The sequence below is a fragment of the Vulpes lagopus genome, chromosome 12 (assembly GCF_018345385.1).
Source record: "Vulpes lagopus strain Blue_001 chromosome 12, ASM1834538v1, whole genome shotgun sequence".
In the NCBI taxonomy this organism is placed as follows: Eukaryota; Metazoa; Chordata; class Mammalia; order Carnivora; family Canidae; genus Vulpes; species Vulpes lagopus.
Genome location: NC_054835.1, coordinates 81962147 through 82106325, shown reverse-complemented (window position 1 = coordinate 82106325; position 144179 = coordinate 81962147). Strand labels below are relative to the sequence as shown.

The window sequence follows — 144179 nt, the reverse complement described above, 5'->3', positions numbered from 1 at the left end:
TTTATTAAGTTTTTCTACATATCTCTAGGCATACAAAAATGATAGGGTCCTGGTGATACAAAAATGGTAAGGCAAAAAAAAATGGTAAGGCATAATCTCTGTCCTTGAAGATCTTAGAGATACGAGTCTTCTTCATTTTTTTTGTTTTGTTTTTGTTTTTGTTCTTGTTTTTGTTTTTTTTCTTTTAAAGTAAGCTCCACACCCAACATGGGGCTTGAACTCACAACCTGAGATCAAGAGTTCCCGGCTCTATTGACTGAGCCAGCCAGGCACACCTGTGGGTCTTCTTATATAAACAAAAGGTGCTTATTTAAAAAAAAGCAAACAAAATATCTATTCATTTGGTTTCAGCTTCAACATTTTAAAGAAACATTAGTTAATTATGGTATAGTGTAAGCTTATTGAAACAGAGATCTAAAAATACAGTGGCCTAGGGATGCCTGGGTGGCGCAGTGGTTGAGCATCTGCCTTTGGTTCAGGTCGTGATCCTGGGGTCCTGAAATCGAGTTCCGCACTGGGCTCACTGCAGAGAGTCTGCTTCTTTCTCTGCCTGTGTCTCTGCCTCTCTTTCTGTTCCTCTCATGAGTAAATAAATAAAATCTTTAAAAAAATACAGTGACCTACAAAAAAGTGTCATTTTATCTCTTTCACCAAATAGTCCAGAAATAAGTGGTTTGGGGCTGGTAAAGAGGCTCTGCCATCTACAGCATGTGGCTTTGTCTCTGGGTCCAAGCTGGCTGTTGTCACTTTGTTTCCAGAATAGAATGTTAAAGGAATGAACAAGTTGAAAGCATGCCAATTTCTTTGAGGAAAAGACCTGGTAGTGGCAGAAATAACTTCTCATATTCCATTAATCAGATTTAGAAAAATTAATCCAGGGATCCCTGGGTGGCGCAGCGGTTTGGCGCCTGCCTTTGGCCCAGGGCGCGATCCTGGAGACCCGGGATCGAATCCCACGTCAGGCTCCCGGTGCGTGGAGCCTGCTTCTCCCTCTGCCTGTGTCTCTGCCTCTCTCTCTCTCTCTGTGACTATCATAAATAAACAAAAAAAAAAAAAAAGAAAAATTAATCCATTACACAATTAGCTGTAATAGTCTAGCTGGATGGCCTAGCAAAAACTTCATTGTCATTATTAAAGGTCCATCATCAGTCTCTGCTTTATGTGGTTAAGAGAGTTGATCACAGTTCTCTTGTTTTAGTAGCTCTAAGAAAAATATTCTTCAGGAACTAAACCTCCAGATTTTGAGAAAATACACTTCAGGAAAGTATTATAAACATCTTGAAGATGAAACCTTGGGTGACCCCATCTCATAGAATGTGTTGTTTGATGATCAATGATATGTATCAAAACCTTCTGGCTAATTCTTTAATTTGGGGAAGATATATACTCTTACAACTAATCTAATTATTTAAAGATTTGCTTTAAAATGATCTGGGAGTGAGTAGGTAAGAGAAGAAGTGAGCATATGTAAAAAAATGAAACAAAATCGATCATGAGTTATTAACTGTTGAAACTTTTACATATGCTTTAACTTTTCTATATTACAAAGTTTGAAGAGTCAATAAATAATAATTGCTAGCATCCATTTAGGGAACTACATATTTTCAAATCTGTTGCAGAGGTATTATCTTCATAAGAATTAAGTTCCATAATAATTGTTAGCATTATTCTCTTCAATTTACCTTGAAGAACAGAAAACACAGAAGGAGTAAATGCTACAAAGGTATTTATGAAATTCAAAATGCGTATTAAAAAAAAAAGTTTAAAAGTCCTTGACAACATTCAACTTTAGTTTCATTACCCTCTTTCTTATATCCCTTTTAAAAAAAAAGATTTTATTTATTCATGAGATATACAGAGAGAGAGGAAGAGACATATAGGCCAAGGGAGAAGCAGGCTCCCCACAGGGAGCCCAATGTGGGACTTGATCCCAGGAACAGGATCATGGCCTGAGCCACAGATGCTCAACCACTGAGCCACCCAGGCGTCCTTTTTATATCCCATTTAATAAAATTATATCATGCAATATGAAAGCATGTGCTAGGAAGAGAATAATATAATCTCTTGGGTTAGAATGTGGTGTAGTATAAAGAGAAAGAACTTCAGAGTGAGAATTCTGTGGCTAAGATCTTGCTCTACTCTAGCTATGGGACTTGGGCCATGTCACTTAATTTCACTGCATCTCAGTTTTCAAATTTAACAAATGGGATTAATATCTAACTTGTAGGTTGCTTTGAGGATAAGTTCACAATAAATGTAACTGTTATTATTAATAAATAGATAGAAGTGCTTATTTTTTCCTTTATGGCTGAGGTTGCCAAAGTAGTACTTTAAAGAAAAGTACTCTCTTGGGGCGCCTGGGTGGCTCAGTTGGTTAAGTGTCTGACTCTTGGTTATGCTCAGGTCATGATCTTAGGGTTGTGAGATAAGCCCTGAGTTGGGCTCTGTGCTCAGTGGGGCATCTGCTTGAAGACTGCCTCCCCCTACCACTCCCCCGCAACACACTCACTCTTTCTCTGTCTCAAATAAATAAATAATAAATCTTTAAAAAAATAAAGAAAAATACTCTCCAATTTTCCTTTTAGTTTTGATAGAATTCTTAAAGTGTTCACATCTAAAAAGACACCTATGTGAACAATGAGAAGAAAAAAATTCCATCTGCAATGCATTACCTATTGGCCAGTAAAATAACAGTTAGGGAGAGCCTGTAGTAGACAGATGGACCTTGGAGAATGACAGTGGATTATTGCAAATTCAATTAGATAGTGATTCCATCTGTGGCTGCTATTCCAGATATGGTTTTGTTGCTAGAACAAATCAAAACTGAACCCCTATACATAACCATTCTCTGAAAGGGATCTGTCACTAGCTGGGAACAGGCTTATTATGTTGGGCTACTTCCATTATGGGAAAATAATTTCGTTCTCACTGGAATAGGTACTTACTCTATATATAGATTTTCCTTCTCTGTACATAAAGTTTATGTCAAAGTCACCATCCATAGATTTTTGTAGGGAATGGTTTATCTTCTGTCATGGTATTTCTCACAGCATCACCCTGTGAATCTTACCTTATCCCTCCTCATCCTGAAGCCACTGACTTCATAGAATCGTGGAGTGGCTTTTTGAAGACTCATTTATGGTACCAGCTAAATGACATATGGCATACCTTGTGAAGCTGAGGCGACATCTTCTAAGATGCAGTATATGTTCCAAACCAGATGACAATATAGGTGGTGCTCTTTCTCCTACAGACAGAATTCATGGGAGTAGAAATGGGAATGACTCCTTTCATTATTATCCCTAGTGATCCACTAGCAAACTTTTTGCTTCTTATCCTTATGACTTTGGTTCTGTGAGTATGCAGGTCTTAGTTCCAAAGGGAGGAATGCTTCCACCAGAAGACACAATAATGGTGGAAGCTGAGACTGCTACCTGGTCACTTTGGGCTCCTCATGCTGATGAATCAACAAGCAAAGCAGATGGTTACTGTTCTTGGTATGGTGATTAATCCTGGCCACCAAGGGGAAATTGGGTGCCCCACTGCCCAGTGGGGATAAGGAAGAGCATGTTTGGATTGTGTAAGATTTCTCAAAGTGCTATTACTATTCCCACATCCTGTGATTTAAGCCAAGGGAGAAACTACAACAAACTAGTTCAGATAAAACTAATGGATCACGCCCTTCAGAGATGAAGGTTAGGTCACCCTACCAGGTAAGGAACCATGACAAGATAAGGCGTTTGCTGAGGCAAAGAACTATGGAATTGATAGTAGTTATAAATGCCAGCTATAACCAACTATGTGACCAGGAATAAAAATGAGGACAATCATAGTTATAACTATTATACTGAAAAAATTACCCTAGCCACATCAGTGATTACACAAACTTCTGACTGCTTTACAGCATTTACCTACTATTTGAGTTTATTGTGGAATTTCCATTTCTAAAAGGAAAAGAATTTCTTAAAAGTCTACTTTTCTTCCATTACCTACAAGCATATTATATAATATTAAATAAATCAATTAAGTGCTGTTCACTAAAGGTTTTAATATTTTACTTATTCAAAATTAGTACACCAAAGTACTGCTGAGGGAATGATGACTTCCTGTTAGTTATCACAGGAAGATATTCCTAAGCAGTATTCATCACTTTATATTCTAGTTATTTGTTCACTGATATAGTTCCGAGGCTAGACTATAAATTCCATATAGGGATGTTTTTTCTTCATTTTATATGTAGTACCCAGCTAATGCCCAGGCCCTAGAAATAATCCATCTGGGGGAAAAATGTTTTCAGTAAGTGTGGTCATATACATGAATCAACTAATGTTACATGTATATAGATAAGTCTAAAGTGACTACAAATTGATCACTGTAAGTAAACATCCTTGTATTCTTTAAGAAAGGGGTAATGAAAATAATTTTGGAATCAGAAAGATGGGAGTTTGAATGCTGTCTTTGCAATTTGTTAGTTATTAAGAATTGGGCACCTTAGTCTCTCAGAGTCTCAATTTCCTCTTTCGCAAAATAAGGTAACATGTTGCAGGATGTTATGAGGATTGGAGATAATATATGGACCTGATACAGTGCTTAACTCAGAGTAAGTGGTCAATAAAAGATAGATCTATCTATCTATCTATCTATCTATCTATCTATCTATCTATCTATCATCTATCTCACAGAGAGAGAGAGAGCTTGCATGCAAGTGGGACGGGTAGAAGGAGAAGCAGACTCCCTGCTGAGCTGGATCCCAGAACCCCAGGATCATGACCTGAATTGAAGGCAGATGCTTAACTGACTGAGCCATCCAGGTGCCCTAAAGATAGTGCTATTATTATTTATTACATGTGTCCAGAAGAAATTAAACAACTCTTTGTATAATCTACTAACATTTCTGAATTAGTATTTTGAGCTTACTAGAATTATTTAGAAAACAAAAACCAGTTTATAACATTCTGCCTCATAGCTGGAATTGTTTTAGAAACTTCGTTTTTTTTTTTTTTTCTTAAAGATTTTCTTTATTTATTCATGAGAGAGACACACACACAGAGAGAGAGAGAGAGAGAGAGAGAGGCAGAGACATAGGCAGAGGGAGAAGCAGGCTCCATGCAGGCTCCACGCAGGAAGCCCGATGTGGGACTTGATCCTGGGTCTCCAGGATCACACCCTGGGCCGAAGGCAGGCACCAAACTGCTGAGCCACCCGGGCTGCCCTGTTTTAGAAATTTTGAATACTCTTATTAACTCTGGGAAATTCCCACTTGGGGTTTTGAGAAATTTTCATGTATAAACTTGGCATCTCAACACCTATCCTAACAATATCACAGAATTATCAGAAGAATCAAATACGCAAATAAGTTTTATAGACTATAAAGTGAACAAATGCTAATTATTGTTTTTGTATCTTTGACCTGAGTTCTTTAACCATAATCGTGAGAACATTTTTCTGTCATTGCACTATCATAACAATGCTTTTTTAAAAAAAGATTTTATTTATTTATTTATTTATTTATTTATTTATTTATTTATTTTAGACATAGAAAGAGAGAGAGGCAGAGACACAGGAGGAGGGAGAAGCAGGCTCCATACCGGGAGCCCAACGTGGGACTCGATCCCAGGATTCCAGGATCTCACCCTGGGTCAAAGGGGTGCCAAACCGCTGAGCCACCCAGGGGTCCCCCATAACAATATTTTTTATCTCCTTATCCATTTCCTAAAGAAAAATCAGAGCTGAAACTTGCCACTGGATTCACAAAGCTATCATGAGGCCCAATGACTTAGTGTTTTACAAATTCATAAAACTCATCCTTAGAGATATATACTGCAACTGCCAAAAGAAGTTTTAAAAGCAAAGTGCTATGTATCATTTTGCACTCATCAACATACGCTGCTTGTTGAAAACCCACTGTTGTTTAAGTAAACTTAGAAACTTTTAAAAAGTCAATAGCACATTTCATGAGGTACCTAATGTGCCATTGACTCTCCCCATAACCTCTACCTTAAAGACTTTAAAGCAAGAGCCTTGTATAAACAAACCAAGATGGCCCTAGGCAAATAGGGACAATGACTTTGTGTGTTTATGTGAGGTAGGGGTCGCGGTTTTTTTTGTTTTGTTTTGTTTTCTGTTTTTTTTTTTTTTTTTTAATGTGGCTTCTCAGCTAGCAATTTCTACATTTAGCTGCATACCAGAATTGCTCAAGAATTCACCCCAGTTCTATTGAGACAAAATAATATAAGAAGCCCTAGAAACAGTAGTTTGAACAAATTCCAGGTCCTTTGTATGCAATCCACTAAGCATCTCTGTGGACCACTGGCAAACTGACTTATCTTGCCTCAGTGTTGCTTTCTCTTCTCCACTTTTAGTGCTCTTTCCTTTGCTATTGGTTCTTTACTTTCCAGGGTCCCCAATGTTGGGATAAAATCCATTTGATATGTCATTAACACCCTAGTGTGGCTTAGTTTAATGTGCCATTTCTTCAGAAATGCTAATAGTGTGATTTGAGACTCTATGATAGCTTGGGGCAGGGGTGGTTAAGGGTGGAGAAGCTTTGCTTCCTGGCCCCCAAAATGACATTACTTAGGGAATAGCTTCCTTTAAAGTCAATCTTCCCATTAAAAAAAACAAAAAAACAAAAAACAAAAAACCCAGCCCTCCCATAATGTCAATCCTACATATAAATCACTACACAGGAGTGAATTTTAGGAAGAGAGTGAGTGAAAATGAAGTCAACAGAAAATCTGAATAGCACCTGGAATTTTGACTCGCAGGGCCCTACAAAGCTTGCTGTTTTCTGTTTTTCTTTTTTTTAAATTAGAGCAAATGTTTGTGGCCTTTCTTAGGAAATAGTGGATTGTTCTCACCTAAATTATTTTACATGGGACGGATCCTCACTTGGCAGAGATGCTGTGAAGGGGGCTCAAACATGAATCAGAATCTCTCAATAACCTTAGCATTTTTTTCTATCTCAAAGATTTTATGTTCTCTGATATAGCAAAAATTATTTTTTTTGGTTTGATGTTTCCCCAGTTTGTAACAAGTAGGATTAAAGCCTTTGCTTTTTTTTTATTTTTTTTTTAAGATTTTATTTATTTATTCATGAGAGACACACACACACACACACACACACACAGAGAGGCAGAAACATAGGCAGAGTGAGAAGCAGGCTCCATGCAGGGATCAGGCCCTGGGCGGAAGGCGGCGCTAAACCGCTGAGCCACCCGGGCTGCCCAAAGCCTTTACTTTTGATACGTGTCAGCTCTTTTAGTTTGACCTTTACCTAGCAGCCCACGTCCAGAGCTTCCATAAGGCTTACAGAGGACACTTTCAGGAAAGTAGGATTTCCATCATTAGTCCAAATAGGTCTTGAAATTGTTCTTATAGTCTAGACACTCCTTCTTAATCCTGTGAATTATTGCATTAGTTCCACAACTACCTCTCTCATCTCTTGTTCTCCTCCAACCTATGGTCAAAGTCCAATTTCTTTTCTTTTTTTTCAATTTCAATTTCAGTTTCATTTTTAATTTTTAATTTTTTATTATTTTTTTAAAAAGATTTTATTTATTTATTCACGAGAGACACACACAGAGAGAGAGAGGCAGAGACACAGGCAGAGGAAGAAGCAGACTCCATGCAGGGAGCCCGACGCGGAACTTGGGTCTCCAGGATCACACCCTGGGCTGAAGGCAGCGCTAAACCACTGAGCCACCTGGCTGCCCTCAATTTTATTTTATTTTATTTATTTATTTTTTATTATTTATTTATGATAGTCACAGAGAGAGAGAGAGAGAGGCAGAGACATAGGCAGAGGGAGAAGCAGGCTCCATGCACTGGGAGCCCGACGTGGGATTCGATCCCGGGTCTCCAGGATCGCGCCCTGGGCCAAAGGCAGGCGCCAAACCGCTGCGCCACCCAGGGATCCCCTCAATTTTATTTTTAAAAAATTTTATTTAAATTCAATTTGCCAACATATAGTATTCAGAATCCAATTTCTAAATGCAAATGTGTTTATATCATTTTCCTATTTCAGTGGGTACCCCATTATCTTCCATATAAAGTTCAAGTTCCTTACAATGTGTATATCAGGCTTTTTAATGATCTGATTTCTATTAGTCTTTTCAAAATTCCCATTATATTAGCATTGCTACCACAAACCATTTGCAATTCCTTGAATTCTCTAAGTCCTTTTATGCCTCTGAGGTTGTATAAAAACTGTTCTTCTGCCTAGGACAGCATTCCCTTCTTCATTTTGCTAATCTTTATTGTGTTCTTCAAGACCCAACTTTGGTGTCAACCCACTTCAAATAGTCTTTGATTCAAAAAGACTGTGAGAGGTCCCTCTTTTGAAGTCCAGTGGTATCCAGATATACCTCATTATAGTAGTAATTGCAATGTGTTAATTGCAATTGCTATTGATTTTCTTTTTTCTTTTTTAAAGATTTTATTTATTTATTCATGAGAGAGAGAGAGAGAGAGGCAGAGACACAGGCAGAGGAAGAAGCAGGCTCCATGCAGGGAGCCCTACGTGAGACTCAATCCCAGGTCTCCAGTATCATGCCCTGGGCCGAAGGCGGCGCTAAACCCCTGAGCCACCTGCGCTGCCTGCTATTGATTTTCTTACCCATATTCCTTACTAAAATGTAAGAACCTTGAAAGTAGGGATTATTTTCATTATATATTTCTCAGTGTCTAGTACAAAGAATGCATTAGAAAATATTTCCAAAAATAATGACTCTCAGGATAGAGGGCTCCTAATTTCATGATCTTACCAAAGCATAAGGTCAGATTCATGGTCAACATTCAAGATAACTGATAACAATAGAAATTGTTATGAGTGGGGAAAAAAAAACTACAACCAAAAACTGTAGGGTAATATCTCAAAGGGCCAGACCATATTGGGGGAGGGGACATATTGAAACACAGTCCATCATACACATTCTGAATGGAGAGGAGTCTTAGGAGCTCACAGAGATGTGAGCAGAATAGGAGTGGAGTTGGGGGCCAGGGAGAGGGTTGTGGAAATGCAATTTTGTGAGTTTTTCTAGGGATAGCTCAGACTCCCTACAATGCCATGTTCTTATCTGAAGGAAAAAAATCTAGAAAGCAGGCCCCATAGATTGCAGTTAACCCTTTTTTCTCTTGAAATCTTTAGGACTAATTTGTGGTTACAGTAATAGGTGAAATAATTTTTATAATTAAACCGTATAAATGTGGTTTAACAAGTAATCAGAATGGAATTACAAACTAGGTGAATCATTTCCTATGCCATCCTACAAATATAATAATGGTATTATATTCATTTAAGTAACCTCAGGGATGCCTGGGTAGGTCAGCAATTGGGCGTCTGCCTTTGGCTCAGGGCATGATCCCAGGATCCGGGATCGAGTCCCACATCTGGCTCCTTGTGGGAAGCCTACTGCTCCCTCTTCCTGTGTCTCTGCCTCTCTCTGTGTCTCTCATGAATAAATAAATAAAATATTTTTTAAAAAAGTAACCTCAACATGGATTAGGCACCATATGTATACTTCTAGTAGCCTCTGGTAAATGTTTGTAGTAAATCAAGTCTAAAAACAAATTAAAAACACATATGAATATTAATAGAAAACATAGGTTCTTTTTTTAAAAAATTTTTTATTTTGTGATAGTCACACACAGAGAGAGAGAGAGGCAGAGACACATGCAGAGGGAGAAGCAGGCTCCATGCAGGGACCCGGATAGGGGACTCAATCCTGGGACTTCAGGATCACGCCCTGAGCCAAAGGTAGATGCTCAACCGCTGAGCCACCCAGGCTCCCAAAACACAAGTTCCTATATTTAATGGAAAAATGTCCTATCCAATGTCCAATTTACTATTGGCTTTTTAAAAAAATTTTGTCACTTTTTTGGCCAAATAGAAGTGTTATTTATAAAACCAGCACTATATTCTTTAATCCATTAACATATGTATATACATATATATGTGTGGATATAAATAAAACTAGTCTACTGATTTTAATTCAATATATACTTATTGGATACTGATTATGAGCCAAAAACTATGTAGGTAGGTTATTCACCTATATGTGTTTTACACACACACACACACACACACACATATATCATACAGATACGTAGGTAGATATAAAGATTTTAGTACGCTAAAGAGCTTTGTTTTAAATGTAATGGGGAAGGGATGCCTGGGTGGCTCAGTGGTTAAGCATCTGCCTTAGGCTCAGGGCATGATCCCAGAGTCCCTGGATGAAGTCCCACATTGTGCTTCTTACACGGAGCCTGCCTCTCCCTCTGCCTGTGTCTCTGCCTCTCTCTGTATCTCTCATGAATAAATAAATAAAATCTTTAAAAAATGTAATGGGGAAAATAGACTAAATACAGTATATACTTCCAAGATCTTTTTACAGTGATGATTCTCATTTCCATGATGTCCTTCAGAACAGTGGGTATACATCTTCCTAGACCCTAAGGTATACTTGGATGGCCCTCTTAGAGTTTAACCTTTAGCTCCGTGTTTTCTAATTCCATAGAGTTTGTTCCAGGGAAATTTATTTTTCTAGGGAGGAAGCTGCCTTAAACCCTTAGATACAACTGGTGCAGCCACTGTGCAAAACAGTATGGAGGTTCCTCAAAAAATTAAAAATACAATACCATATGATCCAGTAATTCCACTACTAGGTATTTACCCAAAGAAAATGAATACATTGATTTGAAAAGATATATGAACCATGCATCCCTATGTTTATTGCAGCATTATATATAAGAGCTGAGAGATGGAAGCAGCTCAAGTACCCATCAACAGATGAATAGATAGATGTGGTGACTATATACAATGGAATATTACTCAGCCATAAAAAAGAATGAGATCTTGCTATCTGTAGCAATGTGGATGGATCTAAAGGGTATTATGCTAAGTAAAATAAGTCAGTCAGAAAGATGGTTTCACTCACATGTGGAATTTAAGAAACAAAACAAAATAACTGACTAATAAAGGCAAACAAAAAACCAGACTCTTAATTATAGAGAACAAACTGCTGGTTACTAGAGAGGAGGTGGGTCAGGGGGGTGGGTGAAATAGGTGCAGGGGATTAAGAATACAGTTACTGTGATTAGTGCTAAGTAACGCATAGAATTGTTGAATCACTATATCATATACCTGCAACTAGTATAACACTGTACATTAGTTATTCTGGAATTTAAAAAACAAATTTAGATCCTTATATACATTACTCACAAGTAAATATTGAAGTGATTTTATGTCAATTACATTTCAATTAAAAACAAATGCCGATGTAGAACTAGAGGGAAGAAACAAAATACAATAACCATTTCCTTTAACGGTACCTAAGAAAATGAAAATACATCACTTATCAGGTTCTTCCTAAGCGCCAGATACCTCATGGTGGTAGTTAATGTGGTAGCTAATATTACCTTTATTTTTATAATTTAGGAAAGCAAAAGGTCAAAGATTGAGTAATGACCAAATTACACAGCTTGACAGTGACCTAGCTAGAATTTTTTGAGAATATGACTCTGAAGTCTTATGTTTTTCCTAATTAAGCAATGTTGTCAAAGAGAGAAACATTATTCTTCCAAACATTGTAGCTGATTTACCTTTTCCTTGCATGCCTTTTTTCCATGTCCTTTGTTTCTTGTGACAAGGATCTCATTTGTCTCTTGCATTTCCTTTTCCTTTAGCTCTCGATTTAGGAATACACTGGCTTCAGAACACCCTTTCTTAGCAGGTGGAAAACTTGTCAAAATCCCAAGTACAGTGGAATTACCAAATTTAGAAGTGAGGAAACTGCACCGACCATCTCTGAAGGGAAACACAAGAACCGTATATTTGAGAACTGAATGACTGGAGGACAGTGCGAAGAGGCAAACCTTACTCTGTGTTCGTGTGTCCATGTGTGTATGGATAATCTTGCATGGCTTGACTTTTTTTTGACACTATGTTCATATACTACCTATTTAAATTTGTTTTTAAGGATTTTATTTATTTATTTGAGAGAGAGAGAGAGAGAGAGAGAGAGATAAGTGAGTGGGAAGGAGTAGAGGGGGAGGGAGAGGGAGAAAGCATCTGAAGCTGACTCCACACTGCCTGGGAGCCCAGCGTGGGGCTCAATCTCAGGACCGCAGGATCATGACCTGAGCCAAAACCAAGAGTCGGATACTGAACTGACTTAGCCACCCAGGCGCCCCCATGTACTACCTATTTTAAAGAGATGATTATTTGGAATAATGCCTATTAACAAAGGCTACTTGTTTATTTTGCATCTTGTGTTGATGTTCAGAGACTCGGGCTCTGGTTGCACCCTAGCTTCTGCCCTCCAAGGAAAAGTTAGTTGAAGTGACTACTTTTTAATTAGCTGACTAGTAAAAACCATTACCACCTTATGTTTGTAAATATGGCCAGAGGATGCTCTAGCCCATCATTCCACTTTCTAAATATCCTCAGTGTGAGCTTTACACAGTAGTACCATCTCAGCATTCACAAAGAATTTAGTTTGGTGACCCCCTCATCTATCTGGATAAATTGGTTCCTGGTAATAACTATGTTTGATAATGAATTCTGAGAATTCCCTCAGGAATAGAGTTCATATTTTCCAGTCTTGTTCATATTTGTCACAGGCAAAATGTGCTATTATTAATATAAATCATGCTTTTATTTTTATTTATATTACTATGTCTTGATAGTACATTTCATTTAAATAAAAAATCAGTGGGCAGCCCGGGTGGCTCGGCGGTTTAGCACCGCCTTCAGCCCAGGGCCTGATCCTGGAGACCCTGGACTGAGTCCCACGTCGGGCTCCCTGCGTGGAGCCTGCTTCTCCCTCTGCCTATGTCTCTGCCTCTCTCTCTCTCTCCTCTCTGTGTATTCTCATGAATAAATAAATAAAATCTTTAAAAAATAAAAATAAAAAAATAAATAACAAATCAGCTACTCTCTTTCCTAGAGACCTACCTAAATCTCAACAAGCTAACTTTAACAAGTGAAGAAGCTTCAGTATATAGAAGTTCATTAGTCTGTCATGTGTTGATCATAAACAGGTACATTATATTCCTTCGCAGAATGATTTTCCAGATGCAGTTATGGGAAAGAAATAAAAATTGGTTAGTATGGACTTGTTAGTAGTGAATATAAGTTAGTTGACAAAGCTAACCTAAGAAACACATCACTGCAGCAAAAAACAGTGGATCAATTTTCCTTGTCAGATAAAAGAATGAAGCAGTGATAGTGGTGATAAAAAGCACCTCTTTGTCTTTCCTTGGAAGTAACTTTCTTGAAGTTCTCTTGCATCTACTCAATGCAATAAATTTCTTCCTTTAATCTTGGATGATGAATAGCACCTTAATCACAGGTTACACAAATGGGCACCATTTCTTTAGGGTACTTCACTTCCATTCCTTTTCCTTTTGCCACCCTAGGCTTATTGACATCCATGGTTCATGATTTTTTTGTTCCTTTCAAATGCAAAGAAGGCTGTGGGGTGAGACCTTTAGGATTAACTCAACTTCATTGCATATCAGAAGAAAAGTATGTTCATCTCTGAGAATTGAGGGGCACTGACAATAAAACGTGTTCCTTCACTTTTTTCTTAGTAATCAGAACAATCAGATCCTTCCAGGTCCTCTCCCAGCTCACAATAATGTGCTATTTAGAGCTAAGAGGACTTGTTTTGAAAATTCTTTCCTAGCAATGGGAATTGTTTTTCTCAGTCCCTCTCCTTACTTTCTCCCAAATCTCCGTGTTTCCTTCCACCGATTAAGACTAGCTCTACCTCATAAATTCTTGTCAGAGAAGAAGGTTAACACTGTCAATACGACTCTCTTTAGTACTGTAGTAAGTACCACAAGAGCAATATGCTTTATGGTTACTTAGAGGAACCGCGGAGCTCTCTCCTATACAGAGCTCACGTCTGCACCTGAGCTTTGATACCCATCCTCTTTCACCCTTCTAGCAACCCAGGTATCAATTGTGTCTATTTTCTCTTGATTACTCAATTAAATCCTTAGTAACTGAATCCTCTCCCAACATCATCTCAATATGCTCTAATCTACCCTAATTTAATCCAAACAAAGCAAAACAAAATCCACTTTTGACATATACTTACTGCCTTATCCCTTTCTCACCTACAAAATCAAACTTGTTTTGCACTTTCCATTTCCTCACCCCTGCTTTATTGTGGCCTCTGCTATCACTACCCCAGATGACTGTAGACAAGATTGCCGAAGGCTTCCCATGTCACTAAATCCAAGACGCTTTCTCCTATTCTCCTCTCACTTGACAAGTAAGTAATGATCTTAGTAAGGACTTGACACTGGTAGATACTCCCTACCTCCTTCCGGAGAAACACTGTTGGCTTTCATTAATTTGCTCTTAGTTCTCTTACTGATCCTTCTCGCTCTTCTTGCAAGTTCATTTTCCTCTACAGAGCATTCGTTGTTGTAGCACCTCACTTGTTTCTAGGCCTTTTCACTCTAACCTTGGTCCTAGCAATCTCATCCGAACCAGCAGCTTCAGTTATACTGACAACTCCCCAAGCAAATATTTCCAGGACAGTCTTCTCTGGCTTAACAGAAAATGGGGTTCGTTTGCTTCCAATATTTCTACACTAATTTCTAAACTTTCCCGGGGATGAAAAGTCAACCCCATCCAGCTCTCCCAACTCCAAATAACACAATTGCAGAAAACACTACCTCTCTAATCTGGCCTCACATCCTATTGATTTCACTTCCTAAAATCTCAATCTTCCCTCTTCACCTCCACTGTCACCACCCCAGTCTCTTCAAATTTTTTTGTCCAAGAATCTTTTTGTTTCCATAATGAAAGTTTAGTAAACAGAGCTGCACTTGTTTGGGTTAAAATAATATTTAATACAACTTTTAAAACCTTTTCATAAGTTATTAGTTTCAATGTAAAAAACTAGTTATTCTCTTTCTATAATCTAGACATATGTAAATCTAAACATCACTTTGATATTTGGTCTGTAAGCCTATTATTATACTTGACTGGACAGGGCATAGCATCATGCCTGAAACACAAAGAGCACTGAATAAATGTCTTAGGTAAATGAGCAATTGTTCAAAATTATTTTCTCCCTTTCTATTCTCCCAACTTCCTCTAGGTAAAAAATTGAAGCTTCCTATTTTAATACTTTGGTGTAGACTCCTGATTATAATCTGCAAGATTTCCTTCTATGTATTTAGGTTGCTAATCCATTCAGATTTGCATATTGCGGATGATGGCTTCAGCTATTACGAAAATGAAGGCAAGAATGGGCAGAATCTCTAGTACATTCACAGATTATGATCTATAGTGACAATCCGTCATGACGGGCTAACCCATTTTCCTGCTTGAAACGGAGAGTTCAGAAAAAAAATCTCTAGGATTCCTACATCTTGCAGATGAGGAAGTCCTTTCTGGGATACTCCAAATCCACAGAGCCAAGTTAATCAGGTTTTTTTTTTTTTTTTTTTTTTTTTTTTTTTTTTTCCCCTGTTCTTTTCTTTTTTGGTGGGGAAAGGGTTTTCTGGGAAATACTGAGCTTTCCTTTTAATAAAAGTAGGCCAGAGTGAACAACTCAAATTTCAAACAATCTTCTTGAATACTTCAGAACAGTTAATCCAAGAATCATCGTGTTTTTTTTTTTTTGTTTTGTTTTTTTTAAAGTCCTGATCAGTGTAAGATGACTGACGTGATATTTGGGATTTGCTTGAAAATACTGCAGCAAAGAGAAAAGTGTTTGCGGGGTGGTGGGGGTGGTGATGGTGGTGACGGATACGAGACTGAAAAACGTCGATTTCTGAAACTCTACGAGTTCATTGTACTTCGAAATTTTCATGAATAAAAAGTTTTAGGATTTCAGATTGTTCTGTCTTTTCCCTCTCGGACTCCGTTTTTGCTTATTCATCTGAGACGGATCCTGATCTCAGGGAGAAGAAAACTGCACAAGCGGCCTTTTGACAAAACTCGCGAACACACTAACTTACCGGAGGAGGCTTTGTGGTTTGCTGCCGCGGCCCCAGCAGAAGTTGGGTTTCATTTTAAGACAAAGGGAGCGGCCTCGAGCCTCGGGGAGGGGGCGCTGACGCTCCGCTCCCACCGCGCGGCCTCCAGAGACGGCCCCTCCGCGCCTCACGGGACCGCGCCGCGTCGCTGCCCCAGGCGCGCCCCCGCTCCGGGCCCCTCAGGGCCTCAGTCTCCCGCCCCGGGAAGACTCGCGGGGCGGCCCCGCCCCCGCCTGCCGAGGCCCCGCCCCCGCCCGCCGAGGCCCCGCCCCCTCCCGGCTCGCCGCTGCCCCGGGCGCGGCGGCGCATGTGCTGGCGCCCCTCCCCGGCCCTGGCTTCCGCCCCCCCCGCGCTCGCGCCGCAGCCGCCGCCGCCGCCGCAGCCGCCTCCAGGCCCCGCGCCGCCTCCGGAGTCCATGGCCGGGACGCGCTGGGTGCTCGGGGCGCTGCTCCGGGGCTGCGGCTGCAACTGCAGCAGCTGCCGGCGCACCGGCGCCGCCTGCCTGCCCTTCTACTCGGCCGCCGGCTCCTTCCCGTCGGGCGTCTCGGGCCGGCGCCGCCTGCTGCTGCTGCTCGGGGCCGCCGCGGCCGCCGCCTCTCACGCGCGGGGCCTCCAGACCGGGCCTGCGCCCGCCGGGAGGCTGGCGGGGCCTCCCCCCGCGGCCGCCTCCGCCGCCGCCGCCGCCGCGGCCTCTTACCCGGCGCTGCGAGCCCCGCTGCTGCCGCAGTCGCTGGCGGCGGCCGCGGGCCCGGCGCGGACCTACTCGCAGGTACGTGGGCGCCCTCCCCGGCCGCGCGCTCCCGCCCTCCGCGCCCCGCGCCCCGCCGGGCCTCCTGCCCGGTTCTCCCGAGGCTCCGTGGCCGTTGAGGCCTCGCTGCCCGCCGCCCGCGGTAGGTGCGTGCGAGGCTGCGGGGGACGTCGGGGCCCGGCCGCGAGGGGCGCGCCAGGCCTCGGCGGGCGGGGAGGAGGCTCGTCGCCGGCGCTCCCCGCGCCGGGCCCGGGGGAAGGGCTGGGCCGCCCCCGCTCGCCGAAGGTCACCTCTGCGCTGCCGCCTCCCCCGGCGGACGGGCCCTGAGGACCCCGGGTGGCCGCCGGCGGGACGACGCCGAGGAGCCTGCGGCGCTGGCGGAGGGGACGCCTGGAAGTGAGGCCGCGGCCGGGGCCCCGGGACGGGCCTGCGCCGCCCCCCTCTTCAGCGTCGGTCGGTGCCCTCCGGGGACTCGGCTGCAGCCGCTCGCTGCTCGGAGGGAGCTGCCGCTGCCGCTGCCGCTTGTCACGTGCCGTCCGGGAGCCGGCAGCGCACGTTCGCACGGGCGGGCTCCTGGGGCCTGGGGTCTTATCTGTTTTTTTTTTTTTTTTTGACTTTTTATTTATTTATTTTAATTTATGATAGTCACACAGAGAGAGAGAGAGACAGGCAGAGGGAGAAGCAGGCTCCATGCACCGGGAGCCCGACGCGGGACTCGACCCCGGGTCTCCAGGATCGCGCCCCGGGCCACAGGCAGGCGCCAAACCGCTGCGCCCCCCGGGACCCCTTTACTTATCTTTAATTCAACCTGCGCTTCTCCTTGAACTTAGGGGAACCGGGAGGCTGATGAGCGTGGCTCTGCCGGCCCGTGGCGGAGCCAGTTGGTTCGGATTGTGGCCCAATACTTTGTGCTGCCCTTTTCGGTGAAAGCGTGTGAGGCTTGCGGAATTCTGGGGGAAATGGGGAATATTGCCTTTATTGAAAACAAACAAAAAAAACCCAACCCCCCCCCCTCCCCCCCAAATCTCTAATAAGCTTTTGTGAACTAGCTACTCTCGGTTATTTTCTGTGAAATTGGCTCTAATGATACCTGTTGAATCTCCCTACTGGTGCTAACACACTGCTCACATTTATCCTTGATTTTTAGAATTATAGGGGATCCCTGGGTGGCGCAGCGGTTTGGCGCCTGCCTTTGGCCCAGGGCGCGATCCTGGAGACCCGGGATCAAATCCCGCGTTGGGCTCCCGGTGCATGGAGCCTGCTTCTCCCTCCGCCTGTGTCTCTGCCTCTCTCTCTCTCTGTGTGTGTGACTATCATAAATAAATAAAAAATTTAAAAAAAAGTATTAAAATTATATGTAAGTCTTCATGAAAATGATGGGAACATACAAAGGAGTGAAGTATCTTCTTAGAGCGATAGATTGCAAACCACCTCAACCACTCAATTTAAAGTTGAGTTGTCTTTCCACATTAATGATTGTGTTTGTTGCATTTTTATTAAATATGTAAAAAGACATCTGCTAGAGGTTTACATTTATCATTGACTCCTCGCAGGTAGGCTTAAGTCTCAAGGTAAATCATGGAATGGTACAAAGGAACATCTCTCTTGTTAGCCCAGGAGAGTGCAAGTTTTAAAACTTCTTCATTGTCAATCCTGTTTTTTTGTAGTGCTTATTGAAATCTTAGTAAATTCCAGTTTTTTCTTAGTCTTGTAAAATAGAGTTCTTTAGGCACGTCTCAGGCGCCTGTTACCTTAACACTACTGCTGTCACCTCTTATGATCTTTCCCTTAGTTAGTTGGTCTGACTTACCAGTTGACAGATTAGTCTGTCCATGCATCCTGCTCTCTTGTAGTTTTACCTACTGGTAAATGCCTTTTATTAACTCTATTTTGCCAGGTTGAGGGGACACATTGAGCTTGACACTCAAGTCTCTCTGTTGTATGATACCAAGTTCCTTTTGCCAGCTCATCTTCTTTGGCTCCTAATTATACCCTGAAGTTTAGCCAAATGGGATTATTGCTGTTTTGCAAATGGGCTTTTGTTCATACTGCCTCTTCCTCTCACCTCTCCAGCTGGAGTGCCCTATCATTTATATATTGCTGTCAAAATTCTGTCCTTCCTTTGAGGCCCATCTTTTATTATGACTTGATTCTTCTGTTAGTGTTCTGTTTTGAATTCCTATAATAATCTGTATCTTGACTGTAGTGCTTAAAGCATCCTGTCTTGTAATGCTTGTCTTAGTCTAGATTGTAAGCTCTTTGAGATGAGGGCCTAATATGGCACATGGTATATAGGAGGCACTCATATTTGTCAAATTGAAGGGACCCTTCTTGTTCTGCTTTAACTTAAACACTATTATTAGGTGTGATTTGGGACTGACGAATTTAAAAAGAAGCCCTGGATAAAATTTATGTCCTGTCAAATCATTGGGATATACCTGCTTGTTGCTTTAGAATGTACAATTTATGCCAAAAAAGGATGAGTTAAACTTGTGAAGTTTACTTCTCGCCTCTGAAATAGTAACTGTCTCTTAAGAATAACATCCAGAGGGATCCCTGGGTGGCGCAGCGGTTTGGCGCCTGCCTTTGGCCCAGGGCGCGATCCTGGAGACCCGGGATCGAATCCCACATCAGGCTCCCGGTGCATGGAGCCTGCTTCTCCCTCTGCCTGTGTCTCTGCCTCTCTCTTTCTCTCTGTATGACTATCATAAAAAAAAAATAAATAAAACAAATAAAAAAAAAAAAAGAATAACATCCAGAGCATTAGTTTGCAGAAATAAACATTTTCTAAGTGAGATGGTCAGAGAAGCATTTTTTCGTTTCTTTATTTCTCTTGGAAGGAGTCCAAAACTACCTACCTGGAAGACCTTCCACCTCTACCTGAGTATGAATTGGCTTCCTCCAAGTTAGGAGAAGAAGTAGATGATGTTTATCTCATTCGAGCTCAAGGATTACCGTGGTCGTGCACTATAGAAGATGTGGTTAACTTTTTCTCAGGTACCTTTTATGTATGTTTGAAATATATAATTTTGTCTGAGTAAAAAGTAGCCTCATGGAAACCGAGTTAAACTATACTGTAGACATCTTATTTGGTGGTTGGCAAGTTGTCTAGTTCTGACTGGTTGTATGTGCATACCAACTGACATCATGTGTACCATTTGTGGCATATACCAGGTGTAAAGATTTTAAATGCGATCCAAAAGTGTAATGTTAAAACTGCATGGTAGAAACCAGTTTTTTTTTTTCCTCTGAAGTTTTGGTATTTACCTATCAAAAAGCAAAACCAGTTAAGTGTAGCTCTTTATGTAATACATGCATTTAGAATACAAGATCACTTAGTGTCAAGTGGCATAATTTCCTTAGTAACATTTTTGGAATGTTTACATATCTGTGACTGGTTTCTAAGTTCTGTACCTATGATTTTTAACTTTCCTTTTAAAAGGGTTTTAGAAAGGGCATCTGAGTGACTCAGTCTATTAAGCATCTGACTCTCAATTTCAGCTCAGGTCATGATCTTAGAGTCCTGGGATTGAGCCCTGCGACTGACTGGCTTGGTGCTCAGTGGAGAGTTGGCCTGAGGATTCCCTTCCTCTGCTTCTCTTAGCTTGTGCTTTCTCGCCCTCAAACAAAATAAAAAAAACTTAAGGGCTTTATTTATTTATTTATTTATTTATTTATTTATTTAATATTTTATTTGAGAGAGAGCAAGACATGGAGGGATGAGCAGACTCCCTACTCAGCCCAGAACCCAGCTTGGGGCTCAATCCCAGGACCCTGAGATCATGACTTGAGCTGAAATCAGATGCCTAACTGACTAAGCCACCTAGGTGCCCCCTCGAAAAAAGGCTTTTAGAAGATGCCACCTTAAATATTGTAAAATGATGTAATAATATAGAGTACCTTAATGTGCATAGCATTGTGTGGGTCAAGTATTTTATGAGGCTCTTTACATCTTCAATTTGCTGCCATTAGAAGTGTGCAGTGTGAGGATCTTTCTTTGGTAATGAAAAGGGGCAAAGTTCAATTATGGTAACAAAATTATTATTACAGGATTTATTTTGAAGTTCTTATGATTATAACAGAAGAAAACATGTGAAAACTTAACCATATTTTAATTCTTTATGTTATTTGAAACTGATTATAGAAGCATTGAGAAGGACATAATAGATTCTGTGTTGAGCCTGTTTGCTATTTTAATGATCAGGAGGTCATAAACTTATGTGCTAAGGTTTGCTTATCTTTTTCAAGTAAAATTTTATAGACTATTGCCTCATTAGTATTTGGATGTCTTCAGTAATGGGGGTTTCTATAAGGAATATGATAGACATTTTTGTTCCTGCTTTGTTGTTGGAATTGGAAGATTCCATTCTAGCGACTCGTATAATTGAGTTAAAAGTTTGGTTTCTGGTTTTGATTTTACTCACGTATTTTTAGACTGCAGAATCCGCAATGGTGAGAATGGAATACACTTCCTCTTAAATAGAGATGGGAAACGAAGAGGTGATGCCTTAATTGAAATGGAGTCAGAGCAGGATGTGCAAAAAGCCTTAGAAAAGCATCGCATGTACATGGGACAACGATATGTGGAAGGTATGTGAAGTCATATTCTGGCTTTTTCTGATCAGTACTTTAGCCCGTACTTTCTAAGGCAGTTTTGTTTGATCCTTAGCAATAATGAAGTAGATATTATGAATACACCCTTTTATAGGATATGAAAATGAAACACCGAGGTAATCTCAGTTTCTTACCTATAAAAATGAGGATGTTGACCAAGTTTACCTCACAAGTTGGGATGTTTAAATAAGTCACAGCTGACACACAGTAAATATTCATATTCAGTAAATGTCATTTGTTATTTTCTCCAGAGAAGTACACAAAGATTAAAAATACTAGTTTTTACATTCTAAGATAACTCACCAAGTGTGATTTTTTTTGTGTGTGTGTGTGTGTCTTCCTTTGCTTTGTAAATTTCTGTAATTTTTGTGTGTTTTTCTTTGTAGTGTATGAGATAAACAATGAAGATGTGGATGCCTTAATGAAGAGCCTGCAGGTCAAATCTTCACCTGTGGTAAATGATGGTGTGGTTCGTTTGAGAGGACTTCCTTATAGCTGCAATGAGAAAGACATTGTAGACTTCTTTGCAGGTACTTTTTCAGTTATATCCTGTTTGGGGCCTCATTTTTCTTTTCCTTATTGTTTCATTTTATATCTTAGATGAACCTTTTTTCTAGGTAACTGCATGAAGTTATATTAGGTTCTTTAGGGGAGAACTTTTTACTTGGGTATTCAGTGTTTATATAAGTGTTTTGACCTATTCTGCTAATCTTAGGAGAATGTCACATTTCAAAATTATTTCATGCAGGTTTATTTTACTGTTGAGGAATATAACCTCATAAGCATGGCTGTGTTTGTCTAAAACAATAGCAATTTCTATAGTTTAAAAGCATTATCTCTCTTTTTTTTTTTTTTTTTAAGATTTTATTTATTCATGAGAGACACACAGAGAGAGGCAGAGACACAGGCAGAGGGAAAGGCAGGGTCCACACAAGGAGCCCGACATGAGACTTGATCCTGGAACCCCAGGATCACGCCCCGGGCCAAAGGCAGGCACTAAACCGCTGAGCCACCCATGAATCCCCGATTGTGTGTTTTAGATGGATTGCATGGATGCTAAATATTCTGGAAATACAAATGTGTAGGTGTTACTGGCTTTGCCACATAATAATTTTCTTCCCATTAGGCATGTATCCGACTAGCAAACAGACATAAAATTTTACTAATAAGATTTTAAAAATTACTACTATGTGAATGAATGTATTATTCCTAAGGATAAGAAAGGCTCCTTTTAGCAGCACTAATTCGTAATAATTTTTTTGGTGTCATAGGACTGAATATTGTAGACATCACTTTTGTCATGGATTACAGAGGGAGAAGAAAAACAGGAGAAGCCTATGTGCAGTTTGAAGAACCAGAAATGGCTAACCAAGCCCTATTGAAACATAGGGAAGAAATTGGTAACAGGTGAGTGAAGCAGATTCTAATAATGTGAAGTATCCTACATTGGGTCATTTTGATGAATGCACTGTAATATAACTGTAAAATTATCTAAACACAGAAAAGTAGAATAGTATGATCTGCTAAATGCCCATCACTTAGGATTAACAAATTATTAACATGTGTTATATTTGCTACATCTGTTTTTTTTCAGTATGCATCTTTAAAAAACATTTTCTCATGCGATCCTAATATTGTCACGACTAACAAAATTAGCAGGAATTTATTATCATAATAAATATATCTATTTATTACCACATTTTCCCATTTAAACCAAAAATGTCTTTTCAGAGTTTTTTTTTTTTCCTTTTAGTTACCAGAATCTGGGTATGGTCCACACATTGCATTTGATTGTTATGTCTGCAGTTCTCTTAAACTAGAGCAAGTCCCCTTCTCCTTCATATTTTTATTCCCTTTCCCTTGTAATTTATTTTAATTAATTAATTAATTAGTTTTTGAGGATTTTTATTTATCTGACAGCACAAGCAAGGAGGGCAGGAGAGGGAGAAGCAGGCTCTCACTGAGCAGGGAGCCTGATATGGGGCTTGATTTCAGGGCCCTGGGATCATGACCTGAGCCAAAGATAGCCGTTTGACTGAGCCTCCCAGGTGCCCCTCCCTTCCCCTTTTTACATATAATTAACTTTTGGAGATACTGAGTCAATCATCCTGTACAATCTCTTTCTCTCTCTCCCTTTTTTTTTTTTTTTAAACATTTTTATTTATTTGAGAGAAAGCGAGCAAAAGAGCATGAACAAGGTGAAGGTTGGAGAGAGAAGCAGATTCCTTGCCAAGGAGCCTGATATGGGGCTCAATCCTAGGACCCTGGGATCATGACCTGAGGCATGAAGGCAGACTGAGCCACCCAGGCATCGCCTGTCTCATGTTTTATATTGATCTTATGCTTCTTCCTGGTGTCACTTTGTTCCTTTGTATCTTCAATTATTTCCTGAAAACTGGAATTTTTTTTTAAAAAGATTTTATTTATTTATTCATGAGAGACACACACACACAGAGAGGCAGAGACATAGGTAGAGGGAGAAGCAGACTCCATGCAGGGAACCTGATGTGGGACTCTATCCTGGAAGTCTGGGATCAAGCCCTGAGCCAAAGGTAGATGCTCAACTTCTGAGCCACCCAGATGTTCCTGAAAACTGGAAGTTAAAGCTAGTCTTGAATTGATTCAGGTTAACATTTTGGTATGGATACATTATAGATATTGCTGTATACTACATATCACATCACATTAGGATGCATGTAGTGATGGATGGGTTCATTTGTGTCAAATTTGGAAGAGTACTCAAAAGTGTCAAATTTCAGATTGCTATTTTGCTGCTTTCTGACTGTTTTACTTGGCTTCATTGAAGTTTTAAAAATTAAAAAGCCATTTTAAAGCCATGTCTTTCAAGATCTATGTATAGAATTGATTCAGAGGTCTTTAGTAATTTTTTTAAATAAAATGTGCATGCAAACCACTCTCTACTCCCATTTTCTTTCAGTACTCTTCATATTTTCTTTAATACGTCTTAGAACAAATACATCACTGTTAATGTTTTTATGTGGGAACATTATGGCAGTGTATAAATCTCTTCAATACATTAAGAAGTGGTGCCTATCTAATCTTTATATATCTGTAAATACAAATGATTTTTGCAACTCAAGCTTAATTAACCTAATTTGGAAAAGCAGTATTGAGAAAAAAAATTGGTTTCAGAAGCTTGGATTTAATAGATAATCCTTCTGCCAAGCAGATAGCAAGTCAGAACTGACATTTAGTTCATGAATTCTCGTTGGCATCTTATTGAAGTTCTGGAGGGTATTAGCTCCTCATATACTATGACTTTTAATATCTTATACAGACACTAATTTTTACAGAATTGACTTGTAAGGCTTCAAAAGATTGTTAACCAACTGTAAAAAACAAAACCCTTCTACCAGATTATTTTGATATACACAGTCTTTGCATAGCTGTTCTCATGAAGCAAAACAATAGAAAATACTTTTAAATTATATATGAAGAAAGCTGTTATCTTGAGTGGGGATGTGGGGAAGATTACATTGATGACATGTTCTCTTAAGAGTACTTTTCATGGCCTACAATGTATGTATATCTAGTTTTACTTTTTCTGTCATTTGTTATCTTTGGACACTTGTGTTTCATAAGCTATTGGGAATATTCTGTATGCATGTATTATTTTAAATGAGTTCAATGTAAAGTTACTTTGCATTGTTTGTGCCTGTTCACTTTTGCTTTGACATAGGTATATAGAGATATTTCCAAGCAGAAGGAATGAAGTCCGAACACATGTTGGTTCTCATAAGGGAAAGAAAATGGCATCTTCTCCTACTGCTAAGTATATAACTGAGCCAGAAATGGCCTTTGAAGAACATGAAGTAAATGAGGATATTCGACCCATGACAGCTTTTGAAAGTGAGAAGGAAATAGGTAAGGACCTGCATTGTTGAGACTTACTGGGTCTATCTTGTATGTTTTGATATTTAAAATATTTTTTATGACCATGTTGTTGAAATTATTAGATTATAGGACCAGGTTATTGAGTTGGAAGATTTCTCTGTCTTTGAGTGTAGTCAAGTACTTTGAATATAAGGAGGAGGCCTTAGTTATTTCATAAAGTTTGTTTTATATAATCATTTTTGTTGGATTTCATATAAAAAGCTGGGTGGCACAAATACAATAAAAGGATATAAAAAGTCAGCCTTTAAACTAAGGTAAAAAAAAAATGATCTATTTAATAATTCCTCTGATTCCTAAGCCCAAAGTAACATGTAGAATCTTTGAATTGATAAAACCTTTTTAAACCCATGCCATGGTGGGGAGCCTAGATGACTCAGCTGGTTGAGTGACAGACACTTGATTTCTGCTTGAGTCATGACCTGGGGGTCCTGGACTGAGCCCTGAGTTGGGCTCTGAGCTCAGCAGGGAGTCTGCTTCAGGATTCTCTTTCCCTCTGCCCCTCCCCCTGCTGTTGTGTGCGTGCACACTCTCTGTCTCTCAATAAATGAATCTTTAAACTCCCATTATCATATTTCTTCTTTTTTTTTTTAAGTGCCTATAGGCACCCAGAAAGTTTCTTCTGCCTTTTTTTTTCCATTGATAATCATGTTTCCTTCTCTCTGTTCTTATAGAAAGATCTGTTTGTTTGTTTGTTTGTTTGTTTTTGTAATCTGGTAATGGTTTGATGCAGTAAATCTTCGCACTAAATCCTAATGGGTGTTCAGGTGATACCTGTTAGGTGGCAGAAATTTCAGACCATTTTTGCTTTTAAAATTAAAGCCCTTCTTCCTTACTGGTTCAAGAAGAATTGAGGATTTTGACATAAAGGTCATACCTAATTATAATCTGTTAATAACTCTGAAGCTCTTGTGTTACTGACAGTGCTTTTTGTTCCACTTCTCAGAATTGCCTAAGGAGATGTCAGAAAAGCTTCCAGAGGCTGTTGATTTTGGAGCTACATCTTCACTACATTTTGTCCACATGAGAGGATTGCCTTTCCAAGCTAATGCCCAAGACATTATAAATGTGTGTGGCAGTAAGATATCCAGTCTCAATAGGTTTGAACAAAAATTCTAAGATTGAACTTACATTAATTTGGGAAAGATACAGAAGAAAATACCCTATTTCTGAACTCTCCCTGGACAGTAAGGTGCCATCTCCTTGGTTATGGAAGCTTGTTTTATTTTCTTCAGCTGAGAAGTGTGGATTTTATTACATTTAAAGGTCAAATGTATAATGAATGATAGAGGATTTTGGTAAATACAGAATAATACGGTGTAGCTTTAGTATTCAAAGTAGAAAAGTTTGGTTTTTCTCTAAACTGTTTCAACTTACTTATTTTTGAGTTTAGGAAACAGACTCAGGGAATTTGTCACAGAGGAGTTATACACTAAATAAGAATCCCAGTGCTCCTAAATGCTTAGATGCATGTAGACTTCTTCATCAGGATTCCCTGATATTTGAGAAAAGGAATTTTAAAAATATTTTTATTTTATGACCCACTATATATGAAAAGAAAGGAAAACAACAGTAGCCATGTTGACTTCATGAATTTGAGTACATATACTTAATGTAGATCCAAACCTAGAGTCTTCAGTTAGTAGTGGGGCCTCAAAGTTGTCTTCATTGCTTCAAAAAGCCTGATAGGAATCATATCTTGAACCAGACAAAGGTCAGAAAGTCTCATTAAAGCATTACTTTCTGTTTCTTTGGTTTGAAATGATAACCACTCGGTGTGGTAGCTCTCTTTATGTAGTGCTGGTAAAAAACTGGGGAGTAGGTACATACCTGATTTAAAAAATGGTAAAAGTGACTTATTAAGACATGTAGTTTGGGGATCCCTGGGTGGCTCAGCGGTTTGGCGCCTGCCTTCGGCCCAGGGCGTGATCCTAGAGACCAATCCTGGGATCGAGTCCCACATCAGGCTCCCTGCATGGAGCCTGCTTCTCCCTCTGCCTATGTCTCTGCCTCTCTCTCTGTGTCTGTCATTAATAAATAAATAAAAATTAAAAAAAAAAGACATGTAGTTTATTTGATGAGCACTCTTTAGATACAAGGAGAGGATGTGTTTGGGAGAGGTGATAAAAGCAATCCTTATTGGCATAAGAAAGTTTGAGAATTCTTGTGATATTGTACTTATATTTAAGTTTTCTGTGGACAGATATTTGAAATGTAACCTTGAGTTCTAAGAGGATCAGAAAGGCCGGAAGAGATGGTAGATATGTAATGTAACTACTGTGTTACTTAAAGAATTTTCTAAAAACAAATTTCTTGAGTCTATGAATCAGATTCTGAAAGAAAAATGCGGAGCCTTAGACTGCTAGAAATTGGGCCTCTTACCATTCTGTTGCTTTTGTTTATCATTTAGTTCTTTGCTCCACTGAAGCCTGTTAGAATCACCATGGAATACAGTTCTAACGGGAAGGCCACTGGAGAAGCTGATGTGCACTTCGATACCCATGAGGATGCTGTTGCAGCTATGCTCAAGGATCGGTCCCATGTTCGTAAGTGCTGCCCATGTTTTTTTTTTTTTTTTTTTAATTTTTATTTATTTATGATAGTCACAGAGAGAGAGAGAGGCAGAGACACAGGCAGAGGGAGAAGCAGGCTCCATGCACCGGGAGCCCGATGTGGGATTCGATCCTGGGTCTCCAGGATCGCGCCCTGGGCCAAAGGCAGGTGCCAAACCGCTGCGCCACCCAGGGATCCCCCTGCCCATGGTTTTTATGGTCATTTTTTTACTTCTGTTTTTGCTTACAAATGGCTTTTTCTGTTTTGGAGTTTGCCTCGAACTTTTTCCTTGGGAAAAGTGCTCTGTTAATACTACTAAAATTAACTGTAAAAAGGGCAAAATACTGTATTGTAATGAAAAGCGTTTGCTAATTGTCCTGCATATTTCTGTACAGAGGTAGGATTTTCTTTTTCTTTCTTTTTTTTTTTTGCTTTTTAATTTTGTTTTTGTTTTTAGTTAAGAAATGTAATGGACAAAGGGGTTTTGAGTTGCTGTTTGAACTATGAGAAAATGACGGTATTATTTCTCCCTTTTCAGTTTCTTAAAATAAATCCTCTTTTGTCATTCTTAGACCATAGATATATTGAATTGTTCCTGAATTCATGTCCAAAGGGAAAATAAGACTTCCAGGGACTCCAGATAATAAGGTAAATTTAAGAGGTACAATTGTGAGAATTATTTTGATAAATTAAGCATTAACTCACTAAATTTATAATATGGTGGAAGCCATTCTTTTTTTTTTTAAGATTTTATTTATTTATTTGAGAGAGCATGTACTCATGCGTGTACATGCAGGGTGAGACACAGAGGGAAAGGGACAAGCAGACTCTGTGCTGTGCAGGGCCTGTTGTGGAGCTCGATCCCACGACCCTGAGATCATGACCTAAGCCCAAATCAAGAGTCGGACGCTCAGCTGACTGAACTACCCAGGCACCCCTTAATAATGATCAAATTAATCAAGGTAATTGAAGTATCAAAATAAGGAATGAAACTTTCCTAGGAAATAGTATTCATTATGATTGTATTTGGGTATTTTTCCTGTATAGAATCTTTCGGCATCATTCCCAATATTGATCATGCTATGTGCCTAAAATTATTTTTACCTTTAATATCTGAAAAGGTGCTTTTATTGGCTTTTTTCCTTATAAAATTTAAATCCATCTTGTCAATTGTAAGATCTTAAAATGTTTAAAATGATACATTTGAAATTCTCTACACCGTCTCTTCCTAAAAAGTGTTATGAAAATAGTTGTCTGTTCTAGGAAGTACATGATTTCATAGTGTTGTGTTGACGTGTGACAAATCTAAATGTCTTGATGTTGTTTCCCTTGACTAAATGTTATGTGATATCTTTTATTTCCCCACATTAATGTATTATAATCATTTTTCTATATGTAGTGGTGCATTTGAGATAATTAACTGTATTATTTCTTGGAAATACATGAGGCATTTCTTTACTGTAGTTATCACAGGCTGTTTTTTTTTTTTTTTAAGATTTTATTTATTTATTCACGACAGACAGAGAGAGAGGCAGAGACACAGGCAGAGGGAGAAGCAGGCTCCATGCAGGGAGCCTGATGCAGGACTCGATCCCGGGACTCCAGGATCGCGCCCTGGGCTAAAGGCAGGCGCTAAACCACTGAGCCACCCAGGAATCCCCCAATAATAGGCTATTTTTGATACAAAGTCCCACAATCTTGGCCATGTTAAATATTAGCTAAAATCTATTGTAAAATATATTTTGTGCTCAACTCTGAAAACCTGCTGTTTCATACCAGGCTATACACACTAATGCCTAACTAGTTTTCTTTATGTTAACTTAATGGATTTGTCACTAAATGGATTTGCACTGAGTCAGAAAAAAAAGTATTGGGGTGATTGGTGGCTTAGGCAGGTAAACGTCCAACTCTTGATCTCAGTTTAGGTCTCAGTCTCACGGTGGTGAGAGTTTAAGCCCTGTGTTGGGCTCCATGTTGGGTAGGGAGCCTATGTTAAAAAAAGAAGTTATTAAATTTGTAATTCTAAATGGTCTGGGAAAGGGTATGATATGGTAACACTTTTTCTTTTCTTTATTTATTTTGCACCACTTCTTCATTTTGAGTAAATGCGCAACATTTTTCATTTTCTTTTCAGGATGAAGCAAGAAGCATTTCATTTGCACATCTCTTTTGGACATGGAATATAAAGTTCCAGTTTTGTAGCAGCAACTGCTAGAGAATGGATTTGGGGATTTTGGGTTAATTGCTTGTAAGACAAATAACATAGTGGACTGTTTAGAAAGGAAAAGGAAAGATTCAGTTTGGAATTACAAAATAAACACAAATTTAAATTTTTGTTTATTCTGTTCAGGATCTGATTTAAAAATCTGGGTTTTATTTTATATGATAAAACAGTTTGTTTTCATAGGAGATGTGTTACCCAATGTAAAGACTACATATTTTTATTCAGCACTGTGCTTGAAAATCTTTCTCCCATTTTACAGATACTCTGTTTGAAGTTTTGTCTTTTTGCCTATGAATTAAGGCTTTGATGTAAAACTTTTCTGGAATGAAATACTGATTTATTTTAACCAAATACTCACCAAAGCAAGGAAAAGTTTCAGACCTTTGAACCATTAAGGTTTGGCAGAGTAGTTTTAATTTTAGATGTATTAGATTACTTAGGTAGGGGTAGAAATTTAAAGAATCAAAACAAAAAGTAAGTACCACAGATTAGTGAGTGTAAGTGACAACGATTTGGCAGTTTTATGTCTTTAGAAACATCTTGCCTTTCTAAGCTTTGTGGAAAGGCATTTGACTTTGGTGCCTGTATCCTTAAGGAGAGAATTCTAGTCTCAACTTGAAAGTTCTCTGAACATTTACCCCCCTTTTTGATTTTGGGTAAACCTTAAGGGTGTTTGTTAGTCTCAAAACTGTGAAGTGACATGTCAAAACAGTCCTGACTGGTAAGAACATTAATGGCTTCACTTGAATTTAAACCAGCTCCTGAGAGGAAAAAAAAATCTGTCTCCTCATTTGCTTTCTCAGTGGGATAGCACATCCCATATTTTAGAACAAGTAGGGGTGCCTTGCTTAAATAAAAATAGCATTTAATGTATAATTGTGTGAAGGGTTTATGGATAAAGCTGTACTTCTGTCACATTGTGACAGTATCTTCTGCTTTAATATTAAACAGCTTGTTATTTAAATACTGGATCAAAATGGCTGGCTTCAAAATGTAGTCCTTAATAAACTAACTTTATGTGCACCTATGTAGGAGAATCAAAGTCCTGTATACTTTCTTTGCCTTGTTCCTGTTCTCAGGGTGACGACTGCCACATAGTTACCAGGAGATACAATTCTAGTTCTTAAAATTGAATTAGCCCAGATTTCTGAGAGGTGATATCTGGAAGAGAGATGACGTGTTCTCTCATTTAATACAGAACCATCTTTGAGTACCAGCTAAGATATGAAATCACTGTACTGTAAGTAGTCAATAAATGAAGGCTTGTTTCAGGCTGCAGATTACCTAAGAGTATTTATTTTGGAGTGTGTGTATCAACCAAATATATTTTTGTTACATCACGTCCTGGTATAGTAGAAGAAGAAATTGAAATTGTAATTTTTATTTGTATATTTATCATCCTATATGAACATGACTTAATTAGCCATCCTAACATCTATAGTATTACTACTTAAATAGAAATGTGTTTTCATATATGATTGAGTGTACCAAGCTATCAGAACTGTTGTCTGTAGCTGTGTGATCTATTAGAATATGATCTTTTCTCTGTATAGCAGTAGGTATCTAATTTGCTGTGGAAAAAATTCTATAGGGACTGTTGGGATAGGATTGATGAGAAATTAATTCATTTGCAATTACTTTCTTTTAAAGCTAATAAATTTCATTTGTACATCTCTAAGAAAAGAATGAGAGCAAAAGCATGCAAATGTTATGCGGTAGGTAAGCATGAAGAGGGTGTATCTTGCCACACTAGTAAGTGAGTGCTCAGTACAAAAGGTGGCCATTCTTGGGAAGTCATCTTGTGAATTCATACACTTTACTCCTTCAGTATGTTAGAGCTCATAATTTAGGCTAGTAAATGAATGATTGCTGAGAAGGAAAATGTAGCTACTAGAAGGAGAAGAAAAGCACATAATAGATTAAAAGTAATTTTTTATTTTCATCCAGTCAAAAGACATATTTCTCTTTACTAAAATTTGACAAAAGTGGGTTGTGTATTATCTCATTACCTGCTAATGATAATTGAAAGAAGTAATGACAGTGAATTTTGCTCTTGCATTTGGGTCCTTTGTGTCTTTATAATCTCTGGTGGTAAATCTATAAAAAAAGAGCAGGTTTAGATACGGAGAGGTTACCCATCTTGCTGTGGTTAGCTACTTGAATTGCAAGGAGGAACTCTGATAGGTTACATGTAGATACTGAGGAGAAGATTGCTGAAGATTGTGATCTGATTGATGTGCTCACTGATAGCAGAGAATGAATGAAGCATAACCAGAGTGTCCCTCTGCCTGGAAGAATAAGGCTTCTGCTAGGTGGAGAGGGAGACCAAGTCCACTGTGGAGTGGAAGGCTCTACATTCTTCTCAGTGCCTCTGCTGGTGTGGGGAGGAGGAAGTAGGAGAAGGCTACTTAGCGCTTCATGCCGTTTTGAGGCGATGGCCCTACTTCTTAATGGTGAACATGCCCTATCGGCATCCTCTGCCATAAACAGTCCCCCTAACAGATTCTCAATGGGGCTTTTTTCTCTGGGTTATATCTTTTTCTCTTTATAACTAAAAAAGCAGTGTTTTAAGAGTTTCCCCTAAATTACGTACAAGGGTTCACATTCATTTGGCAGGACCTGTATTATAGAGTGGTGTAACTCAGCGGTAAAGTAGAGGCAGTTCCAGAGGCTTTAAAAAAATGCTGTCATGTAGGGAGTACATTTTCCCTCGGTTCAGCAGATTAGAATTCTGAAGTTTGTAGAAAGGGAATAAAGCTGCTATAAACATTCATGTGTAGGTTTCTGTGTGTACATAAGATTTCAGCTCATTTGGGTAAATACCAAGGAGTACGATTGCTGGATCATATGGTAAGACTATGTTTAGTTTTGTAAGAAACTGCCAAACTCTTCCAAGGTAGCTATGCCATTTTGCATTCCCACTAGCAATGAATGAGAGTTCCTGCAGCAGCAGTTGATTCTTGTCAGCGTTGGGTGTTGTCAGTGTTTTGAATTTGAGGTATTGTAATAGGTGTTCACTGGTTATCTTGTTTTAATTTGCAATTCTGTAATGGCCTAACATGGCGAGCATCTTTTATATATATTGATTTGCATCTGTATTGTCTTTGGTAAGATGTCTGTTTAGATCTCTTGCTCAATTTTTTAGTTGGGTGGCTTTCTTACTGAATTTTAGGACAGGGATATAGGAAGGTTTAGTTTGGTTCTTACACCTTGATGATATGAAAATAAATGATGGGGTAATTTGTTTATATTTTATTTTTTGAACGAAATAAAATTCAAGAGCTATGAAAGGGTTTACAATAAAGTCTCCCTCCCATCCTGTACTTTAGCTACTTAGTTTCTCTACTTGGGCAATGGTGTGTCATCAGTTTCCAATGTAAACATCCAGTGATATTTACTGTATAGATAAACCAGTACCTAATAGACATCTTCATTTTTTTAAAAAATATAAATTGTAGCATACTATACATGCTCTTATGCCATTTTTCCCCATTTAATACATTCCAAAGATCATTTTATATCCGTATATAAAATCTTCTCATTTTAAAAAAATCATGGATGTAAGTAATTTAATCTATCCCTTAGTGATGAACAGGTAAATTGTTTCCAATCTTTTGCTATTGTAATGCTGAAATGAATTACCTTGTATAAATTTATGTCCTTTTGTACATACATAAATTTCTCTAGGATAAATGATCAGAGTATGTGCACTTGTAATTTATATCTAAAATTAAACTCCTATCTATAATTTGTTTTTTCTTAGTTTGTACCAGCAACACAAGTGCCCATTTTCCCTTAGCCTCACAAACACAGCATATTAGCAGTCTGCCAGTATGCCAGGTTTAAAAACATCCACGATGGTATTCTCTTAGGAGGTAGCATTTCATGTTTAAGACTTCTGGGATTTCATTTTCTGTGAATTATCTTTATATCCTGTACCTGTTTTTCCCCCCTTTTATTATCCCCATCTACTCATTTTCCTTTTATTAATCTTAAAGCAAATCCAAGACATAGCATCATTTTATCTGACTATTTCAGTATACATGATGTCTTCTGTAAAAAGGACTTTTAAAAAATACCGCCATTCCTAAAAATACTAATTTCTTATCACAAATATCTATCTGCAAGGTAATTTTTAAAAATTTTTATTTGAATCCGGATTTAAACAACAATCCACACATTGTAATTGGTTATTCTGATTCCCCTGCAACATTTTTTTTAAAAGATTTTTAAATTTATTTATTCATGAGAGACAGAGAGAGGCAGAGACACAGGCAGAGGGAGAAGCAGGCTCCATGCAGGGAGCCCGATGCGGGACTCGATCCTGGGACCCCAGGATCATGCCTTGGGCTGAAGGCAGGCGCTAAACGACTTGAGCCACCACCCACGGATCCTCCCTGCAACATTTTTAAATAAATTTCAAGCATACAGAACAGTTGAATTGTAAACATGCCTAGACATGCACATAGATTATACAAGTAATATTTTATCATATATTTTTTAAGATTTTATTTATTTGACAGCGAGCAGGGAGAGTGGCAGGCAGAGGCAGGGAGCCTGACGTTGGGGCTGGATCCCAGGACCCTGGGACATTGACCTTAGCCGAAAGCAGATACTTAACCGACTGAGCCCCCCAGGCACCCCTATTTTATCATATTTTCTTCATCACATTTTATCTGTGCATCCATCAATCTGTCTTTTTCTTTCTTTATTGATATCAAGGTTGTAGACCTACTTGACTCTTAAGCTTAAGCTTTTTGGAATACATAATTGTTAACTAGAGTTTTTTTTCTTGAGGTAAAATTTACAGTGAAGTGAACAAATGTTAAGTGTACCTACTGCAAGATGAGTGTTAATGTACAACTGTGTAACATAACCTCTAGCAAGCTATGGAACATTTCCATCACATCAGAAAATTTCTTTACCCAGTCAAGTTCTGCACTTCTGTCCCTCCTTTTAGAATTTTGTTTTTACCATGGATTGGTTTGACCTATTCTAAAACTTCATCTAAATGGAATCATACAGTATGTATTCTTGTGTAAATTTTCACTCAGCATGTTTTGAGATTCATCTGTATGTTTCAGCTCCTCCTCTTTTGTTGCTGAATAGTATTCCATTGTGGGCAAATGCCACAGTTTATTTAACCTTTCACTTAGGTGAACAACTGATGGACTTTGGGCTTTTTCTAGTTTTGGGTTCATATGAATAAAGTTGCTACGAACATTGTTGTGCAAGCCTTTTTGTGGATCTATGTTTTAATTTCTTTTGGGTACTTAGTAGAATATCCTGAGTTGTAAGATTGATGTATTTTTAATTCTACTAGAAATTGACACTCATTTTTCTAAAGTGGTCCTCCTATTTTATAAAAAACAACACTAGGAGTTCTAGTAGGTCCACATCTTCACCGTTTGCTGCCAGCTTGTAATTTTAGCCGTTCTGTGTGTGATACGTAATAATTCGCTGTTTGTGGTTTTAATTTGCTGTTCATGACAATTGATAATGTTGAACATTTTTTCATATAAACTTATTGGTCATACAGATTTCATTAATGAAGATGAAGTGTCTGTTCTTTTAGTCTATATGTTCCCTGTTCCATTTCTTTTGCCCTTATTTGAAGAAATAAGATTAACCTGTTGAGGTTTCCACAAACTGAATTTTGCTGATTGCCTTTCTGTGATGTTTATTGACCACTTTTTTTTATTGTGTTTGGGTTTTTTTCTTAACAGGGTCCCTATATTCTTGTAATGAGTTAACTAAATACCTACCCCTCCCCCAGCACTTTCTCATTTTGTTTACTTCTTACAGAAATTCTTTTTATGTGGTGCAATTCTTTTTATTATTTTAGAGAATGCGTGAGCAGGAGGAGTAGAGGGAGAGAGAGAGAATCCCAAGCCGACTCCATGCTGAGTGTGGAGCATGATGTGAGTCTTGATCTTATGACCTTGAGATCATAATCTGAGCCAAAAATCAAGAGTCAGACACTCAACCAACTGAGCCATCCAGGTACCCCTATGTGGTGCAATTCTTAAATCTCCCCTTTTATGGCTGCTAGGTTTTGTGTCAGAATTAGGTCATCCTAATGAAATGGTTTTTAAAGTACCTGGTGAAAAGGTGTGACAAGAATATTAATGGACTCAGTGAAACAAGGATCACCAAGATGTTTTCAAGTGATAGACTGAAGTGCAGAGGTGAGATTTCACAAATATATTCAAAGACCTGTGATCCCAAAACATACCTGGTTCTAACTGAACTAAAGAGGCTCTCAACCTTTTTTTCTGTCACTTGACAATGACATTTTGGAACCAAGAGTTCAAAAGAAATTGAGTTATTCACAATTTCTGATAGGCTGGCTGTAATATCGCCCATTGCTTGGTCTCAAGAATGCAACTGAGGGAATATAAGTTATAATATTGGACTAATTTTTAACCTGCTTTAACTTAGAAAAAATTATTTTTGATTTACTTTATAATTGAATATGAGTGATGCTATTGTGTCAGAAGCAGCACCCTCAAATGGTAAGGCATCGTTGTGCTTGCGGACTTGTATAGCTTTTCTACTCTACCTATTGGAGGCCTGAGTGCTCTCTTTACCATACTTAATTATTGATTTTTAGGAGTCTGACATCCTCAGCAATGCTTACAACTAGTCACTGGCTCTATTTTTAGCTAATTTTACATTTCAAGATAATATGCTATCTTTGAATAAAATTTGCCTTTTAAAAAAAATTTGCCTTTTATTCTAGGTGTAGAAATTCTGCATGTCAGATACTTGATTTCTTATTTGGTAGACTGACATGCTTAGAAAATTTTCTTCTACAGAAGTGATTAATGTGTGAACAAAATTACTTGTCAGGAATGTTGAGAATAAAAGATCTCAATAATTTACAAATCCCCAAGCCAACAAATGTGTAAGAGTCCTTAAGATTTGACTTGAGGGACCTGTAGGAGGAAATATTAGGTGAAATTATTTGAAAAATTTTTACTATAAATAAAAACATGGTGACTTCTGAAATCTATTTATTTTTCTTTTAAAGATTTTATTTATTTATTCATGAGAGACAGAGAGAAAGAGAGGCATAGACACAGGCAGATGGAAAGCAGGCTCCATGCAGGGAGCCTGACGTGGGATTTGATCCCGGGACTCCAGGATCACACCCTGGGCCAAAGGCAGGCGCTGAACTGCTGAGCCACCCAGGTGTCCCTGACCTTGACAATTTTAAGGAGCACTGTACTGGCCAGGTGTTTCGTAAAAGGTCCCTCAGTTGGAATTTTGAGGTGTTTCTCATGGTTAGATGGGGTTATAGGACCTGGGGAGAGAGAACACAAGGGTGCTGTTTTCAGTACATCTTACCAAAGATTCATGTTATCCGTGTGACTCATCACTGACGTTAATTTTGATTACCTGGCCGAGATGGTGTTTGCTGGTGACTATAAATTTTTTTTTCTTTCTATATCGTACTTTTAAAAATTGCATTTTCAATATAATGCAAATTACTAATAAGCGCAGCCCACATTCAGGAGGTGGGAGTTAAGCTTCCTCTCCTTGAAAGAATAGGAGCTACATATATCATTTGGAGTCTTTCTGTGCAGATGTGCTGCTTCTCCGTCACTTACCTTTTATATTGGTATGGACTCAGATATTTTGTACTTCGGCTTTAAAATTCTATAGACATCATCTTGCTCACATGGTTTTGGCTTTGGCCACCGGGAGCTCTTCTGTTGGCTTCTATATCCCTTCAATGTCCCCCATCCCTTGGTTTTTATGCCACTTCCTTACTTTGTGGTATTACAAGATGTCCCAAACCTAGTAGCATCAGCCATTTCTCCAAAGAACCCTGGTTCCTTTTAGTGGAGAATGGTGCTAGAAACCAAGCTTTAGTTTCTTTCTTTTTTTTTTTTTTTTAAAGATTTTATTTATTCATGAGAGATAGAGAGAGAGGCAGACACAGGCAGAGGGAGAAGCAGGGAGCCTGACGCGGGACTCGATCCCGGGTCTCCAGGGTCACGCCCTGGGCCAAAGGCAGCGCTAAACCGCTGAGCCACCCGGGCTGCCCACAAGCTTTAGTTTCTAATGAAAGATTGGATATGGGATTGTGCCCACTGCTACTGTGTTGGCTTCTAGACCCTTTAGCAGAGCTGTGTGCCAACCTATATTCATCTTCAACCAAAATTCTCTATTCACCGCCTCATTCCCCCTGCTTTCTGGCAACGACCATTCTACCGTGCCTGAATTTGATTGCCCTCAGGACCTCATAGACGTGGAGTCCTAGCTGTCCTATGACTGGCTTGTTTCATGGTATCTTCAGGGTTCATCTGTGTAGTAGAATGTATCAGAATTTTTCCAAGGCTGAATGATATTCCATTGTGTGTGTGTGTGTGTGTGTGTGTGTGTACATATATATATATCATATATTTTTTAAGGATTTTATTTAGTCCCGAGAGAGAGACACAGGCGGAGGGAGAAGACTCCACACAGGGAGCCCAATGTGGGACTCAATCCTGGGTCCCCAGCATCACGCCCTGAGCTAAAGGTGGCGCTAAACTGCTGAGCCCTCCAGGTTGCCCTATCATATTTTATTCTTTAATTGGATGCTTGGGTCGCTTCACCTTTTGGCTATTGTAAATAATGCTATGAACAGAAGTGTATAAAGTATCTTTGAGTCCCTGCTTTCACTTTTGAGTATAGTATATACCCAGAAGGGGAATTGCTATATTACATGGTAGTTTTGTTTCTTTGGGAACTATCCTACTGTTCTGCAGTGGCTTCATGGCTACCATGCACAGGAGTTCCGATTTCTCCACAAGTTAATTTTGAAGTCCAACCACGTTGTTGCCTATGCTTTTGGTGCCTTATCCAATAGATTATTGCCAAGTCTAATGTCACAAACCTTTTTTTCCCCTAGGAGTTCTAGCTCGTTTGTTTAGACCCTTGAATAATTTTGCATTAATATTTGTAGATGTTATAGTTGAGGTCCCACCCCACCCCCCCTTTCATGTGGACATCTGATTTTCTCAACACATTTGTTGAAAAAAACTGTCCTTTAAGTCCCTCTGGTCTTGGCACTCCTCTCAAAAATCATTAGACCATATATGTGAAGGTTTATTTCTAAGTTCTCTTCTTTTCCATTGGTGTATAGGTCTTTATGCCAGTACCACAGTTTGTTTCTTTACCAACTGTTTTGATCACTATAGCTTTGTACCAAGTTTTGCCATCAGAAATGAGATCTCCAACTGTTTTTTCAAGATTGTTTTGCCTGTTTGGATGTCCTCTGAGATTCTATGTGAATTTAGGATGGATGTTTCTATTTCTGCAAAAAATACTGGAAGTGGTAGGATTACATGGAATCTGCAGATGGTTTAGACATCTTAACAATATTAAGTCTTCAATTCATAAACATGGGGTGTCCTTCCTTTTGTTGGTATCTTTAATTTCTTTAGGCAGTGTTTTATAGTGTGCAGTGTACAAGTCTTTTTGCTTCTTTGGTTGTTTATTCCTCAGAATAGTATTCTTATTGATGCTACCGTGAATAGTGGAAAACAGCTTTTAAGGAACATGCAACTAATGTTAAGTCAAGGTGTTCATGACTTGGTTCCCTTGGTTCTGTGGACAGCTGCACTAAGAGATTTTTGGAGTTTTGTTTAAAAAAAAAAGGGCTAAATAGCCTATGTGTAAGTCACAATAAAATCTCAAGTGGCTAATTTTTCTTCCTTACATTCCATGTACACAGCTGCCACTTTTCAGTTTCATTCAAAATTACAAAATAGCTTTTGCTAATTTAGGATAATTCCCCATATTACCCTATAGCACCTAGAACAGTGCTGAAAACATGTCGGTGGCCCAAAATAAGAAGAGTGAAGAATCACACACAAAATTTTATTTAATGGGAAAAAAAACAGTCAACAATCTAGGGTAGAATTATTAGATTTTATTTTTCCCTAGTACTCTTAAAGCTCAGTTTCACCATGTAACAGGCCAGACTTCTGGAATAACAACTCTTTCCCAGGCTATAACGTTTTTCAGGAGAATTTATCAAGTACCATGGTTCTAGGATGTTTCCACCCCAGAATTCTAAACCAGTTACAGAATCATAGGTCTTAATTGGAATCAAACAATCTAGACACATGTAACATAATCAAAATAGCACATTCCACTTTTTTTCTTGTGGAATGCACTTCCCTCTTTTACCCCAAAGTGTTTGCTACAGAGATATTGGAGTATCACACTTTCCAAGAAACTGGTCTACCAGTTCTAATTCTTGGCTCAGCCTAAGGTTCTCTCTCATTCAAGAAAATTTAATAAATATTCTGAGCTAATTGCTCTCAGCCATGTACAAATTAAATTTGTTTTACTTTACACCTAAGCTTTGCTTTCAATACCTCCTAGTTGCAAGAGTCAAACCCTATCTCTAAAACACAATTTTATAACTTGGGAGAGCAGAGAAGGACTAGGAAGGGAGTTGGCTTTTATTTTGCAGTAGGACATTCTGAAAAGGGCAGATGTTTACTTTTGGAGTCATTAAGTGAAGAAATGGCAAATGTTTCTCTTACTCTGATATTTAAAACACTTGTAGGCCAGGACCTTTTTTTGGTCCTGAAACTATAATAAATTATATTGTTTTAAGTACATTCAAAATTTATATTACTCTTTAATTTCTTCTCCCTGAGTTTGGGTTCACAGTTTGGTAGGTACTTTAAAGAGGTAGTCAGTGGGGGTGAAGAAGAAACAAGGTTTGTCTAGCAGCACCTGGGGAAAATAGAGAACATCATCTTGATCTCAGTTAACATCCTTTTCTCCTTGAATCTGCAAATGTAATAGAGATGATCATTTTCCTTTTTCTCTTATCTGTATGAACCTTCTCATTATCATCCACCCGTTTTATCCCTATTAGCATAAATATGAATAGCCCCTCCAAAGACGTCATAAAATAAAGCCTTCAGTGAGGGTTGTTTAGATTTAGAAGAGAGAGGCTCAACTGAGTAACTTTTATTCAGTCATTAGGGAAAAAGAGCAAAATTTCCAGCACCCCCAACTACTGCCTTTTCTCCCTGGACCTGGTTGATTTAAATCACTCCTATCAACGCTGGAGTTGATTCTTGAGTTCTGGGCTCTAGGAGATCCTGACATCTAACACAGGTAGAGACATTTGTCCAGGTCTTGGCTTCCAGTCTTACGATGGGCTGGAAGAATATTGTTTCATCAGATGCTCGTGGCAGGGATTGCAAACTCGCTCAGGCTTGATACTTGAAGGAAGAGGCAGTTCATTTGTTGAGCAGGCATTACAGAAGGTTCCTCTGCAGTTCTTACACACGTTCTACAAGGAGAAGAGGAGGTTAGGTGGGGAACAGAAGAGCAGAGTGAACAGATGCATGGAATGTAAAAGGCCAAATAACAGTAAATGGCCAATGCCTAAATGCCTAATCAAGTGTTGGCTGAATGAGTGCTATGTGCAGATAGTATCTGAGGACACACCATCTCTGTCTACAAAGAAGCTTGCTGTCTAGTTCTCAGATCTAAATGAAGAGAAGCGGTGAAACAGAATTCCAAAGAATAGATAATAAACACATAACTTATCTTTAGAATAGTTTCATTCATTGTATTTGCTTTTGGGTGGGCTACCAGTTTGTAAGTACCTAAGCATACTCCATATAAGGCAGGGTGAGTGACCTAGCAAAGAACTGGGTAGCCTGGGTTAATGCTGCTGAGCAGGATTCCTAATACACTGATGTGCTTACTGTTTTCCTATAATGCTCTATATGCACATCCTTTGGGAGATCAGTGTAGCAGGAGCACAGCTTTGTAGGGAAGTTAGTCTCTTTATTAAGCACTTCAAATCTTTAGTGGCCATGCCATTGGGCAGCACGTGGGTCACTCTGGTGAAGAATGACCTGTGCTGTGAAGGCCGTGAAGGGTAATTTCCCATTAATAATGCCACTTTCTCCCAAACAAGTCACCTTCCTGAGGGTGCAGGAGAGGCAGGGGTCACTGTTATTGAAAGCCTGGGAAGAATTTTCCTCTGACCTACTGCAGTTACTCTGCGTGGCCTCAGAAAAGCTAGAATTAGACTAGCTGTTTATTTGGGGACGTATTTATATAATTCCAATTCTATAAAGGCAGTTCATCTTTATCTGATTCTGCTAATTTAAGACTAGGTCATACTATAATTTTGCTTGTTAAAATTCAGCATGATTAGAAATAGTGGCATGTGGATTGGAATTCAGAATTTGGGCCCATTTCCTTATCTCCTTGAAGCACTTGTTTCTTACAGTGATTTGCCCATTTCTTGGGCGTCTACTATGAAATGGGCACCATATTACATGCTGGGGGATATGCTGTGAGCGGGTCAAAGATCTGGCCATCCGAACACCTACTGTACCTGAACGTTCCCACGCCGCCCACTCTAAGACTGGGGAAGTCCTCAGGCAGAGACCCTTGAGGATCCATGGGGAAAACAAGTGGTTTCGGTGTAGACAGCTCATTTCCTTTACAGAGGTTGATCTCCCCCCACACCCCTGCCAAAAGAAACTATTGATTTGTTCTAAGCAGGATGAAGCATTAGAAGAGTATTGATTTTGGGGCCAAAGTCAGGTTGCAGCTGGGCTCTGTGACTTACAACTTGAGTAACTTTGAGAAGTGTAAATGTACTTAAAATATCTGAGCCTAAAGTGGTTTTTCTATAAACTGATGGCACAAAGGAGAGAAGACAGGGACTTGGCCTACACTTTATTACTTTCTTCATGTTAAATAGCACATTCCACACAGTAAGCACTCAATAAAACATTTAGTTACAAATTTATGCTTTAAATTATTTGTATTTATTTTAAAGGGAATTTACTGACTGTGACAGAAAAAAATCCCTATTTTATAAATGCTTGCTCCTTTGCCTTTCTCCCCACTCTGCAGTCTACACAGCAAGATCCCTATATTAAAGGGAAATCCCCATGAAGGGCTTTTGGGTTCTCACCACTGTTACCTTTGTTAGGCTGCCATCTTCCTGGCACAGCTGACATATTTGTGGCTTTTCAGAGAGCAGTGGCTGATCCTAAAGCACATATTGAGCCAGTTAGTTTCTCTTAGCCCCAAAAATATTAAAAACTAAAACTCAGAATATTCATTTTTTTAGTCACAAAATTAATATACAGTATAGACTATCTGGAAACTAAAGAAACAAATTACATATGGTCCTAACATTTTAATACAACTCTGGTAATCCTGTCACTATCTTTGGAGTTATTTTTGTTTTTATAATAATGTGATTTTATTTATAAAAAGAAAATTCAAGGATATGAGTGTGAAGTACAAAGTTCAAAAAAGCTCCATTCCTCCTGTCCTCCTGTATCATCGAGAATGGAAAGGAGCAGGCTTTTTTTTCTTACAACCTATTGGATAAATAACAGAATGGCTCAGTCATGGCCACATTTATCATCTTTCTCATGCAGTTGTCATATCCTATTACATTTGCAAATTATCTTGCAACCATTTATATTTATTTCCAAGTGATCAAGAAGTATTTTTTTTTCTGTTTTATGGAAGGGGAAACAAAGGGAAAAAGAGGTACAGTGAGCCCTCTTAGGCCTCACGAAGAGAGTTTCAAGCAAGAAGTAAGACGTGCTGTTTATGTAGTAAATTGCTCAGAGCTGAGCTACTTCTGATGACAGTTTCAGGCAAATGCCTGTTTGTTAAGGCTACTGTTAGGAGGGGCCACAGGGGCCCGTGTGCATTCTCTGACTTTCCATGCTGCCTGCGTACAGCTAGGGATGGCCAAGTCAATCACATCATTCATACAAGCTATGTGTGAACAGGAGAATCCATTACCTGTCCATCCACGGGGCGAGACGGCAGCCTATAATGAAGATTAAAAACAGTAGCAAACAGCAATTTATTATATTTCTAAATATAGACATCCCAAAAGCACAGAAAAAAGCAACGCTATGGTTCTTTTATGTTGTTGGGAGTGACCAAATTGTTCATCTTGATCTCCAACGAGAGGAAACTTTGGTTGTTAAATCTATTACAATCTGATGCTTGACCCACGTTATGGTTCCTGTTTAAAAATGGACTTGGAGTCCATTTTAGTATGTTCCTTTATTCAAACAAGAAAGTAGTTGAGCATTTGTACCCCAGCCTGTAAAACTCCAGTGGTCAATGCAATACATTTTAATAGTTTTGTAATGCTATTATGGAAATCTACCTGTCATAGGTCGTGTTTTAGTCCCTTCTCCCAAATATTCTTAAAATATAAACTTTGGCAAATTAATCAGTGTAAGGGGAACGAATGAGATTGCCACAGGTGTACCCATTGAGGCTGAACTATTTCTTCCTGAGACCTGGCTGGGCTAACCCTGATTTTCCCAATTTGGAACAGCACTGAAGAAGAGACGCAGTTCTGGGGATAATATACCACAGATCTACAGGGGCTCAGATTCTCTTTCACTGAGTGGCAGTGTGACCACTGGAGTGACTAGGTTTTCAAGCTGTTCCCTGGGCCATAATCCCATGGGTATGGTTAAGGATTGCTGCTCCGGCCAAGACAGGCTCCAGAAGCAGCTATTCTGGAGAACATGGAGAACAGAGACCAAGGATGTCAACAAAGAAGACCTGAGAAGCAGGGACCACTTAGGTGTGCCACCTCACCTCTCTGTGCTCCTCAGTTTTCTCATCTCTAAGGGAGAAATAGATGATTCAATTTTCCCAAGGAGAATGACACTTTTAAGATCATGAATGCGAAACACACTTCTTAAGCCGCAGAGCACAACAGAGACCTAGGTAGTGTGTGGTCTCACATTCCCCAGGCCTAAATCAGAGGGTGGCACCCAAAGTACTCCTCGTTGTTGGTAAATGATTAGGCTTTCGTCTGGAATGGGGCCGATTCTCCAAGCTCTATTAAGCCCTCATTAATTTTACAGCCTTTCTGGCTCCTTTTTGTGGCCCCCCGACCTGTAGGGTAGTTTAAGGTTAGTCCTGGATAAGGCCATGCTCTCTTAGGGAGTAAACTTCAAGGCTTTGAAATCATTCTGGCTTTGGAGGCCAAGTACCTGCATCATGAGTCTTTTGTTGGACTGTGTGATTTATCTTCTGCAACAGCTACTTTGTTCTAATAGTGACACACTTGTCTCATTCTTGAGGCAGCAAAGCCTGGATAGGGAAAGCTGCTAAAAATGCTGTACGGTTCTCTCCAATCCCCTCTATGGTATCTTTCTTGTGACTAACCTTTGCTGTTGCTGCTGTTGCTATGATAGACTGATTTTTGGAGCAGTTTTAGGTTCACCGCAAAACTGAACAGAAAGTAAGTCCTGACATTCCCCATATACTTTGCCTGCTCTCCCCCCAATATCAACATTCCACAGCAAAGGGGTAAACTCTGGTGTTATAATCATCGATGAACCTACATTAACACATCATTAACTTCTCAAGTCTGCAGTTTGCATTAGGGTTCACTCTTGGTATTGTACATTCTAGGGGTTTGGACAAATGTAGATCATTTATCTATCATTATAGTACCATATCAGTATTTTCACTGTCAAAAAAATCCTCTGTGCTCATCCACGCATACCTCCTAAACCCCTGGCGACCACTGCCTCCATGATTTTGGCTCTTCCAGAATGTTATACAGTTGGACCTCCTTCATTTTTTAATGCAGTGGTACTATGTAATATTTTGTTTTGTTAAAAGTCAACTTCCTTGAAGGGATCCTATGCTTCTTCTGAAATGTACTAAATGGGGTTGGTTTCATGTGTGTTCTCTGGTTGATTTATTCACTCCCCTGTCAAAAGGTCTTTCTGTAGTGTTGATATTACAAGTCAGTGTCTGTTCTGTGCCAGTGCCATTGCCAATATATATCAAAAGCCCCCTCTTTCCCACCATCCCAAAATAATGTTCTATCTTAGTACTTTATTAACAAACACCTGTGGCTTTCGTCCAGGGGCTTTTTTAGTTTAACATTTTCCTCTTGAATTTTGTGCTTCCCATCCTGCCAAAAGAAAACAGCCCAATTTATTAATTATTCAGAATGCTAAACGATGATGCAGATTTATTTTTCCTGTACTGTTTTAGCCTAGGTATAAAACTAAGCAGCTTTTTTCTTAGGGAAGGAATTAAACTTTCAAGATATTTTTCCTCTTTCTTTGCTGTAAGCCATTTCTTTACTAATTATTCTGATTGAGTTTGCAACTAATGATTTTCAGAGTAGGTATTTTCCTTAACTTTTGTAATTCAAATAAAATTCAGAATATATCTTAAATAAAATTCAGAATATATCTTAATTATTTACAAAGTGAGCTCAAGGTACCAGTTACTTCTTGGGGTATCTTAGTTACTTCTATATATCTGTGTCTCCACCCCCCCATCCCAGCTGAGCTCTAGAAAACTGGTAAAACCAAGCACCCCCATATCTAGCAGACTGCAATCCTCTGGACACTCAGTCAAGCCACTGCCACAATGCCATGACCACTTACACAGCTTGAGGAGTTTTCTATTCTGAAGGACCAATGTAAAGTTCTAAACTGCTTTTTTACCAATGCTTGTAAATCCTGCCTGGGCAACTTTAGTGACAAACTCTGTGGCACACACACACTGCTGTCTGCCTTGAGCTGCTATCTATCAGCCTCCGAAAATAGAATGCATGTTCTCAGACCACTCAAGTATCAAGGAAAGGAGGTTAAATCAACATTTACACTCCTGGAACCCCTACTGCAGGGCAATTCAAGATTGAGAAATTTAAGGCCTCACTGGAAAAGCACGGTAAGACAGGCCAAGAATTTAAGTAAATCTAATTAGATTTTGTTTGCTGAACTAAACTAATAAAGGTGCCATGCTACAGAAAGAGTAGTATTTGCACACTTTAAATTAGTAATAATGACTACTATATAATAAATAATGACTACTATATAATAAATTTCTGTTGACTATTTGCTATTCTCCAGCAAATTAGCATCTCTTTCTCTAGATATTTTAATTTCTTGCTTATAAATTTGTCCTGCTTTGCTATATATAATATAAACAAAGAAGCTACTTTTTCCTCTGGGTTTGTCTTTGACAGAAAAGGTATTCCATACTTCTCATTTTATTATTTGAAGAGGCTGGCTCCTGTTTCCTGGGTCCCAGAGATGGTCTCACTCAATTTTAGCTTCCTCAGCATAAGCTGGGGGTCTCTCTCTTAAGACTGTTCTGTATAAACTTCTACTGTTGCACTTTAGGGGGGTATTACTTTCTTTTTCCCAAGCAACTCTAGTTCTAGTTTTCCCAAGAGAAGTACCTTGAGTATACCAAAACTGAAATCCTCATGATTCTGAAAAAGGCATACGGAAGCAAATCAACATTTAAGACAATTCTGTTAAATGGAAATCAGAGTTGGGAAGGATTACTATAACATATTATTAAAGATATTAGCCAGCAGAAGTCCAAGGAACACAAGTTTCTATTAAGATACCAAAAATAACCTAAAGTGAAAGGGCTAAGAGGGTCACTGAAAATCATGGTTATGAATCCTCTTTTCCAAGTGAAATCAAGTTAAAGAGAGTATCTAGAGGTAGCATGAGAATCAAGGCCTTGTGTTCACTCTGGGTTTTGTCTGCCATCTGCATACTGTCTGGCTCGTCAAGGTAGCTTCGAAAAATAAATGAACAAGGGTAATAACAAATATTACCGTTTTGGGTTCTGGCTTCTGAGAACCCTTTCCTGGGATGCTCCTGTTGTTTTGTAACCTTCTTTCTCTTTCCTGTTTTAGTTCTAACTCAAGCTGGTGCCTGGGATGGGCAGGAAAGGAAAAGGATCAAAATTTGGATTTCTGCACATACATTCTCTAAAGAATGCCAAACCCCTTTCTTAGAGCTCAGCAATTCAATTTTAATACTTGATTAATAAAAAGTTACCAGATATATATGAACAATCAAGTTTTAAGGTGCTAAAACACACTACAGTAAAACCACTAACACTAAAATATAGACAATATGTTTAATTTTTCTTAGATAATTAAGAATGTACTTTGAGGGGTGGCTCAGTTGGTTAAGTGTCTGCCTTTGGCTCAGGTCACGAATTCAGGGTCCTGGGATCCAGCCCCAGGTGGGGCTCCCTGCTGCTTAGCGGGGGGTCTGCTCCCTCTCCCTCTGCCTGCCACTCCTCTTGCTTGTGCTCACTCTCTCAATAAATAAATAAAATGTTAAAAAAAAAAAAAGAATGTGCTTTAAGACCTCCCAGTGCCTATGGGTCACCACTTTGAATATCAGTATTTAATATTAACTCTTAATAAAGAGTTGTAGTCAACTGAATGACATTTAGTAGGATTTACTATAATTACAAGACAGTATTTACAAAATGTCAACTAGAAAACAATATGAAAGCATCAACACTGTAGTCCCATTTCATCTTAATTAGCTGGTCTCTCTTTAATGTTCAATGCCCAGTTATTTTTTTTAAAGGTTTATTCATTTATTCATGATAGACAGAGAGAGAGAGAGGCAGAGACACAAGCAGAGAGAGAAGCAGGCTCCATGCAGGGAGCCCAACGCAGGACTCGATCCCAGGACTCCAGGATTGCGCCCTGGGCCAAAGGCAGGTGCCAAACCGCTGAGCCACCCAGTGATCCCTCAATGCCCAGTTATACTGTTAGCCACCAGTGTCCTTACTAGCCACGTGCTTTTATATGGAACAACAAAGTTTTCTTTATTTGAAGTCAGTGGCTTTGGCAAAGAATTGAGTCTCATTTGACAGACAATATATGGAAGAGTGGCTAAGGACTTGGGAATCAGAGAAAGACTTTTAAAGTGCTGCCACTTACCAGCTGAACTGTGTCGATCTGGACAAATGAACCCATCTAAGCTTTAATTTCATCTGAAAATGGGTAATACAGTGACCTACTAGCAGGATTGATGGGAAGTATTAGGACAAAATGCCTACATAGTAATTTGTAAGGTTTCTGGCACACAGTAAAAATGTAGGGAATACTGTTATTAGTGTTATGTTGGCTATTAATTCTCTTATTCCTTTCTATTTGTCTGGGACTTGAGGTTCTACCTTCCTAATTCTTTGATCGCAAAGCATGTTGATATGATTTGGGAATGCTGATATATGTGAAGCTTCCTGGATACTAATTCCAGAGAAAGGACATCGCAGAGACAGAACAGAGAGGGCTGGATCATGGGACCCCCCTTCTCTCACTGCTAGCCTTAGCATTACCCACGACCACCCTTGCAGGTCCTGCCGCCCTCTCTTCACCGCTGCCTTGTGAGCTCCTCCACTTCCAGCTGCAGACTGTTTATCTTGTCTCCAAAGTCCTGCTTGAAGAGCCGGTTGTCCAACTCGGCAGACTGGCGGCCCCGCTCAGCCTGGCGCAATCTGGATGTGAGCCATATGAACTCGTGATAAAAAACAAAAGCCATGGTGGGGAGGAAGACCAAGTTTACAACACAAAATAAAGCAACCCAAGGAAGAGGGCATGGAGAGACAGAGGGAAAAAAAGCCTTGTAGGACACAGGGGAAGAAATTATACGGGAATGGGGTGGGGTAGGGGTGGGGAGATGGAGAAAAAAATTCTAAAAGAAAAGCAAGATGAAGGTGAACCAGGCAGAGGAAAAGTTGATTTTCCATTTTTTTTTTATTCTAGTACTACAGTTTACAGCCATTAGATGATAAACAATAAAACATCACTTTTTAGAAAATCCATATCCAAAACCAACCTCAAGTACACAGTAATTAAAGTCAAATCCACTTTTTTGTTTGTGTTTATTTCCTAACAGGTTTGGTACCTTATATTTCTGCTTTACACACACAACTGGAACTTGCAAACGGGCAACTACCTTCTTATATGTGAAATTAGAACATTTTCCTGGTCCCTTCCCTATATCACAATTATATTAAATCACTGACATTATACATTAACCCTTACCTAGGCTTTGAGTTCTTCTAAAAGGAAAAGCCTCTGTCGGAGTTTGGCCATCTCTTTCCTTTTCCATTCCTACCAGGTGGTGTGTGACTAAGTGGACAAACAACTTCGCACCGGGTCTATATAAGAGTCCTGATCATATTCTCTGGAAAATTCTAATGAGTATTTTCTTCTATATATCCCATAACTTTGCACCTCTAAAGAAGCATGTTCTAAAAGGTGAAACATCTGGGGCTCTATAGAATAGAATTGGAAAGCATGCTATCTGTAGTCTTTGAAATGCTTTAGTGTTTGAGCACTCTTCCCAAATGCTCATAGAAAAGGCAATTCATCACCACAAAAGGTTGATGAAGGTACGAACAGGTGCAAAATTATAACAACTAAAATAAGTTCAAGAGCACAGGTTATTCCATGAGGTTGGTCATATGCTCTTTGACTTGACTTTGGTTCAAGTCTGTAAGGATCTACAGAAGCACACATGAAATCTGTCTTACTCTCTTAATTCTGTTTTTTTCCAAGAAGGTAAAGAGTTTCAAAAGCTAGAAGCAAAGGGGGGTTATCTTTGTTCCCACCTAAGCAGCTGAAATGCTGCAAATCATATCAAAGTGAGAAAATTTTTGTCAAAACTTTTTGAAGGAATGAAGGCTTATGTAAAGCTTGTTCCCCCAAATCAAAAGTCATTAAAAAAAATCCAAGTATTTATAGGATTATTTACAATGTAAAGCCTAGAAAGGGGTAGATCTGTGGTCACTTAGAAAAAGAAGCCCTGCTAATTACTGTGTATGGATATCTACTGGGAATTTTTATTTTTAGACTAAATAATAATAAAGAGTTTATCATGTATTTCCTATGCTGAAATGGTTCACTAATAATTAGATTGTTAGTTTCCCGGAGATGTTAGCAAATCTCCCTTCGGAACAGAAAGTAATAGAAACTCTGGAGGAAATGTTTCTAGCAAGAAATGACGGTGGAAAACCATCACCCATGTCTATACCTTGTTGTCTTTACTCCAAAAGGAAAAGCAGGATAGATTTGAAAATTGTGTAGTGTTGTGCGGTTTGTTTGTTTTTTTATAGGAGATGAGTTTTTTTCATTAAAATTATTTTCTCTGAGCTACCTAAATAGGAAGTGGAATTGCAGGAAAATGGCAGAGGTAGAAGATGACAAATATTAGGAGGGTTTTCCAAGCTTCCACATTATTATGTTATCATAAGTTACCTAAATCACTAACTTTATCTCTATGTACTTTAATGAAATGTAAGGATGCGGGTTTTCCCCCCAAAAGTCACTAAGGCAAAAAAGTTGCAAGCAATCTTAGTTACTGAGAATAGAACTGTAGTGAAATACTAAGTACTTATCCGTGGCTTGGGGGGTAAACCTACACAAGGAAAGTGGGAAGGGGCCAGGGCCTAGGAGACAGAGCTACTTTAGAAGAGTTCAAGTCCATACGGCTGTCACCTCCAGTTCACCACATCACAGTGGCACAGCAGGCTCATTGGTACAGACAGCGCACCTAGAATCTGATATTGTCTGGGGCTGAGTTGTAAAGGCATCAATAATATATGCACACAGGGTCCAATCCCTAGGTGTTTTTTTTTTTTAATGGTGTGTTTGTTTATTGGTCAACTCAGACGTAATTTCTCAAAGTTTATTTGGCAATTAATTAAGAACCTATACTAAATGTTCTAACTCTGGGGAGAAAATAAAGAAGAAAAAAACCCACAGCCTATATATCAAATTTTTTTTTTTAAATCCAACAAATTCAGAGTCAATTTTTGGTGACATTTTATATAGAATCAGAACTTAAATGTAATAAGTTTCAGATTTCTTTCTTTACAATTAAGTTGTACTTCAGACTTGAGAGGTGACCAACTGCAAAATGCCTAATGATGTTTTGGGATCAGTTTATTTGCTGCACTATTTAAGGTCTTTGCCTGTTTCACCAAATCCTTTTCACTAAATTAGTAAAATAAAAATAAAATGGAGTGAAAGGGGAATGAGAAAAATGAATAAATGGGAAAGACAAAAATAGCAAGAGATTAAGTCAGCTTAAAATTTGAAGTCAGTCATTATTTTAGTTCTGTCTACTTCAAATGCCAAGTCAAAAAAACTACTGAAAAATGATTCTACACAACATTTCAGAAACACAATTTATGAACACCAAAATTAATTTGTTAAAATCATAAACATATAACTGCTTGTGAGCACGCACTTAGAGAGCTTTCTAGATAGACTGATTCCTTTTTACTTAAAGTTGGCCAAACCAGAAGTTTCAAATGTATTTACTAATTTGGAATTAACTTGTGAGTTACCATTAATGTGCAGTGTCATTCAGGACCCTCCCTGGTCAAGACTTATCTGAATAAAAGACATCCATTCATCTGTTCATTCATGCATCTGCTAAGTGAATGCCTTGTATGTTCATGGCATTAGGATCCAACGAGGGAACTTAGAAACTCATTAACTAACCTTGAGGAACTCACACTCGCATCAGAAGATACATATGTAAAGGGCTATAACATGAGGCAGAAAGTGACGAGAAAGCAGTACAGATGGTACAGAAAGGTACAGATGGCTACAGGAATTCCAACCAGGACAAATGGGTATATGATTGTTAGCTGAGCAGCAGCCACAGAGGAAGCTTTGGAGAGGTGGTGGCATTTGAGCCTGAGTGTAAAAAATGGATCTGAAGAATGAAGAAGTGGGAAGAGCAAGGGCCTTTCTAACTGGTGGAAATATCAGGGCAGGCAATGGAAGGGGAAAGTGCAAGCATGGGCAGTTTGGCTCAAACAAAAGAAGGGTCATCAGTGGGTGTTAAAGGTGGCAACGCAGACTGTCAACACAGAATGACCGTAGGTGCCGGGGCTCCTTCAATCTTGAAATCTCAGCCATTTCTCTCAGCAGCTGAGTCACCAGGAAGAAAATGGTGGTTTCAGTCATATAGAGAAACAAAAGCAGCACAGAGAAGGAATGTGTTTCAGGCAGACTGAATTGTAGGTACCCATCGGGAAAAGCTGGTCAAAGTTGATGAAAACTCAAGACTGGTTTCCAAAGGGGGACAGAGCTGGAGACAGATCTAAGATTGTGGGCTGGGGTGACAGTGGACACGACAGAAGTGCTCAGGAGAAAGAAGAGAGACAAGGGAGATGGGAAGGAGGAGAGAAAGGAGTTAAAGTATGAGAAGGGCCTTCAGGATCCTGGCATCATGAGCATGAGTGCATTCCAAGACTTTAGTGATGAAGAATAGAAAAACTGCAAACATATTTAAAAGTGCTTTCATCCTTTGTATCTATATCCCTCCCTCAACATGACACTGAAATGGGATTATGTCAGAGTGTTATTGTTCTGCTGTTCATAACAGCCTCTCAAGAGGCTGATGTTTTTTAAAATTATGTTTTCAGTGACATCTTAGAGAAACACAAAATTTAACTGGCTCTCTACCAGCATGTCTGGTGTTAAGTTGGGAGAATTTAATACACTTTGTTTGCCAAATGCGTAAACACATTCTCTTCCCTCCTACCGTGTAGTGAAAGCCCAAAATGTTTCACTAAAGAAATAGCACTTTTACCTTTGTTCGAGTTGTTTGATGGTAGCAGCCATCTGATTAGTCTTCTCTTCCAAACGACTGTTTAATTCACTTTTCTGTTTTACTCCTAAGTCTGAACTCTGTTATGGAAAAGAAGTATGAGTGATGTACACAGAACATAAAATCCTGAAATAAATCACACATGCCTGTTGAACCTAATGGTAAGCGGGAAATTGAGAAATAGAAATGCTCACTTATTTGTGTATCAGTTAATTCCCAAATGGAGAAAAAATAAAAAGCAACTTTTAAAACTAGTATTGCTATATGCAGCTTTGTCACAAAACTGAAGATCAGAAGGCTCATCAATTTATATTTCAGTATAAGAACTAATGGAGTTTCATTAGTTTGCTCAGCAAAACAAGTCAGTCAGAGAAAGACACATACCATATGATTTCACTTATGTGGAATTTAAGAAACAAAACAGATGAACATTGGAGAAGGGAAGGAGAAATAAAATAAGAGGAAAATGGAAGCAACCATTAAGAGATGGTAGACTCTAGGAAACAAGCTCAGGGTTGCTGGAGGGGAGGTGAATGGGGGATCAGATAACTGGGTGATGGGCTTTCAAGAGGGCACCTGATGGAATGAGCACTGGGTGTTATATGCAAGTGATGAATCACCAAAGTCTACCCCTGAAACTAATAATACAGTAGGTGTTAAAAACTGAATTTAAATAAAGAATGAAAAAAAAGCTAATGGAATATATAACTCAGTTGGCAGATTAGGCTAAAGTGTAGAAATGATCTTATAGGGTAAAAAAGACCTCTTTTCCCGCTAAAATTTGAAAAGTAGCCATAGCTTTCCAGAACAGCAACACAAAATCCTACGATGGTCTGACTTCTAAAGTGGTTTGTAAAAAAAATAAAAAATAAAAAAATAAAGTGGTTTGTAGGCAGCTAGCCTCAAAATGAGATGTGACTTTTCCCTCTAGTATGTAAAGTGTGATTCTAGAGAACAAGAGGGGCAGAGGGAACCCCGGGAGTTTAGAGCTAGTGAGCCTATTCCTTATTTCCCCTACCTGCAGTTTAAAGGCAAGTTCATGCTTGAGAGCCCTGAGATCATCCAGCTGCTGTCGCAGAGACACCAGGGCGTCCTGCTTCTCACAGACATCCTTCTCCAGCATCTTCATAGCCAATTCCATCTCCTGTCTCATGCTGATCTGGATCTCCAGTTCTTTTTCAACATCCTGCCCCCAAAAGTAAATAAATTGCTTATTCTCTTTCCTCAACTAAGTACAAACTATGAAATTCCACAGAAAAAGGTGTAAATTCCAAAACTCTCAGGACTGAATATTTTGGCAAAATAGGTACAAGCTATCATTCAATGCAAGGATATTAACAAGAATAGTAATTAGGATAATTATAAAAATATAAAAATATTTACTCAATAATTTACAAACCTGAAAAACTTAGTAGGCCAGAGATAGTCCTATTTAATATGTCTAAAATACACACACATTTGAGGCACTTCATTATAGTAAGACAACTGGTGTCATGTCTTATTATAGAATGTACATAAAGTACTACAGTAGCCAGCATAAAATGAAGCACTTGCAAGTCTCTTCAATTTGGATGTTGTTGACATATTCAAGAGCCCAAGGAACCCAAAAGATACTCTGGGTCCCCAGGGTAAACATCTCAGTAAGTGGGAATGATTGATATGGCTAACTGAATTTTTATATTAACTTAACATGAAACCACTTTTTGGTTCAACTATTATTAATGCAACATTATTTGGATGATCAAAGATACAAAGATCTGAGGTTCTTCTGTATCCATGCTATGTCTAGGGCTTATCTAGGACCTACTTGCTTGGCTTCCTTCCCTTCTGAACAACCATGTACCTTATTGTGACAAAAGGCTGTGGAAAATTTTGTGTAAGATATTTAAGTCCCATGTGTCACTTAATTGAGGTATTCCTCTGTGTACAGGTAGCATGATTAAATGATATTGCTTCTTAAAAGGCAGACATGTATTATTTCTAGGATCTTATAGAAAGTATTTTGAGATCTAATCCATAAACACATAGGAGAAAAATGATAATTATTTCAAGGACGTTAAAATTATATTGCCGCTTTCTCAGAACATCTGAAATTCTATTCTGGAGTCTTGGTGATCATTTTTAGTATAAACTAAATCACCTTTATATTCAGGCTTCTCCCTGTTTTCAGAGACACTATTGGTTGTGGGAGAGTCTTTTGTTTGTCATACCATCAAAATTGCAGGAGGAGTTAATTTACCAAACACCAGGGATGTACCGGAATACTAAAACTTGGATAAAATCTATCACAGGAATATTATTCATTATTATACATTTACACACACCCCCCCTCCAAAGAGACACATCACAATCTTTGCAGAGTAAGGACTGAAGTAGGAGTGAGGATCACAAAGTTTAAAAGAGTAGGTTCCATACACCTAATGTTCTTGTAACACAAACTATAAAAGAAAAAAAAAATTAGCAAAGTCCTGTTGGCTATTGAGAATACTCAGAAAATGGACCGGGAAAGCATTTTAGGGGATATGGGTTAAAAGGAGTGAGAAACATACACCTAAAACTAATGTAACACTGTGTCTGAACAGTACTCAAATAAAGAAAATTAACTAAAAAAAGAAAAAAGAAGAAGTCTTAGAAGCAACTAAAGTTATCACTGTAAGAGTTACAGAAGGCCTCTGTATGCACAACAATCTCTTTAGTAAATATTATGATATGGAAAAAAATCCATGCTAATAAGACTTAGCTAAGAGGGCTTCCTAGATGTCATTTTAGTTGAATCACATAATTAAAAGCTTTCTACAGTTTTCCAATATGCAAAATCCACTATATTAATCAATAAGCTGCTAGCCTTTCCTATGGAAGAAGGTCCTTGATTAAGGATGTTTTATGCAAGTAATGTCCAGTGAAGGTAAAAATCAACCATATGAAAGTTTGTCTTTATGGCTAATTATATTCATAATAAATATACTCAAAATTTAAAAAAGGAAGAGTGAGAAACAGTTTCTTAGATCTAAAAAAATCTGCTGAACCACTACTAATTTTCCTGAGCCTGGTCTGTAAGATCAAACCTCTAAGTGGGCCTTTATGTTTAATGGGTTCCTGAACTACAGAACATAAGTGAAGTTACCAGTCGCAACTGTGTCTCCTCCTTTAAATGCTTTCTGGCTTCACTCAGTGCTTGCCCTTCTGAAGTTCTGTCCTGCTTAGGACCCTTAAAAAGAAAAATAAAATAGTACATATATTTAAGGATTTAAAAAAAATCTATACATAGCACTGCTGTTTAGTAAGGGAAAAATGATTATATTTAATTAAACAGGTATAACAGTGAATAAAGACAACAAAGAAACTGAAGCAGCTTAGTAAATAAAAAATTCTCAGCAGAATTGGGTTTCTTGCCATTTTGTTTAAAGCCCTAAGACAGGTTACCAAATCAAGTGGAAGAAGTCTTAAAAGTCATCTTCTAAAAACAAAGTAGCATTCACTGTAAAATAGAATTAGGCCAAAGGTTCAAATAGTAGTCTATTCCTTCTCCATAGATCTCACATTTGGAGTCTTCAGCCACCCAGAGAGATCATTGCTTGAAATAAGTAGGTCACCAGAAAATTCTTCTGAGCAGTCACAGTGGTTTTCACAAAGTCCACACATTAAACACATTACTCCTAGAAAACTACTTTAGTCCCCACTCAGAGCCTCGCTTAGTCCCCACTCAGAGCCTCACTGCTTTACTCTTTTTTATTCATTCATTCATTCACTCATTCATTCATTCATTCAGAGAGAGAGAGAGAGAGAGAGAGAGAGAGGCAGAGACACAGGCAGAGGGAGAAGCAGGCTCCATGCAGGGAGCCTGACGTGGGACTTGATCCAGGGTCTCCAGGATCACACCCCAGGCTGCAGGTGGTGCTAAACCGCTGTGCCACGGGGGCTGCCCTTGCTGCTTATTACTCTTTAGGAACAACTTTAATAACTATGGATAAATTTGGATTCCTAGGTCACAGAAGGTTAGAAGCATGCAGATAAAAAGGAGTGGGGAGACCCCAATACAAATAGCAGTGAGAAACAAGAGATGCCAGTGAGATCATTAAAGCAGAGATAAAGCACCCAGAGCAATCTGGAAACATTTAAGTATAGGTGCTAGAAGCTCTATCAATTCCAGCAGCGTCATCATAAGTTAGTATGGAATTGTCGATGTTGATAATCAGGATCTTCAGTCATCATAATGGGCTAATGATGTTTTAAATTATATACTCTACCTAAGGCTGCTTAAGACTGTGCAGTACAGGGGGATCCCTGGGTGGCGCAGCGGTTTGGCGCCTGCCTTTGGCCCAGGGCGCGATCCTGGAGACCCGGAATCAAGTCCCACATCGGGCTCCCGGTGCACGGAGCCTGCTTCTCCCTCTGCCTGTGTCTCTGTCTCTGTCTCTCTCTCAACTAACTATCATAAATAAATAAATTTTAAAAAATTATATTAAAAAAAAAGACTGCGCAGTACATAAAAGGTTTGCAAAAAATCTTTGTAGACATACACAACGAGTTTGATACTTTAAGAGATTAAGTTATCTAGAAAACTCATTTACGTGGTAACTTCCACTGGTACCAGATAAACACTTCTTACAAAGCAGTAACATGGTCTGAAAACAGTGGTATATTTAATATAATAAATTTAACACTTAAATATAGTACAAATCATTAGTATATAACAGTAAGAAATTGAGTGAGACCAGCTTGAAATCTCTCAATAGACAGAGGTGGTGGTGAAACCAAGGCGCATCTGTAGGCGGGGCCTCATGCCTGCATAACCTCCATCATTATCCGATTCTGCATGGAGTCTCAGTAAAAACAGTGTGCTTGATATGTGCAAGTGCTTGCTGCTTTCAAACAGTCCTCTAGAGTAGAGGCTCCCCTCCCCCTGCTCACACATTAACACACTCTCTGGGAATATTTTATAAATCCAGTAAGGTTAACCTTCCGATTGGATTCCAATATGTAGGAACTTTCCTCTTTAACTCGTTCCATTTCTTCTTGTAAGGTAATAATCCTGTTGTTTGCAACTGCAAGCTGTTGAAAAACAAATTTAAAAAATAATCTTTTATCTTTCTTTTTAAACATAGGGTAAGATAATTCATGATCCGCTGGTAGGACATAATTTTCAGGCTTGAATATTCTTAGAAGGAGAGAAGGTTATCTTTAACCAAACCACATAAAAATATATCAGGAAATGTATTTTTAAACTAAGTATATAAAAATAAAAAATATCTCCTATTGCTGCTTTTTGTGTAAACTCTTTTCAGCACCAAAATGTTAACTTAAAGATTGTTTACCTCAAAAGTGTTCTCATGGGTAACTTCTATTTAGTTACAATACCTATTTCTAAAATGTTTAATAAAGAGGTCACCTCAGGCCTTGAAACTCATCTTACAAACCCTACGTAAGATTTTTGGTAGATGATTTTTAAAAGTGAAAAAATGGAACTCCAAAGTTCTCACTCTAAAAGATGCCATTAAGTACTGAAATTGAACAAAGTCATTTCAGCACCTAGAAAGGTAAAGGTAAGGTAATGTCATTAACAGTACACTGTTCAGAGGAAACGTTTATATCGGCGTTCCACAGGATGGAAAGTAAAATGGAAACATTTATTCCTCTTCCGTACCTGCTAAACTTGATTCCCCACAGAGAAGATGGAAGAGCCTGAGTGAGCATAGGAAAGGCACTCAGTAGGCTCCTCTTGGCCAGGCTAGTCTCCCTTTACATGATCTCCTCACTAGCAGTGGGCACAGGTTCTGTTTGGTTCCTGTTCTAAGTGCGTAAGTGCAGAGGAGCCAGGGCTCATGCATGCTTCCCAGAGGCAGGTCTGGAAGCCCATATATACCTTTCTGCTCCATGGGCCTAACAAGACATAAAAAAAGTTAACTCTGGACAAGTGGGCCTGCTTCCTAGATCCAGAGGTATCTTCAAAGAGGTTCTCCCAAGACCTTAACATCAGAGAGAGTATTAGGAAATTATGGCTATACATCCAAGTGGGGCTTCTAATTCAGCTTTACCAATAATAAAGTGGATATTTATCTATCTTCATCTGTTTAATTCTACTCATTTTATCACACCAGTTCAGAACTCAGGAGAGGAAAGGAGGGTTTTTGTTTTTTACCGGCCCTCTTAAATCCAAAATGGATGGGAATGGGAAAAGATAGATCTGATTTGCCTTATCTGTTCTTTATAAAGCCTATGCACAGGGCTTACCTGTCTCTAAAAATTCAAAGTTTAAAGTAAATAAATGTTACTGGTAAAATAAGTACATGAATGAATAAATTAATATTGCTAATAAAATAAATCTAGGTCAGGAGGAAAAGTCTTGTGACTGAGGGAATAAAATTAATGACTATATTTACTGGCTGCTTATGGTATATCAAACATTGGCCTGAGTCTTTATGTATTATCATTTAATTCACACAAAATCTTACTATTATTTTATCATTCCCATTTTACAGAGAAGGCCAAGAAATAGAGGCTTAAGTTATTGGCCAGGATTAGAAAGTTAGCAAGTGCCAGAGCTGGGTGGGACATGAACCCAAGGAGCCTCGCTCTAGAGATCATGCTTCACTGCTGGGCATATTGCCTCAATAGAGTAACTAACAGCAGAATCACAGTACAAACGTCTAATCAGATTATTTCAAAAGCTTTGTAGGGTGAAATTCTAAGGATCATTTCCATTAAGTTTTAATATAATTTAAGAATTTATATTGAAAAGTGAGGTCCACAGAGCTGAGTAATAAGGAAGGTGTTTTAAAGTTGTAACAATGGAAATGTTCTGAAGGAAACTCTTTAAACAGCATCCTCCTGACTGCTGCTTGAATTTGGTTTTATATAAACCAAATTTATGCCATGGTATATAAGAGGATATACTGATATTTCCTATAATAAGAAATCAGTAAGATAGGTAAGATATAGTTAAGATAAAGTCTTTGCCACCTGGAAAATTTAAGATTTTTCATAGAAACCTCTAATGCTATTGAAGAAATAAATTTGTAGTTTTGCCACTGATGAGTTAAAATATTTCTTTATTAATCAGAAGCAAAACATGAGGTTAATTTTTATTCTTACTTTGGGGGATTTTCTAAGGGTTTTCACATATTTATTCTTCTGTGATCTTCAGAGTAACTATGAGGCTGAAAGGAGAAGTATAAACACCCTCATCTGCCAGGAAGGGAACTGGGCCTCTTGGGAGGTCAAGTGAGTTATGTGCTCAGAAGCACATGACTTGTAAGCAGCATGACAGGCAAGCAGGGACTGCTGGCCTTCTGACCAGTACTAAGTTATCTACACTATCTCCTTGGGGTCAAGGAGAAAATAAGGCCCATGAGTGTGGGAGCTTGCTTATCTGGCACACATAAGTCAATGCACACATAAATCTTTGTCTAGTTCTGGCACAAAAGCAGTACTCAAATGTTTACTGAATGAACAAATGATGAGTATCAAGAGATATGCTTCCACTAATGCACATTATTAAGTTGTATGTCAAAGAATTTCCAAAACACTTACCTCCTCTGTCAGTTTAGTGTTGGATTTTTCTAATGCATCCACTTTTGCCTGAAGATTGTTTACCGTAGCACTATCAAGAGAAGAAAAAACACGATGATTTCTCTTGAAAAAATAGAACATCCTGTACTTCCCAGGTAAACATCCATCACAGGTATTATCCATCATCAAATGTCCACAATTCATGATGGACTTGTAGGCTCTGAGACAGTTCACAGTAGCTGCGGATCCTACCTATTTTACTCTTGGTACTAAAGTCTATATTTAATAAGCACTTGTTGGATAAAATAAGAGCTGATGCACTGCACAGTCAACTTTAAAGACTACTTACTGTCATGTTTCTATTTCACTATCAAATGTAGGTGTACTTTTACTTGACTAACATCTCCATAATTCACTGTAGTCATTATTAGTTCTTTGTCTCCAAAGAAAATATACTTAAATTATTCTTGGATTTTCTAGCTGAAACCAAGACTACTCAAAATTTATACTGCTACCAGTATACTCCTATTATAGTTCTTAAATTATCTTTATAAGAGAATTATAAACAAAATAAGAGTTACTGGATATATAAATTTTTCTGAATTATTCAACAGTTTTTAGCATAACAAGAATATCAATGTACTTGCGAATACCGATAGACTATTTCATGTTCTGGACAGTTCTGAAAAATACTTAGTATTTGGTAAATTAATGGTAGTGATGGTGAAGAAAGGGTAAGTTAATATTATCAATTCAATGTATACATGAAAAATGCAAGGGACCAACATGATACAATTCATCTAAAGGTACTAAGGCAATGAGTGGTTTGCCCAAGATCAGTCTTAAAATATGAACCAAGAGGGCTGCCACTTTTACCTGTGTATGTCACATGTTTAAGAATTCTTAACTGAATATACTTATTTAATCACTAGTTATTAATTACATACTAATCTTATACTGCCTTTCACTAAAAGTGCCCAAATTGTTAAATGACATTTATTTAGTGCCTAGCTCAGTGCCTGGCAGGCAGGAATTCTATGTATTTTTGTTGAGTATCGACTGCCTGAATTTAATCCTCATGGCTCATGAGTTTATTCTTCCTTTCCTTCACAACAAAATCCCCAGTAAAGTAAAAGTATTTATTCTTTACTTTAGATGTCTGTTGAGTTCTTCTACATAGTTCTTCTGATCCAGAATTGCAGTAATCTGGCCATCTCTGGGGTGGAAAGCAGAGTTGGGGGGGTTAAATTGGAAATAAAATAATAAGATTAGAAGTCCCAAGAGCTCCCCTTCCTCAATCTTTTTATATAATAAAGGAAAATTGTGCCACACATACACTGAACCAGAAGACAGACCTGATATATAATGCCCCCAATAAGAAAGACACATTTAAAAAATGAAACAAAAAATTCCCCATATTAATAAAGCCTTTGTTATAGCTTACATACCTTAATAACTTAGGTTAAGGGTGTAACATTATAATCTATCAGAGGCATTTAAAAAATAAAAATTTTCTTGTCACAAATGAGACACTTTTTAGTTTTGCCATTACTACTTATAACAACAATTTTCCATTTATCATAGGAATTGAATTAAACTGATTTTGGTATAATAACATTTGTTCCCAGATGTTATTTATTTGCTTTTCCATGCTAATTTTATTTCAAAGTGAATGGTATAAAAAACTTTTATAAAGATCAAGTGTTTATTATTACATGAGAAAATAGAGTGGAAACAGGAGGTTCACTTCTGGAACCAACTAATTTATAACAGGCAAGTTAAAGAACCAGACTTTTCAAATAAAGTAAGATCAAGGCCACACACCTCTACTGCTACAGTTAAAGAACAAATGACATAGTATTGGCTCAATGTCCAAAGTTAAGAACTTCAGATTAATTGTGCTTTGAACTGCTAAATTTACAAAGAGTATCAGGTACATTCTGATGTCTAATTTCTAAGGACTGTATGGACATTTTAACAACTTTTTTGAAATAACTTTAGATTTACAAGAGTTGAAACACTAGTACAGAGCTCCCACAGACTCTTCACTCCATTACCCTTAATGTAAACATTTTACATAAGTCCACAGTACATGTTTAATATTTCAAATTTTAAGAAAACTGAAAATGCAATCCTCCTGGATTAAGAGGACCACGTTTTCAAACACTACTTCAAAAGATGGAACACCGAATTCCTTTATAAACCCTTTCATTTTATAAGCCCTTAAACCTCACAGTAGGAAAATCACTTAACTAAAACCTCTTTTAGGGCTTAACAGGCACAACTGTCAGATCTTTTTGGCAAGACTATTAAAACTATATTATCATAAATTCTTTCAGCAATTCTGTTAAAGCACTACTGTTATAAACTGTAAATGCTATCAAAGAAAATTAAAGAAAAAAGAAACTTAATTTTCCCATACATACCCTTCACTACCTTTACTGCTGTTCCCATCCTTGAGATACATTGAAAAATCTATAACTCCAACCTACAGAGAGAATTTTCAGAATTTAATATAAAATCAGATACTTTTTCCAAGGCATAATACAATGTCTCTTTCTGGGCACTCAAAACAGTAATAAAGTCATGGCAGTTATTTGAAATTTATTTTTATTATTTTTATTTTTATTTTTATTTTATTTATTTATTTATTTATTTAGTTTTAAGATTTATTTATTTATTTATGATAGACAGAGAGAGAGAGAGAGAGGCAGAGACACCAGAGGAGGGAGAAGCAGGCTCCATGCTGGGAGCCCAACGTGGGACTCGATCCTGGGACTCCAGAATTGCGCCCTGAGCCAAAGGCAGGCGCTAAACCGCTGAGCCACCCAGGGATCCCCCTATTTTTATTATTTTTAATAAAAAAAATATTTTATTTATTTATTCATGAGAGACACAGAGAGGCAGAGACAGAGGCATAGGGAGAGCAGGCTCCCCACTAGGAGCCTGATGCAGGACTCAATCCAGAACTCCAGAATCAGGCCCTGAGCCAAACGCAGACATTCAACTACTGAGCCCAGGAATCACAATTACTTGAAATTTTTGATGAAAATTTAATGTTTTATTTTCTTATAATCAAGAACTTGAAAAGGGGTGAAAGTAAGTAATGAATTGAGATTAAGGCAATAGGACCCGAAGACCAGGTCATGAAAGTCAACACAAGACTCCAAGAAAGTCCACAGAATGCTTATTATAAATTTAAGGCTTAAAGTTTCTTTCTCTTTTGTTTTTCTCAAGTATTCTTCTACTGAACCCCTATTCACTTTTAGGAATAATATTTTAAAAATTCTAAATACAGAAAGAAAGCACATCTCCTTGAAGAAGTTTCAGAAAATACAGGTAAGTAAAAGGAAGTAATACAAAACACCCATTGTCCCAACACTCAGACAGGACCACTGTAACATTTTGTAATTATTCTTCCAAACTTTCACTGATGTACTATATCTAAATTTTTCAGGACTGCTATATTATTATCATTCAGCTTATTTCTTTTTTAAAATCCAGGTTAAAATATCATACTTCCTTTCCATTTTCTCAGAGAAAAAGTAACAGAAATTTGCTGTAGTATTTCATAGAGAAGGGGTGAGAAAGAGAGTGAAAATGACTTTACCTATTGAGCAATTAATATGTGCCAGGCTGTGTACCAGGTACATCACATGTACTTTTTTATTCCACACCATAATTCTACGAAATAGAGATAACTCTTTTTTTTTTTGTCCCTGTATTATAGCTAAGAAGTGTGAAGCATCAAAAAACTAATGACAAAATTAATTCAGCAAGAAAATAAAGAAGGAGAATCTGAACCTAAAGAGTGGCTTCAGTCTGTATTTTTTTTTTTAAGATTTTATTTATTCATGAGAGACACACAGAGAGAGGCAGAGACACAGGCAGAGGGAGAAGCAGGCTCCCCGCAAGGAGCCTGATGCAGGGACTCGATCTCAGGACCCTGGGATCACGCCCTGAGCCAAAGGCAGAGACACTCAACCACTGAGCCTCCCAGGCGTCCCTTCAGGCTGTATTTGTAACTACCATGCTTGTATATGTATTTTACCTTGTGTGTGTGGGCGGGGGGTCGGGGGGAAGGTATTTTAGTCTGTACAAAATATTTTAAACAGGGACCACGTCAAGAAAATAATTCTATAAAACTTTCATAATACATAAGTGAGTCAACTTCGAAGGAAAAACCAGTTGTTTATATTTACATCAAAAGTTTTAAAAATCCTACTAGTGACTCACAGAATTTCCCTTAATTTGGTTTATAATCTGATCAATCCAAATTCTGAGATAGCAGAACTCAGAGTTACACACTTGGTAACTGAGCATCTTTTGCATACCTGAGAGTCCAAGTCTTCTCCTTTCATACAAAAATTGGCATCAATGACATTCAGACCCACCAAGAGACCAGCAATTATGGCTCCTTCTTCTTCCATCATGAGGGCGTTGGGTTCATAGAATTCACTGTAAGAGAAATCCATGGAATACCAATAATAAAACCTCAAGAATCCAATGATGTAATCTTGAGACAAGCAGAAAATTCTGGCCTCATAGTTAAATATGGATACTATGACAACAGTAAAAAAGTTAAAAAAAAAAAAAAAAGTATGGGCTTAGTTTGTTTTAGATAACAGGTACATGACTAGACTCTAGCTTTCCAGCTGAAAGAAAAGTGATCAGAATGAGATTTTCACTGAAATGATTACCTATGCTTTCCCCATACATTTGTATTTAAGATGAAAGGCATAATTTTTCGATCTTTAATGGGTCTTTAAAAAATTATTTTGTTTTTCAGAATTTGCCTCAGAGATCTGCTTTATTTATAGGTAGGTGTGTCCTGATACCACACTGTTATTTTAATTTGCAATTACATGATAGCTAGTGAACTTGTGTGTATCTTTACATATAAAAGACTTATTTATTTTTTTGAGAAAGACAGGGTGTGTGCATGCATATGGAGAGAGGGGCAGAGGGAAAGGGAGAGAAATCCTCAAGCAGACTCCCTGCTGAGCACGGAACCTGAGGCAGGGCTTCATCCCCTGACCCTGAGACCACCACCTGGGCTGAAACCAACAGTCTGACACTTAATCAAGTGAGCCACCCAGGCACTCCTGTATCAATTTTTAAAGTAAAACACCCAATGTGGGGCTGAACTCATGACTGGGAGATCAAGAGTTGCATGCTCTGTTGACTGAACCAGCCAGCTACCCCCCTTTTTATGTTTACTAGCCATTCTGATTTTCTCTTGTGAAATGCCTGTTCAAATCTTTTACCTACTCTTACATTTACTCATCTGTCTTTTTCTTACTGGCCTGAAGAAATTCTTCACATACCCTGAATATGCATTTGTTGAATATTACAAATATCTCCTTTCACTCCATGGGTTGCCTTTTAATCTTGTGTCTTTTGATGAATGAAGTTCTTCATTTTAATGTAGACCAATGTATCCATTTTTTTCCTTTAAAGGTAGAACTTTTTATGTCTTGTTCAAGAAATTTTTGTCTACCCTATATTTTCTTCTAAAAGTTTTACTGTTTTCTATTTCCCATTTGTATCTATAATCCATCTGGAAATTTGTGTATGCTATTTTAAAATTTAATGTTATATGTCAACTTCCTGTCTTACTGAGTGTGGGTACATGCTAAGGTGTCAAAAGCCTTTCTTGTTTTTTTGGGGGGATAACATTTTGGCCTGTCCTGTATATATGCCACAGTGACAGACTGAACATATGTAACAAACATCTATTCTTGATGAGGTGTGGGAGAAGATATTAGTTGAACTACATGAAATTGCCATGAACCAACTGTTTTTGATCTGTAGCAATTTCAAATTTATATACGATTCAACCTTATATGATAGGAACATAGCAAGAAAAGAACAAAGTTTAACAAGATGTTCATACCTGAGAAGTTCCTTCTTATTGATCAAAGCTTTCATATATTCTGAGAGTTTCTTTTGCATCAATGCCAAACGAAGCCAGGCTCTTCCTCTGCCTACTGGTGTCCTACAGAAACACAGGAACCAAAGAACTAAAAGTAGCAGAGATAGGGGCCATCGTGGGACAGATTCACTTTCTCTTGCTCATAGTGCCAAGTATAACATGCACAGGGAGGTGCTCCTTACAACCTCCTTCATGACATTCCCATGCGAGGAACTCTGGGGGCTGGCTGGGATGAGGGTGCTAGTGGGACTGGTGGTGTGTTAGCAATTCGCCTTCTGAAGAATTAATTATTGACTGAGACTGCAGTTTGAAGGCAAAACCTCTGGGACACCCAACTGAAATGTTCTGGCACATGAACACTGGTTAACCCTATAAACTTAGGGTGGATCATGTAAGCACCCAAATACTAGTAATGTGGACACAGGCCATTGAGGGCTCCATCTGATCAAAGTTAGAGCAGTCTACTTTGGGAAGAGGGTTACTACTCTTTTTTGAGTTCTGAGTCCCCGCGTCAGTTCCTGAGGTTCACTTGACAACTGGTTTAATCTTGACTCTCAAACAGCATTGAACACATTCTTTTTCTTAGTCATGTCTAGCATTCTCTCTCCTTAGATCAAATTTCTTGACATTCTGATCCCACAAGTGAAAAAAATACGACAATGTTTCGTCTCTTAACATGAATATGAACCTCTTTTAAATTCATAAGAATTATCTCTCACAGGCATTAATTCTCTTAATATTTTATATAAGCAGTTCTCTGGCAACAGCGCCTGTTCATAAATAAGAGTATGTTTTTGGATTGTTAGCAAATAAATTATTATGGTCATTGTTATCTTTTGTCTTCAAGGAGATAGTTAATATTAAGAATATTTCCCTAAGAGAATTCAACCCTAAACTTACTTAAGTCCTGGAAGATCTTTAACACTTGCTGTTATCTCGGCAGCTTCTGGAACGAGCTTTTCTACCAATTCTAGAGGCCCCCAGAAGGATTTATTTTGTCCAAGAAAAGTTTTCTTAGCTAGGGTGATAAAAACAGAATAGTGTTTTAATATTCTTTACAGCATAAACATTCCCTCAACACACCAACACATACATACACTTCTCTCTCAGATGTTCGATCCTTTTTTTCAGGGAACTAGTCCTGGGTTATCAGAAACTCTAAAACTATTCATGCATTCAGAACACACAATACTTTGTGACAATCAAAAAATCTCCCACTTCCCAAGACTATTTTTCCTCTTTCAGAAAGAATTTATAACTAGCCCTATGATATAATAAAACATCCTAAGAATATAGTACTTAAAGCTACGTGGCATTAGTGAAGAAAATGGTCCAATGGAACAGAATATGTAATCCAGAAGCAGGCTCTTATATACTGAGGAGGGAGAAGGGAAGGAAGCAGTAAGACCAGGTCTGGCCCTGAAAAGCTTACGGTTAAATGGAAGAACACAAAAGCAAGAATCAGGGAATCTGAGTTCTAGCACTTGTTCTACCATTCACTGTGTGACCTTGGACAAGTTACCTCCCATTCCACACCTGTTTCCACCTGCCAAACAGAAAGGCCATATTGGACTAGTGATGTCTGTTCCAGCTCTAGCATTTAGTGATCTGTGTTTTGTAAGCCCTGAATGTCCTTTAATTCAACCATACCCCTGTCCCCATATAGGGTGCATTCCAATAGATTAGTATTATTAATTCAAGTCTCTTATTCTTGGGCTCCATAAAGAACGTTTTTTTTTGAGCATGTATTGCCAGAATACAGCTGTGTGTGCACATTTGCATTCTGGGGCTGTGGCTCACCCTTCAAGCCGTGTTTCAGGCAGTGCTCCATCACCACGAAGAACTGTTGGAGAGGTGCGTAGTCTGAGTCCAGAGTTCTCCCCAGGTTTAGAGCAGATTCAATCAAGCCCTTGATACTCAGCTTGGCCATATTCATTAGGTTCATGCGTTCGTTAGCCATGAGATAATTAGGATCTATAGCCAAAGAGGGAGAGGATGGACCATGGTTACTGGAAACAGCACATTTAAAAATTCAGCATGTCAATGTGTTGACATTAGCATCGAAAGCACAAAAAGCAATGCTGTGTGGGACTGTTGGTCTCTTGGCAGCAATGAAGATGGTGGTGCCAAAGTATACTCTTAGGTTTTATATTCTCTGCCAGGTACTCGCTGTTAAAAAAAAAAAAAAAGATGCCAGTTTCCCTTAGGAATATTCTTGATGCAAGTGAGATTACTTATTTTTATCAAATTTCAAGCCTTGAGTACAGTCTTAATATTCTCACCACCACCTCTGCTACCACCTTGAGTGTCCATCATAAGCTCACTATTGTCCAACCTTCACACTAGTCTCTGAAATTCCACCCTGGCTCTGACACTCATTCTCTACAGGGTGTGAAGTGCTCTAAAAATTAAAGCCAATGTAGAAAAAAAAAAAGTACTTAAACTTTGTTCCAAATATACTATTTACATTATTAGCATTACTATTTATGTTAATTACACTATTTAAACTAAACATTATTAAATAAACTAAAAATAATTAGCATTAGCTTCCAAATTTATAAGACAGCGTACAGTGTGACAAATTATTTGAGAAGAGGGACTAAGTACCACACAGAACTCAGAACAACCCAGGCTCTCATTACCTTCACTTATTGGTGCCTAGCCTGTGCCAGGTACTGTGGGCTGCTTCTGACAGTTACGGTTTCAATCCCTCCTTACAGCAGGTGGCGAGACAGTTAGTGATAGTGCCAACTTACGAATGCAGCTTAAGAGTGTAAAGCTGGTCCCCTGGGCACAGCCAGTAAGAGACAACAAAGCTAGAGTCTAAACCCTGGCTCTCTGACTCCGAAACCCATGCTCTTGACCACTATAATCCACTTGCAAGTGAACCCATAACTCCAGTGAATATTTATCCTTCCCTCTTGGTCGTTTTTTTTTTAAGATTTTATTTATTTATTTATTCATGAGAGACACACACACACACACACACACACACAGAGAGAGAGAGAGAGAGAGAGGCAGAGACACAGGCAGAGGGAGAAGCAGGCTCCCTGCAGGGAGCCCGATGCAGGACTCGGTCCGGGTCTCCAGGATCACGCCCTTAGCCAATGGCAGGTGCTAAACCGCTGAGCCACCCAGGGATCCCCTTGTTGGTCGTTCTTTTACATGACTATCTTATTTAATTCTTGTGACTCTATCATTAAGTATTGTCCCTTCTTTTAGGGTGGTAAAGGAAGCCCATAAGAGTTTACAGCCCAAGGCCAACCAGTTCATAACTGGCAGAATTACACCTAGACCTGACACGAGAGCTAATGCATCCTCCCAAACATCAAATATATTATATTCTTTAAAAACTGGAAAAGGCCTAGAGATCTATGAACTATTTGACTTCTTCTTAGGTTGACAAAAAATACTAAAAAACCCATGCTCCACAAAACAAAAAAGCTACAACATAAAACAGATTATTTTATTCAAAATGTCCCTAATTTTCTTCATACAATTGTTTTCATTTGTATCTGCTTTCACAATTAAATAACGGCAATCAAATGCCAAATTCTAAGCTAATCTTCTTCATTAAATTTAAGGACTTGTAGATTTATAATTCCAATTTATAAATCTGGGTTTGTTCTCTGAGGTAATACTTTAAGAGAAGTATTTTATAATAAAGTCAGAATTGGTATATATTGTCATTAATTCTTTTTTGCACAACATCTGTTTTAAGGCCATCCTCAAGTGACTCTGCTCAGGACAGGTCAACTTGTCAAGATCAGAATAAGCTCACAAGGGGACACACAGAACTACCCCCTAAAAAACCACCATGAGAAATAACCTAATTAGACATTAGCCTCAAACTTTGTTACTGGCATTTATGTGCATTCCAGTGTTTCTAAGACTTGTTTAATGTAGAGAGAGAGAGAAAGAGAAAGTATGAGCGAGCAGAGGGAGGGGGGAGGGAGAGAGAGAATCTTAAGCAGACTCCACTCTGAGTGCAGACCTCGAGGGGGACTTGATCTCACCACCTGAGCCAAACTCAAGAGTAAGCCGCTTAATGTACTGAGTACCTAGGCGCCCTGCACTCCAGTGGTTCTAACCTTCCATAATCACTGGAAGAAAGGAATGGGGTACAGCTGTGTGGGTATACATGAATGTCTGTGAAGAGCTACTAGATTCTCTATTTAACACCTCCAACAGGTGGCAAGAAAATTTTGTAAGAGAGCTGGATTTGAGACTTTTGCCAAAAGTGGTGATGGATTTATCCTTCTACACTGCATCATCTCATTCTTCTTATAATCATTAACAAAATGTTCAAGACATCTGTTTGGGGTCTCAGGTGAATAAAATAAACAAATATGAGCTAATACCAAGGGAAACTGAAGTCTTAATACCTTGTACTTTATTAGTATGCTGCTATACCCCGTTGGAATGAATCTACACCAAACACAACCCACTCATTCTTTAGAAAATATTGCTTTCAACTTTGGTACTACCGACATTTTGGGCCAGATAATTATTTTTTGTGGGGGCTGCTCTGTGTATTAAGTTTAGCAGCAACCCAGGCTTTTACCCACTAGGTGTCAGTAGTAGCACCCTCTAGTTCTGACCAGCAAAAATGGCCCTAGATCTTGCCACGTGCCTGTCCCTTGGGAGACAAAATTGGGCTCCCCCTCCATTGAGAACTACTTCTCTAAACAAATAAAAGACAAAAATCAGGGCAATTTGACAATTAGGCATAAAAGTTTAAAAGAATTTACTGCTCATTATTATTTAATGCAAAACCTAAAATTATTATTTAATGTTTATTATTAACATCATTTTTGTGTTGAAGAGTAGACAAGAGTATGGGCATTGCAAATAATTTTAATTACATTTTCTGGTTAGTGCTAATGCAAACTAATGAAAATAGTTTTTATTACTAATAAGTACTTAAAATTATTTTTTTCCATTTTGTAATGTTGGCTACTAGTAATGATCACTAAATCATTAACTTAACTTGTCATAGGAATAAAAAATATTCAATCAGTTTACTTGTTTTAAATTGTACTCAAATATAAAATGATTTTGCAGAACGAACATATGCTGTTAAAAAGGGCTGTAGTGACACAATGAGAGCATGGAAGTCCTGAGGGGCAGGTTCTTGTTCTGGTTTTCGATATGTGTGTATTATGTGAAATTGCTGATTGTGTGAAAATTCATTGCACTGAATAGCTGAATATTTACAATGTGATCTTTCTGTATATTTTAACTATAAAAGGTTTCTTTTTAAGGTTTTGATAAATTGTATAGGCCAGAAAACTATTTTTAAAATGCATGACTTTCCCAGTGTCATTAATCATATTTTTTATGAGAAAAATATCCAAAATTTAAATGTTTAACGATGCTAACACTTAACACTATTATTCCAAAACTGAACTTTTGTTCATTCATTATTTATTTTCAATAAATACTGAACATCTACTGTGTATTAGATACTATATTTAATGCTGGGATTCCAGAGATAGAAGACCTAGTTCCTGACATCAAAGTGCTTACTATTTATCAAACTTGGGTTAGGCAGATGTCTGGAGAACAAAACTGGGGAGCTTACAGAGAAAATTTGAAATTTCACAATAAACATTATCATCTTTGACAAAGATCAATTTTATTCCAGGACAAAAAAAATTTTTATTCCAGGACAAATAAAACTAAAATATTTTTATATTAGGTCAACTATAGCCTTTCTATGGAATCAAATGTATATTTTATATAATTTTTGAAGGCTAAGATACTAGATGTGATATTAATATAAAATTTCAGGAGGCTATATGTAAGTCCAATACAATTTCCTATGCCACTGGATCTGGAAAGGTTTGAGAAGCAGTGCAAATGTACTACAATAAGAACACTAACAAAAGTATACACAAAATATTACAGGAATATGCACAGAAGAAAGGTACCTGACCTGGTCCCCTTTTCCTTTCATGCATAAAGGGCAGGTAATGTAGACATAAGTTCTCAGAGGAGAAGGCTTTTTATTTTTTAAGGCTTATAAGAGATGTTTATTCAATCTGTAGCATTTTGAGGAAATTAAGAAATATCCATTAACGTGGCTATTACTTGACATTGTCCTGAGGGTGGTAGAGGAATGCAATTAAAGAAGATAAAGAAATTACAAACATATAACCTGTGAAAGAGTAGATCAAATATTACTGCTCTCACATGATCTGATTTTATATCCAGAAAATCAAACAAAATCTGTACAAAAATATACAAATTCACAGAGGTAGCAGAGTTCAAAATTAATATACAGAAATCATCAGGAGGGATGTCTGGGTAGCTCAGTCAGTTAAGTGGCCAACTCTTGATTTTGGCTCTAGTCACGATCTCAGGATTGAGCCCAACCTTGGGGCTCTGTGCTCAGGGAGGAATCAGCTTGAGGATCCTCTCTCCCTTTGCTCCATCCCCTGCTCACGTGCATTCTCTCTAAAATAAATAAATCTTAAAAAAAAAAAAAAAAGTCATCATTATGTGCCATTTATTTCAGTACCAGAGAATAAGACTTTTGAATTCAGTCTTTTTTGTTTTTTAATTGTATTTATTTATTTGACAGAGAGAGAGAGAACACAAGCAGGGGGAACGGGAAAGGGAGAAGCAAGCTCTCTGCTGAGCAGGGAGCCTAATGTGGGCTCAATTCCAGGACTCTGGGATCATGACCTGAGCTGAAGGTGGATGCTTAACTGACAGCCTCCCAGGTGCTCCTGAATTCAATCTTAAAGGACCAAAAGACATTTAGTCAGATGAGGGGGTAAGTGTAGAGCTGGGAAGGGAGCAGGATGAAAGGTCGGGCAAAGGTGCTCAGGTATGAGAGAACTTGGTACAACAGGAAAAATAAAATGGAAAACTTGTCAGAAATGTATGGTGCATATAAGTGAATGCTGTGAGAAGAGATGAGGGAAAACAGGTAAAGGAGAGACTGCTAAGGATCTTTATTAAGGAGTATGGATTTTACCTTAAAGTCAAAGATTTTAATGAGAGGTGTTATGTCACAGATTTGAATTTTAGAGGAGCCATTCTCATAGCTGTGTGGAAGATGGATTGGAAGGGTGCAAGAACTCAAAGCTGCAGAGCAAGTAAGGGTCTAATGCAATAATTGGAGAGAGAAATGGCAGGGGGTGGAACTAGAGCAGTTGGTGCTGTGTGGAAGGGGGAAATAGCTTTGGGGGACATTCCAGGGGTAGAATGGCAGGATTTCAGGACTTGATGACCACTTGGATGTGAGAGAAGGAGGGAAGTATGGAGAGTAAGTCCTATGTTTTGGTGAGCAGATAGATGCTGGCACAAAGCACCTTGGTAGGGGAACAGAGCAGGAGCAGTGGACTAAAGAAACTGTACAAAAATAACTCCAGTTACAATAATAAACTCTATTAATTGATTTCCAAACCAAGTTCTTTCAAGAACATGTAGATCTTCATTATAGCTCTTCAAGACTGTTAATTTCCATATGAGGAAAATTTTAACGAACTTTACAGAGTAATGAGGCTCACTTTGTTAACAGTGATGACAAAAGTGAACCCAAAGTCATATAGCTAAGAGTGACACTGAGTCACACTGCTCTGCAAACCCATCATCTGACCAAGACCCTGTTTAACTCTTTAGTGCAATGACTAATGTTCATAGAGAGAAATCTTGAAATGTTTTATGAATAATTGAAGAAAAGTTCAGTTATACTTAACATATGTCAAAATTAAGCATGTTATATTGTACCCAATTTTTGTTAAGGTGGGAATTATTCATATGTACAAGCAGTTACTCTTTAGAACTTCCTGGTTATCTGACAGATCAAAAATTTATCCCATATGAGAAACAAATATTGTCATATGGAGTTTTCCCAAAGATACCTAAGAACATTAATATGAGATTAAAAATGACATACTAACGGAAAGATACAGAAAGGAAAGCTTACTCTGTGTTCAGAATGTCTGAAGACCAATAATTCCTAAATAAATCTATTTTGAACTATTTTGGTAATATTTCTTGGAGTATAAAACTGGTGCAAAATGAGGTGTCCTTGAGAGTGAAAGAAATTAATGAAAGCACTAAAAAGATCCTGTAATAAAACACCATTTAACTAGTCTGATGACACGTATTTGTACAAGAGAATCAGGAACTTTTTACTCAATCCTCATTTAAAAATAATCAATAGAAGGAGACCCTGGCTTGCTCAGTTGGTAGATCATATGACTCTTGATCTCAAAGTTCGAGCCCCATGTTGGATGTGAGATTACTTAAAACAAAATCTTAAAAAAATAATAAAAATAGAGCATTAGGCAAAGAAACTTCAATCCAGCTGAGAAGCCGTTGCAATTTCCCAAATATAATTCCCAGCTTTTAGGTGATGAAGGAACCTGTGTACTCCCGCATTCGGAAATTCAAATGGTACGTTTTTCTCTGGCAACTCTTTCGGGTCTAATAAAGTATTTTCGGGATATTTCAAAAAAATTAAAAATAACCAGAAGAGTCTTTGGACCCTTAGATTAGCTATATATCTATGTCCATATCTATTTAGTCTCCCTAATGCCATTCCAAATATTATATAAACTTAAAGAGGAAATTCACTTAATGTACTTTGTTAAAATCAAGCTTTATCAGCAGAAAGATTATATCCACCTATTAATCTTAATCACCTATTTGCAACAATTACCTATATGATACCAAACAAGGAGTCTTACTTCTTTGGGGCCTCAATTTCCTCATCTGTCAAATGAGAAGGTTAAGCTTGTTCAATAATTCTTTCATCTTACTGAAACAATACACACCCGTATCAGTCACAATGACTCACTGCAGCACCAATTCTCAAGGCGGGGGTGGGGGTGTGTGTGTGGGGGGGTGCGAGTATCCCTGGAATGGAGAGAAACAACATGGCTTAGAAAACCCCACCAATGACTCTGATACCAAATGAACTAGATCCTCCCCACTGAACATACGGCCCTGGCATCAACACTGGCATCACCTGGAAGCTTTTAGAAATGGGAAACCTTAGGCTCCAATGTACTGCTGAATCAGGTCTGCACTTTAACCAGACCCCAGGGTCATCTGCATGTGCATTAAATTTTGAGAAACACTGACCTAGATGACTCTTCAGCTCCAGCATTATCATAATTCCATGATTTCAGAGACTGCTTCCTCAAGGGCAACCAATAAATACAGTCATCAGTGAAAAGCCCCAGGAGGAAGCTATAATAAAGATTAGAACAGAAATAAGCAGCACATTAAAGCACTGAGAAAAATCAATAAAACCCAAAGTTGATTCTTTGAAAAGACCAACAACACTGACAAACATCTAGCTTGAGTGACCAACAGAAAGAAGATTCAAATTTCCAAAATCAGGAAGGAAGAGGAGGCATGTTGACCCTATAAAAACAAAAAGGATTATAAGGGAATACTATTTAATTGGCAACTGTATGCCCAAATATTAGACAACCTAGATAAAATGAACAATTTCTAAGAAAAATACAAACTGCCAAAACTAACTTGAGAAACAGAAAATCTATAACAAGATACTGAATTTGAAATTGAACCTCATATGAATATAGATGCAAACCCTCAATAAAGTACTTGCAAACCAAATCTAGCAACATATAAAAAGGATTATACAACAGAACTAAATGGTTTTTTAGATGACACCAAAAACACAAGCAACAGAAAAAAATTAACTGGATTAAAAAGAACAATAATAAAAAAATTGAAACCGGATTTTGTCCAAATTAAAAACATCTGTGCTTCAAAGGATATCATTAAGAAAATGAAAGGCAACCCATGAAATGGGGGGGTGGATATCTACATATTATATCCAGTATCTCGAATATACAAATAACCCAGTAAAAAGGAATGGGCAAAGGATTTGAATAGGCATTTCCTTGGAGAGGATATGCAAATGGCTAAGAAGTACATGAAAAAAAATGCCATTAGGGAAATGCAAATGAGATACCAGTCCACATTCACTAAGATGGATATAATTTTTTTTTTTTAAATTTTAAGAGAAAAATAACAATTGTTGACAAGAATCTAAAATGGTACAACAGCTTTGGAAAACAGCCTGGCAGTTCATTCTTCAAAAGGTTAAACTGTAGTCACCAATATGACCTAGCAATTCCACTCTTAGGTATATACCCAAAAGAAGTGAAAACATATGTCCATATAAAATTCCTAAGTGGATGTTCATAACAACTTTACTCATAATAACCTAAATGTCCATCTATCGATGAATGAATAAAATATAGCATGTATGATGAGATATTATTCAGAAATAAAAAGGATGAACTATTTTTTTTTTAAAGATTTTATTTATTCATATGAGAGAGAGAGAGCGCGCGCAAAGCAGAGAGAGAAGCAGGCTCCATGCAGGAAGCCTGATGTGGGACTCGATCCCGGGATTCCAGGATCATGCCCTGGGCCAAAGGCAGGCACTCAACCGCTGAGCCACCCAGGTGTCCCAAGGATGAACTATTGATAAATGTCCTATTATGCCTGAACCTTGAAAACATTACGCTGAGTGAAAGAAGCCAGGCACAAAAGGCCATATTTAATGACTTTGTTTATATGAAATGTCCAGAACAGGCAAAACTATAAAAACAGAAAATAGATTAGTAGTTGCCAGGATCTGGGGAGAAGAGAGAACAGAAGTCAATGTTAATGGGTACAGGGTTTCTTACAGAGTGTTGAAAATATTGGGTAGTGGTGATGGATGCCCAACTCTGTAAACATACTAACAACCACTGAACTGTATAGTTTAAAGTGGTGACTCTTACAGTATGTGAATTCTCTCTCAATAAAGCTGTTCTTCAACACAATTAGAGACTTACAGGAAGGGAGGTGGGCAGGGGGATGGGTTAAGTAAATGATAGGTATTAAGGAGGGCACTTGTAATGAGCACTGGATGTTGATCTAAGTGATGAGTCCCTAAATTCTTCACCTGAAACTAATATTACACTCTATATTAACCAACTGGAATTTAAATAAAAAGCTGGAAATAAAATGAGGATAATAAAAGTATAAAAAGTAATTTAAAAAAGTAAAAGAAACCCCAGAGACTTAGAGTCTTGTGTGGATCCTGATTCAAACAAACCAACTGAAAAGAGACATATTTGAGACAAGCAGCCTTTGAAAATGTGCTCAATAAATATTAGGTACTATTAAGAAATTATTGTTAATCTTGTTAGGTGTCATACTGAAGTATCTGGGAATGGAGAGGCATAGTGTTTGGAGTTTCCTTTAAAATAACACATCTTCGGGGATCCCTGGGTGGCTCAGCAGTTTAGTGCCTGCCTTTCCCTCCTCCTGTGTCTCTGCCTCTCTCTCTCTCTCTCTCTCTCTCATGAATAAATAAAAAAATAATAAAACAAAATAACACATCTTCAAGATATGATGGGGTTACATCCCAATAAACCCACTGTAAGTTGAAAATATAAGTTAACCAATGCATTTTAATACACCTAACCTACCGAACATTATGTTTAGCCTTGTCTCCCTTAAATAAGAACCTCTGATTTCTATGTGCTTGGTCAGAAGCAGGGGTGACAACCTAGCCTTCCCCCCAGCCGTTACCCTCTCCTAACCCTTGGCAACTATTATTTTCTATTTTTATAGTTTTGTCACTTCAATAATATTATATAAATGCAATCACATAGTATGTAAATTTTTAAATTGGCTTCTTTCCCTCCACTCAGCAATAGTTCCTTAGAGATTCATCCACGTTGTTGGGGGTATCAATAGTTTGTTCCTTTTTATTGCTGAGCAGTATTCCACTCAGAACCTTTCTGAATTCTGCAGGCCTCACTTTCCTCATCTGTGAAATGATTAATAGAGTTTTGAAGACTAAACAAATATCTGCATGTTAAGTATTTAGAAATGCTTAATCTGGGTAATTGCAATTTCAGTCTGTTTCAGAGGCTAATTAGTAGTAAGTACAGAAAGAATTTAATATTTATTGAGAAACTAAAGATAGCAAACTGTGTGTTTTTATTACTTCATTTAATCTTCAGAATTTTCTAGTGAGTTTCCAATCTTTTAGGCACAAATTAATAGTATACAATGAGATGGGATGCCAGATAATTGATCAGTGTTGAAAGCAGGATACTTTCTACTTTAAGAAGGCACTTCATATTCTATTAGACAGGAGTTACAGACACATTGACTGTAAAACCAACCATCACTTTAAGAAATCGGATCAACAGAAAAAACTTAAATCTTGCAAAATTTAGAACAAAACAAAACCCCAAAGCCAACAGTTCAAATCTGCAACTTCCTAGGGTCTGTTATTTTAAAAAGCAAATTTTCAGAAGGCTGGAAACCAATGTTAACACTTCCTTTACTAAAAAACCAACTGTTATGACACATTCATAATAACAGACGAGAAACAGAATTGAAATAGCTCAGCAGTGAAAGTTTTCTGAAAAGATCTGAGCCTACAAACATCGTCAGCTTTCTCAGGGTCTGAAACTGAGATTCACCCCAGTCCCTAAGCTGCTAAGTGTGCTATATGTGGGCAACACTCCTTAACTCATGTTTATTTTTGTTACAAGTACTCATTTTTATAAAAATCCTTAAGTTATATAATAGTACAGTAAAACTCTAACATTTCATGTAACTGAAATAAGGTAAGAGAAACAGAAAATAATAATAAAAAAGGGATGAAATGACAAAAAAAGTTGAGTAAAGCTATTTCCCTTCCTCATTCTTTAAAAACTACATTCCAGAAAGACTTGTCTGTAAATACATTCTTGAAATATTACCATATACCATGTGACTGCTAATCTACTAAGATCATCAAAATATTGAGACAGTTCACATCTTCTGGGTTTTTTAATGTGCTATACTGTTATAACTCATCTTATTTCCCTTTCTGATTTCATCTATGATAGTCATTCACAAAAATTCCCACAAAAACAAAATGAAAAGAGGCGGCTTACTCTCACACTAGGCTTGATTCTTGAAGTAGTACTTTGTATTAAAGAAATGGAATTTTACCAGGGTGAGTCCTAGGGAAGAAGTTTCAAGAAAGGCATAGATTTGTTGGCTTTTATGCAGCATTTTTCTTTAGTACCTAGTCTATTAAAGGAATCAAAACCTTACACTTGTGTTGTACCTGGTAAACAACAACAGCCAACATAATAGTAAATGCTACTCACTGAATGAATCCACACCCTTCTCTTTGTTTTTCTTTCTCTATGAACTGTCAATCACCTATGTAATACTGATTTTTTTTCATTGAATTATAAGTAACTAGTTACAATACAAGCAGAATCAGAGATGGAATAAGGACAGCTTGACTATAGAAAACGACATGAAACTCGGAATAATTTACTCATTCAAAGTTAAGTGCTGAAGAAGAAACTAATGGGCATCAGTGGCGACAGAAACTACTGGGCATCAGTAGTCTTGCCTGGTATGACCAAACAGACTGAGCACAGTACCACCCCAGGTCTCACACAGATACTGAGAAGTTTAAGACCTGTAAGGATTTTACACTTGAGTAGGACGATAAACACACCAGAAGTAGAGAACAAGTAAAGAGCCTTAAGCTCCAATGCAAGGAGCATTCACGAATGGAGACCTGAATGTGGGCCATGGCTGTCAAGGAGCAGTTCCTTAGCAGAGCTCCAGTCTGGACTGAGGTGGGGGGAACTTGGTGGTGGGGAGAGGAGGGTAGTACACTTCCAGGGGTAAGGCTGCAGGGACCAGGCAGGAGGAGGCTGATGCACTATGCACAGGCAATGAAAAGGTCAGTGTGCACGCAGGGCAGGGGATGTGTATGTGCTCAAGCCGGGTGGGGGTGTTGGTGGGGTAGGCACACAAACACGACACACTTTAGTACTCAGGCAAAGTGGGAGATACAGTGAAGCCAAACTTCAATTTTTCTATTTTTATTATAAAATGTGTGAATTACCTTGAGCTCCCTAAAGTTAGGTGCCCCTTACAGAAGAAACAATTCTTGTTAGGGGGACTTTCTATTTTGGAACACATGTGCTACTTTTGAAAGTAATTCCACCAGGAAGTAATGCTATGACAGGACCAAGCTCCAAGTGCTTAATGTTATGGAAATCTACAAATCTGAACAACATTCCAGACTGGATACTTCAGATTCCTGGGATCTGTTTGTTTTTGACTACTGTGGAATTAACAACAATATACATTTTCACGAATGATAAAAAGATTTACATCTTCCCAACAAATAAATGAAAAAACAGCCAAAAAAAAACCTGATATATTTTGATATAAAGTCCCCTTAAAACATGTTTAACAAATATCCTAAAGGAACAGCATAAACATATATTTATGACACTTTACTTGGAACCACAGGAGAAAGATTTTTAAAGGCAAGATTCTGAAAAGCCTAATCCTGTACAAATGAAGTACCTGTATGGTAAATCTGGCAAATATTTTTATTACTCCAGTTATTGCCATGGGAAATAAAACCAAAGCTGACAATCTGGCTTATGGAAAACGATCAAAAGGTGGTTAGAAATTAAGAAAAAAAAAAAAAAGAAATTAAGAAAAAAAAGAAAGAAAGAAAGAAAGAAAAAGATAGGAAAAAAAAGCTGAAAGATGTTGGTGTGGCACGCACCTTCTGTATCATCGCGCATTTGCTCCACCAAATCTGTCAAATCCTCCCAAGAGTCTTTGCAAACGGCAAAAAGAAAGGAAAAGAAAGATAAAATGTCATGCAAGCCAAGAAAGAAAAGTGCTATTAAAAACAAGGTTTCAAAAGGGATAACTGAAAGGGAGATTTCCTAGAATGCTTTCAGCTTAACCTAGAGATTAACAGTGAAAAGGGCTGGGAACATACTCAAGGAAGAATATGTCACTAAGCAGAGATATCAACTAAGACTATTAAATCTGTTCCAAAGCTAAAACAATTTCAGAGTTTCTAATGAAAGCAAACAAAGATTTTTTTCTAAAAAAAAGCAAATATATCCCATAAAAAAGTAAGATTTTTTTCCATTGAAAATCAAGACTAGACTTTGTATCTTTAAGTGTATACAACATTGACTTCATTCAACATTTATTTTAACCACTTCAGTGCTGAAAAATATGTGGAATGCTTTTTAAGATTCAAAGCAAGTATCATGATACAAACTAGTGACTTTTTTCTTAAAACAACCAAAGCCTTCCCACTCCCATAGTTCTTCCCCAAACCAAAAATAAAGGAGAAGATGCTGCTTTGAAGACAGACAAAATAAGTCACTTATAATTCAATAAAGATGTCTATTCAGTTTAAAAGTACAGTACTCTCTCCTTTTACTATAAATTCAATGTTCTTGTACACAGAATATTCCATGTGAGGCAAAAAAGGACAGGAAAGAACATGGAAGATTACAGATAGACATTTCTGTGTCTTAAAGCTGTAAGATGACTATTTGGAAGTAAATTTTGAGAACCTACAGAAATTTTTTTAAAAGTACACTAGCTTCATCCTTCAGGAATTCTGAAGCTATTATACTGTATACAACTGCAAGATTCATATGCAAACTCACAAAATCATGTGAGTTTCATTATGTGTAACATGCAGCAAATAAAAATAAATTATCAGAGGAAGAAGCATAACAAAAATGAGAAAATGGGCAAACAATACTCTGTCCACAGTAAGCCTTCCTTCTTGAAAAATTTATCACAGACACCAGCAAAGGGTCTGAAGCAGCAACTCGGAATTATCACCTAGGAAAAGAATTTATCATTGGTCCTGCTTTCTCACTAGTATGTTAAATTATCACTGTAATTTAATTGGTTAATTTTTAGTTCTGATGTAGTTTGGTGATTTTTTAAGAGTACATTCTAGTGTTAAATAAATACATAGTTGTAAAAATGATACAAATACAATAAAATTTAGATTCAGAAAACAGGGAAGCAGATGAGGATCTAATAATGTGATATGTGACTAAAGCAGCACTTTTTGGGAAAGCTATATATAGACTGTTGGTTAGGCCAGACATGGGGACAGATAATATAAGAAGAATGAAAGTATCGATAACCTTTGGCACTTTTATTGTCTCCCAATTCAAAAGCCTAGAAATTAATAATTAGAAAACCAAGCATAGGAGTAGTACATAGAAATCCAGGATTAAATCCCTAACTTGTGACACATCACGGGGTTCAGAGAACAGACGCTGGAGCCGAATCCCTAGGGCTGATGTCCCAGCTCTTCCCCTAATGGCCATGTGACCTTGTCCCCTACTTCATCTTTTTCCTCAGTTTTTTCATTCTACAAAACAGGGAAAAGAACAGTACCTATCCTATAGCACTGTTATGAGGAAAAAAGAGTAAGCACAGGCCCAAATCCTTCATATTATTATTTTCTAACCAAATATATTTTGAAATTCAGATTATTTTTTTTAATTTTAGAAAGGTAAAATGGTAAATACTGAGGCCAAAAAAACATCAGACAGGACCTAGGGCAGTACTTTACAATCAAGCACATTAATATTTCTGCAGGAAATAAATGAATATTCAAAGTAAATATGATAAAGACTATAAATAGCCTCAAATAAATTCAGATCATGTTTTAGCAGCAAATGCGTTCAGGCTAATTTATGATACATGCGGTTTTCAGAGCTTTTTGGATTCTGCAGTTGTGAATATGTATGCATAAAGCACTAAGATAGTGTTTTTGTTTTTAAATATTTTTAATTTATTTATTCATGAGAGACACAAAGAGGCAGAGACATAGGCAGAGGAAGAAGCAGACTCCATGTAGGGAGCCCGATTAAGGACTTGATCCCAGGACCTGGGGATCATGACCTGAGCCAAAGGCAGATGCTCAACTACTAAGCCATCCAGGTGCCTAAGATAGTGTTTCATAGAGAAAAAGTACAATATCTGTGTTAGTTATTATTATTTTACAGTAGTTAGTGTCAAAATACATTATATATTTCCATATATCATTTTCAAATATAATCTCCTGACAATATACTACAGATTTATATCATGAAGGACTACAGATTTACAAGAATGTACTCTAAACCATCACATGAGGGCAGCCCCCAGTGGCGCAGCGGTTTAGTGCTGCCTGCAGCCCAGGGTGTGATCCTGGAGACCGGGGATTGAGTCCCACATCAGGCTCCCTGCATGGTGCCTGCTTCTCCCTCTGCCTGTGTCTCTGCCCCTCTCTCTAGCTGTGTTTCTATGAATAAATAATAAATAAAATCTTAAAATAAATAAATAAATAAACAAACAAACCATCACATGAGTTTACTCCAAGGACTTGCTTTGTTAAACCTTGTGAAAGTCAGTATGGTGAATATCCCTATTTTAGCCTACATTTACTTAGAAACTGTATTTGTCACCTAATAAAAGTCTACAAAATTATTAGAGCAAAATATAAAGGTTCTTCAAGACTTGTGCACAGAGGAGTTCTGGAAAGTGAATTTCTAGATAGGAATGCATGGCGAGTATAAGGGATTCTCTGACTTTTCCCCGTGCTGTGTCCCATCTACAGAAGTTTCCCAATCTGTCTCAATCAGATATATTTTGTTTCGCTTTTAAAACAAATTTAAAGTTATGAGTCCCACAGTGATGAATGCAATTTAAAAGAGCCCTCTTCCTCCGAAAGATAGAAGGTGTATTTCCTTCTTCTAAAGTTGTTCTCCACTTATCATGGCATGCTCAGTATTTTATTGCACTAAAGAATAGATACTGTGACATTCTTTTATAATCTTCTCAAAGAAGGATTCATAAAATATTTTAAAAATTATGCCCTCTGCAATATGTTCAAATTATTAAAACAACAAGGAAAGTACCTAATACATGAATCGAAGATGGTAGTATCACGGACAATTCTGGTATTTTCCCCAGAACATTTCAGTTTTTTTAGGGGTAATATGTATTTTTTTAAATGACATCTTTTTAAAAGACTTTATTTATTTGTTCATGAGAGTCAGAGACAGAGGCAGAGGGAGAAGCAGGCTCCCTGCAGGGAGTCCGATGTGGGATTCGATCCCAGAACTCTGGGATCATGCCCTAAGCCAAAGGCAGATGCTCAACCGCTGAGCCACCCAGGCGTCCCTAGGGGTAATATTTTGCTGCTTTTGAGTATGTTTTGCCCGATCTAAAAATCTATATTTACTTTAATTTGTATCATATAATACATATTCATAAATTTCAGAGAGCAATGATCTAAAGGTTTGCTAATAGAGAAGATAGGCCTGCATTAAAATTTTCCTACAGATAATGCAGAATTCAGACCTGTACCAATCAGAACTATGTCAAATGTGCACTGCAAACGTTAAAAAATAAAGAGAGCTTCCAAAGTTACTCTGGCTAAACAGACAGTCTCAGTTCCCACCCAGAACACTGACTGACAAGGTAAGAAGTCGCATAGCTTGGAAATGCCAAATTTGCCTGCCATTGTGTGTGGTGCCCTGAGTCTGGTGATGAAACATTAGGACCGTCACTCCACTCTGAACACTTGGACTAAATGGTTAGAAATGCTGCACCTGACAGACTCATGAGATGCACATGAACAAAGACATTTTTTAAGTAAAGGGATAAGAGACAAGGCTGGAACTGTACAAAGGCCCCAAATTAGGAAGCATAGCTTATTGGAGGTTCAATGAACTATCTGCTCGGCTATCATTCTGTTTTGGGTCTAAGAATGAGTAAGTCAGTAGACTAGGTAGTATTGTAAAATATTTGGTCAGTGGCAATGGCAGTGTGATCTGATAGAAGGGGCCTTGGCTTTGACATTGATACAGATTTAGGGTGGGGCCTGGGCCCAGCGTAGTCCCATATTTTTCCTTTGGATGAGGGAATTAGCTGAAGCTCCTTCTCATTAAGAAATGCCTGAATGAACTCAAAGTGCCTCTTCACTGTTTATGTACCCAGGCTGTGAGATCTCTCTTGATAGATTCTTTTTTTTCGGGAGTGTCCTTACTATAGACAACCAAGTTAGAGTCAAGTTTAGAGATAAATGTAACCAAGTTACACTGTCTCCTTGAAGCTAGGCGGCTCTGATTTAAAAAGTGTATTACAGTTACTTGGGGAAAAGCCTTCTGAAGCTCCAACTACTGATCATAAATAGCCCTTTAAAGGACTGCTGTGAAAATAAAAGCTAATTAATTTAAAGCACTTAGCACCCCTCAGGTATTCAATGTCAACTTTACCTTTACAAGAAACCAATACGTGCCCTATATTTTCATTTGGCTACAAGCTGTATTCTTCTAAGTATATCTGCCATAATTAAAAAAGAAAATAGACTGTAATGTAAAAAACAAAATAAACTCCAACTAAACTAAATAATAAACATGGGGGAGAAAACAAGTCAACATAAGCAGACCAAATGATAAGTTTAACAGCCAAGGTGTTGTTAAAATAACTAATAATACATTTGCTTAGTAATATAAAAATTAGTGAAGAAATTATCAAACTGATTTTTAAAAATGCTAAGAGGTTCTGTTCTAATAAACCAGTAATTGAGGTCAAGATCTATCTTTTCCCCACAGTAATAACAAAAATATCAGGAAAGAAACTCAAATGATCCTGAAAAAAGTAACATTAAGTGACTGTGATCCTGTGCTTTATAATAAATACTTAGTCTTCCTCCCAAGTGCCTGGCACAGGGCTCCTAGAACCCTTGTAAATTCCTAAGTGATAAGAGCACTAGGGGCATTTCCTGTTCTAATGAGGTGACTCCTGGTGGGCTCCTGGATGGGGGCTGGTCCCCAGAAAGATCAAGCCATGATTATAAGCTTGGAATTTTCAGCCCCACTTCCCACTTCTTTAGAGACGGGAGAAGGGCTAGAAATGGAGTTTGTTGATCATGCTTATGTGAGGAAGCCTCATAAAACTCCAGTAGTATGGAGTGGAAAGCTTTCCAGCTGGTGAACACATCTACCTACCAGGAGGATGACATACCCCAAATCTACCAGGAAGAAGCTCCTGCATTTGGAACCCTCCCAGACCTCATCCTATGTATCTCTTCATCTGGTTATTACTTTAATAAACTGGCAAACTTACATTTTTCCTTAAGTTCTGTAAATTATTCTAGCAAATAACTGAATCTACGGGGAAAGAGCTCATGGGAACCTCTGATTTGTAGCCAACTTGGATAAAAATTGTGGGTAACCTGTGATTAGTATTTGGAGGAGAGGCAGTTTTGTGGGGCTGAGCCTTTAACTTTGGGTGACACTATCTCCAGGTGGATAGAGTCAGAGCTGAGAAACTGTAGGATACGTAGCTGGTGTCACAAAACTGCTTGGTGTTCAACCCGCCCCCCACCCCCACACACCCACTTGGTGACCAGAAGTGTTAGAAGTAAAATGTTCTGTGTGAAAGGAGAAAGATACAAGAGAAATACAGGCTTTCCTAATACAGTTATTAACATCCAAGCCATTGAATATTTAGTATGTATACTAAGCAAAGGATTTTACTAAGGCAGTAAGTATAGTTTATACAGAAGTCACGAAAAGGAAACATCCAGACACTGTCCTTGAGAACTAGGTAACTGTGACACAAGGTAAAAAGGAATTGGTATTAGAGAGATAAGAGAAGATGAAATAGATTCCTAAGTCAGGTGAGCAGCTATGGGACACTGGAAGGCTAGGGAGGCCACGGGCTGATAGGGACTGAGGGGATGAAGAAAGGGGGCCTCCCCACATCAGTAGACCCTCTGCCACCTTGCCTGGGCAGAAATAATCATGAGGTTTCTGATACCTTCAACTGGGAAGCTTGCTGCCCACAGGACTAGACACTATAGAATTCTCAAATGAAATCTAGTCCACATCCTGCATTTTACAGCTGTAGGAGAAAGAAAAGAGAAATCTCAGCAGCCTTTTCATCCCAGAAAACAAACTCCAGTAACCACAGAAAACCATGAAATTTCTCATTGCACATTTAACAGTAAAACTCATTCTCTTCTACTTAGGATATTGTCATTAGCTTAAAGGAAATAAACCAGGTAAAATACAATCATGCAGCTCTAAATCAACTGTTTTAAAAAAATATCACAATTGTCTTAAAAAAAAAACCACAACTGTTTCCTTTGGAAAGTCCAGATTTTAGTACTGTGAGAAACCACAACCAACTGCAGTAGCGGAAGACAAAACTAAATTGCAAAGTAGCAGCCAATATGAAAGTTCATGACATACCATACTGTTAAAATTTTTTTTAATGCTTATGGCAGCTTGGAAATGTGTCTAAAAAACTAAAATATTTTACTATTTGACCCAGAAACTCCACGTTTAAAAAAGAAAATTGATAAAGTGTTCAAATTATAAACCTAACGATGTTTATAATTGTCAGTGGTGGCCAGACTTAGAAACAACCTAAAAGTCTGTAACAAGGAAGTCAAAGAAATTATGGCATATCCAAAAAAGGTGATACCGGTTTCTATTTACTGATGTGGAAGGATACTGCAGAGGAAAAAAGGCGGGTCACACACCACAGGAATGGTATGATTTTTACATGTAAAAACCTGTGAATGAAACTCTACATATATTTATTTAAAAAGAGAATCTGGTTCCTAAATGTTATCTGTGGTTATCAATAGGTGCTTGAACTTTAGGTGAGTTCTACTATTTTGTGTTTGATATTCTTCCATAGTCTGTACTCTTACAATGTGAATATACCATTTATATAAGTAGAAAAGGTTAGGAGAAATGACCTTCTGGCACTGAAAGCTGATAACCCAAAAAAGTTACTGTAAACTCCGTTAAGAAAAGCACAAATGAGCAGCACCTGGGTCGCTCAGCAGTTGAGCGGTAGAGCTCATGATCCCAGGATCCTAGGATCAGGTCCTGCATCAGGCTCCCCGCGTGGAGCCTGCTTCTCCCTCTGTCCATGTCTCTGCCCCTCTCTTTGTGTCTCTAATGAATAAATAAATAAAATCTTAAAAAAAAAAAAAAAAAAAAAAAAGGAAAGGCACAAATGAAAGGTTAAGAAAAAGCTCTGTTCTAAGAAAGGTCCAGAAAGGTTCACCAGGAGGGAGGAAAGACAGTAAATCTCCGTGGTTAAGAACAGTAGCTAAGGTGGACACCAGGGGCTTGGGAAGGGAGTGGAATGAGGAGGAGAAAGCCGACTTTAGGAGAGCGCTCCAGTCAGCTGAGAGGCCTCGTGTGGCTCCGGCTGTGTTCTCTCCCAGACAGGATTTTATAAACGTTGGGCAAAACTTACCTCAAAAGGGTGACTAGCCAAGCTATTCCACAGCAGAGCAGCAAGAAGGGATGAACTTTGTCCAGGGCACTTTGCCCAGTAGGCTTCGGAGGTGGTGGTGAAAGCTACCACCCCCACACTTCCAGAAGTTCACACACTGCCTTGTGCCTTGTGCACACGTAATCACAACTTGGGGAACCCGACAATGTACCTCTGAGGCTATCCTGGCTGGTGGTAGCAAATGTTCCCATAATCCCACCATGGGCAGATGACAAAAGGAGGGGTGCCATACTGAAAGCAGAGAATAGTGACAGAATTCTGGGAAAACCAGGATCCAAACAATGCAGGTGTTATTTTCTGAACACTTCTGAAAGGAATAAATCAGATGCCGTATGGAATACACCCAGTCAGACCCTGCCCTGTGGTCACCCTTGTGCACTGCATCCAGCTTTCAGACAGCTCTGAAGACCAAGTGTGCCAGTAAAGAAGTGCAGGCCTATGACATGGGAAACTCAAAACGTCTACTAGATGTATAAACAAATGATACTGACAGCTAAATTCAAAGCAGCAGCTCTGCTTTTAGGCAACTGTTCCTGTTCATGGATGTGTGAAACTGTTACGGAAAGTACTTAATATGAGTCGGATAACTGCACACCTATAGTCTTCACAAAGCATTCTGCTTTAAAAAAATAGCAACTTTTCCTGATTATGGTAATATATCCTTTTGTAGAAGATGTGGAAGAAAAGAAGCATTAAGGATATCATAATAACCACCTGTCATTCCACTATCCAGAGGGAGTCACTTTTTATATTTTTGGTACATTTTGTTTTACTTGTGGTGAATGTGTACCCTTAACTTTAGCACAAATTGTGACCACAGTGTATGCAGTTTGGGAGACAGCTTTTAAAAATTACATTCTAAACAATACCTTATGCCATTAAATATTCTCCCACAACATCATTTTTAGTGTCTTTTGTATAGATGTTCTAGAATTTATCGAACCATTTTCCTGTTCGGTTACTGAAGTTGCTTTTTAAGGTTTTTGCTACTATAAATCATAAGACTGTGCCTTGCCTTTATCTCTGATTATTTCCTGAAGATGGCTATCTGGTATAATCACTGCAACTTAATTTCTTGAGGCTCTTGATTCTTAGTGATAACGTGATTTCCAACAAAGCTGTACGAATGTATATGCTTACCAGCAGAGCCCTCGCCCAAGTATTCTTGTACTTTCATCATCACTGAATATTATTCATGGATATGTTAGAAAACAATAATAATCAATCACTATGTTACGCCAAACTTCAATTTTCTAAGTAAGATACAGTGAGTCTGGAATAGGTGATAAATGAGTAAAAATAAATTAAATTAAAAAAACTCAAAAAACATAAATTGTGTATTTTGGAGGGAAGATTTTCCAAGAAAAGGTTACTTTTCTTTCACCACTGACTACTTTCTGGGATTATGAGGTATTACTAAATTCACCCAAAATGTGCTGGATAGCTACTATAAACAGTACACAGTACTATATAAGGCCTTCTGAAGGATGCAAAAGTTTTGCTCCAAAGAACTTTCTACATAATTTCATAAATGAGGAATCATATGAATTAAAATCAATCATTGGAGAATGATTCCAAATGCATTCAACCAAGTGGCACAGAAAGTACCCCAAAATTCAGGAAATGAAGAGTGTTGCACATGCTAGAGGAGGTCTTGTGGATGAAGGAAGTCAAGGGGCCTTCCATTTCCGGATTTGATGCCAGCATGCAGAATCTCAAGAAGGAACAGTGTAACAGCAAGAATCATCAGGATCCTGGTGAAGCGAGAATCAGCCAGCTTGGCTGAAATAGGGAAGGACTGAATAGGAGTTTGAAAAAAACATTAGATAAGTAAAATTACCCAAAGAAGGGCATGAAAATACTTGGCCTTTAAAGACTAAGGTTCAATATTTGAGAAACATTTTAAATTTAGTACATAAAGGTGCTCGCTGCCTGCCGGCCAGGTCAGTTTCAGCAATGTGCCATTTCTGCTATTGGGTAGTATCTGTGCAATTATGTAATATTTTCATATACTTCAAAAAATGAGTGGAAAGAAGAAAATGAAAACAAGTGGATAAAAGCTAAGATCTCCGATTTAACTGATGGCATTCACTGAGCATGCCCTAAATGATGTGCTTTGGCCTCATTTTGATGTTCACCAGACTTAGACTGGCCAATGCCGTGATCAACTGTGTACAAAAACGCTAGAAATAGGTCACCAGAGAAGATGTCCTTTGTTACATGCAGATCTATCATTGAACTTACATTCACTTAGTTTTGGTATAGGAGTGCCCCAAGCAGGTTGAACTGTGGCTGCCTGAGTTTGGATCCTGGCTCTACCACTTACTACCCTCCCAAGTGTCAATTAGTAAAAGGGGGGCGAAAATAGTACTTAGGCTCAAACGGTTACTGTAATGATTAAATGGGACACTATATACATATTACTTAGAGGGAACAGTTCTTGGCACAAAATCACGGCTTGATAAATGATAACATCTCTCATGACAACCCCATCACCCCTTTTTCAGGAGTACTCTAGACATAATAGACAAGGCTGCCTGAAACAGGGCTCTTGTACAAGGACGAAAAGTTTGCTTTCATAAAGATTTCTTCAGCAATTTTATAAAGAATGAATTAGTACAGGGAGAATAATGGGTTTGGGGAAAAGCTGCAAGTAGGTGTAGGAATCTGGATGTGACATAATGAGCTCCTGGTAGTTGTAGAAATGAAAATGAAAGACAAAATTAAGACTTTGTTGTGGAACATAGCACATATATCCCTCTTTTACGCCCTAACACACATAATACTGTTTGCTTATTTAATCATAACAGAAAACTAGAATAGCCAGATGCCTTGTGTGTATATAGGTACTGTGTTAAAAGCAGAAAAAGATCATTTATATCATTCACTCATCATACGATTAACATGTTCACTTATGAAACTAATTGTAGCCTTGACTTCCCATCAGATTCAGTTAGTTTCACATAAGAATTGGGCATTGCATGCTTATAATTTTCTCAGCAAATACATGCTCATCATCAAAAAGATAAGGGAATGATCACATATAAATAAGTGAAAATAGGAAGTCTGATCACAGATCAGCAGGTTACTGGGTTTCAATATTAAGAGTAATAGTTGTTTTAAACTTTTTGCCATTAAGCATGGCTTTTATAAATGGATGATCTCATAATTTTGTTCACTGTTAGGATTTAATAACTTTTCACTGTTTCCCTTCTTCTGATAAAGAATTTTGTTACAAAAGTTCCCAACAGCTCTTATTTAAAAATGAAACTAAAAAAAAAAAAATAAAATAAATAAAAAAATAAAATAAAAATAAAAATGAAACTAGCTACAAAATAAATTTGATACTTTTTTATAAAATAAAAGTAATATTTGATTTTTCTATTAATTCAGAGAAATGACTATTATTACTAAGTCTTATTTAGGAGGGCTTTTAAAATTCACATATTGTATAATATATACTCATTTTATTAAAGTATAGTATAGGAGTAAATGCATATACATAATAAACGTATTCACTTTTAAAACACTTAAGATTTTATGGTTAAAAAATTAACATTGTGCACAATCAGAAGAGAAAAAAAGATCTCATCACTACCTCTAACATTTTGTTCTCAATAGAGTATGTGGCTTTATTAATATTTCTGATTAAAAAGGTGAAAATTTACTTGAAAGGAAATTTGGAAAGGGGCTGAAAACATATACCGGCAATCTTTCAGTTCTGGCCTTTGGGTCTTTGAAAGTACTGCCTCCTCACCACTTCTACCCCCTAATACCCAAAGCCTCCACTTTATGCCCAGATAACTTTTTTTTTTTTTAATTTTTATTTATTTATGATAGTCACAGAGAGAAAGAGAGGCAGAGGCATAGGCAGAGAGAGAAGCAGGCTCCATGCACCGGGAGCCTGATGTGGGATTCGATCCTGGGTCTCTAGGATCGCGCCCTGGGCCAAAGGCAGGCGCCAAACCGCTGCGCCACCCAGGGATCCCGCCCAGATAACTTTTGTACATATTTTTGGTCTTAGCTAACATTACTTAAATTGGAAATCTTCCCTGGAATAAGATTTCTGACTCTGTACCATTGTACTGCAAAGACTGTCATTTCACTTGCTTGAAATAGCCCACCCTGCACCCTACACTTGTCAATAAGTCCAGAAAATAAAGAAGACTGGATTGCTCACTGTGCTATACCTTAGGACCTATTACAGTATAGGGCATAAATTACAAGTAGGATACTTAAATGTACGTTGAATGAAGGACAAAGGGTCTGTATGATAAAAACTGAGTTTTTAAAGTATTACTTGTTTTCTTTGGGGGTTCTAACGGACATTAAGGATTTTTCTTCCAGAAAAAAAATACACAGATAAAAAATTTTAGGTATGATTTTTAGGATCAAGGACCCAGGTTTAGAAGCCCTGCACTAGACTATATAGTGAACTCATGCTATGAAGTTTCTTGGTAAATAGCCATTTGGCTTCTCTGCCAAAATGCTCTTTGGGACGTGCACTTTTTTTTTTTTTTTTTTTTAAAAGATGGGCTTCTTTTTTTTTTTTAGATTTTATTTATTTATTCATGAGATACACAGAGAGAGAGAGAGAGAGGCAGAGACACAGGCAGAGGGAGAAGCAGGCTCCATGCAGGGAGCCTGACGTGGGACTTGATCCCCAGACTCCAGGATCACGCCCTGGGCCGGAGGCAGGCGCCAAACTGCTGAGCCACCCAGGGATCCCCATGGGACATGCACTTTTTACATGAAAACATATGCAGTTCTCCAAGCAGAATGGGGTTATAGTAGGGTGCAGTGATATTAATAAGTAAAAGTACATTAGTAAATTTCAATGGGGTTATCTCAGCACCAGACACTTCCCAGTCACTGAATAACAAACACTTTCCATTACATCTTTAGGGGATTTTTCTCTACTTATCTTATTAGTAGAGTATTCCCTATTATATCTTGGCAGTAAAGAATTTCCTATTGAATGGAAAAACCTGATCACAAATCTGCACCCATAATCTGCACCTAGATTGTCCTCTGGGAAATGTGAAGGGCTATCAATTTCTTAGTCTCTAGAACTGGACTTTGCATCAAGGGATGTCCAATAAATATTTCTGATCAATAGACAGACCAAAACACATGCTTACGTATATAGCAGTATCATTATTACACTTGCAGATGTTTAATATAAGCTATTTATTTATGCATTAGAGTAAAATGCCAGCTATTCTAATGAACAGTAAAGCAAAACGTAAGTACCAGGGACACTGCAGAGTTATGCAATAGCAGCACGTATGAAGTCCACCATCACATACAGTTCTCTACAGTCACCCAAAAATCAGGGTGTCTGTCCAATATATTACTTCTTCCATAGTCTGTCTCTTATTATCTGTATTTGAAAAGGAAGTTTCCAAAGTCAAAAAAGTAATTTCAAAGCTTACAGCTGTCTTCATAACAAGATCGTATATTTTATTGTGTTAAATTACTCATCTGAATCCACTGTCTCTTGATATTGGATTCCCATTCTTTAAAAGGTTAATAGGAAAACAAGTATTGCTCGATAACTGAGCAATATTTTTAGCCAATTATTTTCTTACTTATGGTGGTCCAAGGAAGGACAATGCTAAAACATGAATTTAAGTTAATAATGTTCTACTATAGTCTGTCTGATAAACAACCAGTTTAGACTGCTCCAAAAAGTTAGCTATAAAACCAAAAATATACATTAAATTGGTAATGTATTTAAGAACATGGTGCAGCTCCGTGAATAACTATTATACACACAACTAACGTCTCCAGGGTGCTTTACATCAATTATCTCACTTAATCTTTCTAACCTACAATAAGATAGTTACCACTCCTAACTACCTGCCATCTATCCTCCAGCTCAGCCAGCTGGTAACGTCCCCCTTTCATCCCACGTCTGCCTGATGATCGCTTAGTTATGGTACAGTGTCCAGCCCAGTTTCACTCATAGAATGAAGCCTTTCCTGAACCGTCTCCTCTCACATGGAATCAATCCTAGGCTTCTGTCTTTAGGGGAAATCTACTTACAATCATAGATTTGTAGATTTCCTCCTGGTTTTAAAAAAAGTATACTGAGAAAGAGATCACCTCCTTCACTACCAATAAGCACTGAAACATGAAACAAATGCTCCTATTCCCATCTATTTAAGGGTAAAGGTAGTCAGAAACTCTGGGTCCAGGTCTACACCATGGGCTGCACAGTGAGAGGCAGGAGCTCTATTTTCAGAAAACAAGAGTTGGAAACTGTAAAGCTTCTATTGCTGAGGACACACAAAATCTACCTTATTGTCTTACGGCGGTATATGATGCTTTTTGCCCATTTTCTCTTGTGGGAGTCAGGACGCCTCATTACAGGATTTGTGTGGTCAGATGTCTTTCCCTCTATGAATCAGCCGTAAAGTATAGTATGAATGCTCCTATGTGCCCAGAAACTGGGTGCTCAACACGGTGAGATTCATATTATCACTGACCTGGTGATCACTACTCAAAGGCTGAGAGCTAAATTACACCTAACAATTATCACTTGGTATTAATATTAAAGCAGACACTTCCTGAGTCCAAATGACTGTTCAGACATCTTGATTCAGCCAGCGGAGTAAGGAAATAAAAGCCCTATAAAAGTACTGCCTTGTTTCCTAGATTGCTAAATCTATAGAAGCCTTCCTGGGCCTAGACTTTTATTATTTCCATTTCTAATCATTTGAAATTATCATTTCTCTTGGCTGATTTAAGGCAAAATTCCAAAATTCAGTGACAGCATTTTTCTATTTTCCTCTACATCCTTTTACAATTGATTCTAAGGTGTTGGGAACTTCCTATTTGTCTACTTTCCTTAATCAAAGGATGTGCCACTTAAGAGTTTAGGTTGTAGCCCTTGTACATTTTCCATCATAGATTGTCCCATGAAGGATTCGTACAGCACCACTACAAATGCTTACATTAACCAAACAGCTCGCTTTTGCTCACTCCTTGGAATATTAAGAAACAAATACATATTCAAAGTACTAAAATTATTAAAAATTCTTTTTGAGACATTGATACACTGGATTTTATAATTAAGGGAGTACTGTGTTAGTTTCAATATGGATGAGAATATTTTTGAAAACAAAATATGCAAATGAGATGTTCACTAAAAGACTTCTTGGTAGCCTTTTCAAAATGTATTTTTCTTCCCTAGAGCTTCTCAAACCTTCGGAGGCTGTTTTATTTTATTTTATTTTATTTTTTTTTAATTAAAAAAAATTTTTTTTTAAAATTTATTTATGATAGTCACACAGAGAGAGAGAGGCAGAGACACAGGCAGAGGGAGAAGCAGGCTCCATGCACCGGGAGCCCGATGTGGGATTTGATCCTGGGTCTCCAGGATTGCACCCTGGGCCAAAGGCAGGCGCCAAACCGCTGCGCCACCCAGGGATCCCTCGGAGGCTGTTTTAAACAGTACTGGCATTCTATGGAATTCCAGCTGATGTCTTCCACCCTTGTGCACATTCTTATTCTGAGACTCAGAGCCAAAGGAAGCTGTCCAACTGACAAACCAATTGTTAAAAGATGCAAAGAGTCTTAAAAACTACTTAAATATTACCCTTAAAGATACACCCGTAATGACTACTTTGTGTTCTGTGCCACTAATCCTCTCTAAAACTTTCTCAAGGCCAACCCCAATTGGGAAAATAAAATCCTTTTCAGAATAAAGGGTAAGATCTGAGTCACGGTAAGATTGCAATACAAGGTCAAGGGCAAGGAATCACTTCTCCCTAACCCAATCTGCTATGTGGAATTTACCTTATGCCCTCTATTCTGCAGATATGCCTAAATACCAGGCAGATGTTTATGAAGAATTTCTCATTTGTGAGCATTTGTCTTCATTACTTTAAAGCAAGAGAATAAATACCAGCCAAGAGGCTACTACATAAAAAACAAAAATATCTACATCTATGCAAATTCTCTATTCTCTTCCTTATGGCATTAAGAGAACTAAGGGGTACAAGCTGAAAACCTCTGATAATTTAGAAAAGGTTCTGGGAGAAAGTCACAAGTTAAGCGACCACAATGGTCTCAAAAGTACTGACAGTGGAAATTTCAATTGGGTCATCACTGTTACCACAAATAACTTATAAAGAGCAATGGTCAATAGATCCCATGGGTTGGGGTTACCTTATTAATCATGTTTAGCCTTTTCAAAGCATTATCCTTTTTTAAGTGTCCATATTCATTCATAGTCACTGAAAATAAAACTGCTTTCTCATCTATAGTCCACATTAGAAAAAGATAGTATTTGTCCAAATATTTTCTAGATATCTAGCATGTTTAACATTATACTCTGATGCCCTTTGGTAAAACACTGAGTGTTACAACTATGTCATGTACAATCTTACAGTCATGCTGTCTTAATCTACTCTATTAAGGATTACTGCATTTTCTATAATATTTTAGTATATAATCAATATTAATAGCTTCTTCATGATCAATTAGGGCCAAATATGGTAAGTGACCTCAAATATTCTCCTTAGAGGCTTAAAGACAAAGAGCTCTAAATAGGCACCAGCATCTTTTGAAAGGATACCTCAGGGGGCAGGGGAAAAAAAATATTTTTTTCCCTCCGTGAAGTAGAGAAGGGGAATTGGGTGGTAGGTAAGGATGAAAGGTTTTCATGGTTGCTAACAGGTTACGGTATGGGTTCTTCCTGCCTCTCCCTGACCCTCCCATCCTACTGTAACAATGAGGATGCTGGTGAGATACTAGTGGACAGGGTCTGACCATACCTTCATGGGTAGGCTCTGGGTCAGGTGTAAGTGAGATGTCATCCAGCTCTCGAAGGCAGAGCCATTCTCCGTCCATAGACACTCGGAATTTGCAAAGGTAGATGGTCTCCATGGCAGCCTGTGTGATCTTGTCAGTAGTGGGGGTTGGCATATCGGTTGGAGGCGTCAGAGCAGACATGATGACTCAGCTGGGACCACAACACACAACACACAACACACACACGCACACACACACACACGCGCACACACTTACCCCAACAAAAATAAATAAAACCTCCTGCCCAAAAAACCCCAAATCCAAAGCTCTGGAACAAAGCTCTCAAGGAAAGGGGTGGGGGAGATTAAAACAAAACACGAGGAAAAATACCTTACGGTTTAAGAACCAATGGCTCAAGATAAAAAATTCTATACTATCTTGTCTCATAGACAGTTCCTACCACATAGCAAAATAAGAGGATTCCTGGTTTTCTCCTAGCTTCTCTCCTTTGATCTTCCCTTCCCTACCCCCTCCTTTTTCAGCTGAGCTGTAGGCTTTAAATCCTGCACAGCCGATGCCACCTTCGCTGGCTTTAAAAAACTGGCCTCTGCATGAATAAGTGAAAAATCCTCCTTTGTGCAGGAAAAAATACAAAAAAAAAAAAAACACACACACACAAAAAAACCCCACCCAAAAATAAACCAATATTTTCAATTTAGCTTAAAAAAATCCTGAACTGCAGAAATCACTTCCAGGATCTGCTCAGATGAGCTGGGATGCTGAGTCCTAATAGGATTGGTTGTGCGCAGTAAGCAGGGTGTTGACCAAAATGGCTGACTAATGAACTGAACTGAAAATCCGGGCTCATGTGACCAGCTGCTCCGAACGTAGGGCGAGCAATTCCCAGGATGCTTTATAGATGCTGCTGATGCAGGGAGAGCAATTAGGCTGCTGCTCTCATCCTGTACAACCCACTTCCAGACTGTGCTAGTCAAACTGTGATCAGACATAACACAATGCACATATCCTCATCAATTCCCTCCCTTTGGGATAAAAGGGATGGATAATAGGAGGACAATCAACACTGGGTAATACTCCACAGCAAAGATGATAAAAGAGGCAGATTAATTTAACAAGTACATAATTTACCTCAAATCTTTTATCGTCATACATCTAGCTACTAAAATCCTTTACTCTGCTAAAGGGTGGTGGTGTTTTAAGAAAAAGCTAAAGCAGATTTTCAAGTTAAATATCATACTTTCAGGCATTTAAAATTTCCTTCTCCAAGATACAAAAATCTGACTTTCTAGATTGGACAGAAGTGTAAGAAAAAAAACCTCATGTTAAAAAAGCAAAATCTCTTCCAATCAATGGTAATCTCCCCTCTTTTGATGTTGCTGTATATACTAAGTTTCTGCATAAAGTATGTATCATGTTTCTAATCAGAAGATAAAATTGTTATATTTTTAAAAGTCTCTCATCTTAGACTATCATAAGGGCATATTATCATATTCTCTTAAACCGACCAACCTATTCACCCATCCATATACATATCTATACCTTGGTAGCAAAAAGTTAGGTGTTTGCTTTCTGAGCCACATAAATAACAAGGAGATAAGGCATGATAAAAATATTCTTCGAAAATGTTTTCAACAATTAAAAACAAGCGTTCTATTTAAGGATCTGGTTTTAAGGAGAAACCTATAGCTTCGAGAAATATATCAAGATGATTTATCAATATTCAAGGGGTTTCTTATCAGAAGGATACCTTGATTTCTGAGAACTATGAGAAGAAAATTCTCCTTGAATATTATAATTGTATTTTATATATAATATATTTAAATATAATATTAAAATTTCATAAATGCTTTGTCCTAATTTGAGATTGAGCTCACAGAAAAAAGGCTAAGAACCAGACTCTGTAGGTAAACAGGCATTTCTCATACTGTTAGAGGGAAAGCAAACTGGCACAATGTCAAAATGCATATATGTATATGATTATCTACAATTAGGAAGAAAATCAGCAAGTTACTAAGGAAAACAAAATATCCCAGATTTATTCATTTCTATTTAAGTCTCCGTCACCATTATCCTACATCTGGACCCAGAGTTACTCATTTATTCATTTACTCATTCAGTAAATATTCACTAAGAGTATTCTAACATGCCAGGTAGCAATGCAGGCACTGGGCAGGTAGCAGTAAGAAAAGATCACCTTCTCAAATGAAGTAGTGCTTATGTATCCAGATACTGAACACAAAATTTCACTTAACACATTCACATTTAATTACAGGTTGATTCCTTTCTAGCCATACACATTTCTGTCTTACACGTTAAAATTTAAAGGGAATAGTTCATAGCTTCACTTTAAGCTATGCAATACTTCAAAACCTAGTAAGCAGTCATTAAAACCTTTAAATTAAACTTACTGAATAGTTCCTAGAATCACAATGCCAAAGAGCCCTGCGGATCTGTCCATATGACACCAAAATATTCTTAAAATATAGAATGGTGAGAACAAAAAGAGATCTGAATGCTTTGGGATTCCCTAGGTCCATCAATACCTGAATGGAGCCTGTCACAAACCATGACAATCTTTTTACCAACAAACCAAGAAGCATTTACTAACCCTGAACAGATATGGACTGATTACCACACACTGGCCTAACGAGAACATCTAGGTCAATAAACGAAGAAACTTGGTTAACATTCCTTGCAAAGGTCCTTCTCTCCAGGGAGAAGACACCAGGAAAGAAGCCCAAAGCCAGAGAAAAAACCTTTCTGCATTAGCTATCCTTTAGTTTCCCTTATCTATCAGTTTGAGGCAGTATTAGCAGTCATTTCAGAAATAAGAACTGTGGGAGAGCAGGAAAACCTGTATTTCCACTCTTTACGGCATACTTTCTTGCAGGTAAACACCCTTGAGTCTTCAGCATGAACAGTTACTCATTGTTCACAAGCAATGAATTTATATGAAAACAGACATTATTTGTAGACTAATAAAAATAATTCTAAACATTGTTTAGTGCTGCTTTTACATTTGGGTCTTAACTAGGCAAACATATTAGCTTAGAATGTAAAGGTAACATTAAGACATCAGTGAGACAAACTTTTCTTATTTAATCTTACCTGCGCATAAAGGCACCTATTTGTAAGGTAGTTGTGAGGAGGACTGAGGTATATAGTCTGTGGCCCTAAAACAGAGCTAACAGGCTTAAGTGAAATTCAAATCCAAGGTGATGATCTGAATAATAACTATGTCCTAGCTGCTTACACAGCTCAAATTTTCCACATTGTAATTGATTCAAAGCAAATGAGATTCACATGTCGAAGTCAGAAGTCACATTCTTTTTAAAGAATATTTACTCAGCTACTATTATAAGACAAAGACTGATTTGTCATGCTCAATGTCCCTGTTATACAATATGGAAAAATAATTAAGGTAGCTATCATTTTTTGAGTCTCTATTTTCCTTTAGGTGCTTTATAAATACTGTATCATATCCTCACAAGAATACTGTTTGCAGATATTGGTATCTCCTCTTTATATATCAAGAAACCAAAGCTGGGCCAAGTAACTGACCCAAGATCACATGAGTAGCAAGCAGCATATCTAGGATTCCAAGATTTGCCTTTTGGAGGGGGAAGGGCAGAGATAGGGGAAAGAGAAATCAAGCAGGCTGCATGCTCAGCACTGAGCCCGACATAGGGCTTGATCTCAACCCACAACCCTAAGATTGTGACCTGAGCTGAAATCAAGGGTTGGATGCTTAACTGACTGAACCATCCAGGCACCCCCAAGATCTGTTTTAATGCCCCCAAACCAAAGTCCATGTTTTCCTTCATACGTTGAAATGTCAGCATTCCAACCCAAGGCTTAAATTTTACTTAGGGAAAGTAAAAACAAAACAAAAAGCAAAAACAAAATAATACAGGCAACATCCCCCTAAAATTCCCAAATAAAAATTTCAACAAATCTAAGATTTGGGGAAGAGGACATCTTTATTAGCTTTCACACTCTACAAACCATATATTCCACTTACTCTTCTACACACAGGTCAGGTTTATAATGGTCATTTTCTGAGAAACTGAGAACCCAGCATAGATCTTTCCTGCTGTGTGCTGAAACCAAATTTTTCCTGAAGGATATACTATTTACTATACCTCCACTCAGGAAAGACCTGGAAATAACCATCCTACCAAGTTCCCTCCTCATCCACTAACTTAGTTGGGCATATTAAGAATACTTGATACGTTCAGAAAAAATAAATGAAGGGGGGAATTATTTTCTAAAATGGCTTATTCCAGAACTTCTTCAAATAGCTAAGTTAACTTCAGTGTTTAATTTTTATTCTTAAAAAAATATAACCAACAACCATGAAACCACTGCCCAACTGGTGAACAACTTAAATTTTGTTTTCCTTATGAATTCCTGCCTCCCGTAATGAGGCAATTACTTTTGAATTTTGTGTAAATCATTACTTTGCTTTAAAAATATTATGAATACATGGATACTTAAACAATGTATTTAGCTTCATCTTCTTTCAACTTTACAGAAAGGGTTTTATGCTTTATGAAAGCCTTTCACTCAACATTACATTTTTAAAGATTCATCCACATTGTAGTGTGCAGCTATAGTTTATCCTTTTGGCTGCTATATTATGTGTTAATATTTTATTGTATATATAAACAACTTTCTGATCCATTTTCATGCTGGTGAGCATATATGGGTTATTTCTACTTTTTTGTTTCCAATGATGTTATTTAGATACTTTTCAGAAATAGATTTCTTTTAGATATGCCACTTCTGTTTTTTTTTAAGATTTTATTTGTTTATCTGAGACAGAGACAGAGCACAAGCGAGGGGAGGGGCAAAGGGAGAGGGAGAGGGAGAAGCAGACTTCTCACTGAGCAGGAAGTCAGACAAAGGACTGGATCCCAGGACCCTTGAGATCATTACCCGAGCCAAAGGCAGACACTTAGCTGACTGAGCCATCCAGGGACCCTAGGTATGCCATTTCTTAACAGGTCTGAAGGTAAGAAACCATTTCACTTACTTCTTTTATAGGCAGTTGTCTAATCCTATTATCTAGTTTCTATTCTGCACATAATGGTGCTTTTTAAAATTTATCAATTTGTGCAACAAGATCAGTTTGTAAAGCTCACAAGTTCTACTTCCCAAGGATTCCTGATTACAGTTCTACAATTACGAAGAAAAATCTCACCCCCATACCCCCCTCATTTTACTAGTTGCCATTAGCATTGAAGGGTTTCTTTGATAAATCACCATCATGATGACATTGGTGGAAGGTCCAGATGTTTCTGCTAAATTATAGGATTTTTTTTTTTCTGAGAGAGAGATTGAGAGAGAGAAAGAGAGTGTCTTAATTAGGCTCTATGCCCCGCGGGAGCTTGACAACACAGGACTCCATCTCATGACCCTGAGATCATGGCTTGAAATGAAATCAAGAGTCTGAGGCTTAACCAACTGGGGCCACACAAGGGCCCCTAAAATATAAGATTATTCAGTTGAATGATCATGATTTTTTCACATGCTCCAGTTCTTCCCACTACCCTCCGTCTCACTTCCTTCCCTCTCTCAGACAAAAATCTATTATGTCCACCACTGATGCCGAGATTTCTACAATTTTAGGTTTACATTTGACTCAGTATTAGTTTGTAGATATTAATAGTATCTACATAGTATCTACAGCATTAACTTTGTAGATAGTAAGTACTATAAAATTATACCTGAGAAGTTATCATTATTTTGTTAGAAACACCACCAGAAGTATTATAATGCATAATCTTTTCACTTGTTAAAATTAATCTACATAAGACTAGAGCTAACTCCTACCTTAATGACAAAACCTGATTTCACCACTAAGTGGCAGTAGGCAATGATTTACAGATGTAAAGCTGCCAGCAACTTAATAGATGATCTTGGGAAATTTATCGGGCTCTTGTCCTAATTTACTCAGTTATAAAATAAAACTAAATAACTAACTTCACAAAGATCATGGGCTCCTTGAGAATTTGCCTGCTTTGCGCACTTTTACACATCTGCTTATAATAGTACCTACCAAATATCAGAGTCTCAATAGATACTTGGTATAGATATGTGACTCCAAAGCACTCTACATTCTTGCAATGGTGTATTTTCCACCTTCCTGCTTTACCTTAACCATGAAAACCCCCAACTTTTACCAAATCAAGCTGTATTTATGCCCTAACAAACAAGTCATTCTAACACAGGCTTTATTCATTTGTACAAAACAAGTTCATTCATTTAAGATGCACAAGGCACCTACTATGTGTTAGTCACTCGAGACATGAAGAACAAGGTAACAGACAAACAGGCAATTATAGGTGTTTAAGAAATTCCTAGGACCTGTCACACAGATGGCTATTCAGTGTTGTTGACATATGTAACTATTTTCTCTATCAAATTGGTGACTTATGAATTTCACATTCATTTATTCATTTTGCAATAGGGCTTTGCTGAGTAGAATGAGGAACTGGAGGGTTGCTGCTGTCTGAAAAGGAGCCTTTAATTTAGGATGGGATTCCAGTAATGGGAGATGATGAAGGAGGCTGAGAGCATGTGGACTCTTAGGGTCAGAATACCCACAGTGAATCCCAGATCCACCACTTAGAAGCTGAGTAACCTTGGCAAATTACTTGTTTCTGTGCCTGTTTCTTCAATGATGAATGGGGATATAGTATTAACTTCTTCAGAGTTAAAGGAAGTAATGTAAATAAAATGCTCAGCACAGCACTTTGTACTAAGTAAGCAGTCAGTAAATACTAGCCATTATCACGGCCACATTGACAATTTTGTGTGTGTGTGTGTGGGGGGGGGAACCACCATACCATCACCACTTGAAATGTAAGTCAGGAAGGATGAAAGCTCACCAGACTAAGGTAAAGGAAAGGAAAAAGAAAATGTGACCAAAGGGCATGCTGGGGCATCTCTCAGGCCTTCAGGAAGGAAGAAGAGATGGGTCAGAATTTTACCAAGCATTCGTATCAGGCAACCAGATTTCTTAAGTTCATAAAAAAGGCAGAGGAAACAGATGTATATGTCACTGGAGAGCCCCTAAACCGATTTAGTTAGAAGAATCATAATAGAGTTAGAAGAATAATATTCTAAAAGGCAACATGCTCCAACAACTTCTGCTTTCTACACGCCTCTTGCTGTCAATCTGACAGTCTCTCTTCTATGTTTCATAGGGTTGCAAACTTTCCCACCTCTGTCTCCCACCCCCGTGCCACTCCCTTTGACACTTGCTGCTTGTCAAGTCTACCTGGCATGGAGCAACTAGAGAACCAGTCAGTAACTAAGAAGGGCCCTGCCAACAGAGATGATCCCACTCTGGCCAGCGCCCCGCGACTGATGTTCTAGGAAGACTGAATCTTTCACAATTATTCAGATGCAGCTAGAGGAGAGTGAGAAGCATACTGATACTTTCTCAAGTACTACTGCTTTTAAAACCCTGAAAGCATTTCTTTTCAAACCATGCTTATGAGATGTTCCTGACTTCCCAAAATAAATGTTATAGCTCATAGTTGAGCCACTTTACAACAATAGGAAGAAGTTTCCATGCTAATAAGGTTTAGGTGGAAATATAATAGTTGTGATGGCCTGCAAAATTCATTAAAATGGGATTCTTTAGGGTGCCTGGCTGGCTCAGCCGGTAGAACATGCGATTCTCTATCTCAGAGTTTTGAGTTCAAGCCCCATGATGGGTGTAGGGCTTACTTAAAAAAAAGGGGGGATTCTTTTACTCATGATGGTTACACATTACCTCTGTACTATCATAGAGAGGCAGCATGTCTTTTAGGCAACTCTTTTTAATTATTTAAGGAATTTTCAAAAATACGAGACAACAAGGAAATACCATTATTTCATCCAGCTGTTACACTCCATCCTCTTCCTCCCAGACTTTTTACTATCTATAACCTATAAAAATATGTTCTTTTAATTTCTTTGTGAGATTCTACCTTTTGAACACAGATTTCTGTTAAAAGTCAAAAGAGGAAAAAGACATAAGATAGACTAAGTCACGTGGATATATTTTGAAGCTAATACTAGTCTTTTAGCCCAAAAAGTTGCTTTCTTTGACACCTTTCCTCTGTTTCTCTCTTAACGAATTTTACTGCCTTCCACTCAAATCTACTCAAGGCCTTGGTGAGGGAGCAAACGGTGCTTAAGAACATGAACTATGGTATCACACAATGCAGGAATATGAATTCAATTCATTCTCTGACCTTCATTTTTAAAATTGTATTATATATGAATATTGAATCATTATGTGGTTGACACACAAAACTAATACAATGTTGTATGCCAATTATACTTCACAAAAAATAAACAAAACACCTCTGGAGACAAGGCCAGAAATCTGTGCTAGTACGACGTCCAGGTGATTCTGATATGTGCTAAAATTTGAGATAAAAACTAACCTAAAACCACAGAATCTGACTCCAGAATGTAAACGTCTAAATCCAACGTTACCTTATCGGAATTTTTGTATTTTATAATAATTTAAATTTTTTTTTTTTTTTTTATTTTTTATTTATGATAGTCACAGAGAGAGAGAGAGAGAGAGAGAGGCAGAGACACAGGCGGAGGGAGAAGCAGGCTCCATGCACCGGGAGCCTGATGTGGGATTCGATCCTGGGTCTCCAGGATCGCGCCCTGGGCCAAAGGCAGGCGCCAAACCGCTGCGCCACCCAGGGATCCCAAAGAAACTCTTGATTTTTTTTTTAATTTTTTTTTTTTATTATTTATGATAGTCATACAGAGAGAGAGAGAGAGAGGCAGAGACACAGGCAGAGGGAGAAGCAGGCTCCATGCACCGGGAACCTGACGTGGGATTCGATCCCGGGTCTCCAGGATCGCGCCCTGGGCCAAAGGCAGGCGCCAAACCGCTGCGCCACCCAGGGATCCCTATTTTATAATAATTTAGATAAATTACTTAGAGATACTGAATCAAGTAATCTGATGAAAAACATGTTGTATCCCTCTACTTATATGAACTCTACACGGACTACTTTTCTTTCCCATTTTTTTCTTTTCAGTTTCCATTGTTAGAATACTTTTATGTATTGGCACTTCTACCTATTGGAAATTTTAAGAAATAAAAAACCGGTATCGATATGTGTGAACTTTTTAGCTCTCTGCATGGCACATAAAAATATTCTATAAATGGCAGCCACTAAGTACCACTATTATCTTACTATTCACATTCTTTATTTAGAATTGTTTGGGTTACAGAACTGTAATAAAACTTCTTCCATCCAATGGAGAGCCTTTTTGGACCCTCTAGTATCCAGAATGAAGCGAAGATCAGAAATAAGAAAAAAGAAAACTGTATAAAGAATCAATCTATGATTATCAAGAGGGGAGCCGTGAAAACAAAGTCTCGAAGATTACATCTGATATTCTGAAATCATTGCTTTGTCAATCAGCGCATGCTCTGACTTTTTGATAATGCCAGGCCAGAAGAGCAAGTAAAGCAAAAGAGGAGACAGAAGAGAAGGGGGGATGTTGACTGGGAAGACGAGTTCTGATAGTTGAGGCAGCAGTGGTGACAGAAGCCAGCTGGGGAAGGGGAAGCAGCGGTACACAGGTTACTCTAGCCACAGGACACAGGAAATAGGGGTGTGACCCAGCTCCCCACATCCCAGCTCAGGTCCCCACACCTGCAGCGGTATGTGGAAGGGAACCACCTGCGTACTCATTCTTGAGTTCTAAACTCCAGATCTCTGGTAGGCACTAACTTACAATTAAACACTATCTGAAAATGTGATATTCCTGAAGGCTTTTTTTTCTTTTTTTATGGGTGTTTAAACCTGCTGTTTGACAAAATAGCATTTAATGGATCAGATAGTGATTCTTAATACAGTTTTTTTTTTCTTTCTTTCAGTTAAAGCATTCTTAACACAGTTAGAAAAGAGCTGAAGGCTTGTAAATCACAGCATTGTAAATTGAGACACTGCTCTACATCAATTATACCAAAAAGCTGTCTTTAAAAAAGTCACAACCCCAGCTGCTATTCTAAAATCTACTAGTATAAAGATGAATGGTCAAAATATTGGGGTTCTGATAGTTCAATCCTATCCTCGGTACCTCTTAGTTTTGAGCAGATGCGTCTATATTTAGAAAAGAAAGTATTTTTGTGTTTTCTTAATGTGCATTCAACCCGGTATGTTTTCTGGAATACTAGTAGATGATGAAAAAAGAAGAAAGACAAAAACCAGAAATGTCTGTGGAAGAGAAATTATGATCAATGAATATATACATATACACGTAATGTATACACACGCACATGTACATCTACATATTTTTTATATTGTGTGTATGTGTATAAACTAGACATAAACCTATTTTTCTTCCCTTACTCTTGCGTTTATACATAAATGAGAAAGGTCGCGTCCCAAATAAGGGACTCTTAAAGTGCATCCATGAGAAAGTACATATGTAAATGTCTCCAGAAGCCTCATTCTCTCTGCATTTTCCAAGGCTCAACCAAAGTATTCACTGGTAGGTATACTCAACTTCAAATAGGTGGTCATAGTTAATGCTGTCAGTTCTTTCCACTTTTCTCTTCTATTCTCCTAGCCTCCCCGCTCCCCACCATCTAAAAAACAGCACATACAAATACAGAAAGCTGCTTCTTTGTTGAGTGGGACTTTTTTTTTTTTCGTATACTGCTGTAATTTGAAGAGAAAAGACAAGGGCAGACATGTGGGTTACTTGCATGTCATTGCCATAAACATCAAGGTTTGCTCTAGCTCTGAGAGTTGGAAGAAGAAATGAGCAACTGTCAATTGAAGTTGATAACTATGCACATAGCAGGAGTGCCTCTTCCCTCCAACACCAAGAAGCCATCTCTTATTCATCTTATCCATCCACGAGAAGACTTTTACTTACTGATAGGATGGAAAAGAAAAGCATTAAAAGTATTGCACCAGGGCATCAAAGTAGCTCTTTCATATACAGTATATGAGAAGTTGGTATGGAATGTCATACACCATGGGGGAAAAGGCCTCAAGAAATATGAATATATGCATGTCTGTGAATACATGCAGAAGTTCTGGAAGAAAACTCACCAAACTCAAAAGTGGTAACCTCTGAAAAGAAATGAGGGAGGGAGTGTCCCCCTTAAGAGGAAAGTTCACTTTGTACTCAGTGTACTCGTATCATAAACATTTAAACAATGAGAAGATTCATGTGTTACTTGTTATTTTATAAATCAAATATTTTTGAAAAGGCATGGATGTTTAAAAGTCAGAAGCATAAAAATTTAGCAGATTAGCACTCGAAGGAAGACTCAGAAAGGGACATGATCCAACAAAGCACAACAGAAGCCTTCCTTCATACTGTTTTGCCCATGCTGAGTAATTTAAGGGCATTAGATCTAGCAAGCTTTTGCACTGAAACAGTACACATCATGGACCCTGAAAAGTTTAGGCTACATCCCCTGCACACATTTTTGCTATTCTTTATCAGTGTCATTCAAAACAAAGCCTCTGAACTCAAAGGTAAATGTTAATTTTTAAGATCCCTGAATACAGTCAAGATTTCTGGAATAATAAGATGCCTTAATATACAATACCTCAAAATTATTATATGCACTTTTGGCAAATACATTAGGAAGAGTTAAAAATCGGGTGTTGAGGAGGCAAATATTCACTGGGTGTTGACGTTGAATCCAAGTACTGTCCTGGTAACTGAAATGAGAAATTTTGTAAAAACGGTTTTGTCTAAGGTTGTTGACTTAACAGCCAGAAGACTCAGAGTTCTGATATCCAAGTACAACATAGGAAGTAATACTGCATTGACTCTGCAGGGCAGCCACAAAGAAATGTTGTAATGAATATACAAGTATCCCTTTTTTCCAAGCATGTGTATGTTCTAAAGTACATATAACAAGGTAAAAATAAAAACTCAAAACAAGAACTACTTTAATTATCCACTACTACTGTAAGGTATAGACTAAAAAGAGATCACAGGTACTATGAAACTTTAGCTTTAAGTTTTCCTTTCCTGATCTTGAACATGCTTAGGCCCTAATTTTCTAACAATACTCAAAAAAAAAAAAAAAAAAAAAGCAAAAAAAAAAGCAGCCAACCTTTACTAGGGGGAAGAGTCAAATGAACTAAATTGAGGCAATCCCAACAAGTGACGCCAGACAACAGTTGAACATTTCTTCTGTCAAATTTTGTACCACAACTGTTAGGGTCATAAAAAAACAGGGAGGGGAGGAGTGTCTTCACTCTATAGTGATGTGGCTAATAGGCAGATTGCACAGAAATAAAATTTTAAGGAGAAACAATGAGGCTGTGCTTAAAGAACAAACTAGAAAGCAGTTTCCTTAGAAAACTGAAAGTGATGTGAATATTCTTATCTCTAACTCCTCTAGTTGGGGATCCCGGGTGGCGCAGCGGTTTGGCGCCTGCCTTTGGCCCAGGGCGCGATCCTGGAGACCCGGGATCGAATCCCACGTCGGGCTCCCGGTGCATGGAGCCTGCTTCTCCCTCTGCCTGTGTCTCTGCCTCTCTCTCTCTGTGACTATCATAAATAAAAATTTAAAAAAAAAAATGTTAAAAAAAAAATAACTCCTCTAGTTAAAGGACTGGTCTCTACCTTGACTAGACACTCCCACCTGGAGATCAGAACAGACCATTCCCAACACATAAACTATGGTTTCGGCCCAGACTGTTAGTGGTCAGTGTTGGGGCCTCTTTCTAGGTAACAGGGAAAAGGTGACCCTGGACTACTACCTCCGGCTGAATCCAGTGGCCCCTAAGCAAGGAAAACCGTGCGACCCGTTTCCAGGGTCTCAAGGCTGGTGTCTGCAAGGAGAGCACGTGCTGGGTAGGGATGGAGTCTGGGTTAACTTCCTTCTCTAAGGCTGTTCCTTGGGGCACATCACTCAGTAATGCTGATCCCTTCGCTTTACCTGAAAACGTGGCATCACACCTGTGCCACAGGGAAGTGAGGATCGAGCCTGATAATCGCAGCCCGGGCGCCCGGAGGATGCTCCACTAGTGTCAGTCTTCCCACAGGGGACGGATGGGAGGGGGCAGGAGGGCAAGGCCGAGCTCTTGGTTGCGCAGAGCAGGCAGGCACGGGGTCTGGTCTGGTGGTGGAAGAGACCCCGACAGCTCTGCCTGCTGCAAGGGGATCCCCTCATCGCCCCACCAGGTTCCGTCCCCTTGTCGGGACTCTGGGCAGCATTGTGGGGGCCGTGCACAGCCCTGCCCGCGCCCCGGGTCACACTCCCGAGCTCGGAGACCCCGTCCTGTTACGGCCGGTTTCACGCTGCTCCGGGCCCGGCTCGCGCAGGTGCCGGCGAACCTGGGCCGCCCCCGGGCACCAGGTGGGGCCCGCGGCCTCCCGAGGCGCCGCCGCGGCCGCTCTGCCAGGTGGGGGCCTCCCGGGACCGGCCCTCCCGCCGCGCGCCCCGCCCCGCCCCTCGCGCCCGGCCCCGACTCCGCCGCGCGGCATCTCCGGGCGCGGCGTGGACGCTCGGGAGCGGCCCGCGGTGCCCCGGGGCGGCCACACCTGCTCGGCGGCCCCGGGCGCCGCCCCCTCGTCGGCGCCTCCGGGAAGGCTCCCGGCCCGGGGTCCGGAGTCCGGGGCCGGCGAGCACGTGGGAGGCCGGCGGGGACGAGCGCCCGGCCCCGGAGCCCGAGCCGGAGCCCGAGCCGGAGCCCGAGCCGAGGGGAGGCCGGCGGAGCCCGCGCGCGGCCTGGGCAGACGCGGGGGTCCACGGTCCGGCGCCCCCGCCCGCCCCGCCCGCCCGCCTCCCCGCCCCGCCCGGCCCGGCCCGTCCCGCCGCCACTCACGGTGCTTGCCGCCGCCGCCGCCGCCGCCCGGGTAGCTCAGCAGCAGGAAGGGCAGCGGGGAGCCCGGCGACGGCGGGGTCCTCCAGGCGCGCTGCGGCGGCGGGCGGGCCGCGAAGCCGGCGCCTCCATCGCCCGGGTACAGCAGGAAGAAGGGGGCGGCCGCCGGCGAGCCGGGCTCCGACCGCGCCGCCTCGCCCTCCGCGCCCGCGGCCCCGGCGGCAGCGCCGCGCGGCTCCCCCGGCAGCTGCTGCGCGCCCCCGGCCGGCTCCGCGCCGCAACTTTCCGCGCCGGCGGCGGGCGGCGGCGAGGGCTCAGCCATGCTCGCGCCTTGCGCTGGCTCCGGGGCCGGGCGGGGGAGCAGAGGGGCCGCCGCGGCCGGTCCGCGCCGCCGCCGCCGCCGCCGCCGCCCCTCCCCGTGGCCGCGGGCGGGCGTCTGGGCGCCGCCGCGCCGTCCCCAGCCCGCCCCGCCGGGGCCCGAGCCAGCGGGAGCCCCGCCCCGCCCGACGGCGCGGCCTCGCGGCCCCTCCCCCCGCCCGGCCCCCGCGGCCCCTCCCCCCGGCCCCTCCCCCCGGCCTCCCGCGGCCTCGCGGCCCCTCCCCCCGCCCGGCCCCCGCGGCCCCTCCCCCCGGCCTCCCCGCGGCCCCTCCCCCCGCCCGGCCCCGCCCCTCCCCGGCCTCCCGCGCTCCGCCTCCTTCCCGGGCCCTCCCTCCCGAGCCGGCGGGGGCGGCGCCCGGGGCCGCGTCCTTACCCGGCCCGGGCGGCCCTCGGCGCCCCAGGTGCGTGCGCCCCGCCCGCCGCCCGCCGCCCGCCGCCCGCCGCCTGCCCCCGGGAGGCGGAGGCCCGCGAGGCGCCGCCGGCGGTTTTGGGCGCCGCCGCCTAACTAGGCCCCGAGGCCGAGACCTGGGTGGGAGAAGAGGCGAAGGCGGATCTTCAAAAGGAACCTCCCCCCACCCCAGGTACCAAACTGCACCACTCGCGCTTCACACACTAGAACCGTCGGCTCTCGGCTGATTCCTGAGCCTTTTATGGGAGACCCTGGGGGCGGGGGCCCCCTTGGAGCCCCTCCTGTGCGCGGGCGCCGCCCCCCGGAGTCCCGGTGCCCCGGGGCGCCAGGCGCATCTCGAGCCAAACAATTTCCAGGGCGAGCGTCTGTGGCAGGTCGACGGTCCTCACTCTCTTTGTGCTGACGCCTCGCTAGTAATTGGCCGCTGGTGCTTTATTTTGAACGTTTGAACCGATGATTACGGGCCCAGTGATTCCCAGAAGTACACGTTTCTTTCTCTAATGCGATTTCCAGTGACTGTCGTCACTTCTCACGCTGCATCCCGCGAACGCGGCCCGGTCTTTCCCAGCGCCCCCGCTCTGCGTTCGGGCTGCAGACTGCTGGCCTGGAGCCCAAGCCGACCCACGGCTAAAGCACTGCCCGGTGACATTCGGCCTACCTGCTCCTCTCTCTCTCTTTGGCCTGTCTTTCCCTCTATAGAGGAAGTTCTGCTTCTCCGGGAAAAGAGACCTTTTTATTGTTATTATGCTCTGAAAAATCGCTCCTGGAATTTCAAAGACTTAACATGAAACTTACATTACTACATTTAACCAAAACTTTTAGACAAAAAAGTATTTTGAAAAATGTTTGCAAGAAGCTGACTTCGAGGAGTCTGACAATTTCTTAGTGGCTTTTAGGTCTCTGGGCATGTCCCTGACCTGTTGATCCCAGGGCCGCTGCCCACTTGAGTTAACTTATTCTCAAGAGCCAGGATTCCTCTTTTGTAAAAATCGTTGTATTACTTTTAGAGATGTTGTGGGGATTAAATGAGAAATACACGTGAAGCCTTTAAAACAAGAGCTGGCATAGGGTAAAGTATTATTAGCTATATTTTATCACTAGGGCAAAACCACATATAACCTACAGTAACAAACTCAACTAAGGGAAAAAAAAAAAACCAACCCTTTTTCATTGTGTCTTTAACATTTTGGGAGGTTGTTGGGCCTTTTCATTTCAGTCTTGGTGAGGGTCTTGATTTAAAAAACATGTTTGCCTTTTAGGAATTACAAACTGTAAAATACCTTAGAAAAACTAAAAGAGGGATCCCTGGGTGGCGCAGCGGTTTGGCGCCTGCCTTTGGCCCGGGGCGCGATCCTGGAGACCCGGGATCGAATCCCACGTCGGGCTCCTGGTGCATGGAGCCTGCTTCTCCCTCTGCCTATGTCTCTGCCTCTCTCTCTCTCTCTCTCTGTGACTATCATAAATAAATAAAAATTAAAAAAAAAAAAAAAAGAAAAACTAAAAGATTCCAGATGTGTGGAGTACCTGGATGGCTCAGTTTGGTTAAGTGTCTTCCTTCTCCTCAGGTCAGGCTCCCAGGGTCCTGGGATGGAGTCCTGGTCCTGCTCACTGCTCAGCGAGGAGGCTGCCTCTCCCTCTCCCGCTCCCCGTGCGTGTGCTCTCTCTCTGTCAAATAAATAATTAATCTCTTTTAAAAGAAAAAGATCCCAGATGTAGTAAATGGTTCTAATGTCCATCCTTAACTGGATCTTTTAACTTGTTTTTGCATGCAGAAAATTTTAAGTATCATTATATTTCCTTCACTGGGATGTTTTGCAGCGTTTCAGTAAGGAATCTGACAAGAATACATACTGACTCCATGGAAGGAAGAGGAGCAGAGTCCTCACAAATCACAATCAGCCAAGAAAGCCACCAAATTAAAGTACAAAATGTTAACTAGTCTAAATTGCCAGCATTCTCCTTTCTAGTTAGCCAAGATCCCTCTAGGTATTAGAAACACTGACTTGCTGTGGAATCAATCTTGCAGTATAATTGGTTTTTTGTATGTGTCTTTCTGCATTTTAAAAAGCAGTTCTGTTTATGTTTTATGTCATTAAGTGGCTGTGTAATGAATATAGAAAACCAGCTGAAATATGAGTTCTTTAAAATTTACAGGTAAAAAAAATTAAAAAAATAAAATTTACAGGTAAGACTATTTATGAGCCTTTTTGTTAAAGGTGGATGGTATTCCAAGTTCCTAGTTGCTTATGCTTTTAGCTTTTGGATCAATAATATGATCACAATTGTGCATAAGCTTTAGCACAATAAGGGTTGATTCAGCGGCTATACACATTTAAGTAAGCTGAGATTATAAAAACAAGCCTAAACATGTTGCTTTTGTCACTGTTTAAAGTGAGAAAATCCAAGCCACTTTAAGAATTAAGCTTTATTAATTTTCTTGTGGAATAAGCAAAGAGATGTGTTTCAACTTAACTGCATTTTGTTTTTAGTTATCCATCGTAAGTTTTTGAAATCCTTTGGTGATCTTAAGGATGGACCCTTATATATATGACAAAGCTTTTTAGAGATCAATGTCATGCGTTCATTTTTAGCATAAGCTTTTTAGAGCTGTAGTGAAAGGAAAAAAAACACTACTTGGGAACAGTTGGAATGGTTGGGTTTTTTTTTTTCTTTTTTTCTTTTTTTTCTTTTTCAGTGTGGTGTATAGGCTTCTTATGATTCTAAAATAATGGTTTTCCGGGCCCCTAGCTGGCTCAGTCAGAAGAGCAAGCGATTCATGATCTCAGGGTCATGAGTTCAAGCCCCATGTTGAATGCAGAGATTATTTAAATAAAACTTAAACTTGAGCTGTTCGTTTTTCATTGTGTCGTACTTGGGAAAAGATTTATTTGAAAACTATACACTCAATTTAAGACTTCATATTTAACTTCTGATTTTAAAAATACAGAAATTTATTTATATAAAGCCTGAGTGTGAAAGTTCTCTGTAGAGTCCACTGTTCTTTATTTTTGAATCACAAGGTTGTGATGACTGTTACTTATTTTTGCAAAACATTAATTACAAAAATACTTAGTCAATATATGTGTCCTCTCCACGTTTATTTTATTCATATACTCTTAGAAATATAAGCGCTACTTTTTTTTTTTTTTTTTAAGATTGATTGATTTATCCCAGAGAGAGTGAAAGTAAGCAGCAGGCAGGGGCAGAGGAAGGAGGAAAGAAAGAATCCTGAGGCAGACTTTCCGCTGAGTGCAGAGCCCAATACGGGTCTCAGTCCTAGGACCCCAAGACCATGACCTGAGCCAAAATCAAGAGGCACCCAGGCTCCCCTATAAGCACTACTCTTAATGCAGTATTCTTAATGAGATTACAATGGACTCTTAAGAAATATATTTCCTTTCAGCAATATATTTAACCTTGGTCAAACAGTGGCAGTTTTCTTTGGGTGGAAGAAATATGGATGTATTTTTCCATTTTTCTATTTTCCTGTATTTGCAAGTAGTCTATAGTTGAGGGATGATTTTGATTAGTAGTTTGATGATTATATCTTTTTTATGAAGTTCTAACAGTAAAGAGCAAAGTGGTGATCCCTGTGTTTACTGTGGAGAAGTAGAGTTCAACAAGCTTATGCTAGAGAAGCTTATAAATATTTTGTGTCAGCTTGGAATTTTAATACCTCAGTAGTGTTGCGAAATTATTTGGTTGTTTGGCTTTCTGACCTTCTATTTTTTTATTCACCGTTTGTTCCTCTTCTTACACATTCATCAAGTTCTCTTTTAAATTTGTGTCAGGGATGCCTGGGTGGCTCAGTGGTTGAGCGTCTGCCTTTGGCCCAGGTCATGATCCTGGGGTCCTAGGATTGAGTCCGGCATCAGGCTCCCCAAAGGGAGCATTCTTCTCCCTCTGCCTGTGTCTCATGAATAAATAAAATCTTAAAAATAAATTTATGTCAAATCTTTTGCTTAATTGACTTTTCTCTGCTTTAATTGAAATCTTCTTTTCTTGCCTGTATCATTGCAAATGACTCCTAGCTGGTTTTCCTGCCTCTATTTTTAATCTATTCCAATTCCATTGCTCAACAGCAGTTAGAATGAGTAATTGACTTATCTGAAGGCTGATCTAATTATGTTGCCTAGATTCTTAAGAACCTTGCTTGTCATCTCCATATCTGGATACAATCTAAAGTCTTTCATGATCTAACCCCTCTCCACCTTCCCAATATTATCTTCCAAACTTGTTTCGCCCTTGTTGCCTTTGGATAAACTTTAAAATGTTTGGCATTCCCCGTATTGCCATACTCACTCTTCCTCCAAGATTCTACTCAAATAGAACTTCTCTGCCTTCCTTATGTAAGAGGTACATGCCTCTTTTAAGGTCCCATAGTATCCTAACTAAGGAGTTAATTGCTCCAACTGCAACAGACCTATCTCTTCTACCGGTGTGTCTACTCCCAAAGTTGACATCTTTGAATTTCTCCTTTTTACAATACACTACAGATTTACTCCTCTAGTGGTTCGCAGAAATCTCTTTCCTCTAAAATCTTATAAAAATTCTGTGCCATTGGGACCCTAAATAGAAGTGATCAAGAAAAGTTGGACTGAAATAAAATTTAAAGAATAAACTTAGTTATTTGGCCTTAATTTCCCTTTACATGTATGTTTGAACGTGTTGCAATTAGAAGCGTTAAGAACAGCTGACTCTTGACAATGTGATTTTGAACTGAGCAGGTATTCTTCTATGTGGATTTTTTTTCAATACAGTACATTTTGATAAATGTATTTTCTCTATCGTATGATTTTAATATTTTCTTTTCTCTAGCGTACTTTAAGAATACAGTATACAGGGCAGCCCTGGTGGCCCAGCGGTTTAGTGCCACCTTCAGCCTGGGGTGTGATCCTGGAGACCCATGATTGAGTCCCACGTCAGGCTTCATGCATGGAGCCTGCTTCTCCCTCTGCCTGTGTCTCTGCCTCTCTCTCTCTGTGTCTCCCATGAATAAATAGGTAAAATCTTTAAAAAAAAAAAAATACAGTATACAATGCATATAACATAAAAAGTACATGTTAATCGACTGTTTATATTATCAGTAAAGCTTCTGGTCAAGAGTAGGCTATTAGTTAAATTTGGGGGGAGTCAAAATGATAAGTGGATTTTCACCTGCATGGGGTGAGGGACGTTGGCATCCTTAATTCCCATATTGTTCAAGTGTCAACTGTATGTCTGAAAGAGCTCATTTAATAAGTCTAAAAGAATTATGGCTGCTAATAAAGTTCTGTTTAGTCATCTACTTATTTTGAATTATCCCTTTTCCTAATTATTGTAAGATGATCTCCTGGGATATATATTAGCATAGGCCACTTAAAGCAATGCTTAAGGGTGAATAAAAGCCAACAGTTCTCTAGTGTAGGGTTTCCTGAGTCCCAACGACTCCTGGTTTCAGAGTCCAGGAACCTACGTGGTATGTTAAATGTGATTAAGCCTAGGGTATAGTTCTGGGGGGTAAGGTCCATGGAACTACCAGTTAGGTTTTATATATCATGTTAATATATCATATTTCATTCTTGTTATTAATTTCATCCATGTCTCTGTTATTGGCTAAGAGAAACCTAAAACTAATGTGCCCGGGGCAATGTTTCCCAAAGTGTATTCTATAGACTATCTGAATCAGCATCATCTGTTTGTCTGTTAAAAATACTGGTCCCTGAATTAACACCAGGCCATCTAAATCAGAATTTGTAATGGTAGGGCACAGAAATCTTTTTTAAAACTTACCACCTCATCCTTAGGCATTCTGGTTTGTAAAGCAACTATGAGAGAACCAAGGAAAAAATTAACTCAGGTGCAGTAAATTATTTTTTTAAATGATTAATAGTAAAAAAAAAAAAAAAAGATATTAACACTAAGCACTTTATCTGCCAGCTGCTGTTCTAAATGCTTACTATATGGTTTATTTATTTATTTAAAATATTTTATTTATTCATGAGAGATACAGAGAAAGAGAAGCAGACACAGGCAGAGGGAGAAGCAGGGTTCCCCGCGGGAACCCAGTGTGGGACTCGATCCTGGGACCCCGGGATCACGCCCTGAGCCAAAAGCAGATGCTCAACTGCTGAGCCAACCCAGGTGTCCCTATCTGGTTTAACTATTTAAATGGCTATTAACGTCATACATTATTCAACATGAGGAAATTGGGACTGAAGTCTGGTAGATCAAAGACACATTGTAAGTGGTGACACTGGGATTTAAACTCAGTCTGGCTCCAGAGGTCAAACTCTTAATTGCTACCCTACATTGTTTATTTTTTTACATTGTTTCTCTTAAGGCCCACCATTTTATTCACTTCCTCCAGGGTTTTTGTTTTGTTTATAGTTTAAAAAATGTGGATTTTTAATACTATAATTTAAAGCTTCACTTTGAAGCAAATGTAAAAAAAAAATCAATTTTTCTTCAAAAGCGTATAGCTGAAGGAATCCAGAAAACATCTGGAATGCATAGCTAAAGTAACTACATTAAATTAAAAATACTGATATTGAGAAATATACTTTAAGTAAATTTAAAACATACATGTTAACATTTCTTGATTTCGGTGCTGTTAAATTTTTAATTATTTCTGTGCCTAAACTAAGGCAAAATGCAAATGTGTTGAAAAATTACTAAAAGAATTTTTAAATTCTAATTACCTGAAGCAATATTGTTTGAAAGATTTGGAACTCTAGTTGAACATGATTTTTTTGAGATAATTTACTATTCAGGCAGTGGTACATGTTCCTCATTGTGATCTCGAGATGTAAATTATACTGACCTTCACTTTTCTTAAATTGTTTTGGTAATGTTAACTTATATTACTGTAACATATTAACTTAAAATTCTTTTACTTCAGACAAGCAAGAAATAAGCAATTCTAGTGGTTCCTCAGAGATACCTCTTTTGTGTCAGATATGTGAATTATTCAAGTTATCTAAGCTATTTTTTTAATCTTTAAGACCACAAAAAGGAATTTCCCAGGTGCCAAAAGCTTTGACCATTAAGGTAGCTTTAGAGGTCTGATAAGGAAATACATTTTTTCTACACAAAAATTAAAGAGATACATTTATTTAATTCCTTCATAAAAATATAGGTAAGAAACTGTGGCTTAGAGAAACTACTACTCAAAGCTAGTCAGCTGGTTAGTGGTAGAGTAAATCACTAATTTGGTATTTTCTACTTTAATTGTTAATATTTTTATTTTCAAGTTACCCATAACTTAACATGCTGACATAAAACTAACAGTGTTGCTTTGTATTGATTTTTATTAGAACTGTTACCCATGACACTCCTGAGTTCACAAAGTGAGTCACTATGGTAAAGTGATCACATTGAGTAGTTAATTATTCCCAGGTTAGGATGGTACCCAGCATCTCAGTGCCTTTAAATGTTTGAGTAAGGACAAAATTTGGATGATGCAAATATTATATCCAGCAATTTCTTTGTTACAAAGCTATCAGTTCACATCAGGCAAGGTCATTTTTTACATTTGTAATTAGGATAGCACCATCTATGTCCTAGCTATTCCAGATGAATTAAGGTTTACAATGTGTTGTGAGGTCTCCGAAGGAATATTTGGAGAAATATTTAACAGGCATAACTTTTCCCACTTTCCTAAAATGGAAGGCTTTTCTTCCTTTAAAACATTTTTTCCCTCACCACAACTTACACATCTGGCAGGGATTTGACACAGAACATCAAATATTTTTTAACCTTTATTTCCTTGCTTTTTGTCTTGTGCCAGGTTTTCTCTAGTCATGTACTCACCCTCTTCTTTCAAACTTAGGGTATTAATTTCTCAACCATTTTTACATAGGACTGTACTTTATTCTCTATGTTCCCTAGCTACAACTCATTGGGCACCTGTGAGATGTGTTGTCATAACACTGTAGTAAGAGCCAACACTAGGTGATTACTGTATAACATGAGTCATTCTAACTGCTTTAATTAATAATTCTAATCCTCATAAAAACTCTATGAAGTAGGTACTACTACTACTAATACTCCCAGTTTAGATGAAAAAACTAAGGAAGAGAGATGAAGTAGCTTACCCGAAGTCATAGGCTAAGTGTTGGAAATGGGTTAGGAACCTGGGTGGTCTAGTCTGCCCTAGAATTGGGAAAACTGTTTTACACCTCTCTCCTTTACACTACTACTACACTCATAATACTTCTAACACCAGATGTGAGCTTTCCCTTTATTAAGCAATTCTGTGACACTGGTTGTGTATTGTACAATTTAACTAAATTCTGACACTCTACTGGATAGTTCAAGTTATTACCTGTGCTTCTGACTGATCAGCTATAAATCTGAAGTTCTCATTATCCCCTCCCTGGGTCCAATTAATTTGCTAGAGTGGCTCACAGAAAAACTTGCAAAAACTTATGCTTACCAGCTTATAAAAGGGCGAACAGTCAGATGGAGATGCATATGGTGAGGTATGGGAGGGTGCCAAGCACAGAAGCTACTGTCCCTGTGGAGTTGGGAGTGCATCACCCTGTGGGTGTGGATGTGCTCACCAATCTGAAGCTCCCTGAACCTCATACTATTGAGATTTTATGAAGGCTTTCTCCCATAAGCACAACAAATCACTAATTCCATTTACAGCCTCTCTCCCCTGTCTGTTGACTGGGGAGTGGGACTGATAATTCCAAGCTTCTAATTGTGACATGGTCTTTCTGGGGAGCAGCCCCCATCCTGGAGCCAAGCAGGAGCCCACACAGTCACCTAATTAGAACAAAAAAATGCTGCTCGTACTCTTATCACTTAGGAAATAACAAGGGTTTAGAAGTTCTGTGCCAAGAACCAGGCGCAGAGCCAAAACACGTATTTTCTATGATTTCACAACTCTCACCATTGTTACATCAACTCTCCAAAGTAGGTAGCATTGTACCATATAGATGAAAGAAATGAGTTGGAGATCAAGTAAGAAACTCAAAAGCACCCTAACCTGTACTTTTTCCCACTATATCAGAAAAAGAAGTGTAGGACAGGGCTCTGAAGCCTCAAAGGCTGGATTGAAATCCTAACTCTACTAAATAGCTATGTGACCTTGAAAGTTATTTTTTGTCAGTTTCCTCTTTAAAATGCGGCTAATAGAATTTACTGCACAAAAGTTGTAAGAAAGTTAAATACAAATCAAAGTGCTTACAAAAGTCTCTTAGCACTTACTATTAATTTTATTTCCAACCTACCTCTCTACAAGAAAACAAAAGATAAAATAATTTTGATATGGCAGCTGTAAACCAGAGGTTAAGATAAGGCTCAAATTAAGCTGGTCTGGTTCCAGATTCCAAGCCTATGTCCCTTGTAAAGTTAACCTCTAGGAATTTCAGCATCCTCGTAAGTGCTACAGAGAGCAGTACCACACTTCACAAAGTTATTGTACAAATTAAATGAGGTAATGCACAACCGGCACATGGCAAGTGTTTAAGAAGTATTAACCACTGATCATCTCTGCATCTTTAGCAGCTAGAGATATTTAATGAATAGCTAATGAACAATGATATAGTTAAAACTTATCTTTTGTGCTTTCCTTCACTAGTCTTGTCATTTTCTTCCCTGGCATCATCCCAAATAGTTTCAAGTTCTGCATCTCTATCCTACTATAAAAGGTCAGAATAACTAAAGAAAAATATAACGTTTTTTACCACTTGAACTTGCCTCTTACCTTGTAGTAATCCTACCGAATTTTCGGCAAATGTGGTGTACAAACAGCAACAGCTGCAAGTCACCAGTACAATATTGAAAATGGAATTTTAATCTTATTTACATTAAGGACTATTAGAAAATGTTCACAATTAATGTAATTAAGGCATATCTTCTTCTGCTTTTAACCAAAGTTCCTCTTCATTCCTAAGCGTTTACCACAATGTACAAAATCTTTAATTAAACCTATTAATTACAAGTATCCTGCTCAAGAATGACACTTAAGCAAATGAAATCTGTCAGAACTATTTTACAGACTATCTTACAAATAAGAGGATTCCAAAGGTGCATTCTCTTCCCAAGGAAAATTATAAAAGTGTTCTAAATTTAGCTGTTGCTCCCCAACCAGGTGTGAAATTTTCCTAGGCTACTATTTGACAATATTGGACAACTCTTTTCAACACCATCTCTTACCAAGAACTCCTGTATTGCTCCCAAATTCTTATATGACTTTAATAATATAAAGAACAAAAAATACTGAGCAGTAACCCAAATTTCCCTGTTGACCATTTTTTTTAAGTTTAAGGTTAGTGTTATATATGTATCAATACAATCACTTCACTAGATAAAAATAAAAATTTATTGATCTTAAAATTATTGCCAAAAACATTAAGCTAAGTGAAAACTTTATTTAAGCTTAATGCTCTTTTTAACTCCTGCACGGATGCCAGAGAGTTCACCACTGTAACGTTGCTCTTCTCTACGAACTTCACGAACTTGGCCTCTCCTGCGGATTTTGGCTCTTCTGAACTTCTCCCGGTGTTTCACTCTAGGATTGCGATCAATCTTCTTTCTTCTGGGCGTAAGTCCCCTATTTTTAGCAATCTGATAGGTAATGGCTCTCTTCGCATTTTGATCTTCAAGAGCCTGTTCTTCAATACTATTTTCTTTCTTTCTCTTCAACTTTTGCTTGTCTTCTATTTCTTTATAGTATTTCCGTGCAGCTTCTTCATCAAAATCAGAATCATCAGATACATCTGTAACAGCAGAGACAGCAGCAGGAGTCCCTGAAACAGATTCTGGCTTGGCCTTGGTGAGTTTTGCTTTTGAAATCAGTTCTTTGTTTCCAGCATCACCTTTAAATGTGAGGAGATGACGAATTTCAGAAGCCAGCTTCTCATCTACAACTGACAGCTTGTTGATCAAATTCCGGTAGGTGACAAGCCTTTCTATGACAGGATGTCCATGTGCAGGGACTCTCCTGGCTTTCAGGATCAAATAAAAGCTGATGTTGGAGCAATAGTTCAAATAGAGGTTGTACTTGGTCCTCAGGTATTGGCTTCCTTTTCCGGGGGGAATGATCCCTTGCTCCACCAACTGTAGCAATGGCTCCAGCTCATCCTTCACTTCAGTCAACTTAAGTTTCAGGTCTTCTATCAGTTCCAAGAGTTCTGGTGACTCTTTCCGCAGCATCTTCAGCTTCTCTTTCACTGAAACTTTCGCCAGATCCTTCACGACCCGGGTCTCAGCCTCATCTACCTGAGATAGTGGTTTTGCGAAGGCCTCTACCCAGGTCACCCCAAAATCCTCCTCCTGCAGGGCCTGGGCTAGGCGCCGCTGAATGAGCTGGGCTTCCTCTTCCTCCTCTCTTTCCTCCTCCTCTACTTCCTGTTGACTTTGTCGGCTTCGGGGCTTGGACCCATAGTCTGTGTCGTAGTAAAGTTTTTTCCTCTGACCCCACGACAGACTGGGATCCACAGATGCCTCGGCCTCACTCTGCACGGAGCTCCCACCATCACCATCGTCATCCTCTTCATCCCCCGCACTGTCTCCGTCTTCATCGTCCTCATCTGCAACATCTAGGGCTAGGACCTCCTCCTCCTCGTCGCCATCCTCCTCCTCACTCTCCACTTCGCTCCAGCCTTTAGCCAAGGCGGCCCGAGATCGGGCCTCGTGGAAATCATCTACCTTATCCTGGTAGTAGCTGGAGTCCCCCGGCGAGGGAGGCGATTCTAAATCGTCTTCATTGTCGTCTGCTGGGCCGGGACCCGCCTTGCCTCGCACCGCGGCCCACTTGGCCGTTCCGCGCCGCCGGGATCTCCCCACCATAACTCACGGTCTCAAGTCCTACGCCGAAGTCGGGCTCTCGGCCACCGGCGACCTCCGCGAACCAGCCACGCGCCCGGGCAACACGCTTCCTTAGCAGCCACGCGCTCTCCTCCCGGGGAGCCTGCGGGCGGACCGCTCGGCCGCGGGCGCTCGCACCTCCTTCCGGCCCCCAGGATGCTCTCCCCGCGGCGTGTGCACCAGGACTTCCGCTCCGGCCCGCAGACTCCGTCTCGTCGAGAGCACCGCCCTCCCTTCGCTCTCGCCCGTTAACGCCAATCGATTCCGGTGAATTGAAACCCTTCCGTGTAGGAACGATAGACACAGGAAGTTCCGTTCCGTGGACCTGTTCTCAACTCTCGCGAGTCTGGGCGTGGCTGGTTGACGGGAGCGCGAGGGCAGCGGGGCCGGTAGAGGGGGCTCTGTCTCCACGCCTGGGGGCGCCGCGCGTAGGTCTGCGGGGAGCGTCCGGCCGCTGCGGTTGTCGTAGCTCCTCTCCTCTGCCTGTTCTCTCCGCAACACCCAAGTACCGCATTTCTCGGGCACCGTAGCCTGAGGCCCGTGTGGCGCCGCCGGTGTCGGGGATCCTGGCGGGGCCTCCGCGCGGCTGTTGGCGGGTCCCCGGCTTCGGCCCTCAGGGCCCGGGGACTCCTCGGAGGCTTGTGGCCCTGAGGGGTCCCCGCTACAGTGTGTGTGGCCCAGAGTGAGCGTTCAGTCAGTGTCGGTTTCACGAGTAAGTACTGAAGCTGCGGGACTCGGTCACTGTCCGTCCCAGGTGGTTCCTGGTGCAGGCGTCCCTCAGGGCGGTGACCGGCTGCACTGGATTTCGGGGATCACGAATTCTCACTGCTGTCATTTCACTCATACACGTGGGAACGCGGGCGTGGGGACCTCAGGCGAGCACCCCTGTCACAGAAGCCAGGGACCGGGCCCCACACCAGGCTGTTCACAGCCCTTTGACTCTTCGGTGTCCGTCAGTGTCACACCTTTCCCAGAGGGTAGGTTTTGCTGGGTGGATGACAGAAACTGAGAGCATAATTTTTTTTTTTTTTTTTTTTTTTTTTTTGAGGAAGAGGGTGGTAATAATAGAGGAGAATTCATCCGACTTGTCTTTAGAAGTATTATTAGGGCTACAAGCATGAAAGGACTGTCCTATAATCTTAGAGTAATTCAAGGTTTAAGTTTTCAGACATTACATATAATAGATTTAGTATTAATGACACCTGCAGATGTAGGGAGTTGGAATCTGAACTTCCAGTAAGATCAAATAAATAAATAAATAAGTAAATAAATAAATAAATTCATTCTAAAAAAAAAAAAAAAGATCCTAAATTTAAGAGCGACGTACAATTTCTTTGAAGAACAAAGAGTGTCATCTGGAAAGACCACACACATTTTTAGAAAAGTAATGTTTCGGATTGAATATTTTTAAAATGCCAAAAGTCATCTTAAGCACTTTAAAACCTTTAGAAGATTTTAGAAAAATGCAATGTGATGAAATTAAAAGGTGTGGATAAAAGCCCTGTGTTCTGATGGTAAGCACAGAATTCACTTTTGTTTTCTTTTCTTTATTTTTATTTTTATTTATTTATTTTTTATTTATGATAGTCGCACAGAGAGAGAGAAGCAGAGACACAGGCCGAGGGAGAAGCAGGCTCCATGCACCGGGAGCCCAACGTGGGACTGCATCCCGGGTCTCCAGGATCGCGCCCTGGGTGTAAGGCAGGCGCCAAACCGCTGTGCCACCCAGGGATCCCCAGAATTCACTTTTGAATGTAAATTTTAATAGATTTTATTATTAAGCAGATATTAACTGCTTAGTAACTGTAGCAGCATGTAGTATGCTACATGTGGTATGCTACATGCTGCTACATGTAGATCCTAAGGTGAATTAGCCAGAGTCTCTTCCCTCAAAGAGTTTATTTATTTTTATTTTTTAATTTATTTACAAGAGAGGGAGAGAGAGAGGTAGAGACACAGGCAGAGGGAGAAGCAGGCTCCATGCAGGGAGCCCGACATGGGACTCCACCCTGGGTCTCCAAGATCACTCCCTGGGCCAAAGGCAGCATTAAGCCGCTGAGCCACCGGGCTGCCCCCTCAAAGAGTTTATAATCAGGTATAAAAAAAGACATACATACAAATTACTAAAATACAAAGCAATGTGTGATGTAAACTTAGTGCTGTGAGAGGTTGGAGGAGGGGTGAGAGATTGCTTCTGGACTGTTATTCTGAAATACTGCAAAGAATGTTGCATCTAAGTGGGACTGTAATTATATCCTGTTTTAAATGTATTAAATTTTCATTATACATAAAAAATTAAGTTTCACTGAAGCCCACAAATCCCAATTTTTCTGCTTTATTTTATTGCAGCTTATTTGAAATTTATGGCCATTCTTCAGGACCAGAATGCATATATTTTTATAGAAAAGTTAGAAAAATATTTTTGATGGGAATGATCAAATTGCTCTAATATTATTTCTACTAAAGATTACATTCCCTGACCAGAAAAGAGTTGCAATATCCAATGTGCGTTGAGAGAGAGCTGTAGTCCAACATTCTCAGACTTTTTGATAAAGAACCGTTCAGAAGCCAGTTTTTCGATTCCAACAGCTCCTCTAGCCTAGCCTTCCATGGCTTAATCTTAGAAGTTTTTTAATTTACCATTTAGGTGAGGAGATTTTTTTTTTCCCCTCAAAAATTTGTATTTCTGAAAAGACAGGTTAATAGTTTTGTTATGAGCCTATACCAACCAAAGTGAAAAACAAGATGCTTGGGTAGCTCAGTCAGTTAAGCATCCTTGACTCTTGGTTTCGGCTCAGGTCATGATCTCAGGGTCATGAGACTGAGCCTTCCTTGAGGCTTGAGCTCAGTGTAGAGTTTGCTTGTCCCTCCTTCTGCTCTTCCCTTTGCTCTTGGTCTGTCTCTTTCTCTAAAATAAATAAATAAAGTCTTAAAAAAAAATAAAGTGAAAAACACCTGATCCCCAGAGGAAATGAACAAATATTGAATAATATTTGACATTTAACCATTATATTTGTGGCAACTATAATTCATCATCAACCTTAATATTTATTACATTATTGTGATGCCTGGCTTAGGAGTTAGCAAACTACACTTAATGAGGGCCAAAAGGTTTTTGTTTGTTTTCTCAGAATACCCTTTTGCCTTATTCTAGGACCTTTGGGAGATTTGCTTACTGTGGAAAATAGGGATTGGTGAATGGCAGGCTGGGTGATATGAGGATGCTTTCTTTATTCAAGGCATGAGTCTTGGGTGTTGAAGGTATTCTACCACCAGACGTGCTGGAATCGATATCCCTTGTGACTGTGCAGCAATAGCAATAATAATAGCAACAACAGCAACAATAGCTAGCACTGAGAGCAGTTATTATGTGCCAAGAGTGTTACAAGCTCTAGGCATTCAGCTGTATGAGGAAGGTACTATAATAATCTCCAACTGAAGAAACTGAGACACATAGAATCTAGAGGAGGTCATAAGGCTAGTATGTGGTAGAAGTAGATTTGAACCCAGATAGTCTGGCTTCAAATCCACACTGTACTGTAGCTAACTATTTGGCTATTACTGGCTTTCAAATGTTCCCTTTATGACTCATTTCCAGTCTCTGCTGTACATTTGATTCAGGATCACCAGATATACCTTCCTAGAATATCATCTCTATCATCCCACATCCTTGTTTTAAAACTTGCAATGACTGTCAGTTACTATCAAGAAAGAGTTCACAGCATATGTGACCCTCCCTCAATTTTACCAAAAAGTAACCTTTCCAGCCATACCTTTGATTACTCCTCAACTAAAACCTTTCCCTCTAATTTACATGCTCTATGACTCTATTTCCCTCCCCTAAGTCTATGGGCCCCATTAAGTCTAGATCCATGTAGTCATTTTTTTGAATCCCCAGAATCCAGGTCAGTACTTGAGTAAATATGTTTCTACACTCAGTCTCAGCATATCAGAACGGCAGCCTTTAAAACAATGAATTACACAGTGTCTTTTTTGCCTCTCCAGTCATCAGCAGTTTTTTTTTTTTAATTTAAAAGTAACATTTGAAACATGAAATATTTATTATATGGCTTTGTATACTTTGGCTCATAGTTAAATGCATTTTTACTTTTAATGCCAGTATCACAGAGTAGGTTGTGATGACTGAAGTTGTCCAAAGTAGCTTGTTTTTTGTTTTATTTTTTAATGCTCAGAGAAATAGTAAAGGTGAAAATAATTTTATATGTAGTAATAATGGGAAAATGCATCCTTGATGTTAATGCTACCAAATTCTTTAGATAGTTCGACATAATCACAGAAACTCCTTGAGCTATTTTTGGGTGCAGAAAAGAAAGAAGGATTATTTTTAACTGTAAAAAAGAAAATGGAAGAGATGAAATATAGTTGCCATCTGCTTTCTTTTCTCTCAAAAACCACTTACCCTGAAACCAGTAGGTTAGATTCTTTTTGCAACTAAGCACTGTATCTATTTAAAGACACAAAAAAATCCTAAAAGTGATCTGGAAGTAAAATATAGAACTTGTACTAAAATATGGGATAAACATATGAACTCTTCTAAGCTTTAAACTGAAGATGACTTGGGTTTGGTGGCCTTAATTAAAAAAATGAAGAATTTAATGAGATTGTAACACACACTTCCCCTTCCAAACTCTAATATAACTAAATACTGTGTAATTGTTTCCCAAACATGATTTTAATCCTTTTTGTTTTTCTTTATCATAAGGAACCTTGTAGATATCATTATTTGTATAGTAGCCATTGATTAAATGAAAATTATAGCTTTGATGGGGAAGGTCTTTTGAAACATGGTTCAGATAAAATATTTTTCTTTAAGCCATTTCTCATTCTCTATAGAAAAAAGGACTTAGCTCTTAGCCTAATATTCAGGGTTTTCCTTTATCTGGCCCCAACTTATTTTTCCAGCTACTTTCCTACTATTTTCCGCGAGGAATTCTACCATCCAGCCAAACTAAAATACTCATTGTTATTTTTTCTTTTTGAGATTTCTTTCTCTTGGCCTTTGCTTATGCTGCCCTACAGCTCAATTCTTAGATGGCCTCCAAGGCCCACCTAAAATCTCATCTTCTCCAGGTTGCATTCTCTGATCTTCCTTCCATTAGCATCTGACAGCCCTTTAACTCCTCCTATGTTGGGATTTTAAAACATTGTCTTCATTGTGTCATTGTGTTAAGAATATTTATACACTTGTCTCATCTTTCCTCCAAGATATATTACTGTTCATCTCCAACCATTACGATATCTAATACAATTACTCAGTTACTATACATAGTAAGTACTGATAAATAGCTAATCAAATAATGAGAGTTAAATTGAGCTCTGTTAAATTTCAGTAAGGTATTAGAAGTTATTAAAAGCAACCTAAGAATTTAATAAGCTTCTGCAAATGGGACATTGGTCTATACCTATTTTTGATATTAAGAGATAAGTTAAACTCTATGCTAAGAGCAAAGGAAAATCATTGGAGTAAAGGGAAGAGGTAAGATTATAGGTAGGTTGTTTGTATTGAGTTTGTTACAGCATTTAGGTGATGATTTAGTGTCTAAACTAGGGCCCTGTGAGCAAGGATATAAACAGTGGACAGATTAGGAACTATTTGGGAGATGGTATTATAAGATTTAGTGTCTGATTAAGTGTGAGGGACAAAGAGTTACAGTGACTCCCAGGTTTTCTTGGACAAATGAGTAAGATGATAGTAAACTACCCCCCCCCCCCCCCACTAGAAAAGAAAACTCAGGAGGAAAGAGGTTAGCAGGGTGCAGGAAATGAGACAATAAGTTTTAGACATGCTGCATTTGAGGTGTCTGTGAAGAGGTTCAAGTGTCTAATGTTTATTGACAGTAGAATATATGAGTCTGAAGCTTAGGAAAAAATATTTAAACTAGAAAAGACATTTGGGAGTCTTCAACATTCAGATGGAACATGGAACTATATGATATTTAATTGAAAACAGACAAAACAACTTTTGATTGTCTTTACTTAAGTAGCTAGCACACATGAACTTGAAGAAATATACTACCTGTTTGCCACTACAGTTATAAGAGCGTCTATCATTAAGTATCAAACTTAAAAGGTTCAGGTTCATAAATAAGTTCTAATGCAGTTAAATATATAATGTAAACCTATTAAAGTTTAAGACATCCAGTTTAAGACATGTATCCTGTGAAACATACCACCAAAAACAACAACGAATACATCTAAATAAATCCTCCATGTGTGCTCAACTTGCATTTTTATCATGTCCAGGTTTTAATGCCTGTCTGGGCTTTCTCCACTAGCTATTATCAATTTTTTAACATTGAATATTTTGGGAGATACTGATTGTGTATCTGGCACTGTGTTAGGTATTTTATTTTATTATTATTTTTTAAAAGATTTTATTTATTTATTCATGAGACGGTGGGCGGGGGGGCAGAGACACAGGCAGAGGGAAAAGCAAGGTTCCATGCAGGGAGCCTGATGTGGGACTTGATCCCCGGTCTCCAGGATCAGGCTCTGGGCTGAAGGCGGCGCTAAGCCGCTGAGCCACCCGGGCTACCCTGTGTTAGGTATTTTAAGTACATTATCTTACTACACTATGTCAATGAGAAGGATGCTATTATTATTCTCTTTCCTCAGATGAGGCTCAGAAATATAAAGTAATTTACCCAAGGTTATGTAACTGGTAGTTCAACTCAAGTCTGTCTCACACTGAGGTTGGTTTTTAAAATCATTTTATTCTACTTTTTTTTCCTAACATATTTTATCACTAATGAAAAACTTGTAGAGCCCCAAAACCTATGCATTTCTTTTTCAATATGTGCTGAAAAACTTGGACCCTCAGATTTATAAACTCAGATTGCTCATAGATATGATATGAAATTCAACCAACAAAATGGCAGAAAAACAAGAGAAGAGCGATCAGCCATATTTCATCTCTCTTGTTTTGGCATGGATGTAGTAGATGTGTTCAGAATATAGGCAAATAAACATAAGGCATAGTTAGAGGTTATCATTCAGAGACTGTTCTGTTTCCACATTGATTAATTTGGGGCAGATTTATTCTGTTTTTCTTCTGTGATTTTGGTAAAATTGTTTATTTGTTGTAAATTATTTTCCTTCAACTTCTTTCTGTCTACACTGATTGCCATATTGGAGCATTACTTCACACTGTGATTATGAGCCACTATAATTAATGTTCTGCTATACAATATTTAAATAGTGAACACATTAGTGTTTACATAAGTATTTCCTTTTGTATAAATGTAAATAACTGAAAATATTCTGTTTATATTTGAAAACTTGTTTTATGGGTGCCTGGGTGACTCATTTGTTAAGTGTCTGACTTTGGGTCTGGTTATGATCCCAGGGTCCTGGGATCAAGCCCCACATCAGGCTCTCTGCTCAGCAGAGAGCCTGCTTCTTCTTCCTCTGCCTGCCGCTCTGCCTGCTTGTGTTCTCTCTTTCTCATTCTCTCTCAAATAAATAAATGAAATCTTTAAAAAAAAAAACCTTATTTTATGTTGCTAAGGAACTGAACTAAAGATATTTAATAGTCAAGTATAATATAATTATCTATACAAAATCACTACTCTACAACCAATTCATACAATAATGCTAAATTTACATCCATGTAAAATATTTTTATTTTGCACAGCATACAAAATTGCACTAGATACTTAAGGGAGGATATGTTGAAACATAAAATACACAGTTTCTGAATTTCTGTTGCCCATATTGAACATTCATTTCCTTGAATAGCAGTGTTTTCTCTCAACTCCAAATTGTCAGTGTTATATTTTATCCTAAACCATATTCATCCCTTTTTTGCCTGACTTCTACTCGTCTTTCAATCTCACTGTAGATATTCCTTCCTCTTGGAAGCTTTTCTTGACACTGCCTACCCTCTCCCCTGAATATCTGTGCTCCTATGGCACATTGTACTTTGTCATTATGTAAATATATGTTATTATTACCCAATAAACTGTAAACCCTCTGATTAAAGGTCAAACTTTTCTTGTTCACTTGTATCCCTGCCATGTAGAGTAGATGTCAATAGATATTTGTTGAAAGAAAAAATAAATGAATGAATGAACATTTGAATTAAGGGGTAGGTAAGAAGCATTGGCCTTATAGACCACCTCATAAATATTTACTATAATGGCAAATTTATTTCAGTGCCTTAAAGAGAAATTTTTAAAAAAGATTTTTAAAGATTTTATTTATTCATAAAGACACAGAGAGGCAGAAACACAGGCAGAGGGAGAAGCAGGCTTCATGAGGAGAGCCCAATGTGGGACTGGGATCATGACCTGAGCCAAAGGTAGATGCTCAACCACTGAGCCACCCACCCAGGTGCCCCTAGAAAGATTTTTATTTTTAAGTAATCTCTCCACCCAGCATGGGGCTCAAACTCAAAACCTCTAGATCAAGAGTTGCATGTTCTCCTGATGGAGCCAGCCAGTAAAGAGAAACTTTTTTTTTTTAAATAAAAATACATGGTTGCCCCATTTATACTAGGATAGTATGAGCTAAAATGATACCTAATTAATTTCTGATTGGTGCTATAATATATTACCACAAACTTAGTGGCTTATGACAATACACATTTATTATCCTTACAGTTCTGTAGGTTAGAAGTCCGACATGGTCTGATTGGGCTAAAATCAAGGTGTCAGCAGGGCTGTGTTCCTAGGGAGGCTCTAAGGGAGAATCTGTTTCCTTGCCTTTTCCAGCTTCTAGATGCTACCTACATGCCCTGGTTAATGGCTTTTTCCTTTAACTTCAAAGCCAGCAGTGCAGGATCTTCAAGCCTCTCCTTCAGTGTTTGATGCCGCGCCTCCATCTTTCCCTTATAAGGATCCTTGTGATTATATTGGACCCACCTGGATAATCTAGGATAATGTACCCATCTGCAGATTAGCTGATTAGCAACCAAAATTCCACCGGCAACCTTTATTCCTTCTTGTCATGTAATATCATATTCATAGGTTCTGAGAATTAGGACATGGACATATCTTAGATGGGCCACTGTTCTGCCAACCATTATACCTTGGTATTTATGTAATTCTGAAAGAAGATGCTATCTTTTCTCAACATAAAAGAATAATAATAATAGTTGTTAAAATAAATGAGTTTTTATATATGTTGCAGGCATGTCCTAGGTGCTTTACGACTGTTAATTCTCATCAATCCCATGAAGTATGGACCATGGTTATGCTCATTTTACAGATGAAATTGAGTTAAAAGGAGTTTAAATAACTTACCAAAGCCCCATTTGAACCCAGGCAATCTGACTTCAGAGCCTTTGCTTTGTTCAGTAGGAAGATGGTAGATAGAGCAGTGTGTCTCTTAAAACATATCTCTACAGTGTAAAGTATTATGTTGTTCTAGGTATTATATAAATTATTAAAATTAAGATAAATTTATGAGTATAATGTTGCAAAATTGGTTGGAATTAATCAATTATTGCATATCTTTTGGGCCAAAGCAGCTTATTTGAAACTCTGAGGGAGATACAAAAGAATTACTATGATTGTCTTACAAGAATGCATTAGGTATTTTAAAAATAGTTAACTCAATATTCTCCAGCATGAATCTATGCTTTCTTATCAGGGATAAAAGATTTAGTATGGCACTTATATATGACATAAAAACTCTGAATAGAAGAGTTAGAGCAAGAAAAATTTTATTTTCTCATCCATTTTTCTAACTGATTCTTTATAATTCTTCTTTGGTGTTTCCTCATATCCTGTTCTTTGGTGCCAATTGCTACCATTCTTTATGAACCTCTCTCTGCATTTAGAAAACATTAATTTAGTACAAGGGATAAATTAAACACACATGAAGAGAAGTGATAAAAATGTAAAATAATATGCTAACTCATGTAAAATGACAGATATAAGATGAGCAATGAGTACAGAGAATAGTGGAGTGAACAGAATGGAATGACATTATGTGGGGAAGACTTAGGAGAATTAATTTTAAAGATTTTAAGATTTTTGACAAGAACTGACAGAAAGGAAGAAGAAATTTATGGTGAGGAGAATGACAGAGTAAAAAAGATTCTGAAACAGGAATTAGCAAATCATGTATAGGAAAAGGAAAGCAGACATATTTGAATAGAGCAGAGGCCTCCTCCAAAAATAGATTACAATTTCCTTAAAGCAGCAAGGGACCAGACCACTGGAATTCATGAACTGAAAGGAGAATATTGTTATTTGAGGGGTTTCTGGGAAATCTTGTTAATCATTGTATCTCTAAAGAAATTATTGTGAAATCTACACTGTTGGACTTTTTTAATGGATTTTTAGAAATAGGCTGTTTATAAACCAGGACCTGCCCAGAAGGTAGTGTGGTAAGAGGAAAGAGCTCTGCATTATAGTCAGACGACTGACATGTAACATCCCAAATAGCAGTTCTATGAAAAGCCACTGCAGGTGCAAGTTTATTTAAAAACAGACCACAACACAGGTGCAATTCTCCTCATAAACATTTAACCACAAAAGATTACCCTAAAAGTCTCTGCGGAAAGCCGTTGGAAAAAAGAGAGGTCAGGTTTTTGTCTTAATTTTTTAAGTTTTAAAAAGAACTTGGGAAAAGTTTCTTCCTCATAATTTGTGTTCTTTTAAAACTTAGTTTTTGCCTCCTGATGTCTTAATATAAGTTTTACATATGCTGTGATTAGGTACAGATAAATAATAAGAAATTCTGTGTGCAATCAGCAAAAAATGTTTAGGATTAAAAAATTTCAATTAGAAGAAATTTTTCCTCATAGATATGAAAAAATAATGACTTAGTTTTGTGGCAGATAAATTGGACTGGCAGTTAGGAGACCTATGCTCCACTTTTAGCTTTAGAATGACTTAATTCTAAAATTCAAAATAGATCCTAAACTTAGACAATTCAAATGGGAAAAAAGATTACTCCTATAAAGAAGTGAATGGTATCATTTACTGTAGTTCTGCTACAGTTCTAGGGTCATCTTCCCTGATACTTGACCTAACCAATCTCTTTCCCATCTTGAGCCTTTTACTTGATATTTCCTTTCTTTTTGGAACAGTGTTTGATTCTGTGGCAGGCAAAATAATGTCCCCTGCAACCCCTACCCCCAACCCCACCCCAAGTGCATGTAATCCCTAGAACCTGTGAATATGTTAACTGTTACATAGCAAAGGAGATTTACAGATGTGGCTAAGGGAGTGGGCTTTAAAATGGGGAGTTTATCCTCAATTATCTGGATGGGCCCAATGTAATCACGTGACATCCTAAAAGCAGAGACCTTCCCTGGCTGGAAACAAGGGAGATGAAGCAAAAGCAGAGATCAGAGCAGGACTTGACCCATTATTACTACCTTTAAAGATTAAGGAGGCCACTAGCCAGGGATACTGTCATCATCTAGAAGCTGAGAACAACCTCCACCTGACAGTAGGCAAGGAAATGGGGATGTCACCCCTAAAGCTTAAGTACTGAATATTGCCAAAACCCGGAATGAGTTTAGAAGTATATTCTTCGTCAGAACCTCAAGATAAGAGCGAGGCCTCTGTCTCTTGGCAGTCTGTTCCTGGTGTTTTTCTCTGGACTCCGTCATTTTCTTGGCCAAAAGTTTAGCATATTCTGCAGCCTCTTTCTTACTTTTTTTTAGTATGCTGTTTCTTCAGAGCAATATGCTGGTGTTTGTGTTAGAAGACACGTGGAGTAACAACACGTTGAATCTCAGACACTTTGGTTCTAGGTTTCTCATTTTTGTTTAGGGGCTATATCACAACATACAGGCAGATATCATCTTTTTTAGAGAGATTGAAAAATTTGTGGGTTCTGCTAGCTATTTTGGGCTCCAAGCAATGAGGCATAATCATATCAGTGAGTCCAGAAATATCCTCCCCCCCCTTTTTTTTTTTACAATGACCAAGTTGAGAGCACTGAGATTGGGATCCACAATGCAACCCCAAACAGATTTGCCCTTTATTTCTCTAGTCCTCCTTGGTTTATAGCAAGAATGCTCTTTATTCAGCTGCAAGTAGATATAGCCATGAGTCAGGACACTCTGGGGAAGCCTTGTTTGTCATTACCACCACCGATTCAGACCTTGTAACCCTTCCATGCTGCACCAAGAGTGTTAGCAGCAACTTCTGTGGTGATATGCTCCTTATAAAGGGTACAAAGTTTGCGTTCATCGTCCACTTCAAATGAGTGAGTTTCTGGCAGCCAGTAGCTGAGAAAGAGGTGTTCATCTTCATCCTAAAGTAGCTCACTGCCTCCAAGGCACCATGAAAAAGAGCAGATAATGATCCTTGATAAGTTACATCTGCTCTTGTGGAATTGAGAAGAGAGTACCTTACAGGAGTTTTGGGAAGTCCAGAGCAACCCAGTCAGGATGATCTTACGGGCAAGAGTAGATTGCCAGTCAGATAAAAGGCTTTAGCTCATTTTAGAAAACTTCCTTTTTAATCTTTGTGAATAACTTTATCTACAACAGATTTGTGGAACTCTGACTACAGGATGTTTTGGGACTTTCAGGATGTTTGAAATTAAACTGGTTGCAATTATATGTTCCTTATATTGTGTGTATATACACACATAAAGAATTTCCCACTTTTGAATGCTTTATCTTCGTTCACTTCTCTTGGAGATTATTTTTTGTTAGTTTGTCTTGGCTGAAGATCCTTCCTCGGGTGCTAATAGGATCTTCTCTCAGTTTATTTTTCTGGGTTGATTCAAAAGTTACTTTTATATTGACTAGCATTTCAGAGGTATAGAAAGTAGAGATATGGTAGATGTAGGTATAGAGGCCGTGTTCCTGATCATCCTGTGATGTATTTGAGATGCTGTGTTTTTGTAGCAGATTTGGACAATACTATTCATTACCAAAACTTGTTTTCCATATAAAGTTCAAGGACAAATGGGAACAATAATTTGTTATGCTGAATGCAGAATTTAATCCATTAAAGGGAAAATAGAATTCAGCTACATCTTGGATTTAAAGCCAAGAAGGCTATTAAAAAATATCATCATCCCTTTTAAGTATGTAAGTGGCAAGATGCCAGGATATCAAGGATCTTTTTATATTATGAAAGACTTTCAAGGGGAGAAATCATATGATATTAAAAATAGGGGCTAAGGAAAGATTATTTAAGGTAAGTATTCATACTATCCTTATGGATGATGTGGAGAATTACAGTCTGTGTGATAGTATGGAATTATATGAATTATCTTGAAGTGCTGTACCCAAAATGTGACTATTAACAGATTGGTGGTAGCTTGGAGGTGAGACTTTAGATGTATGCCAAAGAAATCTGTCTTCAGCACTAGCCCATTGAACATTTTTCTAAACAAATAAGGATCCTAATGGCATGCGTATTGAGGTTGTAGATGCTCTGAAGCTGAGAGAAATGACTAATGTGCTAGGTTTCAGAATCTGGACTTAAAAATAATAAGTTGTAGTGTTGGTCTGAGTTTAGTAAGATGAAACTTAAGGATAAATGCTAAATCTCATACCCAAATTCCAACTGTTTAGTATTAAACATGGGGAAGTTATTACTATATAGGAGCATTTTTTTTTAAAGGGGATTTTAGTTGACTATAGAGTTGTTAGAAGCCAGTAGTGTAATAGCTGCCAAAAGAGAGATAATGTTATCCTAAGTGGCATTTTTTGAAAAATATTACTCTTCTGCTGTTTTATACTTGTCAAATAACACTTGGACTACTGTATGCATAGCTGGAGACTACACTTAAAAAAAGCAACATTGACACTATAAAGTCTGTTAAAAAAAGAGACTAATATTGCTAGAAACAGTTAAAATTACAGTTTTCAACTCCTTGTAAAAATGTTCTCCATTCATCCTTTATTTAATCAATAGATTTTAGATATTATTGTGCTTTGATCTTGGAAACAAGTGAGCAACAAGACAAGGCCATGATTAAGGAGCTTTTATTCTAATGGGTAGGAGATAGATACTAAATAAACTAAATAGGAAATTCAAACTATGATAAATACCATGAAGAAAGTAAAATAGGGTAATATGACAGTGACTAGTGATTGGTTAGGATGATTAACAACCAGGGAAATTCTCTCTGAGGCAATGACCCTTGACTGGAGACTTGAATGATGATGAGGGGCCAGCCATGCAAAGATATGAAAAGTTTTTCATGTAGAGGGACTAAAAAGTCCAAAGGCCCTGAGTGTAAGTAGCTGGAGAGTGATAAGAGAATTATGGGAAATCAGGCAAGATAATGAGTTTGAATTTATTCTAAGTATAATGAGAAGCCAGTAGAGGGTTTTGAGTCAGATATGATCTAATTTACCTTTTGAAAAGATCACTGTCTGCTGGGTAGACAATGAGTAATGGATAAGACTGGGTATAGAGAAGAATTTGGAGCAGTGAATAGTTTAGTGAATTGTAAACATGAAACCATTTTTTTTCCTCCATATTATTGCTTCCAAAATACCATGATTAAATTTTTCTTTGCCTTCCCTTGATAGTGATTTAAGGAGATTCAATAATTTTGGAAATTTCCTATCATTAAATGTCTAATTTAATTTTTCTGAACCTAAAACAGGCTTAAAGAATAGTCAATTTAGGGATACCTAGGTGGCTCAGCGGTTTGGCGCCTGCCTTTGGTCCAGGGCATGATCCTTGAGTTCCGGGATCAAATCCCACATCAGGCTCCCTGCATGGAGTCTGCTTCTCCCTCTGCCTGTGTCTCTGCCTGTCTCTCATAAATAAATAAATAAAATCTTAAAAAAAAAAAAGAGTAGTCAATTAAAAAAAAAGTCTATTTCAGTGTGAAAACTTATATCCCAAACTCACTTTTAACTTCAAATCTCCAGTATAATTTGAACAAGTAGCAGAGTCCAGATTTACCCTCCCACCAGAAACAACTAAAAGAACCTGAAAAACATATGAAACAATAATTTTTAAGAAATTGGACAAAGGGCAATGATTTCTGAGAGACCAGAAACGAATGTGAAGACATCTGCAATTGCCCCAGCTTCTTGCCTTGAGAGAGTTTCCAGGTCCTCGCTTCACTGGTGAAATTTGCCAGACATTTAAAGAGAAAAATAATACTAATTCTACACAAACTCTTCCAGCAAATTGGAGAGGAAAGATACTTCTAAACTTATTCTATTGGGTTAGGATTATCCTGATAACAAAATCAGGCAAAGATATTGGAAGAAAAGAAACCGTTTCAGACCAATATCTTTTATGAACATAATTGCAGAAATTCAAAGCAAAATTTTAGTAAATTAAATCCATCAATTTATAAAAAGGATATTACATCATGAATAAGTGAAACTTATGCCAGGAATGCCAAATTAGTTTAACATTTAAAATCATTATAATTCACTGTATTAACAAAAAAGCAAAAATTGTGTGGTCATCTCAATAATTAGAGAAAAGCCATTTGAAAAAGTGAGATATCCATTTCTGAAAAAATAAAAAATCTTAGCAAACCAGGAATAGGACAGAACTTCCTCAATTTGATAAAGAACATTCAAGTAAAACCTAACATGAAACTTAAACACTGAATTCTGAAGATGTGAATTGTTTAATAGCTTTATTGAGATGTAATAGATACACAATGAAATGCACACATTTAAACTGTACAATAAATTTTGACATGTATGTACAGTCAGGAATTTGTAACCACTATCAAGACAATGAGCATATCTATCCCCAAAAGTTTCCTTAGGCACCCTTGTGTTCCTTCTCTTCTTCTCTTCTCTCCTGGTCCCTCCCTTCCCAGGCAATGACTGTTCTCTGTAGGTTTGTTTACATTTTCTAGGATTATTTGTATTAAAAATAAAATACAAAAATAAAATTTTATTAAATTATAATTTTATTATAATTATTTAAATTACTTTATTATTTAATATAACACCAAATATAATATAAATATATTAAAATATACTTTTAAAATACTATTTAAAATGTACAACTATTTTTATAATATATGTTCAGATTTTTTTCTTTCAAGGTTTTATTTCAATTCAATTTAATTAACATATAGTGTAGTATTTGTTTCAGGGGAGGATTTAGTGTTCACCACTTGCATATAACATCCACTGCTTACTACCAGTGCCTTTCTTAGTGCCCATCACCAACTTACCAAATCCCCCCCCACACCTTCCCCTCTAGCAACCCTCAGATTGTTCCCTATAGTTAAAAGTCTCTTAATGATTTGCCTCCCTCTCTGTTTTTATCTTATTTTATTTTTCCTTTTTCCTTTCTTTCCCTTCCCTGGGAGGGGAGGTTCATCTGGTTTATTTATTAAATTCCACATATGAGTGAAATCATGTCTTTCTCTGACTGACTTATTTCACTTAGCAGGGAGAGGGACAAGCTGGCTCCATGCTGGGTGTGGGGCCTGACAGGTGGTTCGATCCCACAACCCTGACATCAAGACTGGAGCAGAAACAAGAAGTCAGATGCCCAAACAACTGAGTGACCCAGGTTTCCTGGCTGCCTTTTAGTTTTGTTGATTGTTTCCTTAGCTGTGCAGAAATTTTTTGTCTTGATGAAGTCTCTATATTCAAATTCTATATTTTGTGTATCTATATACACACACACACATTTAATCATACAGTATATACTCTTTTTCAAATACTTTCAAATATTTTGTCTGGCTCTTTCACTTTTAATAATTACTTTTTTTCATTCATGTTGTGTGTACGAATAGTTTATTCACTTTTTTTTAAAGATTTATTTATTTATTTATGATAGAGAGAGAGAGAGAGGGGCAGAGACACAGGCAGAGGGAGAAGCAGGCTCCATGCCGGGAGCCCGATGCGGGACTCGATCTGGGGACTCCGGGATCGTGCCCTGGGCCAAAGGCAGGTGCCAAACCGCTGAGCCACCCAGGGATCCCCAGTTTATTCACTTTTATTGCTGAATAACATACTACAATTTGTTCATTCAATTTGTATATGGATATTTAGGCTGCTCCAGTTTTAGGCTATTACAAAAAAAGCTAACACTTCTTCTAAGTGTTGTCTTCCTTCCCCAGGTTAGAAAAACTCTGGATGTATTCTGTTTCTTTTCCAGCTTTATTGAGGAATAATTGGCATGTAACTGATTAAGGTGTATAATATGATGATTTGATACATATTGTGAAATGGTTACCACAGGAAGATTAGTTAACATATCCTACACCTCACATAGTTGTTGTTGTTATGGTGAGAACATTAAACTTCTCCAATAGCAACTTTTAAGTATACAATACAGTATTATTAACTATAGTCACCATCCTATCCCTTACATCCCAGAGTTTATTCATCTTATAACGAAGTTTGTACCTTTTGGCCAATATCTTCCCATTTCTTCCACCCCTCAGTCTCCGGCAACCACTAATTCTACTCTCTATTTCTATGAGTTCAATGTTTTTAAATTCCACATATAAGTGAGATCAGTAAGTATTTGTTTTTGTCTGTCTGACTTATTTCACTTAGCACCATGCCCTTAAGGTCCATCTGTATTGTTATAAATGGCAGGAATTCCTTCTTTTTTTTATGGCTGAAAAATATTCCATCATATATATCACATTTTCTTTATTCATTTGTGTGTTTGTGGACACTTGGGTTGTTTCCATGTCCTGGCTATTGTGAATCAATTATTGTGAATAATAATACAGTGAACATAGGTGTGCAGATAATCTTTTTGAGACAGTGGCTTAATTTCCTTCAGTTTTCTTTTGGATATTATCCAGAAGTGGGATTGCTGGATCATATGGTAGTTCTATTTTTGATTTTTTGAAAAACATTCATACTGTTTTCCATAGTCACTGTACCAATGAACATTCATTCCCACTCACAGTGTGCAAAGGGCTCCCTTTACTCCATATCCTCACCAGCGTTTATCTCTTCTCTTTGTGATAATAGCCATTCTAATAGGTGTGAGGTAATATCTTTATTGTGGTTTTGATTTGCATTTGCCTGATGTTTGGTGATGTTGAGCACCTTTCATGTACATGTTAGTCATTTGAATGTCTTTTTTGGAGAAATGTCTGTTCAAGTCCTGTATCCGTTTTTAAATCAGATTGTTTGGGTTTTTTGCTATGGAGTTGTATTGGTTCCTTGTATCTTCTATATGTTAATTTCTTATCAGATATATGGTTTGCAAATATTTTCTCCCATTCTGTAAATTGCATTTTAATTTTGTTGATTATTTCTTTTGCTCTGCAAAAGATTTTAGTTTGATGCAGTTCCAGTTGTTGATTTTTGCTTTTGTTATTTATGCTTTTGGTGGCATATCCAAAAACTCATTGCCAAGGCCAATGTCAAGGAACTTTTTTACTGCTTTTGTCTAGGAGTTTTATGGTTTTAGGTCTTGCGTTTTTGTCCTTAATCCATTTCAAGTTAATTTTTGTGAGTGGTGGAAGATAGGGATCCAGTTTCACTCTTTTGCATATGAATATCCAGTTTTCCCAAGACCATTTATTGAAAAGACTTTCCTTTTGCCATTGAATATTCTCATCTCCCTTGTCAAATAATAGTAAACCCTATCTGTGTGAATTTATTTCTGAGCTCTAGATTCTGTTCCATTGCTCTATGTATTTGTTTTTGTTTATTTGTTTTTTATTTTATATGTGTCTGTTTTTTATGCCAGTAACATATTGTTTTGATTATTATAGCCTTTTAAAGATATTTTCATTTATACCTTATAATGGTCATATAGCACGAGCTCATCTCAGTTTCTATGTTCCTACATGCCCACAACCCAAGGGGAAGTGTCCAGTTCTCCCATGAATGCTTTCTTCAAACTTCACTGCAGTAGACAGCTCTAGGCTGGGTTTGCATTTTCTGCAACTCAACAGGGAGTGACCGACATAATGATGATGGTTCTGATGATAATCACTACTACTTATGGAGTGCTTACCATATGCCAAGATCTTTTCTAACTTCTTTATATGTTATAATACGTGTTAAGCTCCACAATAACCCTATGAAATATATATTGTTATTATCCTCATTTTACAGATAGAAGTCAAATGAGAGCTAGTAAATGATGAATTGGGAAAAAACTCATGCAGTCAGACTCAAAATCCTTTCTCTTAGCTATTATGCTCTGTTGCTTCTCAGTTTTCCCTTTTTGCAGAGTCCCTGATTTCTTTGAATTATTTTCTTGAATCTTTCCCTCCCTTGACCTTGGGGAGGAAAAAGGCCCCTGTATTTCCCTCTCCCAAGAGTAAAGGGGGAAAGTGTCTTACCACAAACACTAGTATTTCCACAAAGCCAACAACAACTCCAATGATATCATTTCCCTTTTCCCTCCAATGTCCTCTAAAGACTAGAGGAGAGAGCTCAGGATTGGGGTTGGTGGTTGATGGTCATAAATTGAGTTCTTTTGCCTCCTGGTAAGGCTTGGAGGAAGTGTCTGACTCTCTTTAGAATTTAGGATACTTAGCTATTCTTGTTAGCTATGAGCCATAGTAGCCATTGCTAGGGCAAAGGAAGAATAACTTCATGATTGATGCTATTGTAATCGTCCAGGATGGAGGATAGAGACTTGGACCAGGGTGACAGTGAAAATGGAGAGAATCAGATAAATTTGAGATATATTCTCCAAATAAAACCAACAGGATATGGTGGTAAACTGAATATGGGGAAGAAGGAAACAAGGGAATCAAAAAAGAGGATTTTGGCTTAAAAAACCAGGTGGAGGGCAGCCCGGGGGGCTTGGCGGTTTAGTGCTGCTTTCAGCCCAGGGCCTGATCCTGGAGACTGGGATCGAGTCCCACGTCGGGCTCCCTGCATGGAGCCTGCTTCTCCCTCTGCATGTGTCTCTGCCATTCTCTCTCTCTCTGTGTCTCTTGTGAATAAATAAATAAAATATTAAGAAAAAGAAA

At 38.6% G+C, this 144179-nt stretch overlaps 3 protein-coding genes across 13 annotated transcripts; 1 reads left to right on the top strand and 2 right to left on the bottom strand.

The window, feature by feature from the left end:
- The first annotated feature begins 16328 nt into the window (after positions 1–16328).
- On the top strand, positions 16329–35276 carry GRSF1 (G-rich RNA sequence binding factor 1). The gene is made up of 10 exons (XM_041724076.1): positions 16329–16771; positions 19591–19747; positions 21185–21340; positions 21751–21894; positions 22636–22771; positions 25065–25249; positions 26223–26344; positions 27687–27822; positions 28402–28477; positions 29964–35276. The coding sequence occupies exons 1-9, from the start codon at positions 16418–16420 to the stop codon at positions 28449–28451; spliced, it is 1440 nt and encodes a 479-aa protein (XP_041580010.1). The 5' UTR covers positions 16329–16417; the 3' UTR covers positions 28452–28477; positions 29964–35276.
- A 4689-nt stretch (positions 35277–39965) lies between these two features.
- On the bottom strand, positions 39966–112179 carry RUFY3 (RUN and FYVE domain containing 3). 11 transcript variants are annotated; one of them, XM_041724067.1, is made up of 20 exons: positions 97919–106490; positions 81559–81612; positions 68760–68933; positions 67860–67977; positions 66921–67022; positions 65359–65482; positions 63451–63512; positions 62175–62240; positions 61046–61115; positions 58475–58567; positions 56640–56723; positions 54534–54701; positions 53498–53595; positions 49263–49382; positions 47695–47794; positions 45941–46020; positions 43866–43893; positions 43024–43092; positions 42427–42562; positions 41221–41364 (listed from the first exon to the last, which is right to left on the bottom strand). In XM_041724067.1, the coding sequence occupies exons 1-20, from the start codon at positions 98094–98096 to the stop codon at positions 41354–41356; spliced, it is 1935 nt and encodes a 644-aa protein (XP_041580001.1). In that variant the 5' UTR covers positions 98097–106490; the 3' UTR covers positions 41221–41353. The 11 variants fall into 11 exon arrangements, with proteins under 11 accessions (XP_041579998.1, XP_041580000.1, XP_041580004.1 ...); XM_041724063.1 differs by lacking the exons at positions 81559–81612; positions 97919–106490 and adding an exon at positions 111755–112179; XM_041724065.1 differs by lacking the exons at positions 81559–81612; positions 97919–106490 and adding an exon at positions 111755–112179 and having other exon boundaries at positions 45956–46020.
- Positions 112180–122827: 10648 nt separating this feature from the next.
- Positions 122828–124772, bottom strand: UTP3 (UTP3 small subunit processome component). Its single transcript, XM_041726322.1, has one exon. It carries the CDS (start codon positions 124317–124319, stop codon positions 122898–122900), a length of 1422 nt encoding a protein of 473 aa, XP_041582256.1. The 5' UTR covers positions 124320–124772; the 3' UTR covers positions 122828–122897.
- Between the last annotated feature and the right edge of the window lie 19407 nt (positions 124773–144179).

Bases quoted from the DNA above. Each gene is read 5' to 3' on its own strand.
- GRSF1 (XM_041724076.1), top strand. From the start codon at position 16,418: ATGGCCGGGACGCGCTGGGTGCTCGGGGCGCTGCTCCGGGGCTGCGGC. The intron at 21,895-22,635 runs GTACTTTTTCAG...TTGGTGTCATAG, and splicing joins CATTGTAGACTTCTTTGCAG to GACTGAATATTGTAGACATC. The intron at 27,823-28,401 runs GTAAGTGCTGCC...TGTCATTCTTAG, and splicing joins CAAGGATCGGTCCCATGTTC to ACCATAGATATATTGAATTG.
- RUFY3 (XM_041724063.1), bottom strand. From the start codon at position 112,073: ATGGCTGAGCCCTCGCCGCCGCCCGCCGCCGGCGCGGAAAGTTGCGGC. The intron at 54,702-56,639 runs GTAACTTCACTT...TTTTGGGGGCAG, and splicing joins AGGAGACACAGTTGCGACTG to GATGTTGAAAAAGAACTGGA. The intron at 43,093-43,865 runs GTAATGGATTCT...TATGTGCTTTAG, and splicing joins CTCGCCCCGTGGATGGACAG to GATCAGCCACTGCTCTCTGA.
- UTP3 (XM_041726322.1), bottom strand. From the start codon at position 124,319: ATGGTGGGGAGATCCCGGCGGCGCGGAACGGCCAAGTGGGCCGCGGTG.